Source organism: Toxotes jaculatrix, chromosome 2 (assembly GCF_017976425.1).
Source record: "Toxotes jaculatrix isolate fToxJac2 chromosome 2, fToxJac2.pri, whole genome shotgun sequence".
NCBI classification, from domain to species: Eukaryota; Metazoa; Chordata; class Actinopteri; family Toxotidae; genus Toxotes; species Toxotes jaculatrix.
Genome location: NC_054395.1, coordinates 11,530,521 through 11,641,753, shown reverse-complemented (window position 1 = coordinate 11,641,753; position 111,233 = coordinate 11,530,521). Strand labels below are relative to the sequence as shown.

General features: G+C 41.0%; 3 protein-coding genes and 10 non-coding genes across 14 annotated transcripts; 11 read left to right on the top strand and 2 right to left on the bottom strand.

The window, feature by feature from the left end:
* The first annotated feature begins 16,298 nt into the window (after positions 1-16,298).
* Positions 16,299-21,923, top strand: si:dkey-72l14.3 (Glyco_hydro_56 domain-containing protein). The gene is made up of 6 exons (XM_041052284.1): positions 16,299-16,922; positions 18,146-18,394; positions 19,137-19,283; positions 19,814-19,900; positions 20,216-20,410; positions 21,543-21,923. Exons 1-6 carry the CDS (start codon positions 16,299-16,301, stop codon positions 21,921-21,923), a joined length of 1,683 nt encoding a protein of 560 aa, XP_040908218.1.
* Positions 21,924-23,456: 1,533 nt separating this feature from the next.
* Positions 23,457-32,983, bottom strand: borcs6 (BLOC-1 related complex subunit 6). 2 transcript variants are annotated; one of them, XM_041061827.1, is made up of 7 exons: positions 32,934-32,983; positions 30,765-31,363; positions 30,136-30,322; positions 29,827-30,009; positions 27,046-27,209; positions 26,570-26,653; positions 23,457-26,298 (listed from the first exon to the last, which is right to left on the bottom strand). In XM_041061827.1, the coding sequence occupies exons 2-7, from the start codon at positions 31,350-31,352 to the stop codon at positions 26,173-26,175; spliced, it is 1,332 nt and encodes a 443-aa protein (XP_040917761.1). In that variant the 5' UTR covers positions 31,353-31,363; positions 32,934-32,983; the 3' UTR covers positions 23,457-26,172. The 2 variants fall into 2 exon arrangements, with proteins under 2 accessions (XP_040917761.1, XP_040917769.1); XM_041061835.1 differs by having other exon boundaries at positions 30,765-31,360; positions 32,934-32,968.
* An 8,935-nt stretch (positions 32,984-41,918) lies between these two features.
* Positions 41,919-101,131, bottom strand: sema3h (sema domain, immunoglobulin domain (Ig), short basic domain, secreted, (semaphorin) 3H). The gene is given in 19 exon segments (XM_041052900.1): positions 41,919-43,281; positions 44,479-44,621; positions 45,005-45,066; positions 45,660-45,817; positions 46,530-46,571; positions 47,459-47,547; positions 47,674-47,803; positions 48,063-48,152; positions 48,443-48,587; positions 52,251-52,320; positions 68,339-68,453; positions 69,183-69,328; positions 70,031-70,150; positions 71,081-71,174; positions 72,377-72,496; positions 73,284-73,346; positions 77,523-77,677; positions 100,518-100,575; positions 100,578-101,131. Coding segments are annotated over 19 exon segments (2,304 nt in total). The 5' UTR covers positions 100,620-101,131; the 3' UTR covers positions 41,919-42,819.
* On the top strand, positions 65,720-65,791 carry trnam-cau. The gene has a single exon. It is a non-coding gene; the product is annotated as a tRNA-Met (tRNA).
* On the top strand, positions 66,121-66,193 carry trnar-ccu. Its single transcript has one exon. It is a non-coding gene; the product is annotated as a tRNA-Arg (tRNA).
* Positions 66,419-66,490, top strand: trnam-cau. The gene has a single exon. It is a non-coding gene; the product is annotated as a tRNA-Met (tRNA).
* On the top strand, positions 66,820-66,892 carry trnar-ccu. Its single transcript has one exon. It is a non-coding gene; the product is annotated as a tRNA-Arg (tRNA).
* Positions 66,899-66,970, top strand: trnam-cau. The gene has a single exon. It is a non-coding gene; the product is annotated as a tRNA-Met (tRNA).
* On the top strand, positions 67,118-67,189 carry trnam-cau. The gene has a single exon. It is a non-coding gene; the product is annotated as a tRNA-Met (tRNA).
* Positions 67,337-67,408, top strand: trnam-cau. The gene has a single exon. It is a non-coding gene; the product is annotated as a tRNA-Met (tRNA).
* trnar-ccu lies at positions 96,818-96,890 on the top strand. The gene has a single exon. It is a non-coding gene; the product is annotated as a tRNA-Arg (tRNA).
* On the top strand, positions 96,897-96,968 carry trnam-cau. Its single transcript has one exon. It is a non-coding gene; the product is annotated as a tRNA-Met (tRNA).
* Positions 97,116-97,187, top strand: trnam-cau. The gene has a single exon. It is a non-coding gene; the product is annotated as a tRNA-Met (tRNA).
* Positions 101,132-111,233: the final 10,102 nt, after the last annotated feature.

Sequence of the window (111,233 nt, the reverse complement as noted above, 5' to 3'; positions counted from 1 at the left end):
CTCAGCATCTTGAGCCGCTGTTTGAACACAGGCAGTCTGTAAACTTTCCCTCTTTTGCGCTGCACTGTGAAAGAGGGAAAATATGTTTTTATAAACTGATGTGACATGAGAAAAGTCCCCTCTACAACTCAATTTTTACAAAAACTTTATGCATAAAACGAGATCATTTAATGACAGATCACCCAGTACAGAGGTCAAGGCTCCTTTAGTCCTTTAGATTATGTCAAGAGGCCTTATTGAGTTTGAAATTGGAATGAAATGACTCCTATCTTCAGGATCGCTGCAGTTCAATGCATAGGATTTTAGTTCATGCATTAAGGTTTTAACACTGAAATATTTTTCATAGAAATACATGTTTACAACTGAAATTATATTGTTTGTTGTTCTGGAGAAAACAAACACATCTCTAAACACCTATAAACCTACCACTCGTATTTTCAAACTGCAGGTAGGAAAGTGTTGAACCAACATCCAATAGTGGCTGAGCCAAGGATGGAGGTCTAACAGCTGGATGCAAACCCTGCAATCACCTCCCACAATCACTGTAATTGAAGGGCTTGCGAATCATTGAACACACTCAGACCGTGGTCACACTGAGACGCTCGCCAGAATGGAGGTGAATAACTGTAATGGCCAAGTATTTCAGGAGGGGAGCATTCACATTAAGTGAACATCACCATTAAATCATTAAAGATTACAACATGTTACACAATGTTTGGTGGTTTCCTCCATTTGTCTCCTGCCTTCCCGTAAGTGATCTGACCTCTGTGGCTGGTGTTTCTTTGTATTTTATACTATTTCTGTGATGTGCTGTTTTGGGACTTTTCAGATACTGCACTGAGATGTCACCAGCTACTGGGGGCTCAGAAGAACTTTGATGAGGTTCACACATTTCATAACAGGTTCATTAAGACCGTTTTACAGCATCTGGTTTGCTTGGTTTCCCAGGCTGCACTGGTTACACGTCAGCATTAAGAAGACCATTTTTCCATATTCCATGAATACCTAAGCAGCGTTCAGGTTACCCCTCATAGGCATTATGCACAATGGTGCTGCACAGTATAACAGCCGTGAATCAGAGCAAGGTACACACAAGCCAGAATGGCTGACAATTAATAAAAAGGTGCCAAACAGGAACTTAATTAAAAGTAAATAATGCATATGAAATACAAGTTAGCTAGCTGTCTGGTTAGCTGGTGGTTTTCAGCCACTTGAATTAAGACTTTGTTTGTGGTTTGGTAAATAATGTCTGTAAACTGCCACATCATCGCTGACAGAAAGCAGGTGACAATCAATAATCATGTGTCCGTGACGTTTGAGCCTGTGCACTCTGGAAGTAAACAACTCGACATAACTCCAGTTTCACGTCACTCCTATTCCCTCATTATACATCTCTGGGAAACTTAACCCAGCATCCTAACGTCTCATGCTCCTGATGAAATCAGTGCTTTATCAGTGACATGCACAGGGTAAAACACGTCTGAAATTGATGGAGAACTCAGCCTGAGTCTGAGGTGCCCAAATGCCACATAAAACACACTCAGTATCTGTACAGCCTACCTGTTACAATTAAACAGCAATAACTGAAATCAAAAATCAGGGTGTGATCCAAACGCCGATATGCCATCATCCAGCAATATGTGAATTGATTTAACGTGTTTTTGTGCAAATCTTTCGTCCTAGCTGTTCTGTGCTTCCGAGCTCCTTATCTGCCTCCTCCCTTTGTATCTGTTTCCTGCCTCTTTATCTGCTTCCTGTCCGCTTATCTGCTCCCAGTGCGCCCTATTTCTATCCAAATACACCGGCTTGTGAGATCACCATCATCATCATCATCCCCTCGCTGATCTGTTTCCAGGGAAACGTGGCCTCAGAGCAAAGCGGATGACCTGAGGGTATTGAATACATATAATCTGACCGGTGTGTTGGTGTGTATGTGAGTCAATGATGTTTAACCTGAAGGTATTGTTGCTGACCTTTGTGTAATCCGTGTGCGCCAAGTGCTCCGTCTGCTCCACCTTGAAGAGGGCAGAGGACCTCCTCACGCCAACACAACACAGATAAACATCCTTGTAAAATGTGTATGTGTAAAAACATGGGCTGTGTGTATAAAATATGTGTAAAAACACATAGACCTGCAACACGCACGCAACCAGAATGGTATCAAGAGGGATAAACATGCAACAAACACTGGTGCAACATAAAAGGCATACAAACACACAGATTTGTTACACACATGCAATATTCACGTAGCCAAAAGAGCAGACTATAGTTGTACTGGGCAGCTTCAACATGTTAGAGTGTCTAACTGTAAATATGTGGCAGGTTGTATGTAGAAAAGAGCATTTATACGTGGTTGTATAGAAACAGGATATAATTGCAAATAAGCCGGGTGGATAAACATACGCACGGTGATAAATACAGTCTATCTGGAGAGCAACGCAACACAGCCAAAAACACAGACGCATGCAGGGGAGATAAAACATATACAACAACTGGAGAACTGGAAAACACACGTAAGCACACAGATACAACTTAAATGCTGAAAGATATGCGGTATTCATGTGTAGCCTGCCGCTTGGCATGTGGGGGATGCTTTTATCCAGAACTCCCTGTGGAGTGATGCATGTATTTTTAGTGCACGAGGCCTCAGTGGGAATAAAATAAGAGGTCGGAAAATGTAAGATCCACAAGCATTAGCTCCTGTGACGAATGCATTGAACTCCACAAACACAGATGTAAGATGTTTTAACAGTCGACACACACAGGGATGGTACAAAGGACGCTTAGACATAAGTATAAACCTGCATATGCAACTTTTTCTAATGTAAAGTGTAAAGTAAATCATGTTAAGTGTAATAAATCACGGCCACGCTGGTGCTGATAAGTTATTGTTTTAACCTACAACAAATGGATGCATTACTAAGGACTGACAGTCTTTAGGCTGCACTGCAATCTGTATAAACTGCATTTTAATAAATGTTCTACAGTATCAAATTTTGGGAAAAATTGCCCTAACAGAAAAAAATGGGAATAGATTTTACTTTGAAAGTGATGCAGACTTTATTCTTTGTCCACCAACATAGTTTCATTTTCACATTAGTTTACATGCTGTGAATGCAAATTAAGGGCAGCTAACTGTTATTCTACACAGCTGAACAAAGACTAAAGAAAATGAAAGGTGGTGAGGAGACGTAAAGTCACTAACATCTTCATGAAAAGATGCAGCAGATATTATGAAAATGAATGGGCAATAATTTGAATATACATAAAATGCTACATGGAGCACAAAGGGAAAAAGAAACTGCGACAGTTACTGTACAAGGTAAAAATCTAAAGAAAAAAACGAGCAACGAGAAGAGGGAGAAAAAAGGGGAATTTATAGAAAAAGCATGAGAGCACAGGTGTGATTCTTTGACCAGGTTATTAGCTATTGTGTGCAGTGACAGCTCTAATGGAAAAAATGACAGATAACTTAGAGGAGATAGATGGAATGTGAAAGGCATGGAGCCTAAATAAAGAACTGGGATGGAAATATAAGAGGCAACATGAAAAAAAAAACAAAAACAATGAAGAAAAAGGCGATGTAGAAAGAAACCGAACATAGGCAGAAATGAACGTGGTAAATGGAGAATATAAATGAGGGTTTTGTTGCACAAAAGCTAGACATGGTGGAGCTGCATTTTTCTATATTTTGTGCAAGTTCTACCGGTCTGAAACACAAATATAACTCATAAATTATGTAATAATAGCTCTGTCCTCCATTAGCACAGCTGCATGCATTATTCGGAGTGATAGTAAACTACACGCATGTCAGGAGAGGATAACAATTTGTAAAAAACGTTTCATATGTGGCGGTTCCACGTTTTTATCAGCAAAAACAATACTTTTATAATATAAAATACTTTTGTCAATGTAAAACAAAAGTAACATCCAGTTACGTAAATGAGTAGGGACTATTTCCTCTGCATAGCTGAGGGAAAACTGTGTTGAGCTAAAAATCACAGTTTTGTGGATAAATACACTGCAGCACACCTGAAGTGCTTTGTTTACATTTCCAAAAGAGCAGGGTTGAGGGATTATCTATTACTTTCTCAAAAATTCACACAATTAAAAAGTGATTTTTGCTTCTCTAAGTTCACAGCGTTGCATTGTGGGATAGTTGGCAGAACATCAGTGCCACGCCTGCAATGCAAAAATGACTGTTGTGTCAGTGATGGCACTAAAAAGTGTGTCATCACTCACACAGGAAGTAGTGAACGAGTGAGTGGTGAATGGTGCATTTACTGGGGACACAGCACGTATCCCACTACAGCTTCGTATGGCGCTGTATTTGCTGAGCCACGCACACTTTGAGTGATCCAGTCAAATCTTAAGGATTTGATTTAAAGCCCTTCCATAACTAATTCCCTCCCACATATTCCATGGCTGTCGACAATTTGTCACATGGCAGAAGCTTTAACTTTGATTCCACTGTGACATTTAGCAGTGTTTCTCATTACTGAGGGAAAATACCACTGAGAAGACGTGGAGATCTTTCACTGACTTTCTATAGAGGAACAAATGGGAAGAAGCTTTTCTGGCTTTAATATTTGCTTTGTTTAAGCAGTTTTTCTCTCAGAAAACACTGCCCGATATATTACCACACAAATGTTTCACACAGTTAGACAAACTAAATTTGCACTCTGAGCATCCAAGAGTGCCATGTGTGATGTTTCTCTCAGGATGGAGATTTTGATTGGTCAGTCTGTTGTTTCATCGGATTCATTTGATCCCCTGACTTTTTTATCTAGAGCCAATAGCACGTCAGGATTACGTCTTATTTAACTCTTTGATTCATGACGAAATATAATGTCCCTTAAAAACGAGCCAGCCGCACAGGGGTCAAGACTTTTTGTCTAGTGTCAAGCACACGGAACAGATTTTCATTAGAAACCAGAGTATTTTCTAAAAGTCACATAAATAGCGTGTGCAAACATGTTCAGCAACAGAGTGAAAGATTTACTTGGCAAACATAGATGACGACTAGTTCCTTCACTTAAAAGAAAACTGCCCACGGGGCCAGAACGCTCAAAAAAATTTAGTTAATCCCTTTAAATGTGAAAGAAAAGCAACAACTGACAGAATAGTATGAATGAAAGTAATAACAATAGGACAGGAAGCTAGGGAGGAAAAACATATTAATGATTCAACAATAATGAGAGAAGGTAAAAAAAGGAAAAATAGATGAGAATGAAAAAAGAAAGCAGAAGGAGAAAAGAACAAGCAGAGTGGTTTATTGCTGTGTCATGCCAACCCAGACAATGCTGTTGCTTTTTGTGGCTGCTGAATCCTTGAAAGAAAGGTCAACATGAAACAACAGAGAGTCAAGTTGGAAGAAAAGAGATTAGGGAGAGAGGGATTTGGGAGGCAGAAAAGGAGCTGGAGGGGGAGGAGGATAGGGAGGAGGAGGGAAGTTAAAGAAATTAAAAATTTTACAGATGATTGAAAAAGGGACAGAGATGAGGGAGGGGAGCAAGGTGACTGAGAGATAGAGGAAGATGAGAAGAGACAAAAGATGAGGAGATGGAGGGAGGGGAGCAGGAGGAGGAGGAGGAGGAAGGGGAGGACAGGTGTGATCCTCTGCAGCTCGGGTGTTTGTTCAGCCAAGAGCGGCAGCAGTAGAGCAGAGGATTATGGGATTACGGGCAGCTTCGTTGGTCATGTGAGCCGTCGGAGTCGACGCTGACCCCGCTTACCTTCTCTCAGTAAGGAAGCTTAGCCTGGCTGTGAAGGTGAGTTCACACACACACACACAGGCTCACAGGCTTGAGCAGCTATCCTTGTTAGGACACTGCATTAACTTCCACTCATTGTGGACAGCCTAAATTTTACCATAACTATAACCAATTCATGCCTAACCCTAACCTTAACCTAACTTCAATTCATGACTAACCCCTAACTTTAAACAATACCTCAGAAATTACATTTTGCCTCATTAGGATCAGGCTTTGGTCCCCATGAGGACTACTGGTCCTGACAAGGCTAGTGTTTATACTGCAAAAGGTCCCAATGAGGTAACGTGTACACACACACGCAGACACACACACCTGCCCACCCATCTTTATATCTCCTGGACGGATACTCAACGCCTCCTCTCCCTGTCTTTGGCTTTCTGTTTTTAAATTTTGCATTTTCTTTTCCCTCTCATTTCCCCACCAACTCTGCCTCCACTGACACCTTTTATCTCTCTTTGTAATTGTCTTGTCTATTTCTGTCTCTTCATCTCCCTCCCTCCCTCTCTTTCTCTATCTCTCTTTACCGGATGTCAGACTCCTTTTCACTGCATGTTATACATGCACAGCTTATCCATGCCCTCGCAAATCCAGCAGGATTCCTTGCTTTTTCTATCTGGAAGACAAAAGAATAAATCAAAAGACAGAGGAGTAAAATATCTTAATGTCAGGAGCAAAGACTCAGACGATGTCCAGACTGTGAGGAGTAAATACAGGACCAACCCCGGCCTCGGTAAGTTTGACTTATCCTGACTTGGTACGGTGGTAGTTAGTACAGTATATACCCAGTCTTAGTGCTTCAGTATTTTTGGTTTGGTTTCATTTAATTCAGTCAACTTAATTTAATTTACACAATGGAAAATATGTAAGTAAAGTCATAAAATCAGTGATTTAAAAAAAGAAAAGAGGCAACAAATCCTGTATATTCACCATATTTAAAATTGTGTGTCACAAATGTCAAACTAAATCCCATAAATAGAAATACTAATGAATAGGATTTTGGAATTTGGATACTTGACCGCAAACAAGCACACGTCTGTCTAATCAAATCAAATCAAATCAAATACAATGACAACGCGGTTGTTCTGTTACATTCATGACATCTGGTCAGGGACTAGCCTGAAAATTAGACTGAATTACCATTTCTACTCTTTATTCATCGATTCTGCTTGAATGTTTGAAAAAATGTGAGATGTGGGCACAAATTCAGAGGTCTGGAACCAGGCCAGACAGTGCAGGGTAAAAATAATATTTTTATTTAAATAACACGAGCACAACAGTAAAGTTAATGTTTTTGATTTATCAATGGCACTCGATAATCCTTGTCTCTAGCATTTTCTCAAAGCCCTGAATAACACTGCCTACTATAGGGAAAAAAAACTTGAATGAAAAACGCGTCAATCCTAAACTATAACTGGTAGCCGGATGAGTTATGTCTTCAAAAAAAGTTTTTTTTTCTTTGTATATGTTTACAAGAAAGTAGTTTCACATAAAACTGTAGAATGTCGCTATTCACCGATTTGAGCCTCTCAAAAGAAATTCTATTTATGTCCATTGTTTTGGAGAATCATTGGGTTGACTTGGTTCACTAGCATACTGTGTGTGATGACACTGCTAAAAATCATAAAGTAATTACTACGTACATACATCTACTGATGCCTCTGGACACATCATCTGTGATGTTCCTGGTATCACTGGGTGTTTCAGGTCTTTCAGCCATACACACCCTCCTCTAGGTGACCCAGCCGGTGGTGATCAGACCCCAGCTTGTGTCCAGATGGCTAACTACTTAGCTGACTCCATGACTCTCCTCTTTTGCGCCACAGCCATCTTGAAGTCACCTCTACCTCATCCGTGGTACTGCGGATGGCTCTCCTCTTCCTCTCTCTCCCTTAAAGTCCAGATTGCCTCCATCCAACCTCCACTGGGAGACAACTCGCTCCCCATCCAGGCTGATGACAGTTGCTGGCCTGTCCTTCATACTTGGAGAGCTTCTGTTCAAAGGTCTCTTACAAGCAATATTCTCATGGGACAGTCAGCTCTGGCAGCATAGTTTGATTGGTAGATTCAGACACAAGGTCTGAAAACGGGGTGGTTGCTGCAAAATGATAGGGTAACTTCAGATGCCGTTCGAGGTACGCCAACATCTGCGCTGATGGCTTCAGCGATCATCCTCAGGACCTGATCATGCCTCCCCTGTGCCTATCCCTCTCCAAGTGCTGTTGTGCAGCAGCTGAGGATGTGCTCCAGGGTTCCTCACTTGGAGCACAGTGGGAACACTGGTGACTCTGTTTTGCCCCATGTGTGCAGATTTGATTTGCAGTGTAGCTCGGGTTTCCGAAGATAAGCCCAGGTCACTTTCCTCTTGACCACATTCCCCCATCTTGTCCAGGTTCCCTGTTCCTTCATTCCCACTGCCTTGCAGGTTCTTGTCTTCTCCACTGCAGCTCTCACCTCTTCCTGAACTAGGCGGCACCAATCCATCCCTCTAGTGGCGTTCATTTGGGGAGCTGGAAGGGATCCTAGTCCAACTCGGCCTCATGTAACCACTCCCACCTGCCTCTTGTGACGCAGCCTTGCCTCTGCTTCCTGAACAGCTTCCACTAACCTCCATTTCCTGCAAGTTTTCACTTAGATCATTGCTTTAGCCACATTTGGATCATTTGAGTCCCTATACCACCTCTCTGGCTGTGGCTACTTTGAATTCCTTCTCCACAGATTTAACGGTACTAAACAAGATCACTACCTTGGCACACAGCAGGTAGATGATGGTCTACCTAGGTGGAGGTTTCCTACCTCAACATCCAGACCTCTTCAGCCTTTCTCCACTGTTCTGGGATCTTCCCTCTTCTCCAGAAGACTAGCAGGATCGTCCACATATCCGGTTCAAGGGGCTCTACAAGGATATTGCACTCTTCCAACTCCTGCTCACTTTCAGGGTCGCTGTATGTTTTCTTCTGATGCTGGTCTATGTTTTCCTATGAGCAGTCCAGCTTCCCATTGCGCTTCCACCCCAGTAACTCCTTGGTGAACTTGTAGAGGTTGGCGACAAAAGCAGCATGTTTTTTAGGCGCCATTCATGATGCTGCGTCCGATACCACTCTGCCTGGCAGAGGACACTGATGAGCATCAGCTGGGCCAAGTCAACATGTTCCTCTTTTCCTGCCTCTTTGTACTGGGATTTTAGTGCTTTCATCTCCCGTCTAATCTTGTGGATCCTCATCACTCCTTGGCTCTTTGAGTAAGGCGATTTGAAGTCTTTCTTCTCCCCTTCTCCAAACGATTCAGTTACAGACAATGATTGTTGTCAAGGCTTTGTAGCTTTCTATCAGTCTCTTGATTCACCTTTGTCTCCAGACTGTGATTGACATCTTCATCAGACTGCTTCCCCAGTGAAGCCATGTTAGCAGAAGGCCATTTGATCCACTTGCTGGACTTGATGTTATAGGGATTAGTTTGCAACACTTCGAGGTCACAGACACAATAGGGTGACTCCAGACCTGGCACCTCCTGGGTTTCACCTGATTTGACACCTGTGCATTGTCCTGCTCCTGATCCCACCTGACACTTCATCCTCGTTTCAAGCCACAATCGCTCTTACAGATTTTTCCACATGCACACTGCTTGCTCATAGTCATTTAAATAAAATCTGTGGTCTTCAAAGAAGACGTTACTGTTTGAGACACTGTATTAAAATAATATAAAACAGAACTGTTTCTAAAAGAGCTTGGTATTTTTGAATCTGTTGGAAGCAGCTCTTTCTTGTGATAAAATTTGCAGTCCTGGACAACACATGAATTTTACAGGTGTAAATGGACAGATGTATGGCTAATATGCAGGAAACATTGTAGTATGTAACACAGTAAAAGACTTGAAGACATAAAGAAGCAGTGTCATTATTACAGCAAGCAACACCTGTGTAATGAAATTCAATAGCCCTACTTGGTAGTTGATGGTAGTTTTTATGTTATATTTTTGCTGGGAAACTACACAATACTGCATGTCTTTTGGTATTGTATCATTTAAACAGTAGCATCATAATATGCCACTGAAATCAGGACCAAAATTGGAGTCTCAGAAAAAAAAAAAAAAAAACAATACACGGATAGCTAGTTGATGCAGTACAGACACTGTGTAAAATGAACATGATTCTGTTCTGTGGAAAGACAGGGGATGAAATGCATCTTCCTGGTGCTGACAGTACAGGAAAGGTCAGAGGATCACCAAAAAACAATTTGGACCCCATCACTGGGGGCAATGGAAAGTCACAGCAAGTTTTATGAGAGCAAGAAAAGACAAGAAAGAAATTATGACCTGAAGGTGACTCAACAACTGATCGACTCTATCATTGTTTTTGCTGCAAAAAGGTACTGTTCTGAATCCTCCCAGTTGTTTTCAATCAATCAATATCAATCAATGCAGGGAAACTTTTTTTTTAAATATCTAGGCTGTCAATACATTATATATAGTAATATGTACACACACTTCGTATACTCTAGTCACACTGCTCAGGAAGACTGCTGCATCTTACCAATGGTCCAGAAAAAAAAAGAATGGACGAATAAACAGCTAAAACTTTGTCAGATGATATAAATGATACAGGGTATTCTAGATGGTGAGGACTTCTTTTCTTTGAGCAAATGTACATATATATAAATATACATATGTATACAATATAACATATATAACACTTAGACCAATCGCCTGTAGGTGAGCTGTACCTCAGCTGCACCGGTTCTTTTCTGGACATCAGATTGGAGTGACGCATGCATCGTCCTAATCTCAGTTGATTTCACATCCTGATTGGATCCTACTGCCGTTTCCCTCACTGAGTGGCAGCACAAACGACAGCACGGCCAGAGAGTATGAGAAGGTAGAATAACAACTTAATTTACCCACAATAAGGAGACATCAATCTGCTCTTCCCCGTAAAAAAAAAAAGGCCCATTGCTTAAAAGAAAATATGACAGTGTTCCCTTAATTTTATTCCTGAAAAGTAAACACAGTAAAGCTTTCTGTACAGTAAAAAGAGCTTCAGTAAATACAAAACAGAAGAAAAAAAAAACATTTTGCACTGCAGTGTGGCCAATGTTTTTCTGTGTCAGACCCTGAAAGGGGCAGCATGTGCGGCGATAAGCTCACAGCTTCTGCTTACCAAGTTTCTAAATAAGATCTCAAGGTCTAAATTTAACATAATAAGCAGGTGTGTGTGTTTCTTTTTTTTTTTTGTAATGGATACTCTTCAAGTACAAAATAAGATTTTTTTTTTTATCACTGTTTGATAATGACAACATCAAATCAGAGTCCCGGCAGGTTAAAATAACAGATTCCTTTCTTTGTGTAATTGACACAGCGTGGTGGCGATTATGGAAGAGGAGCTGACAAATGAACTGTGAGATGAAAATGAACTGAAGAAACACATCATCCTTAATTCTTTCTTGGCTGAGGAACATACCATAATAGAGAAATTAATTATCGACGTGTTTAATAATTAAGAGTGTGTTACTTTCTAACCTAACTTCAGAGGTGACATGTAATATATAGACTGACACATTAGAGGCTCCACACTATTTAACCACTGAGGCCGAGGTGTCTTTTTTTTGCTTTGAGCTGTGGAGGCGTTGGGCTCAGGGTCAACCCTTGCCCAGACAGACGAGTAAACACAGACCAGGGGCTTAGTCTGACCAGATTAGCCAGTTATTTACCATTCACTACTACCACTAAGTGAGGGATTACATACAGTATGATGGGATTACAACTATTGGAATAAAAAATGCAGCAGATAATGACCAGATTAGTGGCACTTTTGAAAAAGCAAGCGATGGCTGTAAGAACTCAAAATAATAATATATGATTGTCTGATTGTGGACGTAGATGATTACAGAAAAACAAAGTCAAGGGAATCATACAGGACTTCACACATCTATTTTCAATGTTTTACTTTTGGGAATATGTTTTAAAAGCACTTTGGTAGCACTTTAGATTACACTTACTTCAGATTCGGATTCAGTTAAATAAGAACAATCGGTTTAGAAACACATGGACGTCTGCCGGACACTGTGAATTCTGTGACCGTTGACCTCCTTAGGTGTTAGCAGCTTGTCATGTTGGAGATCTGGGAGCTTATTCAACTGCTCTTATCCTGTCACTGCGGATAAGAACATCATTGTAATTCTTAAAATGTACTGAGATGATAATCTGATGGTTTACTGTAAATTTACTAGTTTTTCCAACTGTTTTAAGTTGTTAAATGTGGAAATTAAATCTGACAGGTATTTATACCAAATGTTTCCTAACACATTTCACATGTAGTGTGCAAATTAATCACGATCATTGATGCTGTGTAATTTTATCACAGGGAAAAGCTAAATTAAAGAAAACCAACATTTAAATCAAATGATGGAATGAAACAGCTTTCATTTTAGCTGTCTTGTCTTTTAAATATACTGTCTTTCTGTGGCAGAGAAGTCACACGCTGTTGTCAAAGTACGTTATTTGTTAAAATGTGATGTCCCTGCAAAGCCATGCTGCACCCACACAGGTGTTTTCACTTACTTAGCCTGTTTAAACATCTTCTCAGGACTGCGTGGGCGTGTACAGCTGGATTGACAGTTACTTCAGTTATTGTTGCATATGTACATCTCTTACACAGGGTTTGCCACCACCATGACACCATGTCATTTCCAGCATAGCTCCACCCAAGCTGCACCTGTGCATCCGATCAGTCAGACTAATTGAAAACACTTGTGTGGGTGTGAAGGTGCTGATGTTTTCTCTTCTGTTCCCCTCCTGAACGCTTGTGTATTTATTTGCAAGTAGTATAGTTAATGCTGCAGAGATCCCTTGGCATTTTGTACTTTTGTCTCCACCAGACAATAGTCACATACCATAGGGGAACATTTCTCCTTTTAATGGCTTGTTAGAGAGCATGCAGCTATCTGTGCTGCCGAGAAGAGCTGCCGCTGCTAACAAGCAATTTCCGGACCTTTTTCACCAAAATGTGAAAAGTTACCAGTGAAGAAAAATGAGCTGGAAAACATAAAATGCTACAGCCCTGTGTTTGACACAATATGGCAGAGTTAAATACAACTGGAATCAATCTAAAAACATAAAACGCGAAGAACATGAAATACACAGAAAAGATGTCACCTTAATAAGTGAAGGGAGATACATAACATGCTTCAAAACAGGACACTAAGAATCACTGAATAGTTGATGTTTGTGTACGAAAATAATGCCAACCATCTGCTTTGGCCTTCGCAGTCACTAGGTCTCAACCCAGTTGAACACCTACAGGAGATTTGGAAGTGTGAGGCACGCCTCCTCAACAGGGTGTGTGGGACACACAGGAGGTGCACAGAGAGACATGAGGCTAAGCTACTGTGTGAGGTGAAAGGGACAAGTGCATGTTGGTGTTCTGAAATGGACGGATTGTAGTTTGGCCCGCTAACCAACACGGTCATCAGCTGGTGCTGCAGCATAGGCTGTGACACACAGCTCCTGGAAGCAGTTAAGGTATTTAAACTACTTCTTCCTGGAGTCCTGACTCAGTCAACACACATACAGGATGCTCATATTTTTAGATTCAGTGTGACGTATACTTCACATGGATACCACCATCTCTGATGTCCATCGCAAATAAAGGTCCGTGAATCAGCTTAAAAAAACAGACTGGCAATAATCATGTTTATATGTTTCCTTCAGTAGCAAAGTTGTCTCTACAGCCTCGAGTGCATTACAAACAGGATCTGCTAAAAGCTGATTTGGCTGTTAATCATGTCAATTTGCCGAAGTGTGAACAAATAAAAAAAAAAAAAAAAAATCACACTCACTGACTCCATGATAACAAGATACTTCCTGTTTACATTCCCCAAAGCCCCAAAATTGACAAAATGGATTAATCTGAACTTTTTTTCATGTTGCATATGATATATATGAATATTTTTGTTGATGTTACTCATATGTTACTCATATTTGCAGAGTTAAAAACAGACTTAACTATAGCTGTGTCTCTGTATGAATAAAATGGGTACAGCAGGATTTGTTTCACTTATTGCACAAAAGTTACAAGACCTCATACCATAAAAATAGTCAGTTTTCGTACAGTCAGCCAGTTTTTTTGGACAACACATCCTTCTCTTCTCAGACCAATTCATTCAGTGCTTACCAATTCACATGGTTAATGGAGCTCCGCTTTCTTTTTGGAACTTTTTAATTTTTGCAAACTTGTATTCTTCTTCTGCTCAGTGATTTTTAGCCACTCAGAGTTTCCCACTGTGTTCAGTTCCTGTGTGAAACAGGAACAGAGCCTGCTGTTATTTTTCACATTTTGACTTGATTTTACAGCCTACGCAAAGCTGCCACTCAGCCGCACACCATTTAAAAACACTAACACTTAGTGCTGCTTCCTGTTCCAATTATCTCATATTTCGTACTGTGGAGCAAGAGCAGTGTCCCTCAGTGTACTGAAATGTTTTGCTAACCAGACCCATTAATGACAACTACCTTTCTGTTACATGAATGGACTTCTTCACGTGTCACTCTGCTCACATGAGTGAAACTTTATTTCAAATAATACTTCTACTGCTGTATTTTTTTTTTCAATTTGGCACCATAGTAACACATTAAATACTAATACAGGCAACACAAAAAAACCTGCCAAACTCCCATCCCGAAAAAAAGCTGCTTATTTAGTATTTCTAGTCTGTGATTTCTTCAGATTTAACAGGAGATGATTTTTTCACTGTTTTTTTCTACGTCAAAAAGATACATAAACATTCAGAATTTTATTACTGCTTATTATTCTTGATGACAGTGTATGTCTGTCTGTATTTTTTTCTCACTTTTCTCACGCATTTTTATGTTTCCCATCATCTCTTAACTACACAATGTAAAGCTTCGTGAAGACACACTGGCAGGAAAAACCAGCAGGCAGTCAGATTCCTGATCCATTAAAAATTGCAGGTGCTCTAAAGAACATCATATTTTCTGAACTTATTGCATACGTCACTCTTAAATGTAGTGAAGCTAAAAACGATGATGTCTCAAACAATATAGAAACTTTAGATTTTAAATGCCAGTATTTCAAAACTGTACATGAGTGCACTGCTGGAGTAAGTGTACTTTTATGACTTTCAACCTCAGTTTTTTCTCCAGCTGTTTGAACCAGCCTGAGTGTACCGCTGACATTTATTAGCACCGTATCCATTATTACACTAATTAGCTGAGTGACGCAAACAGTGGTCATCTGCGCGTCTGTCTCACAGCACTAAGTGGAAATTCAAATGTGACTCATCAAGTTAATTGTAAAGGAAATAGTGTGATCAGTATGACAGTGAGACAAATGTAGGAGAGCAACAATGCAGTAAAAATAGCTCAGTAGGTTAGTTATTTAACTGGTATGAAGCTGCTTTACGAAATGAATTTAAGGGCGAAATAAAGGAATAGACATAAAATTAAACTGCATATTATACTACATCAAAATCAGAATTCACTCCTTTTGACCCACCAACATTTTCACGTTTGACGGTGGATCAGGATGCTGTGAGAGAGAAAATGGCCCTGCTACATATTTTAGGATGAAAAACTAAATTTTAAAACCTCATATGCAACTGACAAAATATTGTTAAAAGTAGTATAATAGAGAATCAGAATCTTGATTATTCATCCAGCCTTCCTATGTGTGAATCTTTGGAAAACAGTGCTACAAGATATATTTGCATTTTGTAAAGGTACAGAGCTGTCTATTGTGGAGAAAGGTGCTTGACGGGAATCACATGAGGCTCGCTGGAGATATCTGTGTGTCTCAGTTACGGAATTGGCTTCTTAAGCATGCGGGATAACTGCAAACATATTTATTTATTTATTTGTTGAGAAGAAGCAGTGGGTTTGACTTTTTTTTTAATTATGAAAAGATCAACATTCATTTAAGAGAAGCCATGTTTGCTGAGAGCAGCAGCAGGCCATTGACATATGGTGTAAACAAAAAGTGTGTGCATTTAGGATGATAACATAAGTACGCAGTAAGAAGAATTGTGTTGTTTTGAATTTTAATACGCAAAGTTGAGATCTGCTATTTTACCACTCAATGTTGAAACTGGATAGTTAATCTAGAAGAGCAGATTTGTTCATTGTGTCATCTTAATGATACAGAAAATTATTTAAATGTTGTGTGTTGTCTTCTTCTATGGGTTCATGTGACAAAAACTGCAAGGAAGTTGTTGCTTTACTACTGTGTACAGCCTTGTACACAAAGGTATAATGGCAACCTGTCTGTCGAGACACAATGTCCCAGTTAATCAGGATAATCCACACACTTCACTCTGCACAGTTCACATCAAGACTGTCTGTAGAAGGTGGATCCAGTGAGAGCTCAGAGAGAAAATATGTAATGTATCATAACCTTTTTTAAGAGACCGTATCACATTACAGTCCGAGGACAAAGGGTTTGACTTCTGCTGTGTTTTACAGGAACATGATCGGCTGTGAGGGCCTGAAGGGGTGACAGCCTGAGAGGTGGCCGCTCCAATGGCGTGGACCGAGCCACGGTCGCGTCCAGACCCAGAGCCAGAACCAGAACTAAAACTGACCCCTCACAATCTCAGGATTCAAACATCAGCCACAACTTTTTCACCAACCCTTCCTCAAGTCCAGCCTCCGGTTTTACTGCCCCTCCTCGTCCTCCTATTTACTGCCTTTGCTGACCTCTGTACAGCCGGTCCACCCCAGCCAGCCCGCCCCCCTCTCCTGTCTGGACAGCCTTTTATCATCTTCTGGGGCATCCCTGACTCTTCCTGCTCTGGTCGGCCAGATCCCAGATCTTTCAGTATGGAACAGGAGGGCCGCGTGGCTGTCTTTTACGAGGACACGCTGGGGACCTACCCATATTATGTAGACAAAGACACGCCGGTCAATGGGGGGCTACCGCAGCACACGCGTCTAAACAACCACCTCCAGAAGACACAGCAGGACTTGGAGGCAGCTTTACCTGCCCCAAGGTACCTTGGGTTGGGGGTGTTGCGGTGGGCAGAGTGGTCCCCCCAGTGGTCCAGGAACCGAGCGAAGCAGGCGATGTACCTGGAGGCATCGAGAAATCTACTGAAGGCTTTCTTTCCTAACTGGACCCCGGCAGAGGTGGAGAAGTGGTCACAGGTAAGGAAAGTTTAGATAAAGAGGGGATAAAAACGGTAGGTTTTAGAAGAAAGGGACAGCTGTGGCAGGGACAAGCAAGCGAAAAATAGAAGTCTGCCAGAAAAAAGAAGTGAGATGGGGACAAAACATGAAAAGGAAAGAAAGATGAGGGAAAGGTTGAGGGAGCATGGGTGGAGATGGAGAGAAAACAGTCAAAATTATTGGCAGACGGTGAAGTATGCAAGGTGCTGATGAAAAAAAAGCACACTTCCAAAAGTGTTTCTACTTTAGTGAAAAGAAAATCTTTGATGGAAAATGCAAATATCCACAGGGATTTGATCACTAATAGCATGACTATGGTACCATTACACCAAAGTGTCCTAATTATGTTGGCAATGATATTTCAAAGTTACGATGAGGGCACCTTTAAAGACGCACCAAAGGAAGAAATGGGAGGAGGGAAAATGGAAAACCTACAGGCAGGATAAACATCCACGGCAGAGATCGAGGAACTGAAGGAACTGAATAGTTACAGTACAGTAGCATAAAATCATAATGTTCTTAAAAGGGTATATTCAATCATAAATATGCAGAGAAAAGGTTCACACAAAGTGATTTAAAAAAAAATAACAAAGACTGACAACTCTCATATCTGTAGAGTAAATTTGAAGCTATTGCTTCAAGTGTAAAAGTGGCACATTGTCGGTTTACAGGGAGTCATGTGCCAGACTATTTCCTGGAGTCTTGTTGTCACTGTGAAGATTTGACTGTGTTTGGTCAAGAAATGGTCACATGATCACAACGTGGTGCTTTTACATCATGCTTTTTATACACGTTATACAAACATATATAATGTGTTAATTAGTGAGCTTTAGAGATGCTGAGAGGCTTCAAATATACAGATGCAAGAGTTTTATCAATATTCTCCTCTAACTCTTGGCAATAAAGTGGAAAAGTGTATTTCTGAAAATGTCAAACTGTTCCTTTAAATTCCTGGCAAATAAGCATATTGATGCAAAAATCCTATAAATCCAATCCTGCCATATAGCTACCATCGAGCTCACCGACTGGTTACATTATCCACAAAGGTCTATTAAAACCAGAGTGATCAAAATGACAGCTACCTCAATAGGAACAGTTCAGCACATTTCTATTATGATTCTAATTGTGTTGTATTTGGTCGTTTCAAATGTCTGGAGGGGGGGGGGGGGGAACTGAAAGGTGATCTATTGATCCTGTCACAGGTGGACTTCGAGGCAGCAGCCCAGTCAGTAATGATGGAGACTCTACGGGAGGTCAAAAGATTACGGCCCAAAGCTTTATGGGGCGTCTCCCCTTACCCCAGCTGCTACAACGGCGACCCCACCCAAACCGTGTTAGCCAATTACACCGGCCAGTGCCCTGCTGCAGAGATGGCCCTTAACGACGAGCTTCTGTGGCTCTGGAAACGATGCTCCGCCCTCTACCCTCTCCTCACCCTGGAGAAGCTGCAGGTGGGTAAAGTTACTTTACTGTTTTTTTGTGTATCCTCTCACATTTATGTTTTGTGTAAAAAAGAAATACATACACACACACACACATATATATGTAGCTTTCAGTTTGCCTCTCTTATATTACTAACTGTTCATGCCCAGCCTGACCTTAAAGCTAAACTTCCTATAATAGAATAGAGAATAATCTATAAAGAGAGCATAGGAAGCCTAATCACAAGACAAAGAAACTATATTTTTAAAGCCTACGCTCTCATAAGTACGTAGACTCGGCTGGATACAAGCAGGAACATAACTGTGGGGAGGAAGGAGTCACAAGTTACAAAAAGTTGTGAAAACTACTGTCAAACTCAAGCTTGTCCCCTGAGCAGTTAACAAAACTCTCAATGACAGCAGAAAAATTATTCCCAGGATAAAACCAAAAATCGAGTGAAATGAAAAATGCCATGTCTGGTTTATCGGTGCGGTTTTAAAAAACGTTACAGAACTTCTCCTTGTCAAAGCCAGAGACGTAGCGGAGAGCAGACCCAACAAACCTCAGAGTGTCTTGCGTTTGACAAAGATGACGATCCAGTTTCAGCTCATTCAGCTGATGTGACACAGGGAAAAATTGTAAAAGGAGCTTTAACAGACCAAAAAAAATCTAATTTACAGTTTACTGTTGTTTAAGCACTTCATTGTGTAAATGTGCTGCACCTTGTTTTTATAGTTAAAAATGTGTTAAATATGTCCCCCCTTTTTATAGGGTGGGACCACTGGAGCCAGGCTTTATTTATCCAGTCAAATAAGAGAAGCATTACGAGTATCATCTCTGACTGGGACGGCGTTTGATCTGCCTGTATTCCCACTGGTCAAGAGCGTCTACGCTTCAACTAACACCTTCCTGTCACAGGTGAGATATAACATCTGATGTGTCTGATATGTCAAGCATTTGATCCACATGCACCACAATCGGATTCCAACTTAGAAACATTGAAAGGGATCAGTGATAAAGCTGAACAAGAGGCAAAGACAGACAGAACAGTCTCACAGCTGATTATTTCCTGACTCAAATTTTACTTGGAAAAGAAAATAATTAAAGGCTGGAAATTAGTTTTTACTACTATTAGACTGCAATTTTATTAAAAGGTGTAGGATCATGTGGTAAAATAAACAGGTTTCATATGATGAGTGTAATAGTGTATTTACTGTCTCTCTACATTAATGTAAACCTACTCAAATTAAAGCTGAGACTTGACATTTTAATGTATTATCCATCACTGTATTTCAGACTGAATGTGTTAAAGCACAGAGCCTGAAGAACAAAAAATGTGTCACTGTCCACATACTTACAGTCAGGACTGTGTGACAAGCATAAAGTTGAGAGCGCGCTGTGCTTCAACTCTTTTATAGCTTCTTTTATTGTATGTTTTTTCTCTGCAGACAGACCTGGTCAGCACCATAGGAGAAAGTGCTGCCATGGGAACAGCCGGAGTTGTCATCTGGGAGAGAAGTGAGACTAAGACAGAGGTACACCCATATACATTTGCATAAAGTATATACACCCACAAATACGTCTGCACATTTATCGTTATTTATATGCGTGATAGTTTTCTACTTCCCCCCCCAGTTTCACTTTATAAACGAATATTTTTACAATTTAACTATTCATCCTGCTTTGTTCTAAAAATTTGATTTGAAAATTTGTTTTTTATTCCTGTTCTTCTTCAACATAAAAAAAGATATTAACTTTACAAAGGAAAAATACTTCCTCCCGTATCTGTCAACCCATACCACTGTTCCTGCTCCCTGTTTAAATCAAACTGGACTGTGTTCGTTTCCCAGAGAGAGTGTCAGGACCTGGCAGAGTTCGTCCGCAAAGTCCTGGGGCCCTACTCCATCAACGTAACCACGGCAACTCGACTGTGCTCAGCCTCTCTGTGCCAGGGAAAGGGCCGGTGCGTGCGTCAAAACCCCGATAGTTCGGCCTACCTCCACCTGCCGCCCCCATCTGAACCGGTGGAGAAGGTGACGGAAAAGGTGAGAGAATGTAAATCTAAGCAGATTTTAAGATTTATTTGTGCCATATTTAAAGAATCCTGCTCATGCACTGTATTCCACTCATCACTGATTCTGTGCACAAGCACGAGCTGGACGCCTACTACACATGTTGACAGAGGCCTGTTTAAGCTTGTTCAGATATAAACCAGGCTCATTCTGTCCTTGGTCTCGCACTGGCAACATCATCAAAGCAGCTGTGTGTCATTATGCAAAACCATGACACGCTCCAGTACACGTCGTGACTTAAGAGACGGATGAAACAGGTCTCACTTCCACTGAGTTTCCAGTTAATTAGCTACAAACTACAGTTTTGTTTAAACTGATTTGAGATGTTGATTCAACAATATGGTCATTTTGGGGGTTTGAAGCTTTAAGAACATGCAATAAAGAACTGTGTAAACATCACAGTGTGTTTTAGTCTTTAAGTTACTGCATTATTTGAGGAACAGAACTGTACAGAAACCACAATGAATTCATATTCACAAACATGAGACTGGGGAGATGTAAGAGGCTGGTACAATGCCCTTAAAAAACAGGCCTGATTGCCTCTTTGACTCACCCCCCCCCCCCTTCTGCCAATGAACAGCTGATTCATAAAAGCCTGTGCACACACTGTGAAAGGCACGTGTAAAAGAGAAACAAGTTCCCAGCTTATGTTCTCTCTGTGTGGAAAGTTGGAAACAGAACAGCTCATTCTGAGTCACGACTGATAAAGACAACCAGGCGTGACTTTATAAAAAAAAAAAAAAAAAAAAAAGTGAAAAAAAAAAACAGCAGGGAGTCCAGTTGCCTGAGGATCTTTGGTGTTTAGAGTTTGATCCTCCACCAGTGAAAACAGGAACACTGTGTTTCTCTGGGAACACATCACTTTTTTTTTTGCAAATCTCTGGATGGGGCTTTGGTAATATTCATAAAAAAGTACAACACAACACAATATAAAGTATGAATATTGCTCTAACTGCAGAACACTATGAACATTTTCATATTTCCTTTTGAATTTTAACTGCATTATTTAATCTTCAATTTTCAGACCCGCATTTTTAAATGTTTTACCATTGTGTGTGAAAATTACAGCAACACTGTTTCCTAACTTTAACATCATCCTTTTCAGGCAGAGGCAGCAAAAGCCACAGATCAGCCGGACACAGACACTAAACCAGCTGAGCCAGACCCTGCTGAGATATGGAAGAAAGACTTCCAGTGCCAGTGGTACAAGACAGCAGACAGGGACGTCTCAGACCAACAGTCCCCCAAAGACGGAGCGTCTGTTGTGAGGACAGTAGAAGAAAATGCTGGGGATGCAGTGGGACCTACAACTGCTTCCACAACAAAAGGTGCCTCTGTGACTGAGTTAAGAGGAAGCAGTTCACCAGGCACTGCCAGTCCAACGTCTTCACTGGTTGTACCTACAGACGGTGGTGCAAACCCAGTGAGTACCCCAACCCTGACTCTTCTCCTGCTGTTGCTGGTGGCTGAAAGTCTACCCCTGTGACCTTACAATGTGAAACAAACACACCTTCACCTGGAAGGTCTGGGCTATAACAGCCCCTCTGAAGTGCCCTTGAGCAAGACACTGGATCCCTGCTGGCTGCAGGTGTGCTGCTTTGTAGCTGAACATAACCTGATTAGAGTATCCCACAAAACAAAACGGAGGACAAACTATGTCCAGAGCTGGAAATCAAAACCTATCACTGGATGTGCCAAGAGACAGTGGTACAAACTATTGTCACTGACGACTGTCAGTTTCTACTGGCTGTATTTAAACCTTTTTCATGAAAGGAGAAATTTCTAAATTAAATTAAGACTGACCTATGGGTTCGCTGCTATTAGCTTATTATCATAGCAAATCAGTTTGACAGTCGTCCGACCACAGATAAACGCTGTCAAATGCGCAATGAGGTTTTATTGTTTCTCCATGTACTCGTCTGAGCCTTGTTCTGTGGAAACGACATTTTAAGGCCTCATGCAGTCGGGAGTTTCTCTTGAAAGTGAAGGGATGTGCCGGGTTAAAGGTCCGGTTCACCCAAGAAAAAAAACCTGCTGTCAACACATTTCACAGGGACTATTTCTTCAGTAGGAAGTGGTTTCAATGAAAACTACTGACAGTGAGGTCTGTAGATTATCCAAAGTAACTGGAACAGTTTTTTATTTAATTTTTCAGTTCTGTGGGCACCAAAAATAATCCCACTCACTTTCATTAGCAGAAAGAAAATATTAAAACCTGGAAAAATAGAAACAAAACTCTCTGCATTGTCAGATACCACTTTAAGTAAAGTGGGAACTTGTGTTCTTTGCCAGTTTGAGTGAACCGACCCTTTATATCTACCTTGAAGAGCTGTTGCCCATACAGTTATTTAATTTGTGCATTGAGTTTGAGCTGCATATCTAAATTTCAGACAAACAGAATGTGTGTAGACTTTGGCCTACAAACGCTGCATACAGTCAAAAACATTCAGACTTCACATCAGTGGCTTCCATCACAAATGTTGGTAAAACTGCAAGAGGCCTATCTGCTGAGCTGCAGCACAAATTATCGGAGCTCTCTGGCACCCTCTGCCTGAGAACTGCTGAAACTGCACCGTAGTCCTGTCTGACATGTCAAAGCAAGAAAAGCACAGACGTAAATTATAAAATTAATGATGGCTGAGTTCTATTAAGCTGTTTCAGTTCCAGGGTGCTGGCTCTCTGTCACAACGTCATGGTTTATTGGGACCTGTGCTTCCCCTGCTATGGCAAGTCAAAGTGTCTCCTGTGAAAAAGGCCTGTTTGTCACACCGTGCATGTAATTAAGACTCCTTTTAATATTCGTGTGGTTAAAATGTCTGTTATAAATGCAGTATCTGTTCATTCGAAGGACATACCTCTTAAGAAATACAGAAAACTCAGGATGTCAGTCCATAATAGGCAACCTGTATATATTTTTGTAAGTCAGTGTTGTTTATACCTGCGTCTTTCCCATCCACATCCTTCAGTGCTCCCTGAGGCAGTATACTGCAAAAAAGACTGAAATGCTTGTTTTTGCAGCTCATGTAAATTTATTTGTTATTTTTCATTAAAATATACACTCAAGACGAAGGGTATCTAAATCATTTTTAGTTACAGAAAGAGATCATATGTACACAGGTGCATCTGATTGTACAACAGAAAATTCATGAATCATACATTTATATATATTATGAACAAGAAAACGATATTTCCTCTCCCATCTGCTGTGCCAAGAACTCTTTCTCACCTCCAAAATCGACCAGGACACTCGAATGTCCATTCTCGGGACATTTTTACCTACATATGCAAAAGACAATTTACATCTTTTCAGTCTTGGGCATGTTTGAGCAAATTTCGGTTTCGTCAAAGGAGCGGGATGACTATAAACTTTGATATAAGGTTCTTTATGATGCTACCCTCTCTCTTTGAATTTTTGCTTGATAATTTTCAACCTTTGCCAACAATGTTGAGGAAAGTGACAAGACGACTAAGAGTAGATGTTACACTGGATGCAATCCGAGCTAATAACGTGATTAAAATGCGCAGAGCTGAGTGTAGAGACAGTTTAGACAATGCAGTCACACTGATGCTCTAAGTTCCACTTTGAAAAGACGTTTAAAAATTACGCATTTTATAGACGATTTAGGCATCAATTATGGCCAAGATTAAAACATGTACTTTGCTTGCAGTATTGCTCTGATAACATTTTGTAAATTAAATATGCCAAAAGATCTGAACTGTCCCATGTAAGAAAGCCAGCACAACACCATTAACACTACTCACGCCAAATTACATATTGCCTGCCATCGGTAAGAGGTACACGTACGATGATCTACTACAAGGCTAGCCACCAGTGCAAAGACAGAAGTACCACAGTCTCTTCATTAAATCAAGTAAAATGCCCCATGAGAGCACATGGCTTTAGGTTGGTAAAATAACAGCCCGATGACACTGCAATCATTCAGTGTCTATTAAACTAATAAATACTCACTTTGCAATCAATGAAAAGTGATCCAAGTCCATGTCAGTCCACATCCAACGGCTGTGTCCCAACTCCGTCCAGCGATTGTTCCCACATTTAACTCTCCTTTCTTCAATCTCTTCCATGCTGAAGAAAACAAAAGCTCGGGCACGCTGCACTGAAACTTAACTGTTGTTTGGTGTAATTTCTCTGTAACTGTTCAGTACAATCAGGAGCAAACTTTAAGCAATCTGTCTTTAATTTACACATTTTCCAAGATTCAAAGCCAGATGTGGTCAACGCAGAATCAGTGGAGAGTTTTGTTCCAAAGTAAGGTATCCACCATTTCACAGGAGTAAAACTAAAACCTACCGTTCCGACCAAAAACATCAAATAATTCATTAACGGTTGAAGATTAGCAGCTAATTTAAGTCACTGGTTGGCAAAGTGGTGACAACCATCATTCAAGAAGAATAGAATGGATTAAAAATGTGTTTTGAAACTGAGCTCTTGTAATGCATATATTAGTTCTGTAAATTGGCTGAACTGGACTGTTCATGACACTGAGCAGTTTGTTAACAAGAAATGAAAACAGTTTGGAAATGGAAAGATTTTGATTGGCTTCAAATTTCATGAAAAATCCTCAGGTTGGCTAACCTTATCTGCCTTGCATAAAGTGTTTACACTTTTGATGGCATCTAAAAGTCAAATCCTAAGTACCTGAAGCTTTTCAGAGATTTAAAGCCACTGTGAAGGCTACATAGGATATTTTTCCAGTTATGTTTTCGAGAACATCTCGGATTCCAGCGACACAGGCGGAGAAAGTGAGACTTTAACCCAACCGACGCGTGGCACTAGCTTTAAAATTAGAGGAGCAGCCATTTAAGTTTAACTGCTTTTTTAAAATTGATGATTCAATTGACTGAACAGTCGGAGAGTCTGAGTGGAAAAAGTGAAACACTCTCACTCTTGACAACAAGCCTCAAGCAGCATTTGAGCTGAATCTGGCTGTACTGGTCAGTTCCCAATGTCTGAGAGAAGCATTGTTTTTGAAAAAGCATGCAAGATGAGAAAATTGAATAAATAAACATAAAAAAGACAGACAGACAGACAGACAGAGATTTAATGCTCCACTCCCTTCGTTTAGCGTTCAGTGAAAGAATCTGATCTTTGTTGCATAAGATTAAAAAATAGACTCTCTGTTCCTTTGCAAAAGTCACAGTCTTCTGAGCAGTTTATACTGATCTCTCCATAGGCAGAAAGAAACAGTGAGAAAAACATCGCCCCCACGTGGAGAGGAGATGTCAGTGCAATCTCAACCAAGCGGGGCTGGACGGATAACAACACACAATTCCTCCTGTAAAGTGGGGAGAGAGGGTGTCTGTCCCCACATCTTCATGTGTGTCTGTGTGTGGGTGTGTTCAGGGCACTTGACCAAGCGTCTCCAAAAATGGTTATTTTGTGAGATTTTGTTAGAGGAAGTGAGGCTGCTTTAAGAAAAAAAAAAAAGAAAAAGCTCAGACCCGAGAGCGAATCAAGCGCAATTCATTTGAGATCTCACAACACAAACAAGGTCATCTTCAAACAATGAACAAGCGGAGGGCCTATGAGTGCCAATCATCCAGCATGCCTAGTAGAAATGTTTCCAAAACTCCAGAGGTGCACTTAATCTTCACTGCAGTGTGTGTGTGCTACCTGCAGAGGGGTGGAGTTACTTGCAGACGGCCTCGTTCAGGATGTGCTTGGTGTTGGAACTTTGCAGCTGGGATTGTGTTTTCGTGCCAGACATGCGGGGTTACTTGCAGATCGCCTCCAGAGCATCTAGGGTGCGTTTGATGTCACGGATCTGTGCAGCCAGGGTGTGTATGGGCTGCATGGAACGGTCCAGCTCCTCACAGCGAGCCATCAGCGTGTACATGCCCTGTGGGAGCAGAAATATGAGCTGGTGCACCACTTCAGTAGTGGATACAATAATGTAAACAGGACAAGAATCACAACTTCAAAAGAAGAATGTTTAGTAATTACTTAGGCGTCTGTTAGAAACTAGAAAGTAGTTTAATACGAACAACTACGTGTCAGTGAAGCTGTCCATGTTTTTGTCTGCAAGGCAGTATAATCAAGGCTTTACATTTCCCAGAATTACTACCAACAACCCCAGAGACACACACATGAACACACACACTATGTGTCACCTTTATACTCATGTCCACAGACTCTCCCAGGCTGTCAACTGAGTCTCTGTAGGTCTGGATGTAGCCCACACTCAGAGCTGTCATCTGGATGAACAGACAGATGGACAGAATCACTCAATTACCCAGACAAAAACAAATGGCATACGGGAGAGAAATACATGTGTGTGTGTGTGTGTGTGTGTGTGTGTGTGTGTGTGTGTGTGTGTGTGTGTGTGTGTGTGTGTGTGTGTGTGTGTGTGTGTGTGTGTGAGAGAGAGAGAGAGAGAGAGAGAGAGAGAGAGAGAGAGAGAGAGAGAGAGAGAGAGAGAGAGAGCAGGAAGGCAAGAAGACATTATGAGTAAGAGACAGTAAGGGCCAGCTGTGTGCACATGTACATTTATCATCATCAACATACACAATCTGCAAAGAAATGATGAAGCTAAACACAGTCGGTACCATGAACTGTGTCTTTTGGAGACACAGAGTTGAAGACTCACATTCTGGATGGTTCCATTGAGGCTCCGCATCATCATCTCCACACTGTGCGCCACTTCCTGTGTGTGTCTTTGAAGGTCCAACAGGACAGTGGGATCAATGGGTGGAATGTCCGCTGGTCTCCGTGACAACCCCCGACTTCTGTAGATGGGACCTGAACAGTCCGCTGGTAAGAAATAGAACGAACTTAATATACGACAAAAGAGCTGCAACTAATAATTATTTTATGTAGATTAGTCTTTTGGCTCATATATTAATAGTAATAATCAATAAAATGCAAAACAAAATAATGAAAAATGCCCATTGCAAGTTCCACAACCCACATTCAAAGAGCTTCTTTTGTGAATAACAATACCAACATCCAAAGATATTTTATTTATGATGATTTAAAATTGCTAAAAGTGGCAATTCCTCATATTTGAGAAGCTGGAACCCGCTAATGTTTGCATTTTTTCTCAGTTAATGATGAATGACTGTCAAATCAAACTTTCAACATAGCACACACATTTATATAGACCACACAGACAAAGGCAGAGAGTGAAGCAAACCAATAACAAACACAACCTTTGTACAGGAAAAGTGAAGAAATTGTGCTGAAAAAATAGACAAAATGAAACAAACATTATACACAAGAGCAGCTGAAGAATTAGTCCCATTTGAAGAAACACCTGCTCTTATAAAAAGACAGCCTGCACAAATTTAAACAAATTATGGCACTTAACCAAAAGAACATTTGTGCCTCAAGTCGTTAAATCTTGGAATACACAAAACACGGGTGGCCGGTGGACCAAAGAAACAAGTTTCCATCTCTGAAAAGAAAAGATTCTTGTCAGGGTGCAGCAGGACTTCTGTAATAAATCCCCCCAGTCTAAACAAAGTCTGTGAGTCATTCATCCTAATTGAATCAGCAGGTAGAGGGAATGAGCTGCCACAGAGGGCACACTGGCTGTGTGTGCCCTGTGTTTAAATTGAGTGGCCAGTTTAGCTGACGCTCTAATCCAGAGGGCTTTTTCTCTGAATGAGGGGCAGCGGTTCATTGTTTTTCTCCTGGAAAATCTGACAAGACAGACGGCTGCTAATGGACAGGCTGGACTTGGTCAACCGGCTGAACTTACAGAGACGATTTAACTCATGGAATAGTTGTAAATGTATGAGCTTCTGGGGGAAAAAAAAGAAATAATAATGAAAAAAAATAACGTTTCAATTTCTGGGGTTGAGTGCCTGCAACCTAATTAAAACACAATCTGAAGCTGATTTAATCTGGCTGGTGTAAGTAGGAGGACAGAGAGTGGAAGGGCAAAGTGTGCGTCACATTTTAATTATTTGGCTGAAAGTTTCACCCAGAGCTGCCTCTATACACGAGTGAGCTGGTTGGAATTCTGTGAGCAAACCTTTGATTTTCTTGTTTGAAATAAGGTTTATCAAACCCCACATTCACACAAACTGTACAGCAGTGTACAGTACGACCAGCGAAAAACAACGAGGAATAGTAAAAGACAGACAGTGCAAACAGTACAAGCGTGGCATCAGGTAACTTGTCAGAAAGCCATCTAACAAGGTCCGGTAGGTCCACATTTTCATGCTTTTTTTTTTGCAGCTGTTATTATTTGTGTACTAGCTGATATTTCCCTTGTGTGGGACAGATGCCTGAGCAGATAGGTGAGACAATTCAGAAACCTGGAAGAGGTGTTTATGTGCTGAGTATGGTCTATGCTCACCATGTACTAGGGTTGAAATTATTGGCTGCATTATATTCCCACCTATATTTCTTTCTTTTATATTTTGCTGCACAAACCCCACTGTGTAACTGTGTTTGTCAAAGTTTTCATCCACTCTAACGAAAAAGAAGACTTCTCTCTGAACGTAAAACCTTAGACTTTGACTGTAATAAAGACTTTTGCAACTGTAGGTTTTCTGTTATGTCAACGCTTTTCTTCAATACTGAGACCATATGTTTACTGTAATCACGTTTTCAAAGCTTCCGCATGCTACGATGGTGCTGGTACAAAAAAATAATCTCAGTAGAAAGGAATCAAAGAATACATATACGTGAAATAGCAGGAGAAATGGATGAACACAAAATGAGGCAAATCTGAAGTGCATCTTGCCCAGAGAAGGGCAACTTGACAATACTGCGCGGCTGCAGATGATTCATGTAAACCTCCATCAGTTCATCATCAGCCAACAGACACAGCAATTCATTTGCTTAATATAGTGCATCAATTCTCCATTACTTCTTATGGTTTGGATATGACTGAAGCTATGCATAAATGATGAGCAGTGGTTGACTGGGCCTGTTAGCCTCTGCACTGGAAAACTGGCTGTGAAACTGACAGAGTCAGACATGCTGCACTAAAGTTTCCGCACCATTTCCTCTAGAAAATGCCATTAACCTGTTACCATGCTATTTCTGACACAATTTCTGCAGAGGATCGGACAAACAGTTCACCTGTTAAAGTCTCCTGACCCTCAAATATCAAGAGTATGGATGCACACATTTCTTCTGCTCGTCAAATACAACACAACACAAAACACACCAACAGATAGATGCTTAGAGCACATACAGTACATGAAATGTAAACACACTTCCTCTGATGCAAACACAGAAATGCAAGCTCACTTCCTTGTGAACTGTCTCTATTGAAGGACTGGGGTAAACTTATGTAAACTTATAACTGTTAAGTGAAACTTCTACAAACTGAATTATGCATTACAGTAATAAGAGAAGTCGTATCACTTGTTTAAATAAAATCTAGTGAGGTCTGCTTGTATCCCATACTCACAATCACTGCAGTCCAGACTGGGCTTGGAGCTCATCTTGATCTTCTGCTCCAGGTTCTTGGTGATGAAGTTAGTCAGGTCTCCATCGTGGCTGACCGTCCCCTCTAGCTCCAGCGCAGAGGAGATAGTGGCCCGTCGGCCCTCTGATTGGCCGCTTCTGCCCCCTCCCCGGGCACCTGAACCGCCTGTGGGGAATAAGCCAACATCAGGTAAATAAGGTTACAAAATTCTGTTATTTAAATATGAAATCCCTTCTTAATAGATTTACAATATCCACTAATTTCCACAGAACCTGTTTGACAGATAGCTACCTCCACACGCTTGGCTGATTTCATCCAGGCTCTTGCTATCCTGCATCCCCCGGACGTTGCGAACCCAGACCTGGGCCATGACATGGGGAGGGCAGGGTGTGTCATCTGAGAGAAGAAGAGGAGGTGGGGGAGAGGAAGAGGAGGAGGTGCTAGGACCGGGGGCCGAGGACGAGTAGTGTTGTGAAGGCTGGAAAGTAGATGAGGAGGTGAATCAATAGTAGAGAACAAAGGGAAGTGAAAAAGAGAAGTTAAACTACTGCTCAATAAATCACAGAGACAAATCATTGTGAAACCAACCTAAGAGCTACACATCACTCTTGTTGTTTATAATCCCGACCTTTTCTTTGATGGACAGCTTCTTGCCACACCTTCAAATTTACCCAATAAAATTATGACTGGTTGTATAAAACATTGTCATTCAACATGTTGTAGTTCATCTGAAGCAAACTGTGTCAGAAGAGAGTCTATTTAAAAATAGTTAAACCCCCAAAAGCTCAACAACGCTTTCTACACTTTAGTGCAGATCATGCTCATTATATCTGTCGACTCCTATTCCCATGATGCCCTCTTTTCTACCTGGTATATATACACTGCAGTAAAGATGAAAAATAATCCTACAGTCCACTCACATCCATCTGTATTCTCCCTCCTGCATATTGATCCCTCCACTTGTTTTCATTCTTCTCGTCATCCTCATCATCCTGTTTCTCCTTCTCCTGGCTGTCAGTGCCTCCATCTACAGTCTCTGCCTCTGTCTGCTGTCTGTCTGTGGTGACAGAGTGTCCTTGCTGAGATGAGTCTTTGGTGTGAGCTGAGTCCCACAGCAGACCTGCTCCAGGAGGCCCGACAGAATTAGAGGCCTCAGGAATGTCTCTGGTGATGGATCCTGATCCTGAGTCCCCTGTGCATGTTGCAGCTGGGAGGGAGGGGTCTGTCACCCAAGAGGTGTGCAACAATAAACTAGACTTTGCCTCATTAATGGCCATCTCTGTATCCAAGCGACCTTCGCCATCATAAACTCTGTTTTCCACATCGACATGGTTTTCTGTGTATCCAAGGGAGTGGTCCTCTGATGCCTCTCCAGGACAAGGTGTTCTGCTGCTTCCCCCGCATTTCACCGAGACCGAAACATGAGGGCCGTTCTCCGAGGCGACAGGTATGACGACCCCATTAGCTGTTTCTGGCACTTCTGTGCCAATCACAGGGGAGAGACTCATCCCTCCACCTGCTGGTGAAGAAAGAGAAAATATTATCGGATGAGGTTCTGGTTTTTAACTATTTAAACCATGATTCAATTCATTTTCTACTATATGAAATGTACCATGCACTGACATGTACCACTACTTAACACAGATAGGTATCACTTCAAAATTCTCAATAGCGGACTAGTGCCAGTACGATACCTGGGCAGTGCTTTTTTTCATACTTTGGTTTGGGGAGTATAAACACGTTTTAAACCATTCTCTTTCCTGTATGTATCAGTGACTTTAATAAACCTAAACCTAAATAAATTATAGTCTAAAGTTTAAAAAAAAGTTCAAATTCAAACCAGGAAACATATGACTACCTCCATTATTGAACGCTACAGCCACAGTTTGGTTGGTACTCATATGTGTTGAGCCTGGATATCCAGTTATGGTGGGTTAATGTGGACTATATCTTTTAATGTGACACGTGTAATTTTATGTTGTTCTATATATATATATATATATATATATACATATTGCGGTATAATACATTTTCTGGAATTTCAATTATAAAATTGTTTATGGGATACAACAAGTCAGTAATGAAGTAAAATGAACAGCGTATTTCCAAAATAAAGGTACATAGTCACATTTAAGTAAAAAATTTTGGAAACTAAATTCTGCCAGAAAGCAGTCCTGCACAGAGATTTGCCGCAAACAGAGTAGAGGGACAGCTACAGAGGTGTGAGCTGGATTAAGCTGCATGACAAAACACCTGGTTTCTCTATAAAAGCAACAATAAAATATAAAACTGCTGTATATTTTGCTCTGCTGAGCTAAGTGAAGGAAGTGATCATGAAAGTCGGAAAATTTAGATTCTGAGATCGAAACAGATGACCCACAACATTTCCACGCTGCAGGTCAAGACTTGGCATGCTACCGGTTTGTTCTCAGCCTCCAGACCTAAAGCTGGGACCTTCAGCCTGGGTGTGTTGATGTGAAGGTTGTAACTCATGCTAGAAATTTGGCCTTTATGCGCCTTAGCATCCTATTGTTTTCTTTTTGGTCAGGACTATTGGATCATACCAGCTGCTGCTTTGTGGGACAGTTGTGCCTCTAATAAATTACAAATATTTCCACATTCATGTGAAATGACGTAATAGTGGACTGCTAAGCTTAGCACTAGCTTACTATAAGCTAACTTAGTGTTAACACTAGCTTGCATTCCCACGACTTGGTGCTAACAGCGACTGCAGGGGGTGGACAGATGTCCGTGGACAAAGACTATGTTGTGTAACAGACAAACAGCAACAAAGAAATGAATAAGACATGAATTACTACTTGTTCCGCGGTGAGGAAGTTGATGTGCTGCTGTCTTTAGCCGCCTTGCTAACTCGCTGTCAACGGTGAATGCTGTTGAATGATGATTTAGCCACTACGCGGCTAACGTTAGCTGCCCGGGCCTTTAAACCACAATGTTTTCACGGGTCGCTTTTTATTGTCTGACACTGGTACATGACAACAGATATTTTACGTTAAAATGTGTAATTATCGGGTGTTAAGTGCACACAGTAATACCGCAGTACTCAATTTAATGAGGAAAACACTCACCGGAGCTGCTTCTCTCCTGAAAAATGTAATCAACAACCAAGTCCGCTCTGAAAATCCTTCCCCTCAAATCCCAACACAACAGTTCCGCCTGACAATACAAAGGCGTTTTGGACAGTTTTATTCAAAATGTTAATGATCCAGCTCGTCTCGAGTAATTTAGTATTATATAATGGAGTGCCGTAATTTCTTAAATAATTAAAAAGAAACTCCCTGACCCACAAGCAATTGCTGCTGAATTGTATTTAAAACAAACCCAAGTATTTGTAGAGGAATGCTGCAATGTGCTCATTGACAATATGATAATGCACAACATTGGAAAACTGCATTCTTAAACTGAATAGGCTAATTTGTTTCTATAAACATCACCATGGTTCATCCTGTATGTATCCCTATTCTCCTACAGATGGAGACAAACTCCACAGCCCCTCAGGCTATAACTCTGCAAAGTTTACAAGTTGCATTTTGATACAAAATGTATAGAAGTAGAGTGTCCAGGTGAGTGAAGATACAGGAAGACAAAGGCTCAGCATCCTGTGTTGGCAGGTGAGCCTGAAAGGCTTCTTTCAGGTGTAGGTGTGTGCAGCTGAGAGTCTGACCTCCTGGTGAGGGGAATAATGACGCAATAGAAGAATTTCCTTAAATAAATAATGAAAAACTGAATGTCTGTTAACTTTGAGGATATCATGTGTTTCGAGGGTTATACAAAAACTCCTAAAGCTGTTTCTTTTGTACAGTGTCTAGTCTCAAGAAACTCAAGAGTCAGTATGTCCTGGTTTGACTTTGTGCTTATGTAATCTTCAGTTACCAGCCTCCAACAGCCACTTTGCACTTTGTAGTAAAACATAATTATTTCATCTGAACATCTAAACTTCAGAAAACCTTCAGGGTTTTGTGTTGATTGCACACTGTGTGGTAAACTCTAGAAGGTATGTGCTTCAATGCACTAATGCTATTTCCCATAGCAACACATTGCAGTCTCATGCTCAATGTTTAAGTCTCAGTGATCAGTTACACTGTTTTAGGGAAGTATAACAGCCATACAGAACAAAAATCTCACTGGTAAAAGAAGAAGCAGAGATGAAAATCAAAAACAAAATCAAAGGTTTAAGAGTTGCTGCATAGACAAATTAGTAAATTCTTTCTGGTGGCAACATGTCACTAAACAATTTTCCACAAGTTTAAATTTTGGAAATCACAATAATATAATTGTTAATGATAAACTCAGTCTTCCTTCTTGTGAAATTTTGGTCAAAGAATCATTTTAGAAATGGGTGCCTCATTTCCCATCAATTCCAGTCCTCATCAAAACAAGTTTTCTGTGTGCAATTATTATACAAGGATGATTGGGGCAAACTTCGCATGGATGTCTCTTTTAATTAGCTGCAAAACTGCTGCTCTTCTTTTGCCTCATAAACCATTGATTTATTTGAGAAATGTGTTTGAAATTATTTAAACAGATGGTGAAATAACTGGAGAGGAGGCTTAAATAATGAGAAGGCATTGGTTTAGCCTGTTTGCCTCCACAGTGGAACCTAGACCAGTGTCTGTGGCTTTTCAAACCACTGAATGTGGTCAGAAATGACAAACACTTCTGCAGAGGAGAAGAGAAGATTCAAAACCACACTGTCCCCACATCTTAAGATCTTGTAAAATTTTTAATCTATCCCATCCATTCAGACCAGCTGCTCCCGCTCTCTTGGTGGGTATTCAGCTGTTTTATCCCATTTGTTTTCTTTCTTTTGTGCCAAACATCAAAGCCTGAGACATTTACCTACAGACAATTAGACTTCTTATACAACCCAACAGTTTCCAGAGTTTCCCAGTAGGACGCTCAATAACCACTATGACCCTTACCAGATTTTATTTTTGTTTTGAGGATGTTACTGTCAGAGAGCAGCTATTTTAACAGACGAGCTACTGCCACAAGAAAGACAACATTTAGGAAAATGAAAGATACAAAGCAAATTTAAAGCACGTGCCTTTATATAGACTGGTTTTTCCATTATGAAAACTAGAGACTGCATGTTGCACATTGGCAACCAAAATGACAGTAAGGGCCCACAAATTGCAATTTAATTAATTTAATTCCAGTTCAGGGGCAGGTCAACCAATGTCCTGCAGAGGACCAGAAGTGAACCTGCTCCTCCTCTTCCTCCTCCTCCTCCTCCTCCAAAACGAATGCTCTATTCAGGTACTCCCCATTAACTTACAACACCAGGAAACTGCCTTAAAGTAGGGAAATACTGTAAAAGAAAGAAGGCAGTGCAGCAGAAATGTATCTTAAACGTGTCCTTTTTGTTTTAAATTCTATAGATTAAATGTTTCAGCACATTTTGCCTTCTTCAGACAAAGTGTTACAAAACCTATCACCAGACTAGACAAGAATATATCAGACCTAGACTAGAATAGATTAGATTAGAGTTGATGCTGCAAAGTTTAATTCCTGCCACTCAAAGTCAATACTGCATATTTAATATAGATTGAAATTATTTTTGTAGGGTGAATGCTGTTGAATGAGGGAATGTAGGGTGTCGTGGCTGGTTTAGGAGAAAATGTATTCATCAAGAACGCTCAACCAGAAGATCTAGTGGTTACAAGTCAGAGGAAAGCACATCATCATTTAGAAGCATCTGTGCAGAAATGAGCATACTCAACAACTGTGGTGTCCTTAAATGTCCACAGGAATCAGTCCAAGATTCACAGAAAACCATCTGAGGCCGTTAGCTGTAAAATTCAATCTTATGCATGAGCAGACGGTTTTATTCGGCATGAGAACTTCACTGAAAGGGATACTGTGGTGAGGTACACAAACCTCTTATTACACCTAAAAGGCACTTTTATGGGCAAAATGGTGAAAGGAAGACTTTCTGTGTGACTGAGCAGTGGGGAAAAAAAGTAAAAATGGTAGATGAGTCATTCTGTGTGGCAAATGCCAAAAGCGTCTTCTCCTGAGTGCTTGTTTCCTACACTGAAGTGTTCTGTTAAATTACTGTATGCTTTTTTTTTTTTAATCCTTAGGAGCAAACCGATAATGCCAATAAGTAAAGCCATTTTGAGTCACCAGTTTAGTTTGTTACAACAGCTCATCGTCATGTTACACATAGCTCCAGAGGTTGTTGGGTGAAGTGAATCTGTCATGTTGTTACAGGAAAACATATTTAGAGACAAGTGTTGAAATTGCGGCTGTGGCCGGTGACGATGCCAAGCCCCTCTGGGTTTTATTCAGGATCTGTTTCAATTTGTGGTTTGAATCACTGCCTCACCATCTTCATGAGGTGCAAAGCTGGTGTAGAAAACAGCTGTCTGACTGGACCCTACAAGATCAATAATAAGGCACAGAGATTTTATACTGCTTGGAGATTTTTTTTTATCTCATAAAGTTTGACCATGATCATTTGTTGTAAAAATGCTAAACACATTTTTTTTTTCATCAAAATCATGGATATCTCCCCAGTTATTCACCCTGACGTACCATGATAATGTCATCATACTAACGAGTAATTTTTACCACATTCAACAGCACAGTTTCACGTGTTAGCATGTTAACATTTGCTAATTTAATAATCTAATCTAACAACATTTAGCACAAAGTGCATCTGAGCCTGACTGGAATGTCATTAGTTTTGCTGGTATTTGGTCTTCTGTACAAAACTAAAGTGCTGGACAGAGTCAGATTTTGACCTGATAATGGCACTAGATGAAAAGGTAAGTTATCCTCTGGGAAACATGAATAATTACCAATAGTTGTACAATTCATTTTTTTGTAGTGATATTTCTCTGGATAAGTGAAAACTTTGACCTGTCTGTGGTGCCATAGGAAAAGACAGGGGAGCATCAGTTAGTCAGTAAGACTCTGGGGACAATGAATGTCTGCACAAAATTTCACAGGAGTCTATCACAGCCACCCCTACAGTCAAGAAAAATTGTAGCACTCCTGAAGGTAACTAAACTCATAATGTACTGTTACTGTATGTGGTCAGTAACAGTAAGGTGAGGGGAAACCAAAGTTACCTGCTTCTCTTGAAGGATTTTGGTATGAGTGCTCTCAGCGTTCAGTGCTCAGTCCACACACAAGAACATGAAAATGTTGCTGTCTGAAAGTGTCCTCAATGAGCATATGAAAAGATGAACAGTTGCAGTCAGCATTCACAAGTTTCCACTGCTCATATGCCAAAATAAAAAAAAATTCCCCTCAGGAGCCTTTTTGACATCATTTGAGCGGCCTCAATGGGTAAATTGACACAAATCAGACTGATTCTGTTTATTGAAATGAGGTCTTGTGTGCAAGGCTAGGTGGAATTCTTTGGATATATTACAGTATGATAGTGACATCTAAACAATATAATTATGGTATCACGTCTATACTTTGTTGGAGAGTTGAGGCTTGATGGAAACACTGGAAAAGGAATATCTCATTCTTAACAAAATATACCACTGTGATGTTAATTAACTTTAAATGCACGGTTTTCAGTTTTGTTGTGATATCCTGTTTCCCAGACTGAAAGGCTATCAGTCCGATAATTTCCTCAAGGACATTCTTGTCCATAATTATGCTTAAAAAAGCACATCTCATCAGCAAAAAACTTAAAGCCACAGTTGCTCCTGTTTGACCTGAGCCTGTCCAGTTTGAAAACCAGCAACAATACATACACAACAGTATCAACAAACAGCAGAAAACAATGAAGCATTGCTGACCCCCTTGTTACCTCAAGAATTTGGGAACAGTAAGGAAGTCAAATTAAGACCGCTGGGTATCCAGTACGATTGGAATGCATCTTTCAGCCATCAGATGGCTCAGCAGAACATACCAGTTGTTACACATTTAATGAGAAAGTACTGTATGTGGTCAGTTTGGCAGAGACGAATGATGGTTTGGTAGTGAATGGTATGTTTCTGTGTTGGAATGAGGACAGTGAGTGACGGTGTGCATGAAAAATAACGTGGCCGAAGTGGAATGAATCCCTGTAATAGAGCTGTGCGCTGATTTGTGTCCAGAGCTGTTTGAATTCATGTACATCCTTAAAAAATGCTGAGCTTGTTAGTTGGTTTACTTCGAAGAAAGCCCGTTTATAAAGTATGAAAAACAGCTATGAGACCTGAATATGGGCTGAAAGAGGGTTTACATTATTTTGAATTGCATCGTGTTGAATCCTCATTCAGCCTTGACAAACTGTGCACTGGTTAAAAGCACAAAGCCTCACTGTCTCAAGATTGCAGTCTCACTGCAACAACTACTTTTTTTGTAAAACAAAACAGAGCAGTAAGATTAAAAAAGGTGAGAAGAAATGTTTATTTGTGCTTCTGTGACTTTGGTTCAGTATCTTAGAATTACAGCTGTAATTACCTTCCAGAAGAGACAAGGATCATGACTGTACAAAGAATGATTGAAGAACACAAACCACTTGTGGGTAAGTCATTTTCAGGCTTGCACACAAAAAGAGTGAGGTTTTTAAGCTTGATGATGATGGGTTTTTTTTTTTTAAAGAATCAAAAGGGATTTTAAGGGTTTGTAAGTGTTGGAGAATTGTCTCGTACCACGTAAGATGATAACAACTAACAATACGTTAATATGATTTTTACTCGACAGTATATATGTGCGTTTGTGTGTAGTTCAGAATCTGGATATGTTTCCTATAGGCGCAATAAACTACAGAACACAGACATAATATTTTGAAAGCAGACCTTTATACATATTTACAAAAAGAAAAACAAAGTCTCCGCACATGAAAGCAGATCATTTGATGACAGTTTCATTCCGTCTGCAAAGAAGTCGTTCTGGAAAAATCACAAGAGACGAATATTGGCTCTGAGATGTAAATACAGCATTACAAAGTGAAACACATGAGGCCACTGTAATGAATGAGGAGCAGCTCTGCACCACGTCTTTGAGGGAAACACTAAATGTTTAAAATGGTCCACCATAAAAATGTCTCACAGGAGTTCCGCCTCCTACTCGTGTTATGTTTCGATCGACACAAATACACACACTTATGCGCACAATATCCACAAGCAGGAGTCCATACAAACCAGATTATTTTCCTATTTGTTTTTAAGATTGTTGGATCTGATGCATACTTACTGCATGTGAGAGCAGAGACAAAATAGAAACTATTAAGCTGGTAGCGTAATCCAAATGAAAATCAATGTTGATGTCTTCTCACAGGCAAAATAGAGGTTTGTGCCTACATTTTCCATTTACCTGCACAATGTTGCCTGAAAGCTGGTTAACAACATCATAAAACTAGTTTTGGGATGAATATTTTGTGGCTACTAAGGTTTCTTCATTCGCCTTTCTAAAGTGAAGTGTCCCTGGGGTTTGTAATTGTCATTTTAAAGGAATAGTTTGACAAGCAAGCTGCACTGTCAGATTTTCAATCTTTCTTTTCCAAAATATCAAAAAGATCTATATGTATTTACCACTTCTATATTTCAGTTTGTCAGAAAGGAAAAAAATGACAGTGTTAGAGACTCCATACTAGCCAGTTGATCTGTAGATGATCATTTAGCGTTGAACATGAACAGAGGACCCCAGGAACAAGTTTCAGTTTTTAAGAAAACTGAAGTTCAAACTTGTTTTGTGTGCTCACACAGTGACTCACAGGCTTTTTCTGCTGTGTTAACACCATGAAACACACCTGTCTTGAAGTCTTGATTTCATTTGGATTTTACTGGCAGCCTCACATTCACCCACACACACCCTTTCATTTTGGAGACGTGGCTGCATCTGACACTTACTCAGAGTCACATACTCCCTTATAAACTCTCTTTCTTTTCTCTTCACTCAAGCACTCACATTCAGAAGTAGCTCAGCACTGGTTAGGTCTTTCATGTGGCCAAAGCCAAGAAGCTAAGAAGCCAAGAAGCCAAGCCCATGTTAATTCTCTGCAGACTCTCCCTCTGCACTATGGGTTGTTCTAGTTTATTTTTCTTAAGGCATGAAAAGTGTCTCCGATCCATTTCTGAATTCTCCTGTTTGGCAGATTTACTGGTTTGGTCTCAGAACCTCTTGCTCTGATCCTACTAATGTTAAACACACAGACACACACACACAGAAATACATACAACCAGAAGAGCTAAGGGACTGGGATCCTGCAGGGCTCATCATGGGATATATTTACTCTAATATGGGCAGGATTGCGTGCTCAGCATCATCACTGTGGGATGAAATTAAATATATGAAAATATGAGAGGCTGTAATTATTGGACTTAACCATGCATGTAAATGCATCTTCTTCCAGTAAACCACACAAAATACAGTTTTAAGTTTTAATTTGGGTAGCCTGTCTGGTTTTCTGCCTCTCCCACTTCATTCTCTAGGATGAATCTTTTAAATGTCAGTAACATCAGATATTTTCATCCCTGATGCATTCTGATCTGTGAACGTCAGCACTGTTAGTGTTGAACACACACACCAGAGTGTTTGGTCTGTGTTCATTGTTCTGGGAAACCACATAAATTCCCACAGAAACAGAAAGCATCAAATTTTAAATACACTTTTAGTTCCCGCAGCCTCCCACCGAATTGGTTTTTACTTTTAAATGCCAACAGGATGAAGAAAATGAAGAAGAAGCGCACTGTGCAGATATCTATATGCGAGCACACAAACCTTCAGTACATGCATACGAAGACAGACCAACAAATACACTCAAATGTTAAATAAGTATCTGGTTTGTGACCAGATACCAGACGGAGCTTATAGCATTTCCAAAAAAATCTGACCTCACAATGTCCAAGAAAACCTGATTAAACAAATAAATACCACTAAGCAGAAAGTTAAACAGAGGTGGAACAAGTTGTGTTGGTTTAACATTTTAACATTAAGAACAAATCACAATTTACTGCTTTGCAAAGTCGCTCAGGTCCACTTGATGCCAGTCCTGTCACCACTTTCTCAAGTCCCAGCTTTGTATAGTAAAAGCTTCTTTATTATACAGTGGGTCTGCTTCATTATTCACAGCAAGATGCCATTACCAGCTGGAGCTGCAGGACCAGCAACATATCACTCCACTAAAAGTCACCAACGGCCCATTTTGGGTCCTGAGCCATAGTTTGAGAAACATGCATGTTCTGTACAGAGTCTCTTGGGTGTTCAGTTCATAGTGTGATCCTCTCTGAAATGTGTTTTCTTGTCCACATCCTATCAAACATTACTGTAACCAAAGTTACAGTAAAACTTTTTTTGTTTGTTTGATAGAGACAGAGCCACAAAACATCTGGTTTTTAATTACTAGAAATATGATTTTAAACACTAACAATTAAAAAAAAACATTTGGTTTTTTGGTTGGCAGATGTTACTTCTGTCATACACAAAATAAACCTTAACATGTTTCCTAAATCTGTACACTGCACTCCTGTGAGACTCCAGGCAGACCAAACCAACACTCAAAATAGGATTTTTTTTCCTGACGTTATAATACACAACACATCCACCTTCTCTTTGTTCATTTTTTTTTTCCCACACCTGTACTAAACCACTCTCTGCTGCGTGGCATAAAAATCAGTGCCAGCTATGTGTGTAAACCTCACCAGCTAACATTACTGAACCAAATGCTGTGGAGAACATAATGGATACACCTCCTGCAGTGAGTTTGTACGGCTGCAACAAAGAACGCTAATGACCTGGGAAAGTAGATCTGCAACCTCATCAAAGCCTTCGTCGTGCTTTTCTCTGCCTTTCATCTCTGCGGTCGCGGTCAGTCATCTTGCGGTCAGACCCCACCTTTCTGAAGGAAACAGCAAGACTCTCACTTTAGGTGAAGTGCCTGAAGGATCTCATCTGAAAATGTTCCATATCCTTCAGGGGGGGAAAAAAATGCATGAACTCATCAGTGCTATTTACTGCTATTCACAACCTAAATAATTACTTTCTCAAAGTTGCTGCTGTGTTGAACAATTACCTTGATAGCTAATAATTACTTTTGAAGGTTGTAGCCCTTTAATTATCAATCACTGCTGATCATTTTCCAAAACATACCAAGTTTTCAGATCAATAGACACTTTTATTTATTTATTTATTTATTTAACTTTCTTTTTTGTTCAGACTTTGTCGTATTATTAACTCTTTGATTTGATTTTTTACAACAACCAAGTCCTTTTCAGCACATATATGTATGTGCTGCCCGTATTGTTTCTTTTCCAACATATCCTTTCATATTCCACACAAAGTTAGAAAAACGCGTCCTGCAAATGCAATAACATGACATGACATTTTTCTAGTTTTAAGGGCATACTGAAATAAATGGAAACCAGTGTCTGCCTGGAAGGTAGGAAATCAATCTAAAAACATCTGTTCTGTCTTGGAGAATGACTGGCAGTATGTGATTAGTAATTAATGGGCAAAAACATGCAAAAAGTATGGTGGTCCTTTAAGACAGCAATCCTTTCAGAAGGGTTGGATACTTTTTTTTTTTAATGCTGAACTTTTGCATTTTTTTTTTCTTTCTGTAGAGGCTCCAAATCCAAAACATCCTTTTGAATGTCCTTGTCACGACACAGTCAGTCACACTCAGTGATCTGGACATGCTGTTCATCCTTCATTCAGCATGCTTTGCAACCTAATGTTTACTACTTTTCTTTTTTACTAACAACTGTCCAGGTGAAACAGTCTCTGCTGTTCACATCCTCCTGTACATACTCCAGTTGTTTGTGTAGCTTAGTTTGAAAGTTTGTCGCGGTAATGAAAGGATGCCTTTTTTTGTTTGTAGATAAGTGCATGCGCATGTCGTAGTCTCTGTACACAGTATGTGTGTCTCAGTGTATAAGTTAAGTGAGTGTGTGTGTGTGCGTACATGTGTGTTTGTGTAAATGTGTGTATTGGTGTGTACACTAAGATAAATGTGTGTGTGTTTAAGTCACTGGAAATCCACCCTCCTGCTCTGCGACACATTCAAGCGCTCCTTGGTGCCCTCTGCTGAGGCTTGCTCCTGCTCTTCCTCCCTGCTGCTCTTCCTCCCCCACCTCCTCCTCCTCCTCTTCCTCCTCCGTGCTTGTGCCTCTCCCCTCTCTCTTTCTCCTTGTTCGGCACCACCGCGATGTCACCATGGCGATGGTGGTTGCGCGGGGGGCGGTATCCCAGAGCCTTGCAGTGCTGGCCCAGGTTTCCCGGGTGAATCAGCGCCATCACGTCCTCGTACCAGGGCTGGGTTCCTGTGCTTTGATAGGACGAGCTGGACAAGGATGAAAGGAGGAGATTGGCCGAGGGGCTCCAGACGGCAAGGCGCACAGTGACGGCGGTCCAGTGGTAGCCGTGCTCCTCCACCTGGCAGTGGTAGACGCCACCATGAGACAGCTCGGCTTGACGAATCAGGACACCCCGCTCGATAACCACCAACTGGTCACCTGTTACAACCTGGAGAGAGAAAGAGGGAGATCACATGAATTCTGAATTCTGAGTACTTATGTTCAAACACCTCCACTCCCCCCACCCTTCCCTCTCCCTGCCCCATTATTCTCCACAAAGGAAGCGAACCCACAGAGGAGTACTGCAGGCAGACTGTCTTGGTCCAGCCTTGCACCTGCATTCACGTCACGTACGCTATGTCAGCTAATACAGAAATCAGGAGCTTGCTAATGTGAGTGAGTCAGGCATAGCTTCGTGAATTGATTGACAGCTGTGAGCTCCCATCCTCGACTTTGGCCTTCTCTGCTTGGTTAGAAGGACGAGGCTCGCTCAGAAACTTTGAAGGGGAATATCTCTGCACTGCTGCCAGGCTGCTCGATGAGTCAGCGAGCCTGTGTTATTGCTGTTATGATGATTTTGCACCTTAACCTTGTTTACAACTGTATTTCATCCTGCACTCTTATTCATTTTTATTCTTGCACATTCATATTACTGTCCTACAGTTTTACAGTCTTAATAGTTTTCATAGTTATTTATAACAATTTTTTATCTTGCACTCCTATTCATCTTATTTTGCACATTCATATTACTGTTCTATAGTTTTTACAGTTCTTATAGTTCCATAGCTGTTTATAAGAATATTTCATTCTGCACTCTTATTCCTCTCATATTACAGTGGTATAGTTTTTATTGTTTCATTGTTGTTTATATACTTATTTATCCTGCACTCTTATTCTTCTTATATTTGCACATCCATACTACTCGACTGTTTTGGTGCACTGACTTGCTACTATGCACATTCTGGAGAATTCATTGTACTACTTTGTACATTTGTACTCTGGTTTCACAAACTTAACTTATTGTTACCGCTGACTGTTACTTATACTTAGCTTTATTTAGCTTTTTTACTGCAGATTTATGTAGGGCAAATCTCCTTATCTTTTGTACTTGTGACCATTGTACTATTGTGTTTATTACCTGTACACGGCTGCTATAACAGTTGAATTTCCCAGTTTGGGATCAATAAAGTATTTTTATCTTATCTTATCTTATCTTAGGGTGACAGAAGACCTTGAAAGCACATCTCCATGTTAAGGAAGTTACATACTCTAGCTTTAATATTCTCCTGTATTTATGTTGCATTGTAATATTAAGTTTAGAAAGAAAATGAAAGTATTACAGAAAAATGTGCGTGTGTGTGGGCACCTGGTTTAGTTCAGGGCTGTTCTCTCCAGCCTGTTTGTACCAGGTAACAGCAGCGTGTCTGGATCGAGGCAGACATTCCAGGTAGGTGCTGTTACCCTCGGCAACCATCATCACCCTCTGCTCCGCCTCCACCTGCAGCGCAGCTGAAAGAGATGCGGATGTTGGACAACGAGTCCAGGACTTTATCATTCTATCGCAGACAAAGTCTCTACTTCTGAAGATGTGCTGGCATGTTGTCAGTAAACCTAAAAAAGTTAGATATCTGGTTTTTGTTACTTTAATTCTGTTTGTTTCTATCACTTTTTTGATTTCTTCTATTCTGTGAATATCTTGCATACGTGCTGTGATTCAATATTTTGTTTGTGTGTGTACCAATGGACGCTACGCAACTGAATATGTTCAACTGAATATGTTCACAAAATGAACATATATAATACAGTAATTTTAATCTATCACGTAAACAAATCATGCACTGTATGTAAAGTACTGGTGAGCAAACATGTTGAGCAGTGAACTGGAGCCTCACCTCCCTGTCTGACACACTGAGTTAGTGGATCCTCATCCTCCCCTAAATGACGAGCATTCCTCCTGCAGGGAAAACAGTAAAGTAAATTAAAATAAGAGTTTCAACCTTCTCGTCGCTCCAAGATGTTGCAGCAAAGTGCATACCTGAACAAAAGTGTGGATAATAATGTAAAGTTTGTCTCCTGAAGGTGGTGGTACGGAAAAGGTCGCGGGGTAATTAAAATAAAAAAGATTCAGTCCACTTGGGGGAATCAATTTGCTCAACAAATTTCATGCCAATCTACCTTTTATATTATTAGATTTGTGTGCAAAGTGGACATTTTGTGTGATGGTGGTGATGGTGGCACTAGATGAAAGGTCAGGGCAACATTAAATTGTCGTCTTCATGGAAATCTGTCCATTTGTCATGCCTTAGAACAAAGTGATGGTCAAGTGGAAAAATGTTTAAAATCTAATCAGAAAGATCTGAGCTAAAATGTAATTTAAGCCACATTTCAAACTATCAACAAATCTGGTTTAAATCTGATTTGAAAAGATCGAATCCATGTGTTCCCTATCCAGAGGGGAAAAAAACTAACTTGTAAGGGATATACAGTAATCAGATTAGTGTTCTCTGGATAAACTTAAGCAGATTTACAGTAATTCGCCATCCCTACCTGCGCACAGTGGGCATGTAGGGGCTGCAGGCGTGTCCATCCCAGGTGCAGTAAGGATCTCTGGCCAGGCAACACTCGGCACAGGCCTGACCGTACAGCTCACACTGGTACAGGGCCAGCTGGGACACACCCTCCCTGGAGCCCACAAACAACCACTGCTGGAGGAGGAGAAGGACAGGGGGTATGACAAGATAGAAATGGAGGAGAAAACAACGTTTGAAAACAGAGGGAGAAACAAGGTAGAGTAACGGATGGTCGAGGATAAGGGAGGAATGGAATCCAGAAAGAGAAAAAGGGAGTGGGGAGGGGTGGGGGGGGGCATGATAAGAAAGAGGACATCCAGTTTGCTTCCACAAAACTGAGTCACACTGACAATCAACAGCTAAACCAGATTCGTCTTCACTCTCTGAGTCACACATCCAGCTCACAGTGTAACAATGTCACTGCGTGGCCATGGGAAGTGTGTGTGTGTGTGTGTGAGATGTGTGTGTACTTGTCCGTGTGTGTGTGTGAGAACGACAAATCTGGTGATGCTTGCTTTTTATAATCTTGACGTTGGTGTCTGGTTGTGTGAGCGAGCTTTAGATTTTTTTTTTCATGAAACCTTGACTATTTTAATAATGCAAGTTGTATTTCTGTGTTTGCACACGTGCATGTGTGTGCGTGTGAGTGTGTGTATGGCATCTCTGCATCTCTGCTCTGACTGAGGTGGGGTAACCATAGCAACTGGTGATGAAGTTGTCCTTGATACAAGATACAAGGTGGAGATTTGAGTGTGGAGTGTGATGTTGTGAGTGTGTGTGTGTGTGGGAGAGTTTGGAAGTTTGAAGGTGTGAAAGTGAGTTTCTGTCTCTCTCTTTCATCTGTTACCTTTTTCTTTGAGAGTGTCATGGCTGTCACAGGTGATTTGTGCTGTGAGGAAGAGAAAAAGAAAACTTGAGAAACACATCGAGATTAAAATGAAACAGACAGATAGATAGATAGATAGATAGATAGATAGATAGATAGATAGATAGATAGATAGATAGATAGATAGATAGATAGATAGACAGATAGATGGCTGATAGCTGTTGTAGTTTTGTGCTAAGTGTGTTTAGAGCCATGCTACAGTAACAAGCTTTGGATACAAGTATTCCTGAAATTTCATATGTAATGTGACACAGTGGTGTATCTATGTGAGGTGTTTGTGTTGGAAATCTTTGGTTCAAGTTTAGTGAAACTGAGCATGGTACAGGATTCGCTTTGTTTATGAATTTTAATTGAAAAAATAATCACCTTAGGACAAATCGTGCATACTTCACATTTTTGCTGACAAATGCATGTTATGTTTCAGATTTTGTGATGTTTCATGTTTTTCTTTTTATTCATTTCTGTATGGAATGAAAAACAGACTCTTGCAAGTTGCGACAGACACAGATCTGTTACACTAAACATGAACTTCTGTCCAAGATTCTGCCCAAGTTCCATTAGTGTTGCATGACTATTGATTTGAAGTCTGTGCTGCATTACGTCTTCACAATGATGTAATGGATTAAAATAAAGGCTATCATGCCGACCATCAGTGTGACGGATTACACACGCTGTGTAAGTTTCAAACGTTTGGTGGTTGGCGTTCAAACCATAAGGAAATGGACAGAAACCAAAGGCTGACTATAATGCATGAAAAATTTGAATAGCAACATAACTTGCAAACTGTTTGGCTGTTAAAAACAGTTCTTATTCTGTTGTTATTTTGTACTAAAATAATAATAAAATAATGGTAGAACATTATGTTTTTCCACAGTAACTGTTTGCTTTACCTGAAAGACCTGCAGCTGCTCCAGAGTGACCTCCTGACTCTGACCGTGTTCTCTGGGCAGATGGATGGCCTTCAGCACCAGACCAGAGTCTGCAGCAAAAACAACACATTTAAAGGGTTTTATTGTGAAAACAACATACACCTCAGGGTTAAAGCACACAATCCTACACTTTTGGAAGCTTGGAGAAAAGCTCCACCATGCAGCCACCACTCTACCTGTGCCGATGAACAGGACGTCGTAGGTGCCGTCCACGGCCTCCACCCTGTCCACCAGCAGTTTGCTGAACTTGTAGTGAGCACCCACTCTGACCAGGAGGGGGCGTTCTCCCAGTGGCAGCACATTTTCCTAAAACAGTGGGAACTTTTAGGGTTTTGAATTTTATAATCAGGAAATGGAATACATCACAAGTGAAACAAGTTTTTGTTAAATCACGTTGTTCATGTGTTGTCCCTTTGACGGAGGCCATTGTCTAATTTAATTTGTTAATGTCACTTAAGAATTTGGAAAAAGCAGAGAAAAAAAGTGCCTCACCCCACTGTGAAATAGACAACAAGCTAATTGAATAACATGAACCTCATTTAATAAAATGAAATATCAGCCGAACCTCCAACAGCGGGTGTGTCCTGCTGAAGAAGATGACGTCGTCTGGATACTCTCTGGTCGAACTGTAGCTTCCATACGTGCTGCTGGGACACTGAAAGAGAGATAAAGAAAGAAATACAGCGGGGAAAGACAGAAATTAGAATGTTTGGGAGACTCTGAGATTTTCATTCAATGATCACGGTTTAACTTTTAATTTCTGAACATTCATATATGAAAATAAGGTACATTAGTTTGTTGAATTTACTGGCTATGTCCCTATGCTTTATTTACCTTTGTATAGCAACAAACAGTTACCTTACTAGTTTGTGAGAGTATTTGCTGATTAAGAAACTCAAAAACGACAAAAAGGAACAAAGGACAGACTTTTAAGCATTAACTCACAGTTCCTGGCCGCGGGTAGGGCACCTTGCCAGTAAACTCTGCCCACTTATACTGAGGACCCTCCTTATGCAGGAAATTTCCCTTGAAAGCCCGAACGACATCCTCCATTCGGTAGACGCACACTGCCGAACCATTCAGAATATCACTGAGGATAAACAAGGAAGAGGGAAGGAGAGCTGTCATTCATCATAGTCAGACTCAAATAATCTTTCCAACTGTTTATTACTCTGGTCTGAATGAATAAAAGCATGAGCTGCACACGCCTTTGATGATTTCACTTGATGAGTTACAACGGTCCTTAAGCAGTAAGTTAAAAAAGAAAGTGATGTACTGAATGAAGAGCTGTGAGTCATTGTGGCTTTTCAGCTTGACTGCACCACTTCACTGAATCTCCTCCAACCCAAAGTCCAGCCTGGATGAGTGAGCTGCTTTTAGCACATCAGACCCCACCACAACACATCCCATCCACTGTAGTTAGGATCATGGTTAAGATTTCTGGCAAACTGTGTCAGAGTTAAAGATTCCAGCAGTGCTTGATGGAGAAAAGATGCTAGAAACAGAACAGATAGAAAGGCTGCGTTGTGATGTGATGGATCATGGTAGTTTGACTCGGTTTAGACAGCTGACACATACTGTATGTTTAGACTGAACTTTCTCTGGTTGAAGCTCTCTTTTCTCCCCTTCACACAAAGATCAGAGGTCTCAGTGTGGTGGTCAGATGCAGATAACAATAAATTATTTAGAACATAACAGTGCGATGTGTGAAAAAAGCACATTCACGTCAGCTTCCGAGATGTAATTCTTGGAGATGTCAGGACTTTCTGATAAAAAAAAAAAAAAAACTAGAGGAGAGTCAACAAACCATTAGCAAAATTTATGTAAAGACATGATGATAGTTCCATCCAAATGAAATCCAGCGTTCACACAAATACAATCAATTTGGCTCATTTAAAAGGAAATGTACATTGTTTGTATTTGGTTTCACTTGTAAACAAACTTCTCCAAATACAGCAAAAGTATCTAATTCAGATTATTTAAATGATGTGACTACAGGGTGAGCAGTGGAAGTAACCATCTTGGAATAATGTGTGAATCGAAATAATGGGAGGCTTTCCTGTTACTCCCATTCCGTCAACACTGCATGAATGATGTAGTTTTCCAGTATGAAATATAATGCTCACATTCAGTGCAGTTTAGAAAATGTCAAACAATGTTTAGATGCATAATTTCCCCAAGTTTTGAGTCATCTGTGTCTGTGGGATAACACTGATGTAGAATTGGCCAAACAAACAATGTAGATCTCCCTCTTCAATAATGTACATGTTCAATTTTTGGCAGATCTGAAGCTATGCTGAAGAAAACCCTGCTGTAATCCTCCTTGGACTAATCAGTGTAACTGTTTGATCAGTTAGGTCTGAGAGTTTGCTTAAAAAGCTCCAACAAACAAGCAAAGGAACAGAAGTATGAATACAGAGGGAAATAAAATGACAAACAAAACAACAAACCAGCATATGAACAAAGGAATAAGTACCCGGTCCTCCAGCAGAGCAACGCACAGTATCAAAATTAATCTAATCAGCTGTGTCTAATGTATCGCATGTGACAGACAATTAAAAAAAAAAAAAAAATTGCAAATGAAAAACAAAATAACAAAAGCAGAAAACAGAGGACAGAGCCACTCTTGACTTCATCACAGGAGACAAAAAGCTCTATGTGTGAAATCGTGGCAGCACCAGAGAGAGAAGTTTCCATTCAGAAGCAATGACCTTTCTGCACTCGGCAGTTCTGTGGTGGGGACCCCACCCTGGGTGATGCTTTGGATTTCTGTCCGCTCCCAGCTGAGATTCCAGACACTTTCCAAAACCCAAAAAACAGACCAACTCCCTGCTCTGCCATGCCAAATGTTGTCATACTTCTGCTGCTACTGTAGAGCTCTGGCGTCCACCTCTGAAACTGGGTTATTCTCAGGGCATGTGGTGCCGTCAGTAAGTTTGGAGAAAATGACAAATTGCAGGCTTTTTTTTTTTTTCGTTTGTTACTCACTCGCTCATTTGTTCTGGCCTTTCTCCACGTTATTTTTCCCCACTTTCAGCCAGTTCCTGTTCTTTATTTATTTATTTAGTCTGTGTACTTTATTCGTTTACCTGTTATCTGTCTTTCACAGTGTCAGTCTTAATGAGAGCCTCTCTTTGTGAATCTCAGCCTTTTTTTTTCCTGATTCATCTGTCTGCCGTGCAGTTTTATGCATTTGTGTCACTGCTCTGTCCCAGATGGAGCAGAAAAATGCTCCTCTCTTCCTCTCTGTTATGAATGTCTGTTACTAACGTGCAAGCAAATTACCATTTTGCAGATACTAACAGAAAGCATACTGTCTATGGCCTCTAATCAAGCCCATTTCAGTGCTGCTTCATATTTTCCATGTTTTGTCATTGTTTTTAATAAAAGTTTGTAGTCGCACAGCATGTTGTTGTTCTGGTTTGACCTCTGTGTAAAAGTAAACTTTCAATTTACGTTCTCAAGGTCTAAAAGCTGATTGAGGTCTCCTCAGAAAGAGATGTAATGGATTGTGTCTGTAAATGAGAGGTTTTGTGTGTCTTTGTTAGTCTGTGTGTGAGGAAAATATGATGCTGGTTAAATTCTAACCTCTCCCATCACACACACACACACACACACGCACGCACGCACACGCACGCACACACACACAGATGCAACACTTGCCAATTCCACATCACAGTCTGAGCACTGATGATGATGATGATGATGAAGGCTCACATGAGCTCTATTTCATTAACATGAATGAACGTGTCTCATTCATGGGTCAATGACAGAGCACCCTACAGCCTGGGTGGGTCTCACAGCATGTGACACCATCATCTGTGTGTCACACATTACAGTGCGACATGGAGCGTTCACACCTCGTCACAGATGTTTCTCTGGACTGTGTCTCACTCCCATCATGATGAAACTAAATGCACAACTATGCAACAGCTGATTGGTTCAGTATTTGAAGGTGAAATGAAACGAAAAGTTACTTTTTCCAACTTCTGCCAACCAATTCTCCAAACCACAACATAAACCAGGTTCATATAACATACAACATTTTTTTTATATGAGTAAACCTTATAATCGCCTCCATTGTCATCTGCTGTCTCATTTATGGCTGTATTATTAAATGGTATTTAGATATTAAATCAAACTTTAAATCTCCTATGAATGTGCTGTATAAACAGTTACAGTACCTCCTGCAGCCTGTGGGGGCTGCAAAAACGTAAAGCTGCCTAATGCAGCTTTAATCAAGAAGTCGAACCAAGTCTGATTTGATTTAAAAATAAACCAGACTCAAAACCTCTAATCATTTTCTTTTGTTTGGTTTTAGTTGATCATAAACGTTCATTTAAAGGACATCATGTCTATCAAATATCTTAAACTTTTTTTTTCACATTCACACCTATGAGGCCCCTTGAGTTTGGCGTTAAATGCATTCACTTCCACTTTTCTCTACTTTAAATTTCTATTTGACACTCAAAGGAAAGAAGGTTTCCACAAAAACAGCAGAGTCTATTTATTTGTTCAGGGGTTGACAGGGTTATTGATCAACACCAATGATTCAGTGTTTGTTTTTGTTTTTCACTATGAGCAATCTGTATTGGAACAAAATTTCTCCACTCAATGGAAATTCAAGACATTCCCTGTCTCTCCCATCCACCAGTCTACTTTCATTTTCAACATTAACACGAAGGAACACAGATCACAAACTACAGTTTAAAGCTACTCTACTCCTGTGTTTCTGTTTCACAGAGGTACATACCTTGAAGTGGTAAACAGGCCGTAGATGAGAGGGTTCTTCTTGTCTTTCCCCTGGAGGATAAAGATGTCCTCTGGATGGAGAGAATAAGGAGAGGAGGGAGAGATGAGGAGAAGGATAGAGAGGGAGAATGAAGAGAGAAAAAGAGGTAAAGCAAAAGTTAAACCACAGTAAAAATGACAAGTTACATTACTGGAAAAGTATTTCACATTTACATTCACTGTTGCACAGGTTTGTGTAAACTGTATGTGTGTTTGTATGCATGCAACGTCCATTAGCCTTTGTAAGTGTCTATGTTTGTGTGTTTGGGGGGGTGGTATTTGGTATTCATTATGTGAATGCCTTTGCGTGCATGTGTGTGTGTGTGTGTGTATCTATCAGTCTGACTGTGTGACTAATAGCGTCGGGCGTGCTGGCAGCATGGCTGACTGGCTGCTTGTAATGAATCTGTAGCCATTAATAACCAGCCACAGTGGGAGAGCTGAGCGCTGAGTCCGCCACAGGAGAACAACACCTGCTGTCACACGCACTAACACCACGCCTCAGCCTTCCCGCTTTATCCCGAACCCAGCGGATCACATTTGATAATGTTTTTCTCACTTTGGTGTTGCTCCGGCTGTGGTGCTTCACGTAGAGCAATCAGGAGGAGTGTGGATTTTTTCGCTGCTTCCATCTGTCTTTGAAACCTGATAACTCACAAACCACTCGTCCAAATTTGACTAAGCGTCTTGTAAATGGTGTTTTAGCATTTGAACTTTAATTTAAACAAGATATATGAGACATCAAGTGTCTGATCTTGATACATTTTATTAAAGAGATGATGCTTCTTTGAGTTGCAGCTTTGATAAATGACACTAATTAAAGCTTAATGTACTAACTTGGCACAATAGCAACTGCAGGTCAGAATCAATCAACTACAATACTGGTAAAAATGATATTATTATTAAAAAAAAAATAGATCACACAAAAGTTTAATTAAAGCTGTCCTGCAGAGTTTTGACCATAACTGGCACCATGGAGTAACACGTCAGTGAGAGTTTTCCCTTCTTTTTTTTTTTGGATCTTGTATTACCTGAGCTTCAATCCATCAGTGTCAAACAGCTTATATTTAACTTTGGTAGACTGAGATAAAAACACCAAAAATGGCATCTGAGATGTTATGAGTAACATACAAACACAACTGCTTTTCCATTTAGTACACAGGCTGTGGTTTCACTCCTTGGGGCTAATGAGTGTAATTTCTGAAATCCCAAATTACAATGGAAACGAAGCATGTCACAAACAGATGAAAATATCAAAGAACAGATTGACAGGAAAGTAGACAAACAAACAGATGGAAACTCAGGAGACCAAAAAATGTCTTCTAAAAGTCTCTAATTTACAAACTCACTAACTAAACTAATTAAAAATGTAGCATATGTAACTGTTTGTTTACTAGAAGAGTCTATTGCTGACTTCCAAAAGGCCTAAGTTCTTTACTCCCAGTCCGACTGACACAAACTAGCCCACAAATCCAGCCATCCGCACAAAACCCATTAATTGGTAAAATGGGGACTCTATAATCACAGGAAAACTCAAGACTGTAAAATCAGTCATGAGATATTTATGACATACAGTATGAGACACCACTCACCCCATTTTAGCAAACTGTGTGGGTGTAACGTATTTTGGAGCTGAATTCTTCTGGTACACAACATTCAAATGTTAGATTTTTTAAAAATCGTTTTCATCACAGTTAATCACATTTTCAGCGTTTTTTTGTCCCCCATATTTCTAGTGTTGCTCATTGTTGTATAATTCAGTTGTCTCCTGTCACAGCTCAACCTTGGTTTTCACAGTTTACTTGAATCACGATAAATCAAAGATTTTCTGTTTTGCACTTTTGTCTGAGATAAGAGTTGGGAATGTTTTTCTCATCCCATTACAACGGTGGAGAACAGAGCCCTTCGTTTCCTGCGTGGCACGCTGTGATAATCTATAAATACATGACTTGACTTGGCTCCTCGGGTACAGTTGGCAAATAACTTTAAAAGTCTTAGAAACTCTATAAAAAGGTTTGAACCTAAAAGTACACAGGTTGATGTGGAGAGGTTGAGTTTGGAGACCTTCGCAGCAGTAATGTTTGGAGAGGGATGTTTAAAACAAGGGTTTTGATGTGTCTCTCTACTTTTATTCTCCTATATTCCCTTTTCTTCTCTTTCCCGCTCCCCTCTGCTCTGCTTTCCTTCCTCCTCTCCCACGCTGAGGCAGAGATGTTGCTGTGGTGACAGAGACGACGAAGCGTATCACTATTCCCACATTCCTGTCGTTCCTGCTGCTTCAGGTGGCCTCCATGGAACTACAGCCCTGCAGGAAGCCTAATCTCATCTCATCTCATCTCTCTCTCACACACACATTTGCCACACACAGTGACAGACATTAAACTACCTCCACAAACCAGTCAAGTTGCTGTTTACATCCATGTCTGTCCAAACTCATGTCATGTAAGTAGTGAAGACTTTAAAGGAATTTAATGGGGATTTGTGATGCATATATAAATAAATGTGCTTTGACTTGACTTTGTGTGTGTGTTCTTGTTCAGTGTTATCTCCGCTTTATTAGTGGGTAAGTTCATTAAGACAAACAAATCCAGGGCTGCCCACAACCAAGGATTTTCCAAGTCGACTAGTTGTTGCATGTTTATTGTATTCATTTAACTATTTAAATATACGCTTTTAGGAGACATCAGAAAATGGTTTAAGTTCCAGGGCTGAGAAAGAATGTTCTAAATAACACTGTTAACACTGTGCTGCAGCCGCCTGTTAACGACGCTGGCAAAAACAGTAATGATACTGAATGTGTTAGAACAACCAGCAAGGAGAACTTTGTTGATGTATTTCAAAACATCACGGAACTTATGAACTTGTATGACCCACACAATAACTTATACTGAGACTTGTAAATATAATTTTTTTTTGTATGTTGCTGCAAACAAGCCACAAATTCTTAACAATTCACTGCAATGGTATGGACGTGAGGTCACTGTGACCTTGACCTTTGACGACCAAAATGCAATCCGGCCATCCTTGAGTCCAAGAGAATGTTTGAAATTCCCTAAAGCTGTTCCTGAGATATCGCGTTCACAAGAATGGGACGGACAGATGGACAACTTGAAAACATAGCAAGCAATAAGAGCATGGTCGCATGCACACATTCACACACACCACAATGTAAAACTGCAGTGACCAAAGGAAACACATGAACACACACTCATACTGTATGTACACACACACGCACACACACAATCAGCAGGACCCTCAGGGAAGAGAAGAGAGGACTATGGGTTGTCTCCAGCCTGCAGCGTACACATTGCTCACTCCTTGCATCCCTTAATATATCACTCCTTCATTATTAAATTTTCTTTAGCGCTTCATTTTTTTCTTCCTCTTGCTTTTAAATTACAATGCAGATGTCTTCTTTGCGCAGTTCTCTCTCCTTACCTCTGTTCCTGTCCTCTACCGCTCCATCTGTATATCATTCCTCCATCTTCTTTCACTCCTCCTCTCCTCTTCTTATCATTTCTAGCTAGTTTTTGTTCCTGCTCACATCTTCCAAAAAGTACCCCACTGTCTTCAACTCCTGTCATTAATCAAAACTTTTATCATCTCCCCATTTTCATTTTTCTCTCCCCTTCTACTTGTCTTAAAGGTTTTCTTTTTTCTTTTTTTCAGTTGGCAGTTCTGCTTTATTACTCTGGATGATATATGCTGTTTGGTGAATGCTTTCATCCAAAGCACCTCAAAGTTTTTTTTCAAAGAAGGGATGAGCCACGGAGTCAAAAGAAGGGCACAGGAAGATTTACATCTAAACCTGAAGAGCTGAGTTTTTCAGCCAGCCTAGTGGAAGCCATTTCAGAACAGACGAAAGAGAGACTCCCTGTAAACCTGGTGGGAACATGTTTACTCAGTGATCGGATTGTGATCAGACAGAACAAAGAACAGATAAAACCCATTCGTAAGTGCAGCCAAATATGCGCCTGACCTCTAATCATTCAAACAAGACCTGCAGCAGAGGTGGTCAGAACCATATTTGGCCATGTTAACGACAAAGTGTTGCTGATGTTTGTCAACCAGTTTCACAGACGTGCAAACCTTTGTTAGATGTCTAGGTTCCAAATAATGACCTGCAGATGTCCGTACTCAGAGCAATTTACAACAAGACGTCAACATAAAATCAAACAATTCTAGAGATTAGCTGAACTATCTTTAATGTTAAACCAGGACAGACCTCCAGTTAAAAGTACACAAACATTAGTCACAGCAAAGTGAAAAGAAAGAGATTTGTCTTATTCTAAAAAAAAAAAAACAGTGAATAAACCAGGTTGTAAACAATAAATTCTTAGGTTAACACCAGCATCTTGTAGGTGGGAGCATAACAGCTAATTGAGTATAAAAGTACTGACAGTTTCTTGATCTGAACTACTTTTTGGGGGCTTGTTTGCCTTTGTTTGACAGTTCACAGTAGAGTGAACATGGAGGGAAAGAGGGATGGATGACAGGCAACAGAGGTGATACCTGCCCAGGAAATGACAACCATGATCCGAAACTCTAAACAGGGCACAATATATTGGTTTCCTTAAAACTAACCCAGATAGCTTATTTAGTTTTTTAGGTTTCTGTGACAATAATAAGATTTTTATATGCACAAACATATTAACAAGACTCACAGCCACACTAAGGCACAGCAGCGATTTGACTTTAGTGCAAACATCAGTGTATTAACATTCCCACAATGACAATGCTATGATGCTGATGTTTTGTAGTTTAAATATTTAACATATTCACCACCTTAGTTTAGTGTGTTAGCATGTGAATGTGCTAAAAGGAAAAGAAAGTGAAGGGATCACTAAAATTGATGGGATTTATCCTTTGAGGGGATAATGAATGTCTCCAGGCAATCCATCCAGCAGTTGTTAGCTGTTGAGCCCTCACAGTCTGGACCAAAGTGACTGAAAACCCAGCAGACTAACACTGGCAACAATGGAGCTACACCGCTAGCACGGCTAGAAATACCCTAAAAACCAAGTAACAGTTTGCTATGAACGTTATATTACAGCACCTGCTGGGAAAGGAAGGAGAAATCTCGTTTTACTGTGAATAACAAAGAATTGAGTTTTAGAGGCAGGTAGGAAGGAGGCCATAGAGTGTGAAGAAGTAAATACACTCAGTTCAATATTGAAAAAGTAAAAGTGTGTAAACTTAATACAAACTTTGGTAATCCCAGCAGGGGAAAACATTGAGTCCCTGCCTTGTGCTTCAAAGTTAGTCGGGCTTTCTTTCTTCTCAGCACCTCAGTGTGAATTCGGCTCCTCGCGAAAACATAGTTAAACTTTGGGAGACGCAGCCAGAACAACATATTTCTTTTTACAGACTTTGAAGAAGACATCTCAGTTATTTACAGCTCAGGTTGGCAAAAACTCACTCTTATCGCCCACCTGACAAGTTTAAATCAGGGCTGATTTAGTGCCGTTCCACCTCTGCTTGATTTATTAAACTGTAGTGTCTTTAATGCCATTAATCTTTTAACAAGGGAGGGAAAACAAAACACACACACAAATTCATCACAAACACCGTGAGTGCAGGAAATATGAGCTCAGTCTGCTTCTGTCTGCAAAATTCTCTGACCAGGCGAATCAAGGTGAACGCTTGATCATTTTCTAAGCTGAAGCAGGAGGTGCTGAATTAAAGTTTTAAAACAGGTCAGATACATTTTAATCATGTTGCAGCCATAGGAAACATCGTGTCTTCTTTTCCTTTCTCCTGTTTTATCTTTCTGACCGCATCATCTTTCTCTTTCACTGTCAGACAGCTGGCCACCATCTCACACTAACAGTAATCCCTCGTTCTGAGCTGATTTTCTTTGTCTCTTTCTCAATCTACTTCCCTCCTTTTCTTTCTGTCTCTTATCTTTTCTTCAGGTGCTCGTCCCCCATCCCTTTCTGCTCAAAAATCCACCTGGACTTCCCAGGATCCCGCTGGGCATCTCTCGTTCTCTTTGTGTCTCACTATTGCCGTCCCCTCCATCCCTCCCTCCCTCTATCTCTCCTTCCTTCCATCTCCGTGTCCATCTGTCTGTCTGGCCTATTTTCTCTGGAGGATTATTCTTGTGTCTACTTCTCTAAACAAAAGGAGGCTGTTTCCCCCTGAGGGAAGATAGTCTTGTCTAGCCCGCAGACCTGCAGCCTCAGCCCCTATCTTTCACCTCCTCCTTCTCCTCCTCCTCCTAATTGTGTGGCCACAGCCCCAAGGCGGACTACCCTAACCTCCTCATTTCTCCGCTGTCCCCTCTTTTCCTCCCTCCCTCCCTCCCTGCCTGTCCAGCCACCCTGAGTGCCAACATCTACCTCCCCCCTCCTACTTGTCACCTTTCTGACCACACTCCATATCTTAATTTCTTTCTCGCCATCCACAGTAATTTGCCAATAATAGCCCTGCCTCCATTTTGTCTGGTCCTTTAACCCCCTCGGCTATTGGCCCTATTCCTTTTGCCGCACCATCTATTTTCTCCATGACACATTTTTTTTCCCCTGTAGCCACTGCTGTTATCTCCATCGTGATGTCTCTCTTAGTTGTAGCATTTATGTTCAGGCTGAGATATCCATTTTGAAGATGGCTGCATTTTTCCAAGGTGGCAATGAAGGACATTTAACTGTGTGGACACCTTTTTGTGGGGATTTAGTTTTTTCGAGATAAAAATCATCTGTGTAACTGACCAGCACATCTAAAAAGATATAAAAATAACAAACAATAAATCATTTTGGAAAGAAACTTTCAGGGTTATGATTTAGTGGTTCAAAAATGTGCTCTAGAGATACTTAGAAAGAAAAGATTATCTGTATTTCTATTTTTAATAACTTTAAGACTGGGAATCTGGCCAGCACTGAAACGCCACGTGGTCAAACTAATAATTTACATGATGTTCTTTTAAAAAGTCTCACACTTCACTGTATGCTGTTAAACTCTACATTTCTTCCACATCTCCTCCTTGTTATTTTCTCCTTCCTCCCCTCCCCTCACTCTCCACCTTACTGTCTGCTCCATCCTTCCCTATTAACACCATTCCCCTCCTTCCCTCCCCTCCCTGTCTCCATCCCATCAACCCTCACACCCTTTTAGCTTCACTTCACCTCACTCATCCCCTCCATGTCCTAGGAGGAAATAAGCCTTTTGTCTTTTTGTCTTTGGAATGTTGTATCTCCTCCTTCATAAATATCACATCTCTTTTATCTGTCTCCTCCCTTTCTGTCCATTGATTTTTTTTATTCTACATTCCTTGGTAGCACTTACACAAATCTTCTACACTGTATAGAGATGTAAGGAAAAGGTGCTGCTTGATGATCAGTGAGAACCTTTCTTACTTGTAAAACTTACTTTCTTCAAGTCTTCTCTCCTGGATTTCCACACTAATTAGCCATCTTATTCCACTCTCTATAGTGAAAATGTGTCCTCCCTTGTGTCACTTTCAGGGTACTGTAGCTCAAGGGGAATATAAAACAAATGATAGAGGTGAGGCTGTACCAGAAATCTGCATAACAGCAGGCAAATTCTGCCTATGCTAATGCAATTTCCGCTTTAGCAGTATTAAATAACCTTTAAGTACCAGCCACTTCTGAACTATTCTCTTATTTTTTCTTGTTTTTTTTCTTTTGGCCAAAGCTCCTCTGTCCCCAGCGTTTCTTCATCACCCACTTCATCCTCCATTTCTAACTTTATTTACTTGCCTGACCCTGAAGCAAAAATGTCTATCCACTTTCTCTTCTTAATCAGCTGTTCCTCCCCTCTCCTCCTCCACCTTCTCTTTCACAGTGTGAGAGCAATAACACTTTGATAACATCTTCTCCTCTCCTCCTCACGTTCTCTTTCCCTCCTCCTCTTAACCACTGCCCGTATTTTCCTGGTCTCCACCTCCACCTCTATCCCTTCCTGAGTCCTCCTTCTCTTGTCTGTTCAACACCTCGTGCTATAACCTCTGGTCTCTTCTTACCTGTCCTACTTCATCTTTTCTCATTCCCCTTTTTTCTCAGCCTTCCTCCTCTGGACAGCAGCCCCTCTGTTCCCTCCTCTCCCCCCTCTATCTTTGTTCTCCTTCTGACAAACTGGGCTTCCATTCAAGTTTTTTCTCACAAACTATGATGGATTAGAAAGGCTGAATGGAGGCGTCAAAACATGTTTTCATACCCCCTTTAAACAGAATGTGTTTTTGTTGATGAGGTAATTAAGATGTAAATAGTGAAAATGCATTTGTCAATTTAATCTGACAGGGTTGGGCGTCCTGGTGGCTCAGTCATATGTGTAGACCCTCTATCCTCAGTTCACACATGGATTTTCACCCTCCACTCTCTCTCTGTTTAGTTTTTGTTGTTTTGACATTCTTGGTCTCTTACTATTGTTCCCTGAAGCCAAACAGCCACAAAGACGATACAATCGACCCACAGAATGGGGCAATTTAGGAGTTAAAAAAAAAGCTCCAAAGTGGTTTTGGGCAAAAAAGAAATTGTTGCCTACAAAACATCAGCTTCCCTGAAATGTCACACCTGCTGTCCCTGAATTGAACTCCCATCAGTCATGGTTGAAGGGTCAGTAGCTAGAGCATTAGAGAGACACTGAGTGCATTTTATCAGCAAGAGAAACAGGAAGTACCCAACATTATCAAACATTACTGACACTGAATGACAAGAATGTGCCCAATACTAATCTAATCTGTAACAAAAAAAAAAAAAAAAGATGTGTCACATTGGCGGCCTATTGCTTCCCATCAACCCACTGTAGTGTCTTATTCAGCTTTTAAACCTTTCTTTCTTTTTTTGTACCATCTAAGTTAAGATACTTAGTGTTTTACCTACTTTCAGGCATCTTGTGGTAAACACAAATTAAGAAGGATCATTGCATTAGCACAGAGACAATTAGCCTCAATTATACAAAAGCCTTAAAGCTAACTTATTACACTGACAGCAGGTGAAATGATCTATAACTAGTGTCAGATTTTATTTGTACCTACAACAAATTAAAGCTAAACAAATTTGTATCTTTCACTCTTCCACCTCATTTTGATTCAGATGTAACACCTATCCTTTATACAGTCCTCAACTGCTCCAGTGATATCCTTCCAAACATAAATACTCTTTCTTTCTCCCCTACACTTTTCTCCATACTTCCCTTCGTTTCCAACATTAGTGGATGATGTAATGACGAGGACGTGGGTGCTGTCTTATGTCTGGAACATAGAATCTTACACACACAGACAAAAATAGATGACGAAAATGCCTGAAAATATCCCACCGTCACCGGTATCATGACACTGAGTCCGGCCACAGAGGGCTGCCTGTCTCCAGCTCTAAAACCTCATAGCATGCCTTTTCTCCAACAATAACAACAACCACAACAAGGACAACAGCAGTAAACAGCAGAAAATGCTTCCCATGAACTGAACTTTTCACCAGAGGAGAATCTGAGTTGTTTCAGCTTGAACGGGCAGCGGGAAGAACGTCTGTCCTGAGAGCGAAAACAGTAAACATGAACCACTTCCACCCGACTGTTTGGTTTTTGAATAATTTTGGCTCAATGAGGCTTGACGTATCATTTCACACAACAAGTGACATTGAAACAACGAGAACCAGACACATTAACAGCGAGCCTTATGAAAGTGAACGCAGCCTCTGCTGCCCTAGACACAAACTAAATAACCTGAAAGCAATCCTGTCTCATGAGTCAGTCCGTGTGGCGATCACGGACCACATACTCTGTTCAAAACAACTGTTCGGGTGCTCGAAAACTTCATTAAACATGTGGGTAAACAACTACAAACATACACTGAAACAGAGGTGGGTAAAATATTTACAACAATTCCTCTGAATGAAACAACAAAATATGTTGTTGGTAACTGTCCTTTAGAAAAACCGATAGAAGTGTTTTCTGATCTGACGCCCTCATCAGCAAAACAATATTATATATTTATAATGTGACAATGCTGTAGTTGCAGTCAAGGTTATATAATGATCATCAACAGCCTGTTGGCCGGAAACACTGGAAACAGAGGTTTCAAGTGTTCAGTTGACCCAACTATCCTCCTCCCTATGTGGACTTGGTCACTCTATAATAATGTCACCTGACTTCCTCCTTTGCTCCCATCACAATTTACCACAGCCACTAGAGGGCTTTAACCCCTGACTGTCTTTTTTCTTGGAAGGGTAGATGAAATTAATGAAAGGCCTGGGGCTGTGTGAGCACCCATCAAAGAATCCATCAATTATCTGTGCCCACTTATTATATTTACGTGAGGCCAGAGGTGGACATGCCGCCAGGGACTGAAACGTTAAAGGTTTGGTTATACATTGCATACATTCCTTAGACAACCACTACTTGGCACCAAAGTAAGAATTTTTCAAATCCTACAGATGGCAGCTCTAAATCGTTGGATCACTTTAACACATGCATGTAGCATACACAGTATTAATTGGAATTGCTTATAGTAAACAGACATTCAGTGTAATTCATTATTCACATTTTATTGGAGGACTGTTTACTTTTACTCCTTGTCAAGCTCTGACACCTTCTGTATTATTTGTGCAGTTTAAGATGGATTTGTCCCACATGGTATCGGATTTTTTTCACCTGTTAAAACAGCAACAGCGTCACAGCAGACAGGAACTGAACCCAAATACTGCTGCTTTTTGTGTGTCTTTGTGTGTCTTTGTGTGCTACTGTAAATGTGAACACCCACACTCACTCACACAGTTCGGTACCCGGTGTTTCATTTGAACACAGGTGATTGATTTCCTTCATGTTTTCTGTAACTGAGAAGCCTCAAAATGCTCTGCCAAATTGAATCACTGTAAACGTTTCACACATATACACACACGTCCAGGTGGCATCCACCACTTTGCTGCTATGAGGGCCCCGCAGAGCGTCAAGGGTTTATGGGATTTGTAGTGTTTCTGTGTGACAGAGCGTGGCATAAACACAACACTGACAGCATTCTTAACCTGATGGGTTAATCTCCTGTATATGGGTTTGCGGTTTTGAGTGTGTGTGTGTGCTCTGCAGGGTGTTCACAAACAAATTTGTACGCACCCTTATCAGATGTGTAAAATGTGGCCACAGGCATGCTGGCTAGAAATGTTTATGCTCCTGACAAGTCAGAACTGTATTGTGTACACAGACAGGCTGAAGCTCCAGTATGTGTGTGAACAGCTCAAAAGCCGTGTGTGTATGTATGTGTGTGCATGCATCCAAATGTTTATTTTGCATGTGTGTGTCTGTGCAGGGGTTTGACTATATGAGAGAAACAGTTTATGATCTGATTTACTGTATGAGATGTCCTGTATGTGTTCGCACAAAAAGTAATTCTGCGTGTGGATATGTGTGTGTCTGTGTGCGTGCGTGCGCGTTCGGCAAACAGAGGAGTCATGTCGTTTATTCTGAGAGTCTTCTGTTTACAAAAACAGCAGAGATAAGAAACCAGTCCTGTCTCCACAAAGCTTTTCTCTCTGTTTCTGTGTGCTCATTCTGCATGTGTCAAACGCCTTTTCTCAGAGAGCAAAACCTCAGGCCCAAAGCGGCAATCTGGGGAGACTGTTTGTCTCAAACACCAAAAAGAGGATACAATACAAATGGTCTGATGAAAAATTGTGACAAGTTAAAATACAAATTAAGAGTCTCATGATCATAAGAGAGGTAGGGATAGTTTGGGTTAAAAGTAGTTGTGTCTTAACAGGATGGACCTCTTCATGGGAAACAACAGCAGTCCAAATCTCTGGTGCGTGCAGACACGATTGTGGGTTCAAGTCCCATTAGGAGTGACTGACAGCAGAGTGGCACAGAGGAAGCGTGCTGGGACCATAACCCAGAGGTCGATGGATTGAAACCATCCACTGCTAGAAGCTTTTTCCTTATTTTTTTTTTTTTTTTTTTAAATTGGCAGCTGGGTTTGTTTTGAATAATCAAAGGGGCGCCGCCGCAATTTAGTACAGCACTTCTTTAAAGATGAAGGAATTGTGAGCTGCACTGAAATTAACCAGTGATTTCAACACCTACAGCCATTTGAAACCTGATAATCAAATGCTATTATCAGGTTGACAATTATTTTCATTCTACTGCTGTCAGTCACAGGATATACGTGACAGATGCTTTTAATTAAAAAACATAGCTGTCTGCTGTCACTGACACCAGTGGTTAATTACACGTCCAACTTCTGGATTCAGTGACAAGGGAAAACGGAAGGGGAATCCAGGAAAGACAGGAAAGTGCAGGCAAATGACGGCTTCACCAGTGAGCAAACCCCTTCCTGATAGACTTAATGAGGCAACTCATAGAGTCCTCAGTCCTCTGAGTCAAATGGGAGATTCACAGGTTTCCTTTGAGACACTTACGAGTACCTGAACAAGTATTGGCTCAGTGTTGTTGTTTTTGTTGTTTTTATTTGGTTTTGTAGTTGTGCTGTTTGGTGTTCAGAATCCATAAAGTGAATCACCAATTAGTCAGGTGTTGTGTTATAAAATGGGGGTGTATCTATGTAGGTGCCAAGTGTTATTCAGTTTTTATAGTTTTGAAACATAACCATACTTTAAGGTCTACACCCTGCAGCTGTTTGTGTTTCTCTGATTTTAGTGAGCACATTAGAACAAGGGCACCTTTAGTAGGTCAGTTGGTGGGTTATTAAGTGATTCTACTCTGCTGATGCTGAAGGTACCCAAATGCTGGTTGCCATAACAATACGAGTTTCTCGTGGTCAGCCATGTTGATTGTTTATATTTGGTGTTGTTAATTGTGGAACATACTCAGAAATTTCCAAACTCTGATATGAATGGAAGGTAGCGTTCAACCCTCCTCGCCTGGTATATGTCCATGTCTTTCAAATACCAAGGCTACAAGCTGTAATTGTAGTATTCAGCCCAAATCAGACAGACAGGTTAGTAATCTAACTGGTGCAAAATAAACACAATTTGTACTAATTTAGGGATTACAACTTTGTTTTGCATTTCCCCCCTCTTCTTTCTGTTTCTCTGTATCTCTTTATCATTGTCTCAATGTTCATGTCAAAGTAGTCTCAGTGGGCACTGTTGTGTTATTGAAAAGCAATGTTTGTACCACCAATATTGTTACGTTGTTGGAAATCACTGTATGTGTATAAACGACAAAGCTCCAGTGGCCTAATGGATAAGGCACTGGCCTCCTAAGCCAGGGATTGTGGGTTCGAGTCCCATCCGGTGTGACTGACAGCAGAGTGGCGCAGCGGAAGCGTGCTGGACCCATAACCCAGAGGTCGATGGATCGACACCAACTTCTGCTATTGTGTTTTATCACCAGCTGGTTGACTTTAAGAGTTACCAAGATGTAGTCCAGCTGTCCATGTAAGGCTAGCCTTATGTTAAATACTTGTCCTCAATAAACAGATGTGAAAGATTGTGGGTTCGAGTCCCACCTGGGGTGGCTGAAAGCAGAGTGGCGCAGCGGAAGCGTGCTGGGCCCATAACCCAGAGGTCGATGGATCGAAACCATCCTCTGCTATAGCTTTCATGGTTCTATACCAACAGTGATGTTATGCTACTTTTAAAATTGGCTTTCCTCTAACACTAAATCAGATTTTTAGAGGGTGGAAGGATGTATTTTCTTTGCCACATAATATGACTTAGAGTTTTGCTCTGAATGTACTATGTGGATTTCAGAAACAGACAGCAGATGTCAGGGAAACAGTCTGTGCTGCAGACATTGACTGCTGAACTCTAGCATTGTCTGAAGTTCCCTTTTTTTGGGAACTTGGGACCAACCGCTACGTATGGTCCCTGCTGTTCACGCTTCATTGTGCATCTTGTCCCCCTAACAACCACATCATTGAAGCCCCAGTGGCCTAATGGATAAGGCACTGGCCTCCTAAGCCAGGGATTGTGGGTTCGAGTCCCATCTGGGGTGACTGACAGCAGAGTGGCGCAGCGGAAGCGTGCTGGGCCCATAACCCAGAGGTCGATGGATCGAGACCATCCTCTGCTATTGGTGTTTTATCACCAGCTGGTTGACTTTAAGAGTTACCAAGATGTAGTCCAGCTGTCCATGTAAGGCAGGCCTTATGTTAAATACTTGTCCTCAATAAACAGATGTGAAAGATTGTGGGTTCGAGTCCCACCTGGTGTGACTGAAAGCAGAGTGGCGCAGCGGAAGCGTGCTGGGCCCATAACCCAGAGGTCGATGGATCGAAACCATCCTCTGCTATAGCTTTCATGGTTCTATACCAACAGTGATGTTATGCTACTTTTAAAATTGGCTGTCCTCTAACACTAAATCAGATTTTTAGAGGGTGGAAGGATGTATTTTCTTTGCCACATAATATGACTTAGAGTTTTGCTCTGAATGTACTATGTGGATTTCAGAAACAGACAGCAGATGTCAGGGAAACAGTCTGTGCTGCAGACATTGACTGCTGAACTCTAGCATTGTCTGAAGTTCCCTTTTTTTGGGAACTTGGGACCAACCGCTACGTATGGTCCCTGCTGTTCACGCTTCATTGTGCATCTTGTCCCCCTAACAATCACATCATCGAAGCCCCAGTGGCCTAATGGATAAGGCACTGGCCTCCTAAGCCAGGGATTGTGGGTTCGAGTCCCATCTGGTGTGACTGAAAGCAGAGTGGCGCAGCGGAAGCGTGCTGGGCCCATAACCCAGAGGTCGATGGATCGAAACCATCCTCTGCTATTGGTGTTTTATCACCAGCTGGTTGACTTTAAGAGTTACCAAGATGTAGTCCAGCTGTCCATGTAAGGCAGGCCTTATGTTAAATACTTGTCCTCAATAAACAGATGTGAAGGATTGTGGGTTCAAGTCCCACCTGGTGTGACTGAAAGCAGAGTGGCGCAGCGGAAGCGTGCTGGGCCCATAACCCAGAGGTCGATGGATCGAAACCATCCTCTGCTATTTGTGTTTTATCACCAGCTGGTTGACTTTAAGAGTTACCAAGATGTAGTCCAGCTGTCCATGTAAGGCAGGCCTTATGTTAAATACTTGTCCTCAATAAACAGATGTGAAGGATTGTGGGTTCAAGTCCCACCTGGTGTGACTGACAGCAGAGTGGCGCAGCGGAAGCGTGCTGGGCCCATAACCCAGAGGTCGATGGATCGAAACCATCCTCTGCTATCAGCGTTTTACCAGCAGCTATGCTATTCATTTGGAACTGTGATCCTGTTTGGATCATCAGCAGCAACACACTGAGACAACCATCTGTGGTGCCATCTTGATAAGAATCTTATAGCTTTCAAATGCTATACAACCGTGAAGGCGGGTGACTGCGCATCATACCTACAGTATGTAGTAATATGTTCAGCGCCACTGATATGTGTGAGGACACCAACTGCCAAGAGTGTAGCACGAGTTTACAGCTGAGTGCAAAGGTTCACGCTGACAAACACAGAGAGCGCACTGTTAGACAGAGGCTAACATCCTAATTCACTCAAAATACACATCAAAGACTCACACCTACATAGATCTGCTCCTGAGTATGCGCACACACACATGCACACACGCGTGCACACACACAGAGCTGGAGGATACTGGCGTGAATCCTCGATAATGAATAAACCCACAGCAACTGAATGTTGAGGCCAGTTGCCGTGGTTACCAAGGCTGAGGCATGAAGACGAACCCAAGGTGACCGTCAGGGTTGTTGATCACCGTGGTAACAGTGGAGCCATGCAGACATGCTCACAGACTGAGGCTGTGGTTGAACACATTTAAGTTTCTTCAGTCTGCCGACTGTCCTTTGTCACCTCAAAATATAAGAGCAAGAACTTCCTGCTCCTCGTGTAAACACAAATGCACACACACATACTGGCTGAGTATGTGAACTCAGTCCCTCTTTAACGAGGCAATCAGTGGCAGAGCTCTAGAGGTTTCTAATTGACCAGTGGTTGAGGCCTGGTGGATGTGACTGGTTTTACTGTGCATGTATCGCTTTTGTTTGTCATTTGATGTGTGTGTGTGTGTGTGTGTGTGTGTGTGTGTGTGTGTGTGTGTGTGTGTGTGTGTGTGTGTGTGTGTGTGTGTGTGTGTGTGTGTGTGTGGACTCACGCAGCTGGTCGAAGTGTGTCTGCAGGCCGTCTGGTCCTGGGACTGAACACACCATACGAGCCTTCTGGAAGGTACTCCACTTGTTAACTAAACTCCTCTGGCCTCCAATGTCATTCTGCACCAAAAAAATAAGAAAAAGAATTCAAATAAAAAATATCAGGCTACTTTAGATCAATCATCACTTCAAAGAAATTGAGAGAATGGTGTCCCTGCCATTCATTTTTACTTCTAGCTTACTATAAAGATACTAGAATTTCTGATGATTATGAAATCTAAGATTACTACCATTTTATATCATAACTGAATTTCCCTGTCAAATAAACTGCTGTGAAATCCAGCACACTATTTAATATACGAATTCTCTAATGACAGTCTCCTGCAGAAAGTGATGACTGATGCAGTTTCAATACATTTCCTAACTTTTGTGCAACGTGTGAACACACACATATAACTGCGAAACAAATATTCCTGCAAACACACAAACACAGTCATGCATGTCTCTACATATCAACATAAAGAGGCGTACAGTACAAACTTTCAGAGGGTATCACAGCGGAGCAGATGATACAGTGAAGACACAGCGATAGTAACAAACAGTCCCTTAAACACAGACATCAAAAAGCGTATCTATATGAGCCAGCTGGAACATCCAATCACAAATAGGCATACCTTTTACGTAAACACACACCTCTGCAGGCGCAGACACACACACACTGACCAGCACGTACAAACTCTGCCTGTTCAGGCAAACGTTTACGTAAACTACATGCAGACAGTTTCCGATATGAGAACACAAACACATAGAACCTAGTCTCTGTCCCTCTCTAACAAACATACTCCATACCTTGCACACACGCGCCACCCTGGAGTAGAGCACCTTCCCAGCGGCCCCTTCTGCCTCCTGAGCGCGCTCCGTGAAGAACACGTAGACCTTATCATCTTCTGGGTTATCAGTTTCAGACAGTGGCGCTACCCGCACAAACTGGGCATCTGGAGAAAGATGCGCACACACACACACACACATAAAAAGATAGGTAAATTATAAATCAACTGTAATGTAATCCTGCTCTGCTGATATGCACGTAACATGCATGTAGAAGTGCACAAGGAACAGAGGCAGAGCAAAAGGATGATGGAGGTACAACTGAATTTTTGACCCGGCAGAGAGTCAACATGTATCTTGTTGTTATCAGCAGCAGACGTCAACGCACTATCCTGATAAAAAACACCAACTGGGCGTGCAGGAGATGGTTTTAGAGATGCTGATTTAAAGCAAAAGATATTCTGTTTAGTTCAGAAAATTCAGTTTACAAAACAAGAAGTAAAAGATGGTTGTTATTTGATTGATTTATTTCCAAAGGATCAGTGAAAACTAAACTTTCAGCACATTAGCTGTTGAAAGTGCTCCATGGTTTGAACATGTTATAAAGAAGGCAATCAAGACAAATACAGGGTAGTGTATGCATTTTATTTGGTGTTTTCTGTCTGAAAAACTGTTGAAGAGAAGCATCAGCATTTGCTGATTTCTAAATGGATCTAGAACTGTGCATCTCAGAAATCCTGCAGTAGAAGAGCAGAGATTTCTGCATCCACAGTAGGTTAGAGATCAATCTTCAAAACTTTCAAAAGTAAGGATTTTCTTTAACTTTCTTTTGGTTTTCTTCAGTTTTTTTTTTTTTTTTTTGTACTTACCCTGCAGCCAGGTGGAATCGTACTGCTCAGTGCGGATGACGTGACGGCTGCCGAGACTGCGGAAGAAGGCGGAGTCCCTGCTCATGAAGTCTGAGGTGATCCCAGCATACAGCTCTCCATCTTCACAGAATAACAAATGCGTTAGGTGTTTTTGGTTAAAACAGAATTTTAGACTCATTTCAACATAATCTCACACTGGTTCATAAGATAAGACTTTATTTGTCCCTGCGGGATATCCCCATGCTACAGCAGCACAGAGACATGCTATATAGGCAGGAAATAAAGAGACCAAGAGCAATTTGAATGAAATAAATAGAAATTAAGTAAACAGAAGAAATGACATTAAAAATCTATTTATAATATATACAATAATATATGCAAATAATACAGAAATCTAATAATGTAACTCCAAAAGCCATGATGTACAATGTACAGTATATGTAAAAATACACACTAAAAACAATGTAATATATAGAGTTGTATATTTTACTGCTGCTTATACTATCTCAATAGTACAGACATACTCTTTGAGTATAATAAATATGGAAACTGTAACAAAGAGCTGGTTGGGTAAAGTAATTCTACTGATAGTTAGGATACATTTTGGCCATGGTTTTTATTATCATATTTATTATTATATTTACAAATGTTATTTACTGCAAACCACTCATGTTGCAAAAATAAATGACAAATTATTTCAATTATGAAAGAAGAAGTCATCTTCAGCTGCCACACTATGATGGTGTTTTGAAAAAACGAAACAAATAAAAAACATCCAATCTCTCAAATGAATCACAGTACAACCAAGTCAGCAGCGTGTTGATTTTTCTGCAGAGGGCATCGCACAGCGCTGCGACAACAGACCCACATTTTGTTCAGTTGTTTGTTTGATTAAATGACTGATTATACACATTCAGATGATTCTTTTCTGCCCACAGGTTGTCTTTTTCTCAGAAAAAAACTGGATGTACAATCATCCACACCTAGCTACAACCTCACAGATGTGCTATCGCTCTTCCTGCGATAACTTGAAATTGGAGGTCAACTTACCAACGACAGCGGAGGCTGTTTTCTGGAACGGATCGTAGGGACATTTCCCTTTCCCACACTCAGTCTGGCTGTACGAGAGAGTCTGGTGCTCTGACTGGCAAAGAAAACAGAGACAGAGGTCACTCAAACAGACAGGGAGAAAATCAGCTGGACATCAGGAGGCAGACAAGAGAGAACAAGTTGTTTGGGCAGACTGACGGGCTCTGAGTCTCTTTGATTAATTCTTCGATTCATAACTTCTTTTATTCATCCACTAATTCTGTCAAATAAGCAGAAAGACTTTTTTAGCCAGCCGAACCAACCTGCCACACACACACACACACACACACACACACACACACACACACACACACACACACACACACACACACACACACACACACACACACACACACACAGAGTTAATAGGGTAATAGGGTAAGTGGAAGGATTTAAAAATGTGTGAAGTCCAGTCTTAAACCAGTCAGCACCACCAGCTCCTCTAAGCACCACGTCTGAACCTCTGCTCTGATCTCACATGGCCTTTCATGGGATTAGCTGTTAGCTGAGACACACACACACACACACACACAGCTGAAAGGCATGCATGCAACCTCTAAAAACAAAAATGCAGGAATGCACATACCCACACACATATAAAATCCCACACAGTCTCTGACCCCACACTCACACAACTGCACAAATGGCACAGGTTTAAACCTCACACACATGCATGCACACACACCCATTACTGAGGGAATTTAAAACCATTAACCTATTTCTGGCAAAATGATAACCCACATGTGTCTAAAGGATAAGAAATGACCAACTAATCAGTGCGGTATAAAGGAAACACACTTGGGCTCTAGAATTACATTTACATTATATGTGACATAAAAATGTCAAATAAAAAATATAGTGTCCAGCAGCCCCCAGACTGAAACTTCAAGGACAAAAGGTACATTGTGTATATTATAGACAGATGGCACAGGGTCAACCCTGGCAGATATATGGGCATAGGGGCAGACATCACACTTATGATGTTTCAGCCGGTGATAGGCCTGGGTATGGGGGCTGGGAGAACACACACACACACACACGCACACAGGGCGGTGGGTGGCAGGAGCAGAAGTCTGCTCTGCAGTCAACCTTTTCTCATGAAAAAGCTTGACATTAGCTTGCAAGCTAATGTCTTCTTTCACAAGTCAAATAAAATTTATGAAACACAGTGCTGTGACTTTGGTTCAGTGATTCTTCTCCCAATCCCTGCAGAAGGACCACTTTTCAGCTAATTAAGTGGCTAAAGAGGATCATTACCCGCTGGAAGACGCCGGTTGCTATGAAAGCACAGCGGGGGTTGAAGGCCCCCGTGCCACACACGTACAGGTGAGTCTGATTAAAAGGCTGCAGAACTCGCAGGAAGTTAGCGCACTCCAGCTGCACAAAGAGAGAGAGACATACAAACAGACAGAGGAAGACAACGTGAGAAATAATGAGTATTTTGTATCATTGTTTTATTGCATATTTACAAGAAGCCAAGTTGAATTTTATTGAAATAACATCATCTAAAACATGAATGGTTCTCATTAGGTTCTTTTGTGTAAGTGAAAGTTAAACTTTGCTAACACACAGAAAGTCCATGAAGCTCTCCTGCTACCCTGAACTCAACACCAAGATAGGTGCCTTCAGTTTTTGGATGTGACTGATGCATTTGCCCGACGAGCATCACCTGTTTCTCTTCTCTTACCTGTCTAAATCTGTCCCATTTTGTCCTGTGCACGTCGTTTCATTTGTCTGAATAAATCTCGCTAACCTCAATCCTGATATCATCGCCAGCATCTCGCGTTTGTTTATTGTTCCCGAATGAATCAGATTCATTCAACTTTAGTTCCGCTCTAGATCGTAATCTATCATGCAACTGTCTTGCTCTATTGTCAGACAGTGTCTCTGACAGTTTTGTTGTGTGGTAATATAACACTGCAGCAGGCACTGAAGAAAGGATGTGAAAAGCTGACATGAACCTGACCTGTAAGCCACTGATCCACATCTGTGTAGGATTCTGTGTAAATATACTTCCTTCCCTATGTGACTTTAAAGCTAATTGGCTGTATTAACAGACCCAATAGTTACTGTGGTACACATTGCTTTGCTTATGCAATTTAGTGTGTTTTTGTGTGTATCTGTATGTGTGTGTCTGTGTGTGTGCGTATATGTCTTGAATCACCTCTGGATCCTTCCCAGCCATGAGACATTCTTGGACACGGTCCGGACTGGCTGGCCAGTACAGCTGCAGAGCGTGAAGGGGAGAGATAAAGAAAACAAAGAGGGAGAGATAGAGATTTAAATACTGTTTTTATTGCTCACTCTACATTTCCGATAAAAGGCTTTTGGCATCGGCAGGTGCTTTACGAGGAAGTGAGGCAGGGAGTGACAGCAAAACATGACTAATCTAGAAGAAAGAGGCCAGGAGGAGAAGAGGGAGATTTTAATGCCTCTTGTGTAGTGTCCAAACAGTGAGGCAGCTTCAGCGAGGAGAAAATAAAAACCAAATGGCAGCATGGCTGAGTCTTGATGACGAGCCAATCTATTAGAGCAGCGGTGATAGTGGCTACATGACTAATTAATCCACTGTTGGATTTGGTCTTCAGGGTATTTGGTTACAGATACACGTGCACATTAATGCAGTGACTGTCATTACGTTGTAGAGAGGACTTAGATGTTTTTTTTGACTGAATTATCACATTGTAATAGATGTAAAACATAATCATAAGATCTTCTTTGATATAATTATTCATGTTTTTACAACAATTCCAGCTGAAGACTCTACGGTGCTGATGCTGTTTAATCCTGGTCAAAGACGTTGAGCGCTCCGAGTTTATGGATCCAACCTGACCCAAACAAGGTTCCTGTTCCAGCCATGCTTCTCTAACCCCCTTCTCAGCCATGTCAGATTTTCTGTCTAACATACGTCATGTTTTTATTGGACCCGACAGGATGTAAGAAGAATCATGTTTTGTCCCTTTTATGTTAAAAGAGCAGCACTCCAGCTAGGAAGCAAAAATATTGGATAATTTGTTTTGGTTAGACAGTTTGCCCACACAGCGGCCTACACACATGCCTCATGTCTTTTTTTTATGACATCAGCCAACCCACAGACCAGTTCATTATACTTTATATGTATATCTTTTTTTGTATGTGGGCTCTTTGTTTTTTGTGTCACTGCCAAAGAATTCAATTAATGACACTGTTCCAACATACAGTTCCTCCAGCCTCTGTCACAGAGAAATAAGACAAGCAATGGACCCTGTCAAATATTACAAGCAAAGTGGAGCTTTTTGTGAAGGAAACATATTAGAGGCAGAACATTACCAAGTGCCATGTGTTTGTTAATCCATGTTTTTAAAATGTCTGAATTACTGTTTCTGAATAAAATCCACAGGTTGTTTCAGGTCGTCTTTGCTTTGGGCCTGTGCAGGTTTGTTTGTAGGGGGTTCAGGTAAGAAAATCACCCATAAAAACACTCATTTCTGATCAGAAATGGATGAACTTCACCAATGGACTGTAAAGAGAGCGAGAGAGAAACAGACGAAGTGAGAGAGAGGGAGAGACAGAGACAGAGAGAGAGAGAGAGAGAGAGAGAGAGGTGAGGCTTGGTGTCAGATGGCAGCTACATGACTAATCTAAATATTTCCCTGACTCAGTCATTCCCTCAGAGACCACAATGGCAAAGTAGAGATTGAATGGATATGATAAGTGATCGTCCACACTTATCTCTACATACTGCAGAAACTGCAAAGTTTACTAAAGAAAATGAGGGAACTTTACTTTTAGTTCACAATAGTGAAAGAAATGAGATACATGATCTGTGCATGGACGTTGGTCCTAACAGAACACTCTCAAGCTTTTTTTTTATGCCCAACAAGTCTGAATTTATGTAGAAAATGTGACACCAGCTCCCAGAATGCGATTAATAGCAAATGATATGAGTGCATTCAGGAAACAATTTCTGGATGGCCAGTAATTGTTCCCTGATGTAGTCATTCCTGCAGAGCCCGGTGCGGAGCCGAGACGATCAGATTAGATTAGAGGACACGTCCCCCCTTATCTCCAAATACCAACTGACAGGAACATGGACCACCACGAGAGGATTCTCACCAGGTAAATGCTTTGGTTAATGGAAATATATCCCTCTGTGAAAAGCATGCTGGTTGACAGTTCATGCAACGTAAAAGGAGAATGTGGGTTTATGCAAAACGAGACTTGCATTAATCAAACAAGGAAAAAAAAAACGTGTTAAAAGAAAGAAAATGAAAACAGTGGAAGTGGTGAGAATGAGTAAAGAAGAAGTATGCAACAAAAAGCCGCAAACACACACTCAAACCCTTGGCGACCCTTCATGTAATGTGGGTTTCCAGCTGTAGACTCACTCAGAAGGAATGTGTTGAGAACTTTTGGCCTGATCAAAGCAAAATGTGGCTGATGACAACAGGGTCACCATCGGCACTCTGCCCCGAACTGAGATGGACCGACTGAAGGAGCTGGTTATGGTCCTTGTCTCTTTGTGCCAGAATCGATTTTATTGAGTCAGTAAGACTCTGCATATTTACACTGCAAGTGTTTAAAGTTGTGAGAAGATAAAATAAATAAAAGTAGGCATCACTAGGTCTCCAGCAGCACTGATAAGGAGCTCTGGATGTCAGTAGCAGAGAAAATAAAGTGTGAGTGGTTTTAAGGCCACATGGGAAAAAACTGCACACAAGCTGGAACGGTATTAACAGACTATAAATACTGTACCTACAGATATATAACTTTACAGCCTGCATAGAGCTGTTATGAGTTGACCATGACTATCTATCACTTTGTTGGCTGACTGCCTGGCTGAGTGGGTGGCTGGCCAGCTTGACTGCTGTCTGTCTGTCTGTCTGTCTGTTTCTCAGGCTGTTTGTCTGCTTCCTTACCTGTTTGAATCTGTAATAACTTGCATGTATGTCTGCTGACTGATGAGGGTATTGATGGGCAGAGTTATGAAAAGGCAGCACTGTCGCTGTCCTTGCTGTGACCCTGAACTTAACCTGACTGGCTGGCAAACCATCATCGGGGCTGTCTGGCTGTCTGGATATTGTGTTAAAGCTGCAGCACGAAACCAGATACTGCAAAAGACCTGTAACCTATATCTATTTTTTATTTTTTTATTTTTGAAAGAAGCAGATTGATTTAATATAATCTCCACCCAGATGTATGCTCCTATGCATCCTGCTGCAAACCTTGGCTTGGCTTGAATTTGGCTTACATTGATGTTAGACATGTTTTGTCGCACCATCGGTGTATGTAGCGTTGCAGACATTTGGTGCATGGCAGAATGAATATTAGCTCAGCCTCATTAGGATGAGTGACATGCACTGGGCGGGAACAAAACCAGCTGAATCAGGAAAGGGCAGAACCGACAGTACGCTTCCTGCCTCAGGGTCTGAAACATCATGTCATTAAGCCTCATGTTAGTGACGCCATGTGAAACTCCTGGTGCTTAAAATGTTCATATGAAAAGAACATGATTCCATCCACAGAAACACAAAATAAAATTTTGTATTTACAGGCCGTACACAAGTAGCTATGTTTCCTGATGATCGAAAAACTGTGGATGACTGTGGACGGTGACCTCTGACCTCTCCCTGACTTTACTCATAACTTGATCCAAATTTCAGCTATTCTTCTCTATCAGAATAACAGCTCTCCAGCACCAATAGATCTGCTGTTCGTGCAGTGAACATGGACAGTGTGGTGGACGTGGGAATGTGCAGAAAATAATTTGTGGTCTGACTGAAAACTATTATGTTTCTATCTGTTGGCCCATTCCACTCAGGTTGTACAAACGGTATTTTAGAGGAAATACTAGTCTTAAGTTCTCCAACTAACAAAGGCTTATTAGGCTTTTGAAAAAGAAAATTCCTTTTTCATAACAAGTTCACATATTGACGGTGTTATTTGAACAATCGTCCAGCTTTATCTACAAGGTTAGCAGTAAAGGCAGCCCAGTTGGAACGAGGTGGAAAAACGAGACTGTGGAAGATGCTTTAATTCTACAGTTACAACGATGTGTTTCTGTCTTTGAGGAAAGTGGAGATTAAGAGAGTGTTTGTGTGGGAAGGGAGCCAAGAACAGGGACAGAGAAGAAAGGAAAGATACGTGTTTCTGTAATGAGGGTTAGGAATTAGAGAAAGGTGATCAGAGGGGATGCATTAGTCAGAGGGGTGTGACTTTCCTCTTCCTCAAATCACCAGTAATTACTCCCATTAAAGCCCTGATACATCAGTTATCTGAATCTTCTGTCATTTGACTGTGTGTATTTCATGTGTAACTTTGATGTGTTTGTCTGCTGTATGTCCGTATCCTATTTTACCTCAGATGGTATGTGAATATGTGTGTGTGTGTGTGTGTGTGTGTGTGTGCGTCCTCCACTTCTAACCTTGCGTGGGTTCTGTGTTATGTCATCCAGACTGGTAGACAGCAGGTTATCTTTCATGGCCACGTACAGACGTTTCCCGTCTTCGTCAGGCAGCAGAGAGTGAAGGTCTCCGGCCGCTAGGGGCAGCGTCAGCAGACGGCCATTCTGGATCAGCTCTGGCGAAGGAGGAGAAGGAAGACAGAGCAGTGAGTTTGATTTTTGTTAAAATATGACATCAACCATAAATTTCCTCAGTCAACAAAGAAACAAACCAATAAGCAATTTAATGGAATTTTAAAGGAACAGTCCAACATTCTGGGAAATACACTTACTTGACTTAGAGAGTTAGAGTTAGATCAAAACATTGATCACTCTCATGTTTGTGTATTAAATATGGAGTCGATCAGTTTAGCTTTGCATAAAGACTGGACACAGTTGGCCTAGCTCCCTCCAAAGTTCACAAATACACCCTCTAGCACCTCTAAAGCTCACTAATGGTCTCATTGGTTCTATCCCAAACTAATCTAAAATGAAAAATGGAAAATTGTGATTGTACGTGTTAGTTATAAAAATCAGGCTAACCCCCTGCTTCCGGTCTTTATGCTATGTTAAGCTAATCAACTCCTGACTCTTGCTCCAAAGGGGAAAGTACAGTTTCAATGTTTCCAATGAGCTATTTGTTTTAAACACATACATGGCTATAAAATAAACAACAATAAATACAAAAAAATAAATATAAAAAATACACATAACACCCAACGCCATCTCTGAACATCTGCTACTTTAATAAATGGTTTGTGAGGCCAGAGAAACAATCAGATAAACGGACATTTCAGACGAAGACACAAACTTTCCCACACCTGCAGTATCTATCGCACACACACTTGTCAGTTGTTTGTCTTGCATGATTCATTTCTCTTATCACACTGGATACTCAGGTCAAACTAAATAATCTGCACTGTATCTTTTCGTCGATAAACAAACACTGACACTCGCACTTACAGACAGACACACTGTACTTGAACTACATCTCCAGACAGATTGCGTGATAATGTAAACGTGATTCTGAAAGCACAGATAACGAGCGCACAGATTCAATGTTTTTTAAATGATTACACTCTTGCTCCATGTAAACTATGAAAACTATGGTGCGGGAGATCGGCCGATATCTGGTCAAGGACATGGATCACACGTCTGTGCGTCTTGTCTTGACTTCCATACTTTAACTGCCAAGTGTTCTTCAGTGGATTGGACTTGGCATCGGCTGGCAAAGCTGAAAGCATAACAGTATAGGCTTTTAAGCACCACCAGGCATAACTTCACACATTGGCAACTCCAAATAGCAGTGAGAGGAGGAAAGAGCTTATAAAAACTGTTTGAACATCAAAACCCAGGCGGGGCCATGATGTTAATTCTGCACACAGTAAGCTGTTGTTTAGCAATCTGGCCACTCTACAGTGCTTTATACAAAATGGTACCAAAGGGATCAGAAGCAGAAGAGTACATTTTCCTGCATATACAATAAGTATATAAACTAGACCCCAAGGAGAAATGGGATACATGGGATAATACAGCTTCTAATTTACATAAAGTGTTGCCCAGTGTAGCTTTAACCCTGTGAGACCTGAACTATGAAAGAATGGTCAGAAAATTCTAATTTTTCAAATATGAACTCTTTATTTGTCCCTTTGACAAAATGTAAAAAAAAAAAATTAAAAAAAAAAAATTCTAAGTATATTTTTTGTTTGTATCACACATGTCAAAACATTTAGAAAAGTGAGGAGTGTCTACCAGGAGTCAGTATACGAGCATAAGAGTTCATCTAAAAGGGTTAAATGCAAAGTTTATGCTTGATGGTGATGCAATGAGTCCCAGAAATGTGGGTATCATATATGATACGTACGGGCTCACAGGGTTAACACACAAGGTTGGTTCATTCAGGGAAAGATTTAAAAAAGAAATGAATAATTTATCATCTCTCACTGAGGCAGCAAACTCAGCTAACTCTTATTAAAGGAAAGCACTTGCAAAGTTTTGGATTGTACAAGTGGCAGCCACTCATGTGGTGCTTCTTCCTCTGCAGTGATGGATAACACCTCTCAAGCGCTCAGCAGGTTTCTTCATGCAGCTGAATCTCAGCTGACACAGAGATCTTCAGTGTATCATACAGAATATAATCTGATTAATATTCGTTACTGTATCACGAGGGAGTGAATTTCCAGCTTGGGTGGTTTCTGTTCAAATCAATCATTCAAACCTGGTAGCTCTACCTAACTGAATTACAGTGGAGACAGTTCAAGCTGAAGTAAACTCTCTCTTAGAAGAAATTCTCTTTTTTTCAATTAAAGTCAACCAATGTAAACCTGCGATAGAAAGACAACAAATTTTTTTTTTTTTGTTTGTACAGACAGGGCTGCTGATAAATCTCATCAGCAGCCCTGTCTCCATCAGATTTCAATGCAGTTTGATACTGCTGAAACCTGTTGAACTTCTATTGGGAAGATTTATTTGTCACTGTCTGTTGGATTTACATCAAAATGATAAAGACAGTGAACATTATCTTGTTATGAGACGTACACACAAAGAAAAAATTGTCCATATACTACCTGCTTTGTCCACCACATTTACACTCCAAAACAACCCAAAGAGCACGAATCTATCCATCTATTACTCCTGTTTGTTTGCTGACACATCTCTGTGGCTGCCTCTTATTCTTTAGATTTTGCCCAGACAGCCTTGCCTCTCACAACACATGGCAATTATCTAACTACAGCAGACTGAAGCAGAAGTGGGAGCTAAGGAAAAAGTGATGAATAACTCTGAATGCCTCCAACACTCTGCTGTATCTATTCTTTATATGCTATACATCACATTAGTTGGCATGCTGATTTAGCAGAAAGAAGAAAAAAGGGACAAAGAGACTTAAAGATTAATGAGATGTTTTGAGGAGCGAACACTAAGAGAGACAGAGGGAAAACAAAACAAAAAAAAAATATCACACTGGTAGACTTTAAGAGAAGCGGGGACACTGCCGAGATGACGCAGATCGATCCGAACGACTGAGAGAGAAATGAGATGAGACCAGTGAGAAAGAAAGAGAAATGATGACAGACTGGGGTGAGAGAAAGGCCTCATTCACCCTGAGCGTATCTGTAGCAGTTAGATTTTAATTAACACTTGTTTGATCAGGTCAGAACAAGACCATTCACACTCTGGTACAAAATAACCAAAGTGAACGGCTGAAAAAGCCACTTTCTGTTCCCTCCTACGATAACTGAGTGGTCTATATGATCTACACAAACTACAGGAAACATCCCCACAACAAGGTTTTGGAGATGATGCTTGCCAGTCGAGCTGAGGATTACATAATGAGCAAATTCCTAACAGTCTGCTCCGAGCATAGTGGCAAAACAAATATGGAAGAGTTTATGAAGTTTTGTTAAGATGGAGGCTCCATGAAAACACTTGAGGTGACTAGGAAAACTCTTCTCTTTCTTGGTTGCATCTGAACTGTGACAATCTTCTCTGTGAAGGTATTCTCAGCACACCCAACAAGGAGGAAACCCTAGGGCAGACCCAGAGCACACCGGAGGGATCACATTTTCTGACTGATCTCGAAACGGTTTGGCAACTCCCAGGAAAAGCTGGAAGACATGGCTGGGTAGACATCTGAGTTGCTTGTCTTACCCTGCATCTACCACGACCCAGTACTGAATTAAAAAAAAAAGGCATTACACAGTCATTACACACTGTCTACACAGGCTGAATAGTGAAAGCAGAAAGCTAGCAGAGCAGAAGCAGCCTCAGTCCTCTGTCAGTATCTACACAGGCTGAATTCAAACACTGTACTCAGCGTGGGTCAACTCACAATTTACTATTTACATTTACTCATTTGGTAGGCTCTCTGATTCAAACCGACTTTCAAGAGAGGGACAACACTAACACTTCAGTACATGTGGAGACCTTGAAGTAAGTACTCAATCTATTCAGTAAGACAAAGTGCAAGGAGATAGGATAGGGAAAAGAAGTGCACAGACAGTGCACAGGAAGTGCTAATCAGGATTGTTAGGGTGTTAGAGGCATTAGTGTTAGGAGAGGAGATGCTTCTGGAAGATGTTCTTGAAGGTAGAGAGGGACAATTGGTAACTTGTTCCACCATTGGGGAACCACAATCAAGAAGAGTTTGGACCTTGATTGCCTTGTGTGCAGGGATGACAATACCAGGCAATGTTCCTTGGAGAAACATAGTGACTGAGAAGGAACATCTGCATGATCAAGTTCAAGTAGATGGCACAGACCCTGAAGTCTGTACAAAAGCATTAGTGACATGAATTTGATTCGAGTGGCCACGGGTTGCAAGTGGAGGTCGATGAGCAGTGAAGTGACACGTGCCCTTTTAGGCCGATCGAAAAGCTTGCAAGAAGGGCACCGCAGTAGTAAATGCGAGAATTAACCATGGCCTCTACCAAGAGTTGTGTGGCACCATGCGTCACTTAATTTCCTAATTTTTCTTATGTTGTACGGTGCAATGCAGCAGACAGACCCAGAGACAGATGCAACATGGGCTCATTTTTCTAAATGTGACATTTCTGGTGCTCGGATATCTTAAGCTATTGCACTAAGGTGTGGCAGATGCTTGTTCACGCCATTTTAGATCAACATCATTGCACAAATATGGATTTTCACGCTCTAGTAACTTAAGATACCAAGCTTCAGACGTCTCTCCACAAGCCTGTGTGTAATGTCACAGGTGCTACATTCATGTTGTTTTGCAGCCTGAAGTTCATACTTCATGTGTTTTAATTGGCACGAGCACCAGACAAAGAGAGTGTAGAGCAGTCCACCATGGTTAGCTAAATTTACAGAAACTTAAATGTCTCAACACAGCAGGATGACAGGTTTCCACAACTCTGCCCAATTAACAAGCTCCATGCTGTGAACCCATGTGACTTTTGTTTACAGTTCCTGGTTGGTATGTAATTATATGATCCGAACATAAACAGAAACATATTACAAAAGGTACAGAGCCCACTTTTCTTTTGCCCCCCCCCCCAAAAAAAACTTGTGATTGCACAAAAAAATAAGGAATTTGTAGAATGTGTTGACTGTATTGCATCAGTGTTTGTTTTTAAACACTGAACATCTGTATTTTTCACTTTGCACGTAAACCATAAACTAAATAGGAGAGCCTGTGTAAAACAGCACAGACAGATAAAGTCAAAAACAGAGGGAGGAGGAGGAGATGGAGGAAGTGGAGCAGCAGGGAGAGAAGATGAGAAAAATAACACGGCAAAGTGACAACAAGATGAAAACGGTCTGATGGGTGAAGACAGATACGAGATGAGAATGGGAAAAATGTCAAAACATGACACGATGATAGACAGATGAGGAGGGGAGGGAGGAGGGGAGCAAAAGAAGGAGATCAGAATGAAAGAAATCCTGATGGAAGAAATTAATAAATATTGATGGATGATGAGGATGAGGATGTGCAGGAAGAAAAAGAATGGGAAAAGACAGGTGGGGATTGGGAGGGAAAGGTCGATGAGGGTAGAAGAGAGAGTGCCTGTAAAAAAATCATGTTACAGTGACAGGGTGGGGGGGTGATGGGCATATGGGTGGATTGAGGAGGAAATGGAACCAACTGACAAAAGAGGATGAAGGGGGAGAGTAGCCGAGAGCGTGAGGGAAAATTGTAGTGTAATAACAGAGTAAAAAAAATGATGGATAGATAGGGAGACTGAGGAGGATGAGGAGAAGGGTGAGAAAGGCAGATGAAAAAAAAGAGGCAAAAGGTAAGATGAAAAATGATATAATGATGAGGGGAAAAATGATGGTTGGATGTATGATGGGTGAGGGAAGAGCAGGTAAGACAGAGCGACTGCAGGAGAAGGGAGGAGTAGAAAAAATGAAAGCAGAGATAAAAAAAGCTTAGAAATCAGGTTGAGGAAGAAGAGGAGGAGGAGGAGGAGGACAAGAGAGGGAAGAAAGAGCGATGCTGGAGACAGAAATGAGAGGAGCCACAATATGCTGACAGTCAGGCAAAAACACAAGAGATGGATGAGCAGAAAGGAAATGAGGAGAGAAAAAGAAAGAAGACGTGACTCAATGGAAATGGAGAGATAATCTGAAACAGAGAAACAGTCACAGTAGGAAAGAAAAGTTCTACACATTAAAGGCAGATAGTAGAAGCTTATACTTTAGACCAGCGGGAAACCTCTGCTTATTACCCACCGGGTACTTTGTTAATATTCAGCAAACGGTCAGAGAGGTAAATTGTTTTGCTTCCCACTGATCTTGGCATCATTAATCTCAGTGGGTGAATCAGCAGCACAACGGATTCAACACAATCGTGACGTTTCTGTTTGTTTTAGTTCAAGGTGTGCAATTTAGTTGGCCTCAGGTGCAAACAAGTCGTGGAATTTTCTTCCAAACAGTTCCTGAGCAGCGGCGGTGTAAACATGAAAGACCTCTGATTAATTGGGGGGGGCGGCTTTGTTCCAATCGCCTGTCCAAATGAACATCACAGGAATCAGCCGTGTCTTGCAAAAGTCACTTTATCCACATGTCTTGGCAAAGAACTGCAACAGCAAAATGTTAGTAACGCCTGTGCTCTTTCTGCTATGAAGTCTCTGTCATGAAGATGTTCCAAGGTGCTTTCAAATGGGGCTGCGATTTCTGTTTTCCATTTAAATTAATGTGATATTCATGTTGGCAGCCACTATTTTTTTTTTTTTTTTTTTTTTTTGGTGTCTACATTTTACTCACTCCACAGTGTGCTGCTGAATTGCAAAGACCACAAAATTATTCAACATTTTTGAGGGGAACAAGATAATGTCCATTTATGTTGTTAGACGCCTAACAGTGTTTTGACAGCTTAAAGTACTTGAATTCCAAGCGTCTCATGTACTCAGCGTCTTATATTGGACCCATTTGAAGGCTAAAAGTTTCTGAGAGCCATACTCTTCACAGGGAATCTAACCCTGGTGGAATTCATGCCTCGCTCTGTCTACTCAAGCATCAGCCCTTCATCTGAATTACTGCCACAAGAGCAGTATGACCTTGCTTAATTCAGTATAAAGGGGAAAAGCTCAACCACCTCTGCAGTGGAAACACCAGTAACATTCAGCATTTGTTAGCCTTACAACATCCTGTTGGGTCAGACAGGCTGAGCTCCAGCTCACATCCTCACTTTAGAGTTAAATCTGACCCTCAGATCTGCTGGAGGGAACCGAAAGTGGCTTTGTCAACACGCACAAAAATATGCAGAGATATACATTTCCAAAGACAGAATGTGGGTGTGATCGGTGAGTCAGCAACACATGTTCAATACTGAAACAAATTTAGATTTAACATCGACAAACGCGCGCGCGCACACCGACCCAATCTCTGTGTTTGGTTACAACTCTCTTTTGCTTTCTTTATCCTGCACGCACGCACACACGCACACACACACACACAGAAAGAGAGAGACACAGAGAGAGAGAGACACACAGACACACAGAGAGAAAAAGAGAGAGACAGAGAGAGAGAGAGAGAGACAGAGAGAGAGACACACAGACACACACAGAATTTTTGGAAAATTTTTCCCCAGTCAAACGTTTCCTATCTTGACCTCACAACGATGAATGGCTCTTATTCAGTATGAAAAAAACACACACATTCTTTTCTCTACCATGCGTGCACACACACACACACACACACACACACATATGCCTGACTCAGTCGTGATACACCAGCTGCACCCACCCCACCCTTACTCTTGGGACAGTTGCCTTGGCAACAGCAACCATGCCGACATAATTTGTGAGTGTGTGTGTGGGGTGTCGAGGGGTGTCTTTTGGTCTTGCCTCCTTAGCCCCCCCGCGCACACACACACACACACACACACACGGGTGCCTACACACAATGAATGATTTGGCCAACACCACTCATCAACACTTTGGTTAAAACACAGAGGGCAGTTTGTTATAATGGAGTGTTTTTCCAAAACATCAAAGTCATTTAGTTAATGGGAGGGCAAACACACACACACACACACTGGCTTCGGCCATTATTAACCAAACACAGTCACAAAAGGTCACACACTTCTTCACACAGTAACTTCTGAAAAGATGCTTGAAGAAATCATAGTGAATGCGTGAGTTAAAGTTTCAGTATTCATCTGTGGTGGTTTGCAATGATTTTATCAACCCAGAGGCAAACTGTTCTCCAACCCTGCAGCCTTTTCAGAAACTGTGAATTAAAATTGATTTTTCAAAAATAACTCTAAGCTCCCAAATACCTTCAAAGTGCACTGAAAGCTGGAAGAACAATCCGATACCAAAATAGTGAGCCGTCGTGCGGCATAGAGAGGAGAACATGAAGCAAAGAATATCAGAAAAATATCAGAAAACTTTTTATATTGTGGGGAGCTGGTTTTAGGATTAAAGATGGACTATAATTACATTCTATGAAGAGGCTGGGTGATATATGGCGACTGCACTGCGCAGTGTTTCTTCAGAACTGTTCATTTCATCCTCAAACGATTCTGCAGTTTGTAATTTCATTGGGTTTGACACAGACCGTATAATGACTTCTATAGCATTCACTCACTTTCATATTCTAACCAGTTCCCATACTACAGATGTCACTTTTACACAAATCTAAAAGCTTCAATTTGAAATTTCTCAAAACAAGTTCTTTAGTTTTTTACCATTGTTTTCGCTTGACTTTTCTGTTGGTGTCTGTTTCTCGATCAATGTGCCAGTAATAAAGTTTAGGTAAAGACGTAGACCAGGACTGACAAACACCTGTTCCTTTAAAAACATACATACGAACAGTGTGATGGGTTTTATCACTTAATCCTATAGAACTTTAATCATTAAAGCCAATACTAATTAATTGAACATCATATGATCCATAGAATAAAAAGATTAAAGAGAAAAAGATGTAAAACTGGTGACTATTAAAGCAGAAAAAACATGTTGTGTGCAATCAGACAGCATGATCTGATCTTTCTCTACACACATATACCTCTAACACAAACGCATGCGCCTGCTGAGTGCAGCCACTCTTATCAGCATCAAGTTGACAGCGGGGTCAACGAGGGTCATGGCCTCTGATCCAGGCCAATTGGCCTTTGACTCCTGTCACTGGGAATCAAAGACGTAAAAGGTTAAGACGTTAAAGAACAGGGATGCTAAGACATAATCCTACTGGTACGCACGCACACCGACACACACACACACACACACACACGTCTGTGCGTGAATGGTTGCTTTATGTTAGTGCAAGCATCAGCCTGCCCATATTAACTTCTATGGCTGTCTGTTTATGTTTATATACTGTTTGTGCATGTATATGTGTGTGTGTGTGTGTGTGTGTGTGTGTTAGTGTTTAGGTATTTTTATCCATGGTGAACATTAGATTAAAAGGCTGCTGGTCATGGGAGCTCTGATGGACCTCGATGTGATTAGACCAAATGTGTGGCGTGTGATACAGCTAAGGACATTCCTGCATTGCACCACATACACACTCTCTCTCTCTCTCACACACACACACACACACTAATGCATCTGTCTAACTAATGCAGCTGCCATTTTCATGAAAAAATACACCTGAGCACAAGCAAAACAACCTCAGAAGACTTCACGCAACGGTGCATGTGAATACAACTTGATGCCAGTCAAAGATGAAGCCTCTGTTCTGAGCTGATCCAGCCATTTTTCAAATGTTGTTCGGACACTTTGCTTTTGTTTCTTGGTAAACAAGTTATGAAGCAACTGTCTTTTACAAAGCAGTTATTCCAAAAGCTTAGAGCTGTGGAGTGAAAAAAAAAAAAGCTGCTACCCGCAACTTTTTCACAGAACTGCTACGAATAAAGCTGTACAGAAGGTTAAATGTGAAGCCTGTCATCCTCTCAGAAGAAGCCCTGACACAGCAAAACAAGGCTGATCTTAAATTGATAAGCTCTGTGTGCATTATCTCATTTACATGGCGTGCAGTGCAGACAATCATATGACACAAAACAGTGACTTTCAAATGAATTCATTACAAGCTAATGTAATTTACACAAATAGCTCTGCAGCTAAAGGTGCCAGTAACCTGCGGTCTACATGTGCTCCAGTTTTCAGAAGTGGTTCAGACAGGGGAAAGTCGCTGACAGACAAAGAGCGAGTTCTTGTTGATACACATGTTTAAGATATTCACAAATTGACAGCAAAGGTAGTTATTAAGCTGCAAGTAATCATAACAACAGCACTAAAGAGGTTAAACCAAAAGTCCTCACAAAATACGGTTACTGGCTGTGGGACGCCACAAATATCAAACACTCATCGAAAACAATGTGCACAGTCTCGTACAGTGAGGTCTGTTTTACTTCCACAAGCTACAGCTCAGGCAGGCTGGGCGGTACAGATGGCAGCTCCATGCTCTGTCTGTATCTGACGCCAACACTATTGTCAGTGTCAAAGTTCTTGTCTTACTGTACCTTTAAAGTAATTTTGGAGTCTTTGTCAAAATATTTGTCTCAGAAATAACTTCAGAATTAAGATTTTACCAGTGGCTGGCAAAGTTTTCTGTGTGGCCTTGTGTGTCCACGTCTGGGTCCCACCTAAATGGTTTTAAAGCCTTGCAGGAGTTTGTGGTGACACAGTGAAATCTGACTGACGCACAACATGCAAATGAAAAACATGATGATGAAAGAATCAAGTCTCTCTTTCAATCGTTATCACTCTCATGGGAACCCGACTTTGTTATTTTCCTGGTATTGTACAGTGAGTTCTCCTTTCGACATCCAGACCCACACAAGCTACACTTATCATTAATCTATCCAATTATTGTCTCACAGCCTACAGCATTGTCCATGGGAGCGTGTTTGTAAGCTACACATGTGTGTAGTTTCATTTCTGTGTCTGTCTCTGTGTCTGTGTCTTTATCCATCTGTTCGTCTACTTGCTGAGCCCCAGGGAACTTTAGCTGTCTGGTGCAGCGTTCCCAGGGGGAGGACTTTGTTGGCTGCGCCATCAGTGGGTGGTGGTGGTGGTGGCGGAGGCAAGGAAACCGGGGCACATTTCCTGTGGAAATGGGGTTATCACTTCACCAATTACTGGTGCAATTACAGCGGGAGGCCTGCAGAAGCCTGGGAACAAAGCCTATAGGCACTCAGATGGGCACTCAAGTGAAGACATGCACAAATGTGAGCACACAGACAAAACCATTTCTAACACACATGTCCACATGCATACAGCAGTTATAAAATCTCACTGTCTCTCTGTCCACATTTATCACTACACACATTTACCTTCAATATGTGTGTGTGTATGACTGTATTAGATTAGACTGTATCCAGATGCAAAGTCAGTTGTCTACTACTATGACACACTGAGGCACATGGGATATCACAACAATTTATCAGTCACATTTAAAATCCAGTCTTTTAAACAACGTTGATCATCTTGCGACCTGTCAAATTTATCATCTGATCCTCTGGTGGGGGGTCCAGCCCCAGGTTGGGAACCACTGCTCTATGGTTAAGTATGTGTACCTATAGAATAAGAAATAAACATGCATATAAATTCATTTACACATCACTCACATATGCACAAGATAATCTCCACTCACTGCATCTTACTGTTCCACATGGACACAGATCTTCTCACATATTCAAACATAAGCGCCCACACACACATACCGCAGCTAAATTATAGCCAAACACACGGACACACTGCGTCTGGACTGTGTCACAGACAGACCAGACCCACGTGGACGGCTTGACCTTCGACCTCAGCGTCTACGATTATTCATCATCATCAGACTGTTGACTTGGTTGCCGTGCTGCTGCATACACACATTAGACTCCATTCGCCGTTTACTTTTTAATCTAATTTATTTTTTCATCTTTATTTATCTAAGGGAAGGTTCACACAGAAAGCACATTCACACTGTTACATACGGTCTCATGTGGGAGCCGCTCCAATGCACAACAACTGGTTAAATCCTTGTTCACGGCTACACATGCAGACATTTTGATGAGCAGCTGCAGATGGTCCCTGATCTTATCCCAATCTTTCAAACTGATTTTAGGATTGAAAACACCTTCTTTTCCCACAATCCTTATGAAAATCACAAAGAGGAAGGACCACAGGTGACTGCATTTCCTGTCTTCTTGCCTCCTACCATCAGTCAGTGTTAGTTTCCTTAAACCATGGAGGTAATTTTTCTCTGGCCTCAACTACGTCGAGCTCATCTGCTACTTAGGTGAGACGACATGTTGCACTGAGAGTAAAAACATCCCCAAACAATAACTTCAGTCACAACAAAAGCATTGTATTATCTCACGCCTCAAATTTATTGGTTCTTACTCTGTAAGCCTGCTTTCAGGAAATGGATAAAAAAAAGCTGCTCCTAAGTCCAAGAAAAACGTATTTTTGTCATTTGTTCATAATGAACAACATAAGCTCTTTGGCAAAATGGCCAAAATCCAAACTGATACTTGGTGATTTATTCTTTTTTTCAATCCCGCATCCGAATATATGAAGGTAAACTTGAATTTAAAACTTTCGATTTAGTTGAGTTAGTGCCACATCTGTCTGTCATGCTGCTGAGGCTGACACTTGAGGTTTATAACTCTGAAGTGGATACGGCCCAAGAGGAAACAACAACCTTTAATGGCCTGGACCGGTGACAGACACTCAAGAAAATAGAGACTGTGGTCCTTCACAGACTGGTGACTACCCTCTGCAGCAAAACCATCACCATGAATCTAACTACAAAAGAGTTAAGTCAACACTTTTTCAAGAGATTCTGTACGTCCACACCCATCAGAGTGAAAAATCACTGCAGTCTTTAAACCGTCCGTGGCTTCTACCTCTTGGCTCAGCCTCAAAGTATGTCAGACATACAGTATGCTTCGCAGACATTTGCTTTGGCAAATGGGCAATAACTATATCTTTACATCTTCAAAATGGGTGACCATAAAAAACGGAGCTGTCCTGTGAAGTTTATGGATCGTCATGATGTCTGCAGAGAGCTCAGGTTTTAAATTTACAGTCAGCTGTGAGGGTCAAACTTATCATAAATCTCTGCTTTAAAGCCTGAGCCAGACGATAAAAAGCCACTATCTGTCGCTGTACATCCTCTCTATTTTCTGATAAGTCCCGGCTCTATTTAAACAGGAAAAGGAAGTCGGACTTCTAACCTTTTGTGGCACGTTGTCTCATCTTCCCATCACTGACAAAACAGGGAGAATCAAATTCTTGTGGCTAGCTCTTGTTTACGCAGCTCTGGGAATGTCAGATCGGTAACACCAAGGGTTAAAGGTGAGATGTTTTGTGTCGGTGTGCATGTACCGCTAATCGGAGGCTCAACTGGAATCTACTAGCTGCTATTTTGGTATCATGTTACCTTTACACTCAATCATCAAATTCATTTTCTTTACAGTAAAATGAGAAAGGCCATTTAGTGCCTTTGAGTTAAAAACCGGCTGTTCAATATGAGAACTGAGGTTCAAACCCCAGTGACAGCAAGAATAAACACACCTAAAGTGGCTTTGAGTAAGATATTGGATCCCTGACAGATACAAAGGCTGTGCTTTACTAACTGAGATCACAGGTTGAGACCTTGCGACTTCAAATGTTACCTCTCCTCTTTTTCTCTCTCTAATGTGTTGCAGATACAGAAATGCCACGAAAATAATACGGAATGTGTTTGTTGTACTAAGTTCGGGTTAAGTCCGTTGAATTTCCGGTCCAACTGATTTGCATTCGCACATGGATCCTAATATCTAGAAAAGTTCAGGGCTGCAGTCCATGTGTGAAAGCAGCTTAAAAGTTCTATTTGAAATCCACTAATCGCACATAGAAATGACTGTAAGCTCAGAAATACATCTGTTTTACAGAAAAAAAAAAGTCGTACTATGAGAAATAACTTTAGGGTAAGAACAAATACACATTTCCTGCAACAATCTTTGTAGAAGAAGAAGTGACAGATATTTATTTTGGGAATGAACCTCTCAGTATCTGCTGCGTCTCTACACGCCCTCATGTTCTGCGTCTCCAGCCTGCCCTAATCTACAGCTAATGAGGTAAACTATTGGTTAGTCTTAGCGCTGCTGATCCCGTCTGCCTCTGGCTTCCATGTGGCCAACAAGTCAAGTGTCCTTTTGTAGATTAAATTCCCACATGGAGCTAAAGAGAGTGGAATGCTGTGAGAAATGTATTTCTGAAAACAGCCTTGGACGTCCAGATCAGGGTTACTAGAACTTTTTCCAGTCAAGATAACATGGATATATAATACACTTATTTTACCTTTGCTCATTAAAAAACTTTCTCTGGTCTCATTTTGGCATTTCTACTAAAGTTTTCATTAAGTTTGACTTACACTGAACAGTACACTAAAGTTAAATCTCCTGGTTGCTTGTGTAATAATTGAGTACCAGAAGTAAAAAAATGTTGTTGCATCTCTTGAATGTTACATAGGAACGCTGGTACACAGAGCGTACAAACTCAGCTCAGCTCAGTTCTTGATTATTGACAGCAGGGCAGATTGGAGCAAATGAATACTCTTAAGGGAAATGAAAGAAATATGAAGCTTGTGGTTTTTTTTTACTTAATCACAGGCTTCAGGCTAAAGATAGTCTCTGATATTAACACCAGAAACCTCTCGAGGGTAAATTTACAGCATGTCCACTGTTGTCAGGGGCTGTTGTTGCCAAAGCAAGGGTGTAATTAGACTCCTTTCACTGTCTGAGTCCAGAGAGAGGAGAAAACCCTGAAGCCCCGATCCCCTTAATCAGGGTTTTTTGTAATTTCTTAGTTAGGACCTAAAGTTTGGTTCATAAGAACATTTAATCAGGTCCTCCAAATATTCTGGAAAAGTGATTTTAAACAGCAGAGGAGGCTTAAGTCTTTGCAAGAACGTAAAGTACAGCTAAACTTTATATTTTGCCACATTTGTCTGTAAACACCCTGCAAAATAAGGTCTTCTTCCAGAGAAAATGACTTACTTGAGTTTTTTTTCTGAAGCGCGGGATGAGCAAACAGCTGCGGTTTGACGTCAGTAGTCACAAGCGATGGTGGCGCCACCGTCGTGTCTGCTGCTTTTAAAATTAATAATACAGAATATCCCGATTCTGTACCAGATAACCATCCCAGTGAAATTCACATCTCAGCAACATCCCCAGCCCAGAGCCTGGAAAGCACTGGCCTAGATAGAAACAGATCTGAAAGAATAAATGAATAATGAAATATCTCTTGATTTTTAATATCGCTCTGAAGGCTTTTGTGCTTTATTAGTACACAGAGGGAAAGAGAAAGGTGAGGCTGGAGAAAAGGGAGGAGGCTACAACACACTTCGCTTCTTAACCTCACCCTCAATGCTGCCATAAAGTATATAAGCATATGTATAAAATGAAATACAGTCATCCAGGTACATTTAGCCATTCATCTGTTGATTTTTCCAAAGACTATAGCTTCACCACAGTGCAGGATTCCTACACAACCAACCAAACAACAACAAGCTCTTTGAATCAGCCCATCTAAACTACTGTGTGAGTACACCTGCTGAAGAGCAGCTGTGCTGCTGAGAGAAGCTAACCCTAACCCTTCTAATTTATGCTTAAAAAAATGTGAAGCACATCAACTTAGAGGTGACTTTAGCTTAAAATCTACCAAAATATGTTTTTACTTTTAGCAATGTATTTCCAAAATGCATTGTTTTAAGTTATAAATATGAAATGCAAAGTGACAAGGTGACATTGTGGGACTTTTTAGGGTACTACATAGTGAATAGATTTACACACTCAGAGTTCAGATGCTCACATAAAATGGCAGACAGTAAATATAGTGCACACATATAGTAAATACAGAGCTTTGGATACAGTGTTCAGCTTTATCGTAGCTCAAGATGAAGTTTTAGCTCGTTCACAAGATGCTATAAAAGGCCAAAATAATACTAATGTAAATTCAAATGAAATCCACTGAGTGGGCTGAGGAGTAAGTGGGGGAGAAATGGGCCATTCATACATACAGATTTAAAAAGCTGGGACAGTGACAGCTGCTATTTACTGTGAATATTCATTGCTTTGCTGCCCTGCGTCCCCCCTGCTGAGTTTGACAGATTCAAAAAGTATCGAGCTACACTACAGCGGAAAGTTGAGAAAGGCTCAACTTTATGCAAAGATCCTCAGATGCGTTGCAAGCGACAGCCAAGCAAGAGCCAATCGCAACCATGTTGATTCCAGTGGAAACGGAAACACAAAGTTTTTTTGTTTTGTTTACTGCTACACTCCACTACTTGAAGGAACTTTAAACTTTTTTTTTGAAGCTGAATGTCACCGTCTCTGGCTTCCAAATTCTCTGAGAGACATAAAAAAAGAAAAACAATGTGTGGAAACAAATCGCCTGCATTGTTGGTGTGTGGCTGGTGGTGGCGGACACATCAGAAAAGCGGAGTATGTAAATCAGGCACTCAACACAACCCGGCCCCAGAACTACAGATTCATGAGAGGTCAGACACTGCCAGCTTCTTTGTATCTGGGAGAAAGACTTTTAACAGCGAATTTACAAGGTTGATAATTTCTTTTCGCCATCTAATTAATCCTGTTTACAGTGAACGGGATTAAAGTTGTATCTCCATTCATCTGAGTCCAGCAGCAGCCAAATCAGCTGACAGCTGCTGGTTTGTGTGTCTGTGGGATTGTTTCTCGCACAGACAGCAAAGCTACAAAAGGTATCACTACTTTACTAAAAAACAGCTCATCTTGATTTTGTATTTTGTATGGAAGAATCTGTTTACAGCTCAACATTTTTGTTGCTACAGCTCACTGGGCAACATCTTGGCTTTATCCTCCGTAAAAATCACAACTTGCTGATTGGAATGAACGCATCTGAACCCCAGCTTTTACATGTGTAAGGCATTTTTTTTCCCTCTCTGAAGAAACCTAAAATTGAATTTTACAAACAAGCACATGAGCAAACATGCATCTGGACACTGATGAACTAATCTACTGTGTAGTATAACCAAGCAATTTGCATGCTAATAGCATGAAATGAAAAAAGGACTCATTTACATTTACATTAGAATTTGGGCATTTGTCTAGAAGGAAACAGCAGGCCGGGTTTAAATGCCTGCATGTAATTAGTCACAGCCAATCAGCAGTGTAAAGGTCAAAGGTCAATGCCGCTCACATCACACAAACTCATACGATTCAATTCAGAAATTCTCCAGTGACGGATTAACATTAAATGTCTCTGTGCAAACCAGTTCACTAAGTGAATGCTGTATGAATAAAACATGACTCAGCCTCCATGTGAGGAAGTAGATTCACACTGACTTAATAAACCATCCAAACCTCCTCTGAGGCGTTTATGGAGTTTTATTTTGTGCTGTGATGATGAATCTTCATTCTCTCATGTGACAGTTACTGGTTTGAAAATAGGTGCTGATGGAGCCGTGATAGCAGTTTAAGTGGTTTTGTGTATATGTTTCTGTATGCGTCCACTGAGCATGTATAGGACCTACTCGTGAATATGTTTCTGTATGTTTACAAACAGTGCTCACTTGTCTGTGTATGTGCAAAAATCTATATATGACCTTTTTGTGTGTGTGTTTATGTGTGTGTGTGTGTGTGTGTGTTACTTAAGTCTTTTGAATGTTCTTGCTTGTGTGTGTTCTTCCATATGGTGTATTAGTGTATTTAGTTCATCAGCTTGGTGTGCAATGGACCACTATACATGTTTCACCTAATACTAATCTCATCTGTGTGTGTGTGTGGTAAAGATATGGTATCTCTAACTGCCATCTATCATCAAGAAAATCACACTACCGTTCTCTGAATGGCTGGGATAATGGACTCATTACATGTGTATTGTGTGTGCGTGTGCGTGCGCGCACGCATATGGGCGACATGAAGTTTGAGTGAATAACTGGGATAATTTAGTCATTAAGAAAGAAATGGGGGTTAGGAGGTAATCAGGCATGTATTTAAGTATTTAAAGCTGTTTTTTCTTTTCAGACACACAGAGCTGTCTGGTCAGTCAGTCTGATTACATTTCACCAATCAGAACAAATCTCTCAAATCTCTCTCAGACAGTGAAAGGGCCCCTCTGTGTGTGTGTGTGTGTGTGTGTCTCACTAACAGCTCTGAATGTTAAGTATTTTGGACACTGAAGTGGTAGGTCTGTCTGGTTGTGATCTCAGCAATATATATGGTGTATGATGATGATGATGATGATAATGACATAATATAGCTACAACTACCTACTAATCTGTGCTCAGTGTTTCTGCAGTTAGAAATTTTAAAATGTATTGTCCTTTATTCTAATAAGATTCATGTATAATTTGAGTGATGTCATTTAAACTACAACTTTGAAAAGCTATTGTGAATTCAACTTAACTGTAAAAATTCATATAGAAGTTTAAGAAAGTAATCACCGACTGATTCGGCTGCTGCTCGTGGCAGCTCAGCGTACTCTTAAACATTAAACCTAAAAAGGACGTGGTTACAGTTCCTACAAGCTTCACGAATCTGCAAGACTTCTATTTTAAATGTCACTCTGTTACTACTTCTGTATTTGGCCTATTTAAGCATGTGGCAAACAACATACACAGCATAAATAAAAGAAAAGATATGGAACCTGAGAACGCACCATCAGTAAAGTGTCACTTCAGCCAGAAGAACTGAACATATTGGGCAAGAAGAGAGAGAGAGAGGTGATGATCAGGATAGAAATCTGCAGATAAATTAAGAAAACTGCTGAATACATTTGTGTGTGTGTTAGTTTAGCTTTAATCTTTTCTAATTTAAAAATGATCACCTCTTTTATGCCGACTGAATCCGTCCTCTGTTAAGTGAGTCTTGCAGTACAACGGGGACACCTTAAAGGCTTGATAACAGATTGGTTTGCATAAATCACTTCAAGGAGTCAAAAGGACCAAAATGTGAGTAATTAAAGAGGTAATAGAAAAGAAAAATGGTGTCTCACTACCCGTGGGAGGTGCCGTAGGACTTTGGTGCATCTGGGGCTGGACCCAGATAAGCAGCAGATGATGACACGATAAAAAACTGAATAACACTGAATTGACCAAGCCCAAGTTTATATTTCTAGTTTTCCCTGTTTTTCAGGACACGTTTTAGCATGACATCACTGTTGTTGTCCATAGTCCTTTGGTCTGTCAGGGCTTTACTGTGTCTCCATGTGTTTCCACCCCCTCTTTATGTTGCTCTTCATTGTTCTTACTCTGGCACTATGACAGTAGCCTCAGCAGCCATTGTTGCGTTAGCTGACATTTGAACACAGATTTCAATGTCAACAGAGCCGGATGAGAACAAACACAGCGCCCCAGTGGCCTAATGGATAAGGCACTGGCCTCCTAAGCCAGGGATTGTGGGTTCGAGTCCCATCAGGGGTGACTGACAGCAGAGTGGCGCAGCGGAAGCGTGCTGGGCCCATAACCCAGAGGTCGATGGATCGAAACCATCCTCTGCTATTGGTGTTTTATCACCAGCTGGTTGACTTAAAGAGTTACCAAGATGTAGTCCAGCTGTCCATGTAAGGCAGGCCTTATATTAAATACTTGTCCTCACTAAACAGATGTGAAGGATTGTGGGTGCGAGTCCCTTCAGGGGTGACTGACAGCAGAGTGGCGCAGCGGAAGCGTGCTGGGCCCATAACCCAGAGGTCGATGGATCGAAACCATCCTCTGCTAAATGACTTTTACTGGGTGGCTCTTCAAGACAGACTTAACTCCAAGAATGAGCTGAAATCAGCCAGTTTCTGTCATTATAGTAATTTTCTCAAAGGACCTCTGGAGCTAAAGGAGATATTCAAGTATTTTCAAGGGCTTCAAAGTACTCTGTGTGCCTGTTAAATTCACTTTGACATGTAAAATTGGTGAAAAGCAAATGTTTTCCTCAAAATTTAATATTTTATTTTTTGTTTTCTGGGATTATTCTGAGATCTTTCCAGCTGGGAGCAGCTCCTCCACTTCTGTTACAGATTGCATTGTGGGGCAGCCTGATGAGTCTGATTGTGTTTCAGAGCTTCTCCAGTGCGTCTGTCAACATATTTCAAAAGCACAGGAGGAAATTAAAGTAAGTGATCTAAATGATTAGGTTTTTAGTCTGCAGCTGTGTACAGTGCACAGTGAACTTTCTTCCAGTATCATGTATGAATAGCGGTCGTACTTGTTTACAGAATATTTGCTGGCATTAGTGAAACAGTGCTATTTTTTGATCTTCTTTAGTTGTCCTCTCGCTGTCATCTGTTTTTCTTGCTTTACTTCATCATTATTTCACACTTCAGTTAAATCAGTGGGGTGTGTTTTGGGTTCCTGCATCCCAGCTCTTTATAATGGCCAGTTTTTACAGCATCTCTGTGACAGAAACCTCCTCTGTCTGTCTGAGAAAAACCTCCATGGTGATATGAAGGGAAATGACCACAGCATAAAGCTCCCACAGAGAGAGAGAGAAAAAGCACATAAACAGAAATAATGGTGGACACAGAGCCCACCGTAATCCCTATATGCATCGCACATGTTTTTTTGTTCTCTTTCCACAGACGAGCACACTGGCCACTGTAGATAAAAAACACACAGTCACACACACAAACCTCTGTTGTTCAAAGACACGAGGATTCGCCTCAGCAGAACACACAACAAAGAATGAGGTGGACAGAGATCCTGGAAACAGCTCTATCTAAGTACGCACACATATGTTCATATCATCAGAGTGACTTAAACAGAACTACACACACATGAAAGTGTGCTCAAAAATACACGGGCACACGCACACACATACAGCTACTTTAGCAGCTCTTCACATTTTCCCATTCAGATTTCATTAGAGCTAAATTCCCACCTGGGACAATCCAACGAGGTTTCTCTTCTCCCTCTCTTCTGTACTTTCTAGGTCACAATTGGTCGACTTCAGCCTTATCACATCCACTTCACAGACCCTTTGTGTTTCGGCTTATGTAAGATCGTGTAATCAGCTGGTTTCTTACTCTACAGTGTCTCTGGTAAACATGATTAAAGGGAGTCGAGTTTATCTCGGCATAACTAAAGGCCTGGACGCCTCAGAAAGGCTTTTAATTTGGAGGGGATTCACCGCAAATAAAGCTGAGAGGGCAAAAGATCGAATCCCAAATCCTGTTTTAATTAGAAGATGGAGATCTTTGCTTTCTCATTACTTTTGACCGTCATGCTTGTTATTCGCCAAACAACAAAGGACTGAACATGGGTCAAAGTGTTAAATTCTACCCTATTTTGAGGAGCGGACTGTTGCAGGACAACTCAGAGCACGTCACATACAGTGTCCGTCACACGACCATCGTGTTCAAATCTGCTTTCCACATTCTCCAGCGAGGCAAACCCCACCCCACTGCTGCTCCTCCAAGACTAAAACAAACGCCAACAATCATTAGAAGCCTGTGTAGCGCCACTGCGCCCTTTAAAAGGACCCGTCGACTCCAATTCAGCCATGCATCAACCCACCGACAGCAGAGTCTGTGCTCCTCTGCAGCATGTTGATTCAACAATGACGTGTTTACGCAACATGCTGCACAGTGGCAGAAGTGCATGAAGAAAAAGACCAAAAAAAGAGGGTGAAATACACCAGCAAACCAATGCATGATTCAGTTTCCCACCACAGTATCAATGTTAAATAAATCATATTTTAGTTCAAAGGAGTTTTAACTTTCCTTTCCCCTTTTAAAGGATATTTTGTTGCGTCTGTCTTCGGATTTTTTCCAGCAACCTCTGCGTGGATTTCACTGTGGTGGACAGACCGACTCGTGGCCAAGAAATAATTAAGCTGGTGGTGATCTGGATCTGGGATTTCTGCCATCATATAATTATTTCTTTGTTAGCCATAACTGAAACTAACAGACATAGACACTTAATTTCAAATACCGAGGGGGGTGTTGCTTAATCGTAACTGAAAGCTTTGCATCTGCTTCAGACAAACACTGCAACTGATACTGAAAATACTTTTCAGCCAATTAACTTCTGCCCAAGAATTTGTAAGTAAAAGTTTTATAGGACATAAATATATATGTATGTAACAGTGTGGGTCTTATTTTTGTTTTTATGGCTAAGGTTCTTATCGGTAATGATAAGACCAAATTCACTGCTGTGATGTGGGAATGTGGTGCCACTGGTAAAAAGAAGTCAAATGGTACTAAAACCACAAATGGTTAGATAATCATACAGATTTTAAACAAACGCCAGGGTTAGACAAACTTATTTGGAAGAAAAAAATGAGGGTGAACGCTACAATTATTGCCCAACTCTCAGGAGTAAACATCCAGAACCATAAGCTGTCTGATTAACGGTGTTTGCACACAGTTGTCCTCTTTAAAAAAGAGAGTATTAGTGACATTTCAGGTGCACTCACCTTTAGTTTTATTTCTAAATAAACTGGTTTACATACTCAAATCTGGCTAAACTGTCGCCTTGTTTACAACCTGTCTCAGAAACCTCTACAGCAGCTTTTAATATGCTGCAACCATTTCTAAATGCTGAATACATAATTTATGAATAAAACTGGCATTATAAGTGTTGAAAAGTCAAAATAAGCACTTAAATTAAGCCACTTCTGAACAGAACTCGTGGTGAGATGAGAAAGTAAGGTGGGCGTGGGCTGAAGACAAGGCTTTCACACTCAAACTAGACCAATGGAAGACGTTTCATTTAACAAAGGTGATTACAGAGGTGGAGGAAGTGAGACAGTGTGAAACAAAAAGAAAAAAGGTGACTTGTGACAGGTGGAGGTGCAGAGAGGCAAAGGTATAATTTGTGCTCCGCATATTGCATAACAGTGTGTGGGCATTAACAGAAGAGGAAAGAAAGAAAAGTGAAAAAGGAGAAGTGGTGCGTTACTCCTGTCACCTGTGTGTGTGTCTTCACACACACACACACAGTGTGTGTGTGTGTGTGTGTGTGTGTGAAGAATGACAGAGAGACAGATGTATTAGACATCAAGAGCAAAGAAAACTGAAACACTAAAAACAAAAGAAGAAAAGAAATGTTGCCTCTTACCGGAGTGTGTGAACTGTAGCCTTGGCTGAGATGCTCTCCATGCCCCCACCAGGGTGGTGGCCCAAGGTGGGCTAGCAGGACCACCGTCACTGGCCAACACATCCTTCTCCTCACACACACACAAATAAAACAGCGAGTCCAAGTGTGAGTCCAATCTCACAATTTCAGGCAACTAACAAGTGCCAAGGTAGTTTCAGTCAAAAATCTCAGTGTTGCATTTAGGTCGAGTACTGGATCCCACACGAACTCACACACACACAACCCACACGCACACAACACAGGGGCACACCACTCTTAATACAAAGTGGTGCACTGTTAAAAACAAAAGTGGAATCTAATTACAGAGTAAGTCCAAGTCAAGAAGACGCTGAATCCAAACGGTCTCACAGTCAAGTGTGTCAGGCTTGAGTAAGTCCAGATCCTTCAAATAATTCACCACTCCTTATAAGAAGGTAACAACAGCACTCACACACACACACACTTGACCATCGGTGTGTTTGCGAGTTTATATTTCTTCAGTGTGTGTATGTGTGTGGGCTTCAGAGATGGAGGGGGAAATGTATTCCAAGAAAAAACTAAGTCGCCTCTCCGCTGCCTCCTCGCTGCTTGACAGCTCTCTTCTGCTCTGTCTCTCGTCCCAGCTCCTCTCTGCATGTGACTGCTCTCTCTCTCTCTCTCTCCTCTCTCTCTCTCTCTCTCTCTCTCTCTCTCTCTCTCTCTCTCTCTCTCTCTCTCTCTCTCCTCTCTCTCTCTCTCTCTCTCTCTCTCTCTCTCTCTCTCTCTCTCTCTCTCTCCTCTCTCTCTCTCTCTCTCTCTCTCTGGGAGGCGGAGGGAGTAAGATCCCAGATCACTGTGGCCACTCTGCGCACACAGACAGACACAGGCACGCACGTCCATTCACTGCTCCAGAAAAACCAAGTTAAAGTGGAAATGAGAGAGAGCAGTGAGCTTTCATCTTTATTCTTTCTTTTTCTTAATTCCCCCCACTTCTTTTCTGCCTTTACAATATATAACACTTATAGAAGTCAGTGAATACTCTGTGCTTTACAAAAGGCTTGCAAACAATGAAACAAAAAGACAAACTAGGCAAGTAGGAAAAAATTTGGTCCGGTAGCAGGAATAAAAATGAGAGGAAAGAGATAAATAAAAAATACCAAGAAAAACTACAACTACAAACAAGAGGAAAAGCATTCTCTGTATGCATATCTACCAACATGCATACAGATGTATTCATTTTAGTCATATTAGCCAGTTGAGATGAAATGATTAAAAAAGCCTTTCAGTGAGACTGGGTTTTCAGTTGCTGTTGAAAATAATATATGGATTTTAAAAGGCTGAGTTCATCAGAGCTGAGGTTCCCAACTACAAATGTTCAGCAAGCATCAGTCTTAGGTCTTGCCATGAGAAAAGCCAACAGACTACTGCATCAAGGCCTCAAACTGTGTGCAGGTTGATAAGAGGAGAGTAACTGCAGAGATATAGTCTGGGGCCGAGCCATGAGGTGCATTAAAAGCAGGATTAAAAGTAAAAGTAAGATCTTGCCAGCAATTCTAAAACACAAACTTTCACCTTCTCTTTCTCTCTGTACCAAACTCTCTTCTTTAAATCTCTTTCCTCCTCCTCATTATTTTCCCCATTTCCACTCCTAACCCAAATGCAATCATTAAAGCCTGCGCCTTCTTTCTTGCCCTCTTATTTTCATTAGATAGCGGCTCACAGGGATACAGCAGCGCAGGCTAAATTTTCACCAGCTCAAGTTCAATCACAGGCTAGCGGGGACAATTTATTCATTCTCTGGGATAAATAATGAATTTAGGTTGCGTGCAAATGAGTAGTATGTACTCCCCTCTGAGGATTTCTGATACATAAATGATTGATTCTCCACACTTGTTTGTTATTGTATATTTAGTTCAGATTTTTTTTTTATATAACCCAGGAGACATTTGATCAGATGTCCAGTAACCTGATGTTTACACAACCACTTACAGCTTTTAATTTGATAGGGGCAAACCTGGTCAAACTATTTAAACACACTAAGACTATTTATTTAATAGAAGAAGAAGTTGCCTTGTGGTTATACCGACTGACTAACCCTGCTCCTACAATGGCCTGATGCCAGTGCTGAACTGACCATGAGCAAGATACTACTGAAGCTTCAAGACTTAGTAATTAACATTAAAAGATTCTGTTGATAATATTGGAAAAAACTTAATTGCAGCTTAGTGAAACTCAATCATCCCTTTGAGGCTGCACAATTCTGCAAAATTTAATAAGCAACACGTCCATTGTTTTTAGAAGCAGCAGTACTACTAGCAGGGGCAGGAGTCGCCATCTTTGCTGTTGGCCTCTAACTGCTGCAGCGTCTCTGTTTAAGCCAAAACCCGGATCACCTGCCAGTCAGGCAGCACAAGCTGCTCTGTAACTTTGTTCGCCTGAATTTTCCGCTGATGAAGTTCCTGCAGTTCCTGTTTTTTTTTTTGTTTCTGTTATCACTGCCAATACTAAACATCCAGGCCAGTTCTTAGGCGATCTGGTGACATAAAACGCATCAATCTTGTGCAACAGGGGAATTTACCAAGAAAGACTCACCAGAATTTAAAACTGCAAGTGAAAACGTTTTATGTATACACTGGATGAATTACCTGTGTGTTTTATCAGTTGGTGATAAGTAAAACACTAAACATTTAAGCCTTTTTAATGCAGATTAGACATTAAATGGAGGGTGTGCTGCCCTTACTTGCCAAAGATCCAAAAAATGTAGTAGGAGGGAACTAGCAAACTTCAGAAAATATACTATAGTCTAGGAACTACAGGCATTTCTATTAAAATATTTGTGTTTGCTTTCCTGCTGAACCCAAAGAGTTGTGGACAATTCCGCAAAATAGGAAAGTGACCATAAAGAATAAAGGTTAAAATGGTAAAAGTTAGGTGTCATATTTTGGGATTTTGCAATAATACTACTGCAACAGAACTGCAGTCATTTGAACATGTGAGTTACTGAGTCACCATTTGCTGCCCTCTTGATGCATCTTTTATAATCAAATGGTTGCTAGTGAGTAAATATCGCAGAATCTCATAAAGTTTGCATCTGACCTGTCAACAAAGGCCCTAGACTCTAGGGCCAAACTAAAACATTCACCAGACATTCAAATGTAGTACCTCAGACGCAGGTTCTTCTTAGGGGGTTTCAAATCTCTGACCATCACATCTCTGAGGAGAGAAGATAGAAAAGACAGGCAGATATAAATCGAGCACCTTGCTGTGAGTTTAAAAGCTCCAAATGTTGCTTCCACCTTTGTCACTTTAAAGTCTCGCCATAAAATTGACTTACTGGGACCTCGTAAACTCTCGGGCCATTAAGACGGGATAATTGCAAGCTCGTCGCCAAATGTACCTGATCAGTCAGCTTTGTTAATTACAGCTAATGACCTCCCAGCTAGCTTGAACAAAAAGCCTCTGATTTCTCTCTGACAAGTGATGTCAATTAGTTAAATAGCGTGTGAACTCTAGCCGCTGAGATCATTACTGGTCTCAGATCCTCCTGCCGCTATTCTCCACAAAGCGCATAGAGACAAACACACACACACACACATCATTAACTCATGTACATTCCCTGTGTTTCATGAGTTGAGTGAGTGAATGCATCACTTAATGAGCAGTCATTGTCGTCTTGTTGTTCTGTTTGTTTAGTTTCATGAGGGATGCTCCCTCGTTTTAGGCCGATGAAGCCTAATGTCACTAATTCACAGTGTGTATGAGAATGTAAAATGGTTGTCAAACTGATGAAAGTGATATGAAGACTAACATCAACTCTGCTGTTTCTTGACACATAAGTGAGGGTTTATCTTTGTTTGTTTGTTTGTTTGTTTAATTCTGGTAGATTCAAGTTTCCCTCGTGGATTTTAAGGTTTTTCTTTAGTTTTACATAAAAAGCACTAGTGTGATTCATTGTTTGGCCCCGTTCAAACCCACTCTCCCAACCTGGCTTACATAAAATTATTATTATTTTAAGGGGTTCAAAATATCCTAAATAGTTCTACTAGAGCCAAGAGTGACTGCAACTTGTCTCCTGTACAGACAGTGATAAATAAACAGTAAAAATTGTGCTGTAACGTTTTTATCTTGTTTGAGAGTTCACAGGACATAAAAAATATGAAACCCTTAGCTACTTATTTTTGTTCATTTTAATGTCATAGTGTCCCAGGTGAGCAGTGGAAGACATTTACCCATAAACACAGACATTTACCCTAAATCCAACATATAAACATGGGACAAAACAAACGCTTACCAATACATGGCTTTTGTCCCGGGTCACTGGTGCCTTAAACTGCATAAAAAAACTTGGGAACTGGAAACGTGACAGGTTTCTTCCCACAGGTGAGACTGTGCTGCCATCTTACGTTACTTCCCGTAGCTTAGCTGATCCTGCGAAATCCCGCGATACTGTGGGAGAATACATTTCTATCGAAACTTGGTCCATTCATATGTTCCATACACAAAATTAGCAGGGTCGTTTGTACTAAAGGTGTTTTTCATGCCCAAAGTGAGCACAGCAAACTCTGAAAACTAAAAATATTGCAGCATCAAAGAAGAAGAAGAAGAAGAGAGGCAACCGTTAGAAATCCTGAGGTTAAATGAATTCAACACACTTGTTGTGTAATGACATGTTTCCACCGCTAGAGGTCAGAGTTAGATTGTGTAAATTAACGTACCAGGGAGTGGAGAAACATACTGTGGTTTACATCTAGACTATGTTTAAGACATTTTTAAAATCTAAACTTACAGAAAATAACTGCAGGTGAATGTAGAGACGATATTTGTTATATGTGGACATTTTAAGTACCCAAATGCCTAATCAGCCTGGAGTTGTACTTCACTGGAGTGAAACACTGGAAACCATCTCCTCCTGACTTCATTCCAGGTCCTGATTTACACATATGATCCACTTATTGATACCTACCTGCTGTGAATCACACAGGCCATAGATAGATTTTGTCGCTTTACATGAATGATGGTTAGCTTTGAATTTTTATCTATCTTGTTCCTGTATGTACTGTACAATGTATGATATTTTTATCCATTTTATACCCGAATGGTTAGGCTATAAATAATTCATTCCATTAAGAGAGTTGATCTGAAAGAAGAAGAAATGACCCTTAATCCACCCACTCGGTTAATGACCTCATTATGAGACTAGTGACTTTATGATGTATTTTTAATGTCTTATTTTAATTATTACGGTAATGAAACAGCAAAGTAAACATAGTTTATAGCTTTATACTGTAGTGCCATAAAAAATCTAATCTGTGCCCTTGCTGTATTATTTGAACTCAGTCTAATTCTAATTTTTTATTAAAGCTACATTTTCTAAAACTGGCCAATCAGTTTTTTTCCCCCAAAGAATCGTTTGAATTTAAATTCTTTAGCAGATGTGTTGGAGTTTATGACAGGGTGGAGTGAGTATTTTGGAGGGAGTGGGTTAGACCGTCCGGCGCGCTCCCGTCATGATGTGTTGGAACCTTTTGTGAGGGGGCGCGGCAGCCGGGAGCGCGCTTGGTGCTCAGTGGCAGTGGTAGTGAATCTACAGTAGAATAAGAAAGGACATTACCACTGTGGTTGAGTGACCTCAGTAAGATTTAGAAGTTAAATAACAGGTGATTTTTACGGCCAGGGAGACACAAGGTGAAATGTGTCATGGAGATAAACTCTTGTCCCGTCAAGGAAACAGAGATTCATGGGTCACGGGGCGTTGTGTTTCGGTGCGGGCAGGCTAAAAATAAAACTTTAGGAAACAACAGAATAGGTGGGTGTATGGATGACTCACAATCTTGGGGCAATCCTTGTCATAGCCTTCATCTAAAGTCATAACAAAAAATACAGCCCAGACAGAGACCGAGACAGAGCAGCCAGTCCTACCGGTCCAAAGTCATCACCAAAGATCGTCTAATACCACGATGAAAAGTACAGTGGTTAAAAGGTGTGACTGCCACTGTACTGTGGGCAATAGTAACAGTATGTATAAGTACGGTGGACCAGTAGATTCAGTTATTAAAACAAACAAACTGAAAACAGTCTCCCAGTCTCAGCGCACACACACAGACTACAAACTTCATGATGGCACACTCCTGTGGCTTGTGAGTTAGTACACAGAACCAGCCACGTGTTTGCCATTTTCTCATTCACTTCATACAGGAGCATTTTAATCGTACAACCGTATGTCATTACCATGGTCAACCATGTGTTTTTCTGATTCACATGGTTTCATAAATGTAAAGTAGTTCTCCTTTGGTGGTGTAGCCAGACTATAGTGAGAAAGAAAAAGTGTTTCTTTATGACAGGAAGTGAGATTTATTTCACAGAAATCTGGCCCCATTTCTCGGAAAATAAATCGGAGTGAATACTGCAGCAAATGCACCTCGAACGCAAGTATAGGCTAAGCCTCTGTCCCCTCCTAATAAGAGATAGTTTGTATACCCTTAATATCATCTTAATTTAGCATCACATAGGTGATTTTGCATGGTTAATTTTGAGGACACCGAAGAGCACAAAGACAACACATGTCCTACAAATAAGGACGAAACACAAATTCATTTTAGCCTGTCTTGGACAGACCATGTTGTTTAATGTTAACAAAACAACTTGTTTTACCATTACTGAAAAGAAAAAGGGCTTAATGTTTACTAGCCACAACATTCTAATTTCTCTTAATATGGTCAGAAATCCTTAATACAAAGGTCTAGGTTTTTATAATGAAATCCTCTATGAGAGAATTCATGTCTTGCCAATGCTAGTGGAAGTTTCTTTTAAAAAGTTTGCGGTGGCTTGGAAATGCGACAGAGTGAGAGCTCTTTCCTGCTTGTTCTCGATTGTAGGCTCTTGTGTAACCCGCCCCCTCGCTCCTCTCCCTGTCATCCCATTGGGCGGCTCCTTTCTTCTCCCTGTCATCCCATTGGACAGGTCGGGCGGGCGATGAGCTCATATTGGTTAAAAATAGTTGGGCTTGCGAGGGGCTAAAAATAGACCGGTATATAAAGCCGGCGGTTGAGCTATGCTGTGCGTTACTCGTCTCCGGCCGGCTGCCGGAGGAGCAGGGAGAGAAGGGGAGACACAGACAGAGAGACAGCGAGAGAGAGAGAGACAGAGAACAGGCTCGTCAGCCTCAGCAGCCTCCCTCCTGCTCATTCCTCCTCAAGTGTTGCACCACAGGCAGCGTTTGTGTCTTACATGATGCCCGGACACCAGTCAGGGTGGAGTAGGCAGTGACGAACTTCCTTCCTTCCTTTTTCACTCTTCGGTTTCGATCAGAGTGTGTCTCCAGAGAAACCCGGTCGTTTCCGTTAGAAGCAGACCATTAAATGTTCTCTAAACAGCAAACCAGTGGATTAAAAGTGATGAATAATCATGCTATGACTGTACAATTCACTGTAATAATATCTTTTTAAATGCTGTTTCAGTATCAGTGAAGGAAGTGACCCAACTGTAGCTCTAATAAGTTGCCTCCTGAGTTAAAGTCTTTTATTCAGGGCCCAGAGATGTGTTGGCATGGCCAACATGGCTGCACATAATCATTTCTGTAGTCTGCAGTCTTTGTGTCATTAACTGTGAGGGCGTTGTTTTTTCTTTTTTTTTTTTTTTTTGACACCATCAGGGTGTTGACTTGTCAGACTGCAGCCACAGGGAGAACAGCAGTTTGAGCCAGTATGCAGCTATTCAAGTGGCTGATGACAACACTGAAATGCACCTGACTTCTGACAAATAAATAAATAAAAATAGCAATTTAATTTCCAAAGATGGTGGTGACAAGTGCTATCCCCGTTTAATTACAAACATGAACCGACAGACACTTGAGGTCAGAGAGGCCTAAATTAATGTCTTTGATGTTAATTTTTTTTTTTAAATAAATATGAACACACTTGGACCTGTTATCTCTTTGACTTTGCTGAAGAAGAGACGTGTAGCCTACTGAAACTTGGTAGTTATCATTAACTATCATCTGCCATCTGAAAAAGTAGGTGTTTGCTCTTGAGGACCAAGAAGTACAGCGGATTTCCTTTGAAATCCACTCACAGCTTAATAATGTGCAGTGAAATGAAACTTACTGGCTTCTGGCTGGTCGGCCTGCTATTTATTTATTTATATTTATTTATTATTTTAGCAGAAAAGTGCCCTCTCTTCATTCGCAGAGAGAAGCACTTCTTATTTCCTCTCACATCCACCCACTACGCCTCCTGTACTCCATCATTAAAGACCTCCTCTTACTATCCATCCTTCTATTTTTTTTATATACCTCTTCATCTCACCTCCCCTTTGTCCTCCTCTCCAGGCACCTCTCTGATGTAATAAGGTGGGAAGTACAGTTTGACCTGTGATCTGAACGGTATGTTCTGGAGAATAACAGCAGGAAAGCCTGGAATGCAGGAAATGTAGGTTGTAAGTGGTCCAAATATCACTTTTTTTTTTCTAAAGAATTTTACAAACCTCATCCCTACATCTCTTATTTAGACTGCTGCTTGGTGTTTACACTCAGTTCTCTCACACACACTCAGTTCTAAATTACTGCAGTTAGCTGGTGCTTGCACAGCGGCAATAAAGCAGACTGTATGCGTTTCCCTAAATACCCCTCTGTCGTAAATTATGCCTTGATGTTTGGTGTTATTTCTTTAATATCAATCAAAATGACTCTTTTAGCTAAATTATAATTATTGCATCCTTCACGCCAGCACCAAAATGATGACAGTTGCCTTTATTGCTCTGGCTGCAGTAACACATTATGGTTTCAGCGCTCAGTTAAAGTGTTTGGCAGCTCAAAACACACTGAGACGTGAAGAGATTTTTACCACCATTTTGGTCCACATCAGAGTTGTAAAAATGTGCCTCCATGCAGCTTCATGCCAGTGCTCAGAAAGATCAGATGTGTGCTGCATATAAGGCTAAATATATACACAGATCAGCCACAATGTTTAAAGCCACTGAAAGGGGAAGTGAATAACATTGATTATCTCGTAACAATGGTGCCTGTCAAGAGGTGGGATATATTAGGCAGCAGGTGAACAGTCAGTTCTTGATGTGTTGGAAGCAGGAAAAACGGGCAGGCATAAGGATCTGAGTGACTCTGACAAGGGCCAAATTGTGATGGCTCTATGACTGAATGGGTCAGAGCATCTCCAAAATGACATATTTTGTGGGGTGTTCCCAGTACGCAGTGGTTTGTGCCCACCAAAAGAGGTTCAAAGAAGGACAATGGGGAGCGTGTGGGGAGCAAAGGATGGTCTGTGTGGTCCAGTGCACACCCAGCCATGTGGATGGCTGAGTGCATGTGCATCCTTAGCCCTGTGGAAGAGATGGCACAAGGATGTAGTCTGGGAAGAGGGCAGGCTGGTGGAAGCAGTGTGATGCTCAGGGAAGCCTTGGGTCCCGCCACACCATTGTACCACCTACCCAAACTTCTGCAGACCAAGGGTCATGGCAAAGGTATTCCCTGATGGCAGCAGCCTCTTTCAGCAGGATAATGGGCTTTGCCACACTTCAAAAATTGTTCAGGGATGGTTTGAGGAACATGACGAAGAGTTCAAGGTGTTGCCTTGGCCTTCAAATTCCCCAAATCTCAATCTGATCAAGCATCTATGGGATCCTTGGAGGCCCCTCCTTGCAACTTACAGGACTTAAAGGATCTGATGCTAACATCTTGGTGCCAGATACCAGATGTGTTCCTATATGAAAAAGTTCCTATAAACGCACCCCTGCTCTTACATTTGTCTGTTTTATTCTTGGAGTACCACTCCTTTACACTGCCTTACACAACCACCGTCCTTTATTGTTGGTTGCAGCAGTAGCTCCACACTCTCTGTGTGCAAACACTTGCAGCTTCTCGCTTTTACTCCACAACATCCAGCATCATCCCACACAGGCTGAAACTGCCTCACCTCAGCATCCCACACACTCCACTCTTTCTGCAGCGCACGCCTCAGAGCGAGGCTGCTGGCACAACTCTGAGTGGTGTGATTTTACAATAAGCTCTTCAACTAGAAATCATCCCAATGACCAGTGTTGTACATGGATATTAACAAAGCTTTGTCTGTGGTGACTGGAGGAAAGGATTGTTTCTCTTCCTTTAAAGCGAGATTACACAAGCTACAATTACAGGACAACACGTTGAATTTTAATTCACTTCTGGCAAAGTGTGGTGTGTTTACTAATTGTTTTAATTTTGTAAAACAAAACTAAAACAGATAAAGTCAACAAACTTGGCAATGTCAGTTACAAAGCAATATCTAGCTAAGGTTTGCTTTAGCAATGGCCACCATTAGCTACCCCTGTGTGTTTAAATGAATAATAGTGTATTTTATGGTGTTGTACCCTCCTGCATCTTAAGCTTTTAAGAGAAGGACTGAGTTATTGTTATTGTTGTGCCTTTGAGCATGGCGCTGTCATTGTTTATAGTCAGGGATAGTTACACTTTCTGGCAAATGCACAGCTAGGAAAGCTAATTTCATGGTTTTGAAGGATCCAGTGCAGACATATTTAGTGTTTTAATTTCGAAAAATGAAATAAAACAAAAACAGACAAAAATACTATTTGAGAAACAGCTAATGAAAAAGAAAAATAGGTGGCAGCTCCACACTCAGTCACACTGTGGGGTGGTGGACTTAGAAGAAGCCTGCCGGTGTTCTGCTTTGATATTTAGCTCAAACCAAAAAAGCAGCCCTGACTCTCAGT

Excerpts from the sequence above, each read along its gene's own strand:
- si:dkey-72l14.3 (XM_041052284.1), top strand. The coding sequence starts at position 16,299 with ATGGCGTGGACCGAGCCACGGTCGCGTCCAGACCCAGAGCCAGAACCA. Across the intron at positions 16,923-18,145 it reads AGGTGGAGAAGTGGTCACAG|GTGGACTTCGAGGCAGCAGC; the intron begins GTAAGGAAAGTT and ends ATCCTGTCACAG. Across the intron at positions 19,901-20,215 it reads GAAGTGAGACTAAGACAGAG|AGAGAGTGTCAGGACCTGGC; the intron begins GTACACCCATAT and ends TTCGTTTCCCAG.
- borcs6 (XM_041061827.1), bottom strand. The coding sequence starts at position 31,352 with ATGAGTCTCTCCCCTGTGATTGGCACAGAAGTGCCAGAAACAGCTAAT. Across the intron at positions 30,010-30,135 it reads AATCAGCCAAGCGTGTGGAG|GCGGTTCAGGTGCCCGGGGA; the intron begins GTAGCTATCTGT and ends TATTCCCCACAG. Across the intron at positions 27,210-29,826 it reads CAGTCTGGACTGCAGTGATT|CGGACTGTTCAGGTCCCATC; the intron begins GTGAGTATGGGA and ends ATTTCTTACCAG.